Raw genomic sequence first — 137,870 nt, 5'->3', positions numbered from 1 at the left:
AACTGTGGTGTCAGCGTTCTTGATTTCAGTGCCCAAGCTGAGGGTGGCTCTCCAATTATTTGTTTAAACCGTTTAAATCAGGTTTGCGAATTGTTTATTTCAAGAATGGAAAAATTTTGTACCTCCCCCCCATTCGTTTGCATAATTTTTCTTGCTATCTTTTTGACTCAATAAGTTTTTTCTAGGCCAATAATGTTTTGTAGACTAATTTATATTTGCTCTTGTGCGGCATTCTCTACTTCCAACTATATTAACCGAGTTCAAGTTGCTTAATTTTGTTATCAACTTCTATCGGACAATATTTATTCATGCCTTTCTAGAAACACCTTCACCATGCAATAGCTGCTCTCTGCTTTCATGGTGATAAATTCAACAAAATGTTAGCTTATTTAATAGGCTATGGTCTCTTCAATGATGCAGACCCCAAACTCGCCTATTGCTTCTGGTAGTTCTGCAGGGAGAAAAACAGCAAAAAGAATCATACTTGTTTGCCATGGAGTTTCAGAGAATAATGAGGTATGGTACTAATCGACGCATCGTGTTTTCAGCTTTCATCTTATAGTTTGTGCTTGCCAAGTGTAGTTTCACTATATAGCATTTCTAATCCAGAATGTTTGGAAGTAACTGATGGAACATGAACTCAGGAACTTGTGCGGCTTTGAATTGCCAACTTGTGAACAGAAAATTTGAAATATAATTTTGAACTTTATCTTTCTGAATTAGCTGTCATAACCTTGCAGGCCAGTTCTTCCTTCCTGGAGGATAAACCAATGAACATTCTCGGGACTATACAGGTAGAGAATCCGTAACCTTTCACTTGATAGGTTTGGAATTCATATAATTGTATTTTCTGGCTTCACGACAGTCCCAGAAAGTTGCAGAGCTACTTCTTGATCTGAAAGTGAGCACTGTAATTAGCAGTCCCAAGAAAACTTGTGTAGAGACGGCTGCTGCAATCTCCAGGGTATGATTACGTTATCTTCATAGTTCCTGAATCACCACGATTTACCAATGCTCTCTTTTTTTCCTCTCTTCATTTTCCCTGTTCTAGATAGTGTGAAAATAATGCCACATCAGAAACTATGAAGTATTTAACATTAATTAGTAATCCGAATAGACGCTGCAAGACCTTTTAGACAGAATATAGGAACAGATTGATGGAAAAAGATTATGCTCATTTGGGTTGAAGCCATTGTTCGTTCCAGTCCTGTATGATTACAGCAACCTATTCTTCTTATGCCCTTCTAGGCATCTTGTGTTTTCCAGAAAAGCATTCTATATTTTATATTGAAATGGAGTTAAGTTGTATCCTCACAGTTCAACAGGATATCCTTTAAGAATATTTTTGTTGGATTAAGCTGAAGACATTAGGGGTACCATAGTAAAATCCCGGAGTAATCTTTTATAAATTAATGTGCCACCATACTCTTCATATGCTCTTCTTCTTGGCCTATTCTATCCCAAGAATTCTTGAGTTTTTTTTTGAAATCTTGGTTAGTTTGTCTTATCACCTAAGAATTTAAAAGCATGAAACTCTTGCATAGAATGAGCATCATGGGATAAAGCAAGGGTAGACTAATTACCATCGACTGATTTTATTCTACCTATCTTGATCTAGCTAGCTTATGCATACCTATGTCAAAAAGATTGGACAAGTTGAAAAACATTGAAACTCTAAATTCTCTTGAGATGGTAAAAAGTCATTTTTAATAGACACGGCTGATTTGTTGTAGGTTCAAGAAGCCGCAGATTGCTTGGGTGCTGATTGCGTGCCCCGCTATGTGGAGATGAAGCAGACGAATAAACTTGATATAGAAAATATTCCCGATCATTTCAAGCAGGTAAGATGTCTGGCCATGGAATATTAGATTCGAAGTAATATCTTTAAGGTTTTTTATTTCCTTTTTGAGTTGATTAATTGTGGGGTGGGCAATCAAACCATTGACCTTAGGGATGCTAATAAATGCCTTATCCACTTACCTATGCTTAGATAGACAATATCCTTGTTATCCATGCCATAACTAGGTTGATGAAAAAGTTGCTTATTTAGACAAATTTGAAAAAGCCTTTCTTCAAGTTTCATTTATCTTGTTTGGATTTTACCCGAGTAGGGGGGTTTTAACTTAAGAATTGGATTAATATCTGTGACAAAAGAGTTTATATTGGTTTACTGCAGGGGTCATAGACGAAGCATCAAACTTATAACTTTACTATTTGATCCAATACTTGAATTTTCCATTCTAACATCTCTCCTTTTTATTCCACAGGATGTGGCTAACACCAATGTCTTTGAACCTGGTTGGTTAAACAATTTGGACGATGGGTTGATTACAGCAGTGTGGAATCAGAGTGGTGAAGCCTGGAAGTTTCTTTTGAGTGAGATGGCTGATGAAAATGAGCTGGAAAAGATTGCTGTAGTGGTTGGTCATCCTGCCGTTCTTCTAGGATTGGTGGGGCAGTGCCTAAATCTCACAAAAGACTGGATTGGATCATTCCATCTGGATGCTGGAAGCATTAGTGTGCTTGACTTCCCTGATGGGCCAAGTGGCCGAGGTGTTGTCCGATGCATAAATTACACTGCTCATCTGGGGAGATGGTCAATTCCTATTACTAGACCAACTGTGGATGATGAAGAATTTTAACGGTAAATGCAGTTTTACTCTTGAAATTTACAATTCACTTGTACAGTATGATAAAATACTCTTTAATTCAAAGAAAAGAAAACAGATATAAGACACAAGGCTGTCATTCTTGTGCTTCATTTTGAATGCATCAATATCCTGGTTTCTTTCTAGAAACTAAAAGTTGTTTTATAACGATCTTGTCTTCTTGTAATCCTGTTATGTTTTTTTTTTTTTTTGTTGAAATGTTATGTCTCTATGTTGGCGAAGAAGTTTAATTTTAAATAATCATTATAGAGCGAAGTCCTAATTACACTGATGGAAATAATTATATACATATTATTTTTCCATATAACAGTAAAAAGAAAAATTACATTTGAAGAACAAACTTGATGTAGGTGATTGACAGAAAACACCTTAAGGAACTCAAGCTTCTGTAGAACTCGCCTGTACATCTCTGGAGCATATTGATGGTTGAAAATTGAAAATGTCAATGCAAGGAAATCTATGGTTTGAGAGAGGAACTTTTCACAAAAAGGCGTTGAATAAAAGGAGAGAATGTATGGTCAGTAATAAAGTTTGTTGTTTTATTAGTTTGTCAGTTACAATTGTATATGATATTTTTATTTGAATTGTACTTGGGCTGTAGGTTTTCGACCAATTATTATAAACATCAGAAATTGTGGAAAATGGGCCATCGATTTTTTCTTCTAATAATTTTGTATCTAGTTGGGCTGTCTTCTTGGACCACAGGTTTCTTTGGCATTTGCATCTAATTGGGCTAGCTTCTAACAAGGCTATAAATTGTTAAGCCCAGCATATGCTAGCAATTTCCCTGGACAAGCTGATTGGTGAAGACTATGATATGAGTACGACGTGTCGGTTTTATCAAGTTCGATAATTTTACATGCTGAAGATGGCTGTGATTTTTTTTTAAACAGGAAAATGATGGCTTCAAGTTCATCGGTGGGAAGAGATCGACATCTCTGCTCGTGATGTGCAGCGGATCCGGATTCATATCACAAATCATTGATCCAACGGTACACATCTATCCCATTCCCAATTCAGCAAATTCTAATTACAGAAACAAAAGACATGGATCACTTTTGTGGGAAAACTAACAGCAGTAGCATTATAAAAATACTCATTTCATCAACGGGTGGTTTTAACTTTTAGATGTCCAACACAAAGAGGCATTAATATTTCAAGCTGGTGGAGGTGGCTTGGCAACAATAGCTGGGAAATCAAGCAGCACAATCTTGTCAATGGCTGCCGAAAAAGTTGCAGAGAATTCAATATGCTTGGGATGCCCCACAAACGCAGCATGAGCTTCCTTGTTCTCGAATGTCATCAAGAAGGCATGCGTGAATCCCTGTGTAAGCATCTCTGGCCCCTCCATATCCTGCCCCCTGTTTACACCTTTAAGAATTCAGCTTTCTTCTTGCCTTTCTTTATAAAATTGTAGGCAAATAAAATCATTATTACCCACTAAATTAAATTTGACCCTAAACTTGGGTAGATCTCCAAAATTAAACCAGAAAATTCTTTCTAAACCAATTAATAAATGGGCCATTGATGGGACACTTGTTCCTCCCTCTATTCGTTTTAGATTAAAAAAAATTATACAAAGCAGTTAAGAATTTGAAGTTCTATTTCTAATCTATTTGCTCCCGCTATAAAAGGTAAGATTTTATCCCTCCAATATGCCTGAAAAAAGACCTTCAAACCAGCAACATAGTATCCAAAAACTACCAAAAAAATCCATAGCCACCAAATCACAAGACTACCCATTGCTAGTAACAACTTATTTTTAGAAAATAAGTAATTGATTTAAGTTGTTAAGGTTGGGTCAAAAGGGAATGATCGGATAAAAAAGTGAACTTTTCCCTAAGAGTTCCGGAGATTCCAATCTTTAACAATGGTGGCGAGGGTTACCATTCAAAGGATTTGACAGCTTCGATCTCAGAGACGAGGTTCTCCATGCCCTTGAGAATCCCGTCCACCGCCGCTCCTTCCTTAAACTTGACGAGCACCAAGTGCTTGAACTCTCCACCCATGGCTGCTCCACCCTTGAACTCAGAGGCCCCTCCCTCTTTATATAACAAAGGAAATCCACATGATCAAACTCAGACTCATACATTAGATTGGATGTCACTGTCTCTGTGCACCGACACAGCTCACGTGTCATTTATTTTCTCTGCTGACTCAAATACTATAAAAGAATTGTTGTTCCCTATCTTCCTCGACAGCATCTCTTGCTCGATATCTGAAAAGGTACATCTTCAGATAAGATTTAGACCCCACTACTTCCACCTCCACTTGTTTGGATCCATTTTTTTACGATAATATATTTCTTTTTTTGGTTGAAATTGATTTTTGGGCATCATATATATCCGCCCAGCCTATCTGTCCGTTATGATTGTCCATGGTTGAAATGAAACAACTCTTAGAGGAAAATCACATGACTACCAATGTAGCAATTGAGTCACCGTACTGTTTAGACAACAAGATTAGCCATAACATGTGCCTCTACTCATTCCTACTTTATTAATTTATTTTTTTTATATCCGAAAATGTGTGGGGTAGTTTACGTGTAACTCAACTAATTTCATGGAGTAGTCTTGGCCCTACAACATTTGGTGTCGAAAAACACATAGAATTAATTTTTAAGGTAGGTGTCCATCGTGGGGTTTAAACTCATTCTCTCAATGGGAGGTCAAGACTAGGAGCGTGGATCCAATGTAGGTAACAGGCCAAGAGTTATTTGGAGGCATTGTGTGGTGGTAGCTGTGGTTTTGCACATGAATAGGTTGGTATTGAGTGGAAAGATTTTATTGCTTTTTTGGAATTTGAGAGGTCTGCTTCTTGATTCACATTCACATGGCACAAAATTTTCCTTACTTTTTCTCTCTGTCACTACCATGTGAGCACATCCTTTTTGTCCATTACCCTTTATTTCAGTGGAAAAATGTATTTTTCTGCAAATCTTTAGAATCCATATGTGGAGAAAATGATGAGCTAAGTTAAATGTTAAATGTTCCCATCTGGCTTGGCCTTTGCCTCATATTATATTCCTCCTAACAATGAACATGAAAATCTAATTTAAGATTTTATGGTTTCAGAATGAACTAATTCTTAGAGTTGGGGTTATGAATATAGCGCCTCAACCTTCGGAAGTGTATTAGATTCCTTAGCTTTCAATATCGTGGGTAATAGGTTCTTAAACTTAAAAGTGTAGTCCTTAGACTTTTAGTTTTTTCTAATAGGTTCTTGAACTTTAAAAATGTCTCATAAATCAATCATCTATTAGATACAGAATTACAATATAAGATACTTTAATAAACAATGTAAAAAATTTAAGAATAAATTGGACACTTTTTAAAGCTTAAAGACTTATTAAATATAGTATAAGAACTACATGTTACGAGTTTGATTCCCCACCTCACATGTTGTACTAAAAAAATTTAATTTTTTTTTTCTTTTTAAATTATTGTGGGAATTTGGAAAGTATTATAAAAACAATAAACAAGCCACCCAATATATTTACGAGTTATTATTATTGCATAGTAATAAAAAAACATACAGTGCTATATTTGTAAAATATCAAAAGTAATGTCTGGTGGGTTCTTTGAATCTTTGATATGTTCTTGGTACTAAATGCATTTTGATAATTGAATTGTTCTATTTGGTATCTCAATAATTTTTCACTTTATCGAAAATCTTTGGAGAAAGTTCTTCAATGAAGTGCCATCCTATGTAAAGAGATATCACATTTTCATTTAGACAAAGTCATGACCATGTTTGAGGGAAAATTTTCTTACACAAATGATTTATTGTTTGTCATAGTGCATTTGTTGATCATGAAGTATAATAATATACACTTGATAACGTGTCAAATTATGAATAAAAAAAATTAAATATACTAGCAAACTATCCTACCTTAATTTATATTCATGACCAAAATGTTGGAGGACGAAGCCTACTACACACATTGTCGAACTCGATAAAAGAAAAAAAAAAGAAGAAGAAAAAGAGCACATACTAGTAGTAATACTCAAAAATTTTATGAGACAATTGATGTAAATTAAATTCCAATTGAATTCCTAATGTCTATATATTTTACAAGAAAGTCTCTAGAATTGTAACAAGTTTATATTCATATTATATAATTGAAATATTTTGAAAAAAGAGTTTATAGAAGTCTGAACTATGCAATTGATTTATTCATATTACTATTTGTAAAGGTAAACAAGTTGTCAAATTTTAGAGAAATTTATTCATATTACCATCTGAACTTTTTCTTGAGAGATTTAAAATTGACAAACTTGATTCATGATAAAACAAATTCATAAATTAATCATAAATTTGGCTAATAGTCACCTCGGAGTTTTAATGTTTTTTTTTTCCAGATATTGTGATGCGTGCATTATTATCAGTTTTAAATCCCCATTATTCTTGTGCCGTCAGATTCTTTGCAACTCCCAATAATTACAATAATTTGAATAATATATTGCACGTTGATTACTAAAATCAACGATCTGGATTAAAATACATTGTTGAGGCAAGTTTCGAAATGTCGATATCGATAGAAATATTGAAGTTTCGATGTTACGAATATGTTGATGGACATGACGATGTCGACGGATATTTCGAGAAAAATCACGAAAATTGGGAAATTGTTTTAATTTAGTAAATAAATTTTTATAAGTAACTTAATTAGGCTATAATTAATCACTTTGAACCATCATAGGTAAAATATGAGTAACTTAGCCTATGAAAATGTCGAAACAAGATAATGAAGATTGAGAAAATGATTTGATCTATATAAAAGATGAAATAATCATAAAAAATTGGAAAATAAAATTTTATCGTAAAGTGGTGGTCATATATGAAATAGAACGAGTAATTTAATTAATATCAAAAAGATGACATTGGAAGATCTAGTGCTTATCTAGATCATTTTGATGTAAATTATAATAGTCATCCCAAGTCATTATAGAATGAAAATTATGAAGGTGACCACATATGGATTCTATCGGTGAAAATTAAATTTTGAATCAAGCATTTGGTTGAGGATGACTATATTGAAAATTGTTTAAATTTAAATTATAAAAGAAAAGTAGGTAAAAAATAAAAAGTTAAAAATATTTTGAGTGAATGACAAATATGTTTTGAAAATTAAGTAAATTTCATTGCAACGTTTAATTGATAATGGATTTAGAAATAGGTTTGAAAATAGTTTATATTTAAATTTGTAAATAAAAATAGGTAATTAGTAATAAAAAATATATTAAATTTAAAATTTAAGGTTTAAGAAATAAAAAAGATTAAGAAGATTCAAATTTGCAAAAGAAACGATTCTCTTATAAATATTGGTTTTTGTTACATAAATTTAAAAAAAAAAAGAAGGAAAATAAGTGAGGGAGAGTAGATACTGCCCGTAAAATTGGGACTTTGTTCTAAATTTAAGCCCGACATCCGATAAAAATCTTTTGACATCCACAATATTTCAGCAAAATCTGAAAATTTCGATAAAAAATCATAACTAAGGAAGATGGATGATTTCGGCACAAATTTCTATTTGATCTTTCAATTTTAAAAGGCGGCAATTTGATCTTTAATTTTTATAAAATGATTCTAAAAGTGTATGAAGTCAAACTTTCGTGAGAGTGTTGTCGAACTCACAACCTAAGTTACAGATATATGTCAATTACCACCGAACTATATTCACAAGATACTTGTATCAGATTAAGAGTAAGTTTGAATTCACACTTCCACATGTTGTATTTAAAAAAAAAATTGCAAATTAAAAACTATTTATTTATCTACCATTTTGAGACACGTAAATTTGGTTTAGCATTTACTAAATTACTTTGTTGATGGCAATGAACAATCTAATAGGTAAACAAATGGTTTGTCAGTTTGTTACTGTTATTTATATATTTTTGAGCTCTCCAACATGCTGTAGCTTCAAATCTATACCATCTACGTACAATGCAATATTAAAAGAAAAACGATATGCCACTGTTAATAATGGATTTATTCGTTCTAAATAATATGAACAATATCAATATTTTATACTTGAACATGGCAATTTAGGTCAATTAAAAGTTAATAGTGGAATTATAAATTTAATTCATTGCATCTATTTATTTCTTAAATCGTAAAAAGCTTTAATCAACTCATTTTAACATTTCCTTTATTGTTTCTCGTTTTCAATTTTGTTATGAAATTTAAGTAATTTTCAACTAATTTTGTTTTTCTTGTTTCCCCTTTTTAGAACATTCTTCTCACAAATTGTATAGAAGCTTTGGAAACAACCAAAACTAATTTCTCTTCTTGTTCACATTTCTAATTTGTTCCAAAACATAAATAAAATAATTGTTTTATCATATTTGAATTCTTAGAGGTTGAAACCATACAATACATTTTTCTTCATTAAAAATAAAGAAACATAAGTAAGAAATATGAACGTTACAAGCCATAAATTAACAAAATACATTTTAAATCGATTAAATAAATTAAATATTTTTAAAATTATAGGACAAAAAATAAATATATTAAATGTTGAAGACTAAAATTATATATATATATATTTTTTTTCTTTTAAATATTCCGGAAAACTTGGTAACTAAAAATATATTTATCTTTATTATTTTTTTTAATATAATACGTAATAAGGAATGAAGATTTATTTTGTATTTATCTCTACTTTACTAGAATGTATGTATTTTAAAAGTTTTAGACACTTCAACAAAATTTAAAATATCAATGTCAATACAAATATCGAAAGTTAAATTCGATGAAAATGTTTTTTCGGAAGAATTATAAAATAAAAAATTTAAACAAAGATTTAAATTAACAAATAAAAATTTCACAAATTCTAAAACATCATAAATTATCAATATTAATAACATGTCTATATCAATGATGCTTTTATCTTTTATCAAATGTTTTATCAAATGTTTTATGATTTTATGTAAATATCGAACTCTCATACTCGTATAAAAATATCAGACACATAATTTAATATCTAAATAAAAATGGTTTATTTCCAATTTCCAACTCGACACATATAAAAATAAAAATTTAAATTAACAAATAATAATTTCACAACTTTTATATTGTAGCAAAATTTCTCGAGCCGGGCAAGATATCTGTTGTACGTGCCGCAAACTCGTGCAAATTCTACTAGCTGCGTGTTTCGTTGCCCTTGGAACCCAGCCACTCAAGTTCCGCCACCTCACCCGTCATCGTGCACCGTCACGCACTTGACCACTGCCCGACTGTTGCGTAACCAATAATCCACAATTCCGCAACCTTCAAAATATCATTTCATAAGAAACACTTCGCTACGCACTCCATTCTTCTTCTTCTTCAATGGCGACCCTATAGAACTTTGCAGTCGTTTCTCCTCTCGCAGCCGCACTCCTTTATAGAACTTCTTTTTTCCTTTCTTATTTTCAAAGAAAATTTATCGCTGCGTCGTGTTCTCTTTTGGTCGTTTCTTCTTCGGTTATTTTTTTTTTCTCTAATCTTGTTTTTTCTTTGTTTTCTCTGCGTCGTTTTTTTCTAGGTTTGATTTGACCTCAGTGTTTCAGGAATTTTTGATCGTTTTTTGTTTTTGGTGAGTGAAAAACGCGATGAGCTGGAGAGAAAGGAGTAAAGATGATAGGTCTCGGTCTCGGTCTCCGTCGCTTCGACGAAGAAATTCAGAACCTCGGGTTGAGGAAAACCGGCACTGTCATTCTCACTGGTTTTCGGGCTCTGCACAAGAAGGACCGGTGACGAATGGCCCTGCGCTTCCGGGTTATTCTGTGAGAGACCATTTTAATGAAACTCGTCTTTATGAGAATAGAGACGAACATTTTCGTAAACTCTCTCAGTTTTGCGAGAGTTTGGAGCGGAGGGAATCGCCGGCGAAAAAGTTTGGGTGGGAAAGTTTGTTCGCCAAAAATCCCGCCAATGCGAGTTCGAAATCGAGTTTGGGGTTGAAACATGTAAACGGATGTGATGGTGATAATCAAGGACTTAGGGTTTACGGTTCTCATTTGATTCCGGAATCGTCGTCAGAAGCTAATGATTTACGCACATTCCATACGAACATTAGAGCAACTAATGATAGTAATGTAATGGATGGGAATGCTTCCAGAAGTTTTGGAGTCAATGACTGTAGTCATTTGTCTTCATCTAGAAAGTTTGATGGGCCCGTATACGAGACCACTGATGTTTATATTCAGGACCATTCACCGTATGAATCAGCAAGAAATTCCCACTCCCACAGAGGAAAACAAAAGGGAACTTCCTCACATGGGACACAAGGGTCACATCCGCACTCCAGTGCACGTGTTACTGAATCTAAAGGCATTTCGCAAGATGAATTTCATGGTTTTTATGAGAGCCGTCTACCTCCAACTTCTCTGGGTTCCACTTGGAAGAAAGAAACGCTTAGAGAACCAGTTGAAACTGAACTGAGTATGGAAGGGTTTCTGGAGTATAAACGTGCTCGTGGGGAACATATCGAGCACTTCGATGATTGCAATAAGTATTTTAAAGCTCAACCATGCAAGAGGAGTGACATCGGTGCTGCTCTCAACAGTTCTTTGTCTCAGCAGATGGTCCGTATCCCACAAGACGATTTCTATCAAGACTGTACTCGGACCAGTGTTATAGTGGATCCAGTTGTCGAGGGATTTGAAGACACTGAAAGCTATGTCATGGGTGATATGGAAGAGAACCGGCCAAGCGACAACTATGGTTTTTTCAAAGAACCACACATCATTGAAGGTTCTTATAGGGGAAACGGTCCTTTTGCCATGGAACAGGATGATGAAGTTTTGGGTTCTGGAACCGGGAGTCTGCTGAAGTGTGAAAAAGAAGCATATACAGGCAGTGAGAAGTTGCTCTTGGCAGAAGATGGTTATAATACAAATTATGGGAAATGGTCGGGTGATGATGGATTAAATGGATCCTTAAGTTTCAAGAAATAAACAAGATTTGGGTGGCATGGAAATGGAAGACAGTAGGAAGCTGAGATGGAAAGCCTCGCATTCAACAAAACGAAGGGTCAAGGGGAAATGCTTTGTATCTTCAAGATGCGGAATGCATTATCGTGGGTCCGATTCATCTAAAAAACGTAACGTGTTTAGCAGAATCCATTTTTTAGGTAATGGAGATGAAAAGAGTACTGTTAAACACATTGATATCAATTTAAAACGTAGAAACGAGTTGTGGAATGATGAGGATACTTCCATGTCCTTAACCTCCTCCAAACGGCTGTTGCCTTGGATAATAAACCGTGGCTCTCAGCGTCTGAAGTCTAAACGCAAAGACCTTAAGAAACGTTTGGGTGTCTCCTTGAGGGATCCCAGTTTAAATCCTCTAGTTAGAGAACGTAAAAGAAATAAGCGTCTGATAAACACAAATATCAGTCATGAGTGCCTTGATTTTCAAGCAAGTGATTGCTTTGAAGACAAGACGCAAAGTTCAACCAATAGGCCACCTGAAGATCCTGAGGAGTTGAACCAGCTAATAAAGAGTGCCTTTTTCAAGTTTATCAAAGTTCTGAATGAGAACCTAGCCCGACGAAAGAAGTTCACAGAGCCAGGGTCTGGTATTATAAAGTGCATTGTCTGCGGCAGGTGCGTTTTCTCCAATTTTCCATGTTTTACCACCATTGCTTTTGATTCCCGTATTCTTATTAGAAGTCGTATTTTAGCCTGATTGTCATTTAGGGCGAGTTCGGTAAGGGTGGAAGATTCTTTTAGTCTATTAAAGACACTTGATGTTTCTTGGGTATGGGAAAGGCGGGTGCGGGTTCCTAGGTATAGGGGAGCAAAGCTCCAAATAATAATAATAAAAAAAATAAAAACACTTCAAAATTTTCATGGTGTTTGGTTACGTAGTGATATTGAAAATTCTTAAAACATTTCAAATACTTCAATGTTTCTTGAGGAAACACTTAATTCTTTTAAATTTATAAGTATTAAGAGAGAGTGATCCCAAAAGTGTTGTTTTAATGTTTCTACTATCAAAAATAACATGGACTCTTTTTTAGTATCTTTCTCAAGGTTAAAAGTGTTGAAGATGACTGTCTCACTGATTTTATGTGCTATAATATGTTTGTCTGATCCATTATATCCTTCTTGTGGCAAATAAATGGAAAATGCTTTTGATCCCTTGTAAGTAGAAGTATCATTAGAGGCCTAGCATATATGAATAAAATACAGGATTGTTAACCGGTTTGACTGGATAGAGACAGACAATATACATAGTGGATTCTTTTAGAAACATTTTCTATGATTGTGAACTGATATAGGCTTGAACTTGGGAGATTCCTTGTATGCAACTGCCATTTCCAATTTTCCATACTTCTCTCTTCATAGTTATTGATGGAAGCTTCGTCTTAAAATGCAATTGACGGGGCTGTGTGTAGCAGTTTTAGGCACTTGCACGTCTTGGAATCAGTCTTCCATTTGCTTCGAATGATCAGTGGAAGAGATGTCTTTGTTTTGATTTTCAATTGAGAAATCATAGTGATTCAGAACATGGTAAGAGGAAAATAGAGAAGAGGAGTGTAATGCAAGCTTAAAAATTTGTTGCAATCAGTACTCTAGTTTGAATTTTACTCTGTAGGAAGGGTTCTATCATTAAAAAGTTCTTTGCCTTCTTGCTTCCCTCAACCCTCCCTTGTCATTTCGTGCTCGTATTGTTCTCTTTCTATCTTCTTAAAAAGATATTTACTGAAGTTCGACATATGCTCTAGTGTACAATCTCTTCATATAAGTTTGTAACAAGCTGTGAATAATTTGACACTCGTTACTATATATTCTGGTATGTAAGACTTTTTCCATGGGAACCTACTTCTAGCCAGGCAAAACCTGTCTCTTGCTGCGAATGTTTCAGGTTTCTGTATATTATTGCTGCTTAATTTACTTGCATTTTTATCAGCAAGTCCAAGGAGTTTGCGGATGCACTAAGCTTATCACAACATGCCTTCAATTCGCTGGTAGGATCGAGGGCGGAACACTTGGGTCTTCACAAAGCACTTTGTTGGCTCATGGGATGGAGCAGTGAAGTAGCGCCAAATGGTCTATGGGTTCAAAGGATATTGCCCCATGTAGAAGCCTTTGCTTTGAAGGAGGATCTCATTATATGGCCTCCTGTTCTTATCATTCATAACAGTTCTATTGCAACTGATAATACGTCTGAACAGGTAACCATAAGTTGTGAAGAGCTCGAGGTTGTTATTAGAGGTAAACCTTGTTTTTGCAGTAAATGTGAATTTTCTGGCTTTTACGATTTCTTTTCCCCAAGTTGCATTGGATGGCACATTATTCAAGTCCTTTTTTTAAGTTAACTATGATATGTCGTGATATAAAGGCGTTTTCAAAATCTACTTTAAAAGGTGGTCCTTTGATTGTTTTTATGTTGTCCAAACTGGAGTCAAATTATATATTCTTTTCTTTGAGATAATTACAGATCACACCTTCGTGACTTGCCTATTTTTCCATTTATATTCTTGTATTGAAATAGTTTTAGATTGTACAATTCTAATGAATATTGTTGTTGATTTTAATAGGATTGGTAGGTTCTAGGTATGTTTTGTGTGTACCTACTTCACTTAAGTTGGCTCACATAAGCGTTTGATTTGCAAATTTATGAATTATAGGGGTGTGTTTACAATTATTTTTTAGATTAAGGGGCAACTTGCAAAATATGCAAACTATAAGCATGTAATTTGCAACTTTTTCCTATTGCTTTTCAGTTAATATAGTGTCCTATTGGACCAGGCTTTGCCAACTTTTATGAATTATGCATGTGTAACTTTGTCGACTGTCTGAAGTTTGCTACTTGACAGAATCTTTATTGTTCAGTTGTACCTTTTGGTTTCACCTTAGTTTAGTTTTCTCCAAAACAAATTAGCAGGAATGGGTTCCGGAGGGAAGATCAAAGTGGTTCGTGGTAAACCTGCAAATCAGAGCATTATGGTAGTAACTTTCTGTGCAATGTTTTCTGGATTGCAAGAAGCAGAAAGACTACACAAAAACTTTGCCGATAAAAGTCATGGGAGGGATGAGTTCCATGAAATCAATTCGAGTCATCGCATTGACAGCCATGGGGATTTGCATAAAGCAGGAGCAAACAAGATGGAAAGCGTTCTTTATGGCTACTTAGGCCTCGCAGAGGACTTCGAAAAACTTGACTTTGAGACCAAGAAGAGGTCCGTGGTGAAAAGCAAGAAAGAAATCCAGGCCATTGTGGATGCAACTCTTCAATGTTAGTGTTTACCAACTAAACGAGAGGTTTATGTATTCTTCTTGTTTGTATAGATTGTCTCTAGTGTTGGGTTTGGTTAAGGCATCCGAACCTACGACCATTGTCTTAGTTTAGTATTTTGGGTCAACAGAACTGGTTTTTTGTGACGGGGGAATTTTTTGGTAGGGACTCACATCTCAGGCAAATTTGATGTGTTGTTAAGGGCTTGGTAGCAGTAAGTTGTCTAGGTTTAAGTTTTAGGAAAAGAATGTTCATTGGCTTTGCCACTCTTGAATTGAGATTCTACATTGCTAATTGTGCACAAAATTAGCCCATGTATGGTTGAATTATTGAAACTTGCTTCTGTTTCAACTTCACTGTATTACTGCTCATGGTTTATATTATATGACACTTCATACTGACTCTCCACAATAAGCCAAGGTAACAAGGCCTTGTGAAACATTTTCAGCGAACATTATCCGAATATATGCTGCAATTGAACCCATTGCTTAATGGCTGGGTAATTGAGTTTCTCATCTCCGTTGAAAGTTGAGGAATCTGATGCCATAAGCGAAAACGAAGAAGAAAAGAAGAACCCAACCGAGGTGGCCGATGACGAGCGGGATTAGGAAGTCATGATCAAAACCCAAGTTTTTCTTGAGGAATTCATTTACTGCAATTGGATCTGAACCAGGAATCTCAACCAAGTTGGTTTTGTCTCCAATTTGTGATGCAAAAAGGCCATAGATAGTCCACGCAACTGGGGATGCCCAGTAATACCACCTCCACCATACAGGGATCAGCTGCAGCAATTCAAATGGTTAGACTTTCATCAATGAAAATGCCCTTTCACTTCTTTAATCCATATACATTCATAAAACAATTTTCTAGATTGTTTTCACGATGAACTTTAAGTTCCCTGAGAAACGTCTAACGAGTGCTTGGCTCGAGTTAGGTCCACGTATTATGGATTGAGAAGCCAAGTCTATGTTTATTATGCATGTTTACTTGGCTAATTCGTAAACTATACAAATTACGAACTTGCAAACCAAATATCTCTTGATTGGACCTTGGTTAGACTTCTCATGCATGAAAGCGAAAAAAAAGAAGATGAGAGTTTGAAATCACGAACCAGCCTGGGGATGAGGAAACCAGCGAACAATTTCCATGAGGTGAAGAAGAATGGCATAATAATTGCAGCAATTTGAGGGTTAGGAGTGAGGGCAGCAACCATCATCCCAAACATAGAAAAGTAAGTGAAGCACATGAACATGAAGTAGTAGAAGTAGAAGAACTTGCTTGCCTCCCACTCGAACCCGACCATCGAGTATAGAAGCAGTGTGTAGATGATAGTTCGAATAGCAACATATATTGTCTCAATGGCCACCTGCAGAGCAACTTATTCTATTTCTCATCACTATAAGAAGGAAAATATGATTTTTAGGGATGAAATTTGATATGTCTTCTTACCTGAGCAATGGCGTATGGCAACTCCGAATACATCCCTGCAGCTCTTTCACGATAGAACACCGTCCTCTCGATTAAGATGACGGATTGTACAGCCGTGGCACTGGTAGCTCCAAGGAAGAGAACTGCGGAGTATGTGGCTCCTAAAAGATTCATGAGGTCTTGTTGTTTCTCTCTGTCATCAAAAAGAGGATTAAGTTGGAACTTTTCTGTTTGCTTTGAATCAAGAACTGGAAATGGTACTTGGAGAAGTGAACAAGTTGTGGTATTGGTACTCATATAAACATCAGAAAAGTGGTTTAAGATCAAGAACTTTAGACTTACATTTTGTTTCCTTTACCCAAGAAGATTATACCGAATAGAATACCAATAACAATGGTCAAGAAGAATTGGATCGCATTGTACCGTGAGTTCCTCCAGTACGACCAATGTTGTTTCCAGAAGCAAGCCTTGCACTGATTTATGGAGCCTTGGGAGTATTTAGAAGGGAAATAAAGATCCTTGGAGCCTGTTTGTGGAGTGCTTAGTTCTTTTATGAGACTCTGATTTCTCCTAAGGAATGAAGGGAAAATTTAGCCCAAAAAGAGAACCAATTCATAGACTTACTAGACCAGAAGAAATTTCAAATGGAAAATGGGTTGCGGTATCATTTTACTCACTGGTAAAGGTCAGAGTTCTCATAAATTTCTGCAAAATCGACATCGAGTTGAGTCTCGACAGCAGTGGAACTCACCTCAAGCATCCAAGTAGCAGGATTGTAGCCCTCTTTAATTTTGGGAACCACTTGAATAGCCTGCAAAAGTATTTAGATTTTCATGTGGGATTGTGCTAAATGTGAATGTAAATGTCGAGCTATCGAGTGTATGAAGATAGTTGGAAGAATGACCTCAAAGTATTCGACTAATAAGTGCGAATGGCGACCGAGCCGTCCTGCGTAAATCACCTGTCCTCCCCTTTTCATTAGCAAGAGCTTCAAGTGACAGCAACAGAAAATCATCTTATGAAGATCACACCTTGAAGGTTTGAAATGCTATACTGATGATCTAAAATACCTCATCAAAAGCTTCAAAGATGTCGATACTTGGCTGGTGAATTGTGCAGACAACCGTTCGTCCCGTGTCAACGGTGTTCCTTACCATGCGCATTACAATTGCAGCAGCTCTTGCATCTAGACCTGATGTTGGCTCATCCATAAAGATGATAGAAGGATTGGCAACCAACTCAACAGCAATCGTCAGCCTCTTTCTTTGTTCCGTTGAGAGACCGTCCACACCGGGAAGTCCAACCAGAGCATTTCTCAATGGATTTAGCTCAACCAACTCCATCACTTCATCAACAAACATCTATATGGATCATCAATATTATTGTCAGTAATATCATCCATCTGTTTCATTTTCTCAAAGCATTTTGGTATCTAGTGGCATAGGTAAGAATCATGCCTTTCGTGTTTCGGTTTTTACATCTGAGGCGAGACGCAGCCAGGCAGAGTATAGTAAGGACTCGTATACTGTGATATATGGCGAATGAATGTCATTCTGTTCACAATAGCCGCTAACCGGAGCAAATGTAGATTGGTTCTTTGGGTAGCCAGAAATGTTTATACTTCCTTCAATATAGCCACCAGTTTTTCTCCCTGCCAAGACATCAACCAAGGTGGTCTTTCCAGTACCACTAACACCAACCAATGCTGTTAGAACACCGGGTCTAAAAGCGCCGCTAACGTCCCTTAACAGTTGTAGTCGTCTCTCTTCAACCCCTTGGCTCTTCATTGCCTAATGAAAGTACACAGAAGCCCCCCAACTGACAGTTGCAAATCGAAGTCCAGTCTATTAGCCAAAGCCATTGAAGAGTTCAGATTTTCGTTTTGTCTTGAACATATGCTGTAAGATATGTAGTGATAGCATTAGACAGTACATTATAAGAATACGGTACTTACTGCAGGCATGTCGATATAATAGTTCACATGGTCGAAAGCTAGCGAAAGAGGCTGAAATGGTAAAACTATTCCTCGTTTAGTCTGATTTTTTGTGACTATGTCACTTGAGCTTTTATTTCCTTCTAAACTTGATGTCAGTTGCTTCTTGAGCCGGTTTTCTAAGTCGTCCTCTGATATCACTGTTCTGTTATCTCCAAAAGCTGAAACCAAGTAGAAAGGGAAGACAAAAGGTCAAGAAATGTATGCAATCCAAAAAGTAGAGATATGTTTGTAGAATCTATCAACTTACGATTCAGAAACGATAGCACACCGATGAAAAGAAGGTTGAAAAGAAGAGAAAATCCGAAAAGTGCTCCAATGCAAATCCAGAACCAATATTCATCTGTAAACAGTCCTTTTTCTTTTAGAAGGATCTTCCCTACCGTGGAGTTGAGAAGTGGCTGAGCCAAGGAAAAATAGTAAGTATACGATATGAAGAAACTCTTTGAGTTTTAAGGTTGGCGTTCTGAATTTTCTAATGTTTAATGGATGCTAAATAGAACTTACTGCACTCCATCTTTCGTCGAGGAACTCATTGATGGCAATGGCGTTTTGTCCATACATCATAGGAGAAATGTAGTAGCCCCATATCATCCATGGTTTGATGTCATCTGCATATAGAAAGATAGCAGTTGTCTTTTACTATTAGATGTATTTGAATATCTTAAACAAGATCATAGGATCCATTGGTTCAATCATCTAATATAACATAGTAAAAGGAGGAGGAAAATGAGAGTGATTTCTCACTTTTGGAGACAATGAAGCCACCGAGCAGAAACACGATCGGCAAAAAGAAGGTACTGAGTGTGTTTGCAACAACCACTGTTCTTCCGATGGCTGCAATAAGACGGAATAGAGCTAGAGCCATTTGATGGATTCCAAATAATGCCAACAGCATTTTGAAGAACCTAAAATTATGAAAAGAAGTTGATGCTAGAATTTAAGCTACATTCATAACCAAGTTCGATTTGGTTGCCTATGATCAATTGTAGTTTGTTCTTACCTACTCGCAGCTGGCGCAAAACCAATCGTGTAGTACGTAAGAACAATCCAGATCGTTGATTCCATTAATGAGATGGGAATCTTGAGTATCCAAATGGGCAAGCCAAAAGCCCAAGCTGGATAAAAGAATAAATCCCTCTGTTTGAAGAACACAGGAAGCCTGAAAACTGTCATTGCCAACTCCATCATCCCATTGAACATGACATTCAAAATACTGAAAAACAAAGCTCCCCAGAACTTCCCACTATCTTGGATTCAACCAGCTTTCATCTCTGTTCTTAAGAACACGGTGAATGTGATTATAGCCATGATTGTGATCTGAAAAGTCTTAATCACGTATACGAAAGAGTTTCGCTTCATCAACAACCATTCCCTTGAGAAACAGGCCTTAAAGAGCTCCCAATTGTTAAGGCCATACTTTTCTGTCACTAAAGCTGCAGGATGAGTTCTAGATTTATCATAAGGAACTCTAAGATCTTCTACAAGCTGTCGACCGATGTGAAAAGAACTGAATGCTTGGACAAAATCCGGCACGGAGACATAACGGTAAGGTTGGTTCTTCCTGCTCCAGTACTGCTCTTGATCCCTTTTGGAAGTAACTTCCTGCAGAAAGTCAGCAACTCCCTTCCTTTCTGGGCATTTAAATCCTACATTTTCAAAGAACTCGAGAGTGTTTTCGCGTGGACCTTGGTACACGATCTGACCCTCGGAAAGAAGGATTATATCGTCAAAAAGATCAAACGTCTCGGGTGCAGGTTGCAGTAGGGATATGACCATGCTGATGGACATAATGTGAACCATTTGCCTCATAAACTTGACAATATGAAAAGTGGTTGAACTGTCAAGTCCTGTTGATATTTCATCCATGAAAAATGCCTTTGCAGGTCCAACCAACATTTCCCCTGCATTTGAACACACAAAAATTCTTCAAAACTTGATCAAAACCAAGTGAGAAATATGAAAGATACATTTTGATTTCATAATCTATCGTTGCTCTCACCAATAGTTACTCGCTTTTTTTGTCCGCCCTGAGATGCCTCTTCTCATATCATCTCCAACCATTATATCAGCACAAATATCCAAACCAAGTATCTGATATAAGTTGAACAATTTCAAGATATCTTATAGTTTTATAGAGATGCTCCTACTGAAGAGTGGCTATAATAGACAGACCTTTAGAACATAGTCTGTGACCAAACTAGTTTCTTGGCCAGCCATAGCTGTGGCTTTCATGTATGCATCAATCTCGGGATCTGGTTTAATTCCTGCTTCTTTCTCCCTTCTAGACAATTCAACCAGCAAGTCATACCTGGTCCCGACTCCAAGGCAACGTCCAGAGAAATCCAGTGTCTCGCGAACGGTCATCTCGTTGTAATGAAGATCGCGATGGCTAATGTAAGCACTGGTTCTTTGAGGTATGAATTCATTGAGTTCGTGACCACAGTATGTAACTTTCCCACTTAACTGTCAGAAAATTGTTAATTTGTCAGTTTGAATGAAGAAACAATTAAATCCATGTCCTTGAGAGAAGTTGCTGACCCTTAGATCATCATCTGGTTTTCCAGCAAGTGCCTTTAGCAGAGTTGTTTTTCCCGAACCAGGAGGACCAAGAAGTAATGTCATCCTGAAAAAAGAATACACAAGAGAATAAGTTGCAACAAAATTTAACCAATCCCACTGCAAGATGAAGGTATGCATATAACTAGAGAATATTCTCGAATTTCGTTTTAGTCTTTACATTTTCAACTGTTATGTTTTAGTCCCCGTGAATCATTTTAGTCATTATCGTTAAATTTTTCGTCTAACGGAAGTAACATATCTATTAACTCTAAAGTTGATATCAAACTTGATACATGTGGCTTAGAACACAAATCAAAGTCATACTAGGCAAAAATTTTCGTCAAAGAAATATACCTTGAAGGTCTTATTATGCCACTTACATCTTGGAGTATATTAACAACTCTTTTCTTTGATGAAGAAAGCCCAATTGCTCCAAAAACTACCTGTTCACTTTAAAAAAAATCCTCAGAACAGATCATGGACAATTCAGAAACTCAAATTGTAACGTCCCAATAAGTCTACAATTCGGACCAGAATTTAGAATCTGAATTTGGTACCTAGTGTCCCTGATAATCTCCTGCATCTCCCACAACTGTACCTAACATGAGTTGTTTAATGCTTCCTAGTAAATTTTCGTCCGAATCCTAGACTTGGGGCGTTGCACAAATTCATCGAGAAAGAAACTTGATGGGAACAAAACAGTAAGTAGTTGATAATCACCTCCATTGCATTCAAGGGGGAGTTTAGTAGTGTTGGAAGTGCTCTAGTTCCAACATATGCATCCCCCTCTATGGACAACTTTTGAAATCTTACTTCAATTTTGGCAATTTCCACTCCTACCCTGTTACAAGAATGGTTTAGTAACTTTGTTTTCTCTCAACAACCAGACAAAAACTTTCTATACTCCCCTCATTTTCTCAGCAACCAAACAGATTATTCCCAAAGCAGTAAGCACAGAGAGAGAGAGAAAGAAGGAAGACTACTCAATCGCTAGGCTATGGATATTTAATCTTTGATACATATTCTTTAACTCGATATATTATAAATCAATCTATGACTATCAATATTAATGGGAGAACATAATCATAATATATATTTAATCTTTTATATATACTCTTAACTACATCAAATCATTTAGTTAAACTCGAAAACATTATTGATATATTTTAAGACAACTCACTAGACTACTTGAGTATGAATTCAATAGTTAAGATGTATCTACATTCCCAAAGAAGTGTAGGTTCAAGTTTTAACTCTCTATTCATGACGTAAAATTCTAAAAAAAAATAATAATAAAAATATTTAATCTTATTCTCAACATGGCACTCCCTTTTAACTCAACTAATGACTATTGGTATTAACCAAAAGTTAAAGTTTGAATACAAAATTTCTGTTGTGATATATCACATTAATTAAATCACTCATATCATTAAACTCAAAAACATATCATTAAACTCAAAAACATAACTATATAGTATGTATTTTTGACACGACACCTCCGACTCAACTAGTTACTATCAATATCAACAGCGAATGTCTGAATATATCTCTTCTGTTATGATATCATATATATGTTAGATTATACCGTTAAACCCAAAAAATTGGAGTATGTATATTTAATCTTTTATATATATTCTTAACATGCATGAACCTGTCACTTCGAGCCCGGATCCTTTTAAGGAACCTGTCACTTCGAGCCCGGATCCTTTTAAGGAACCTCTCATTGTCATCCTCAACATCCTTGAGAATGCTGTCCATCAGCGTTCTTTTATCCTCATTTCCAAGCTTTGTGAGATCAACTTGATCATGAACCACCTTCCCGCCGCCGCTGGTCACGTGCTTCAGCATCCCCTCGTCTGCACTCTGTCGCTGGCTGTTCCGCTCGAACACGTCTGACGGCGGTATGTTCCACGTGATCTCCCTCACACTTGCCGACCGCTCGTCTCCGGTGAATGCCGATGCCATTATTGTACTGTGGAGTCATCGGATTACGGTAGTTTCATATTTTTATTTAATGATGTGTTAAAGTGTGAAGATAAGTATTATCTAGTATTAGTATTTAATACTATAAATTTTCTCAAAGTTTTGTGAAGATTTTATTATATAGACGTTTGATTGTTGGTCAACGGTTCGGACGTGGAGTTCTAGAAGGATTTCAATTCAAATGGACGTTGAATTTTATAATCAAATTGGTCGTTAAAAAAAAAACAGCTCAATTTTTATTTATTTTTAATTACGAATATAACAGAAAAAAAAAACAACAAAACAAAACAAAGCCCCAATATTTATTTCAATCCTTAATGTTTTGATTTTTTTTTCAATTTAATTGTTACAATTGTCTTTTAAGAAAATAAGAAAAATCTGGTATAAATAGAAAATAACTTTCTAAAATCAATTTATTGAGCAAGAATAATAAAACAATCATCTTATTCTTGACATAACCCTACAACAAGAAAAATATGGGACAAATGGCACAAAAGTGGATTAATTTTATAAAAAAAATGTGAAAAATAAGTAAATTTCATATGGAAGGAATTGGATGAAGGTGATCCACCAAATCAAATTGGTGAGGTGGATTGAATTAATTAAGATAATTGTTTTGATTTTTGTTTTTACTTTTGAAATTTGGATAATAAAAATTCAAATACGTTTCTTAAATATGCTAAAGAAATGGTTATCGAAAAAGTAATAGTAAATTATTATTATTTTAATACAAAAAACTAGTGATTTATTGTTATGATTTGAATTATTAGGCATTTTGTTGACTTTTTGGCATATACCTTTCTTAGCTTATAAAATTTTCCAATCTTTAAGATTTATTGCTCAATAACTCGAAAACGTTTAACTTACGGTTTTACTAAAATTGGGATTTGTTTAACCAATGATTTTAATACATTTGAGTTGCGTTTCAAATTTATGAAATTCAAAATAAAAAAATATAAATATGTTAATATAGGTCGGACACGTTTAAGATTAATAAATTTATAATATGAGTCATATATTAATATAAGTTCCGCAAACTCATATATTGATATAGGTTCATCATCTTATTTTTGAATTAACGAACCTAACACTCCCTAAGAGAAAATTGTGCAAATTTTCAAAATGACATAATTTAGATTCGATATTTTTCATTGTTATAATTATAAATTATAAAAATGTAAAATGTTATTTGAGTTCCAATGATCCAATTTATGGCATTATTATTAAAATATTTTACTTTAAATAATAAATTGAAGCTAATTAAAATGTCAAATTACTTGTTCATTTCATCAATTAGAATACCCAATGGGAAGGTTTATTATCAATATTGAGAGGAAATAATGAAAAGGTAGAACATTAAAAATTTTAAATTTGTACTCAATCTTGTTAAACTATTAATTCTGATGAATGATTGGAAGCGTTTGAAAATTATGCTCTCATAAAGATAATAATACCAATTCAATCAAATGCAAAGATAAGGATTATTTAACCTCCTCCCTTCCCAACTAACTTTAGAAATATTCAATATTAGTTAGTTACAAGGATGAGCTAAAATGAAGTCAATTTTATATTTAACATATAGATAAGAACGAAGACGTGAGTTCGAATCCTCACCTCACCTATCGTACTAAAAAAAACGAATACCTACACTAATCAAACTTATGATCCGTTTAGTAACATTTCTATTTGTTTTTTCTACTTTTTCAATCAAAAAAATATTATTACATTTGATAACTATTTCTTGTTTATTTCTTTTTCATTGAAAAAATAAACAAGCATATTTCATAACCATTTTTTGTTTCTTCTTCTCTAAAATTTTAAATTTAAGTAAATAAAAAAAATTTATTTCTTTTTTAATGAAAATTAAAATTTCAAATTAAATATCCAAAAGCTTTATGTTATATTTAATTTCTGATATTTATTATAAATTTTATAAGTCAAAATGGTAAAATAATATTTTTAAAACAAGAAACTTGAATTTATTGTTTATAGAATTTCTAACAATTTTGAAAATGTTTCTTAAAAATGAAAAATATGAAAAATTATCAAACACTTATATTTTTTAAAAATTTAAAAATAAAAAATAAAAAACATAAACATACCAAACAAATTTTTTTTAACATTACCAAACAAATCTTGAAAAAAAAAACTCAGATAAACATGGAATAGATCATCAAAATTGTGTACAAATTTTATTCCCCTTTTAAAATTTTTCCAAAATACATAGAAAAAAGATTTTTTTTTTTTACTTTATAAAATCCATAATAAACATAAGTAGCAAAAATTGAATTTTTAATCTAAAACATTAGTTTTCATATTTAAAAAAAAACTTTTTGAATTTAAAAATTTTATAGAACTGAGACATTTCTATTTCATTTTTCAATTGAAAAATGAAGAACAAGAAATTAAAAATAGTTATCAAAACACAATTCTAGTTTTCTTTATTAAAAAAGCGAAAACGAAAAATGAGAAATAGGAATCATACTAAGACGGGCCATATGAGTTTTCCTGACAAGCTGTGTTCATTGAAATAATCTTATATAGCTTCTAATTACATAAGATCTATCACTTCAACCAACATCTGAGCTATATAAGTAAACAATTAGTCAACTATTGTGGATATGTTGCTCACTGCTTACCTGCACAGCGCTTTCCCTTCAAGCATCTCAATGCACAATCTAACCGCGCAACCAAAGAATCAGATAATAGGAGATCAAACTGCAAACCAGAAAATTTCAGAAGAACAATAATCTGAGACAAACCAATCCATTACAAACCAGATGGAATTTGAGAATGATGATCAATTCAATTGGTAGCCGAGTCCGCAACTAAGCAATTTATTAAGCAAAGATTACTTCAATAACAAAATTAACATGGGTCCAGAGTATAAAACTCTTTGAAATTTAGATGTGGAGACACTGTGGCCTCATTCTTTCTTTCCAATGCCGTGCGACATGTTATAAATTCCCCGTCCCTGCATGAAACAGGAGTGAGACCAACATTATTCATAATGCTAGACAACTAAACAGGAGGAAATCATCAACTGCACTGGAGAGAAATTAACTTACTATAAGATACAATGATGAGGCTGCAAAAGCAATTGGAATGGCAACAGAGGTGACCTTATCTAATGGCCCTTTGAGATATGTGTGCTTGTGGATGCTCTGGAAATACTTTTGTCTTTCAATAAGTTTCTCACGAGGCCTAAATGGTTCTTCAGTCATCCTACAATAAAAAATCAAATAGATAATAGATCTTCCTACATCTTCCAGCTGCATATCTATTCTCATATAGAAAATAAGTGAAGTGCCCTTACAATTCTCCTCTCTTCTGAAAAACAAAATTGAAATGAAAGAACTCTCGAAGGTGTCTAACCTATCCGCTCTAAAGCATGGACACTAACAATAAATACTAAAAGTATCTAACAATAAAAGTCCAAGAACATGATATATTGCTAACAGCTAGCAACCCAGCTCCAGAAAGAAAAAGATCTTCGTATTACTCAACACCTGCTATCCCAAAACAATTGAATATATGTTAATAAGATGGTACTGATTTCCAAATTCTGGTCAAGGCCTAGTTCATGAGCACACTACTCACTGGCTGCAATCACACAAGATCCATAGGATGAAATGGAGATACTATGCACGATTCTCCTTTTCAAATGGTTCAGACACCAATTAGTCAACAAAGAATGGACACCGGCGAAAATCACTCGATGTGAGACTTAAAACTGAAAAAGCATGTTACTTGGAACTTCTTGAAATTTCTAGCATTCATGAATTACAGCAAATATGAAACTAAGACAAACTAGCTCCTTCGGCACAAGAAGACATAATTATCTCAAATCATATCCCTAATTCTCTCATGTATCTTTTTCAACACTACGCCCAGACTGAAACATTGTACATTTAACGTGTACCATAAATAACTAGCAAGAATGATGTGCATCTACATTCTCACACACATTGTTATCTGATTCACTAATTTAATAAAACTCGTATATGATTACGACTATGATCCAGGAAACTTAACACCAATCCCAGCAGCTATTGCTAAGCTGCTCCTAGCTCAAAGAAAACAACAATCACTCTCACTTCCAGCTACTGAAGAACAAAATAAATCCCATTTCCATGAAATAGGCAATAAACACGAAGAAAAATAAAAAAAAAAAGCACACGAAAATGACCACCAAACTGACTCCATCACTTTTATAATTTCTACCGTAAGTTACCAACGTTGAAGGAGTAGAGGACGGAAGTTATAGCGTAGTTCAATCGAACAAGGAAACAGCATCTAAATCTAAATCCCCCAAAACGCTCATGAAATTGATAATTAACATAACCTAGGGCAAGCAACAAAAAATTGAAGGGGACCGGAAAAAGAAAACAACAACAACATTCGCAAAGCAGATTAACGAGAAAAAGAAATTATTGAATCGCTATAACTCCCATCCTAGATCAAATTACCAAAGAATGATCTGTGAAATCAGAACCCTAAAGAAGAAATCGGAGAACGGATTGAAACTCACGTGGAATTTGGAGTATCAGGCATAACCGACGGTGAAGAGCGAGAAAGCTTCGAAAGCTGCCGCTGATGGGGGCGAATGATAGACGACGACTAGGTGGAGGTCTGTGATGGGAAGGGAAGACTGCCCGCCTTTTCTTTTTTCTTTTTTTTTTTTTCATTTTTATTCATCGTGGGCCTAAGATCGCTTATTGGGCTTCGATATGGGCCCAGTTTCAGCACCACCCAGAAACACCGAGGTCCAAGTACAGAGTGAAAATTGAGTTGGCAAATGCACCAATGCACCTCATCAAAGCTAGCTAAACGATTTCTAAAAAAAAATGCATGTATATATTGTTTGGCAGTCCAATTGTTTAATCTTTTGAAAAATATAAATGAGCCGAATCAATATTTTGGACTTTCAAGAATATATTAAACAATATTAAAAGATTATACAACTTTTAAAATTCAATAATTTAACTTAGTTTTTAAAAATAAAATAAAACACTTTTTTTAAAATAATTTTATAATCACAGACACAGTAAAACTAAATGCGATTACACCACTCTTCGTATGATCTATTTTCATTGAACAGTCTTGTAACATTTCTATACCTATCGTATCATTTTAATAAGGTGTAAGCAAGTCGGCCAAAATGAAACTGAACATTTGAATTTTCATTTAAGAAAGAAAAAAAATCGATGCCAAAACTTTTTTTCTTTCAGAAAAAGAAAAAGAACTAAACAAGCGAAACTGACCAATTATATCCAAACCAAATAGATCAACCAACACATACTAAAATGAAATAAACCGAACCGAACCAAATTGATTTATTTGATTCGGTACCCTTAATTTTAATGAATATACATGTACTCCCAGGTCCCAACCCAACCATATCAGATATCACTCAACAATTCTGGCTGGCACACCATTTCATTTCCAGAATCTCAATACATTTCCTGATTCCTGGGCGGGGATTTCATGAAAGGCAAAAATGGAAAAAATAATCTGGGACAGATGAACAATTCATACAAAATCTAAGCATCATATCCAGAATTCTATTAGGTACTTGAATCTGGAACTAAGCCATTATTGAACAAAAACTACTTCAGTAACAAAATTCACATGGGTTCAGATCATGTAACTGTTTGAAATTTAGATGCAGAGACTGTGACCTCATTCCTTCTTTCCAATTCCGTGCGACATGTTATAAATTCCCCGTCCCTGTACGGAACACGAGTGAGATTGAAAAAGTTAGACGATTAATTTAACGTTCTTTGAAATGGACGTGAAAGGAAATAATTAACTGAGCTGGAGGGAAGTCAACTTACGATGAGAAACAGTGTTGAAGCTGCGAAAGCAATTGGAATGGCAACCGAGGTGACTTTATCCATTGGGCCTTTAAGATATGTGTGCTTGTGGATGCTCTGGAAATATTTTTGCTTCTCCAGAAGTTTCTCACGGGGTCTAAAAGGTTGTTCCATCCTTCTGCATTTTAGTTCAAATAGAAAATAAGTAAACTCCCATAATCTACTTTGCCACATTTTTTCATCTCTCAAACCAACCATCTAATAGGGAAGAATACAAGTTTAGTTCCTTTACTTTTGAGGTTGTTTCTAATAGAAACCTAAAGTTTAAAAAGTGTCCAAGAGATCCTTGAACTTTTAATTTTACGTCAAATCATTAAACTTTCAATTTTGTATCAAATGTTTTTCAAATTCATTGATCGGTTAAACACAAAATTAAAAGATCGAGGTTCTATTAGACACAAAGTTTAATTTTGTGTCTAATAGATATTGAATAGGTTAGAAACCTGTTGTACATAAAATTGAAAGTTTATAGGCCTATTAGACATCTTTTCAAGTTTAGGAACTTAACACTAAACTTATAATTTAACCCGTAAACGAAAAATATGCTTTTGAGATGCACCCTAGCCTCCATAGAATAGTAAACCTCTTGCTAGTGTGCCAAATATTATTTCCTTTATACCACAAACAAGAATAAGAAAATTCTAAAGCAAAGACAATAAATACAAACCATTTACAATGATAAAAGCTCAAGAACATGATACATTGCTAACATTTAGCAATCACGCCACCTCTAGAAAGGGAAAAAACACAATTGTGCAGAGTTATAGCTGCCTTAAAATGTAGGATATGTTGACCAGAAGGCTCGAAGTCACATGTGATCTATAGATAAAATAGATGTGACCATGTACATACATCTGATCCACCAAATTTTACAAATGTCAAATACTATCCCTAAACGCTATAACACCACTTCCCACCAGCTTTTGCCCACTTGCCCCCTTACCCAAAGAATACAACAATCACACCACTTCCAGCTTTGAAGGAAAATACAAGTACTCGTTCCTACGAAATGTGCAGGAAAACATGAAATTAAATTAAAATTTCCACGAAAATAACCATCAAAACGAGTCCAGTAACCTTTCTTTTTCTCCAGCCAGTTGCCAATAAAAAATCACACAATGAAGCTCATTTCGAGTTTCAATCGATGAGAACACAAAAACACATATAACTTGATTCCCATAAAATACTCATCCATATGAAAATTAACACAACCATACAGGGACAAAATAAAGAAAGGGAACTAATAATTTTGTGTGCACATATACATCAAAAAATAACAATAATCGTGAAACAGATTAGCCAGAAAACAAACGGAACGGAAAAGTAACAATTAAACATCAAAACTCCAATCCTAGATCAAATTATCAAAACATTCGTGAAACCTTGTTCGTAATTCTAAAGAAGAAATCGGATAATGGAGCTACTCACGTGAATTAGGCGGATTCAAGGAATAACAAACGGTGGAGAGCGAAAAATCGTTGCTTCAGAAGCCTCAACAAATGGGAGCGAATTATAGACGCGGACTTGGCGGAGGTCTGTGATGTACTGATGCGAGCTTGCGAAGGCAGTTGCGTTCTCGTTGCCCTTTTTTTCTTTCTTTCTTTCTTTTTATTTATTTTTTAGTTTTTTTCCAGCATTTTGGTGGGCCTGATATTGGGCCCAACAATATAGGTCCAGAATGGAATCCGCAGCCTGGCCCAATAATGGGTATGAAAAACCTCTACAATTTGGAAGTTGTTTTCTGTTTTCTAAAATAAAAAATTATCGAAGTATACATCTACCTAATTATTTACTAGAATTTTATTCTTACAATTTTTAAATAAATATAATTATTTTTTTCTTAAAACCGCAAATTTATAAATAGTTGTCACTATAATTTCTATTTTATTCTAGACATTTTAGAATACTCCAGAATTTTATCTTTCGTTCTTTTTGTTCGTTCAAATATCTAACTGATGTATAATATTTAGGTTATATAATGAAGACAAATCATGTATTAATTCTAATTAAGCTGGATATTATATATACCCCTCTTTTAATTTAAATATATATCTTATCAAATTGGGATACACTCGCGGGATTTTATTGCCTTATGACAAAAGAAACCTTTATCAATTTATGTAATGTATGTCTATTATATTAAGGCATAGAATGATAGAGTTATAAATTTCGCAACATAAACAATATCCATTACCCACCAAAGAAAACCCGCGCGATCGAAAGGGGCCAGTGGGCATCACAGACCTCCGCCAAGTCGTCGCATATTCTTCGTTGCCCATCAGTTGCAGTTTCCGAAGCAACGATTTCTTGCTTCCCACTGTCTATTATTCCCACAAGTCACCGAATTCTCATCAGGTTTGCTCCACATCCAGTTTCCCTTCTGAGGAGTGAGGTTACAAGAATCATTCTGTGTCAATCTGATATGGAATTAGAGCTCCATATCCAGTTTCTTTTATAGTTTCGTTCTGTTGTCTATGGTTATTCTGCTTCACTAATGGTGTTGCTGTTTGATTATGCTTCTGCTCTTGAAATGATTAGGTTCCGTTTGATAAGTGTTTTTGGGGGTTTAGTTTCATATATTGTTGTTTCCCTATTCAGCTCAGATACGCCATAAGTTTCATTCTCCTACTTATTAATTGGTGGTACTGTCAATCGATTCACTTGCAGAGTAATTGAATTAAATGAGTAATGGTTTCATCTAGTGCTGTTGGTTCAGTTGTATCCTCTAATCAACAGTTGCGAAGCTAGGACAATGGTGGAGCGCGGACGCCAGTAGTTTGCGACCGTGATTGGCTGTTTGGGTTCTGTCGGCTACCAGCTAAAATGCGCTCCAAGGATAGGATCTCCTACTTTTACGATGGTACTATTATGTTTTCTCCTTCCCTTCCACATCTATTCATTTGATTTTCTACGAATTCCAATACTCAAGTTCTTCCCGATCCAGCTCGGAACACCTTTCTCTGAAATTATGAAAAATTTCATAAATGTTTTTTGGTGTTTGGAATTGGAATATGTGTTATCAATTTATTATTTTCTTGTAAACCATCCAGTTGGAGCAGGAAACAGCACAATGAAAGAACGATTGACTTATGGACTATTTTGTGTTTGTATTCGTCATCTATTTTTGCGCTGAACTTGCACTAGTGCCCAATAAGAACATTTTATATTCATGGAACAATTTGAAATTACAATCCTATCGTTTGCCTGTTTTACGATCCGTACTCATATTTTTAAAAAATGGTATCAAATACTCCCGTGTTTTGTATCATTGCAAACCATATCTTTCTAAATGTTATTTTTGCTTTTGATAGAGTTAGTACACATTGCAGATGTAGAATAAGACGTGTACTAATTCCATTCTCATTGACAATAAGATTTTAGGAGGTTATAGTTTTTAAATTTGCAATGTGGAGGAGTATATGAAACTAATTTTAAAACACAAGGGTATAATTTGCAAAATTAGCAAACTCAAAGGTGTGATCTATAATTGTTACTTTATTTATTTAATGCATCTCCAATTATGTATACCTTGTCAAAGTTCAAAGCGTAGCCAAGATTTTGTTCTTCGTTTATCTTGATTATCCATTACAGACAGTTTGAAGTCTGGAACTTAGTTATCCTTCGAGGTGAGGAAGTCAGTTAAACTTAAGCCTTACACAAAAGATGGTTTTGCAGGGGACGTGGGAAGTGTTTACTTTGGTCCAAATCATCCAATGAAACCACATCGACTCTGTATGACTCACCATCTTGTTCTCTCATACGAGCTTCACAAGAAGATGGAAATTTATGTTAGTCTCTTGCTTTTTGAATTTGTCGTACAGTAAAGCAGAGGCCTTAATATCTGCTCGTAGGTCTGCTGTTCTTTTTGTTGATTTTTGTACTACCAGCACAGTATGGCTATATGTGTTTCTGTTTTGATGTATTATGCAGCGTCCACACAAGGCATATCCTGTGGAGCTTGCTCAGTTCCATTCGGCTGATTACGTGGAATTTCTGCACCGAATAACTCCCGACACTCAACACTTATTTGCTAATGAGCTGGCTAAGTGTATGAATTTTCTCTTGATCTTTTTCCGTTGTTTCTCTGTAGTTGCATGGCATTTGCGGGCAGAGAACTTGTGATAAGTTTAGACAATTTTTCTGATAAGATAAATTTTTTATAAGAAATTTAGACAATTTTGCACTTTTATGTATCAGATAATCTTGGAGAGGATTGCCCTGTCTTTGAGAACTTGTTTGAATTCTGCCAAATATATGCGGGTGGAACAATAGGTAAATTCAAACATGGATGCCTCGTGGTTCATGCTGAAGATTTTCAGTCCTTCTTGACTCATTATTGACATTCTCCTTGTAGATGCTGCACGCAGACTAAACCATCAACTATGTGACATTGCTATAAATTGGGCTGGTGGCTTACATCATGCTAAAAAGTGCGAGGCTTCTGGGTTTTGCTACATCAATGACTTGGTCTTGGGGATACTTGAACTTCTAAAATATCATGCTCGTGTTTTATATATTGATATAGATGTGCATCATGGTGATGGGGTAGAGGAAGCATTTTATTTCACTGACAGGTACAACATGACCTGAACTTTTCCAGTTCTACAAAGGATTTACACTTAGAAATAGGAAAAATTTCTATCGAGTGTGAGATATGAAAGTTTGTCGAAAGTTGATATTGACTGCACAGGTTGTAGCTTTCTGCATGTAATTTCACTTTTCTAAATTATAGATGTTGGTGCAGAGTCACTGACACACAATTGTTTGTTATTGTTAATTTATTTATGGAAGAAATGTATTTTATTGATAGAAGGATATATACAAAAGAGGGAGAATCCTTACAAATCCTCTAAAATTACAAAGGACTATCCAGTTGGCAGTTGCAAGTGATGGAGGAGAGATAATAATTACAAAAATCTCCTATATTAGAGCCCCACAAGGGGGTCAAAAGTCCGCAAAGTTTTCCAAGGGATGGAGGGACCTTTGCTTGGAATAGTCAGACCTTATATGTTTTAATAGTTGTAGTTGGAGTACTTCAAAATCTTTTATAGTTATTCTTCTTTTTTACTGTATGTATAGTGGAATGTTTTTTTTAATCTTCATCAGCTTGGTTAGAGAGGATATCTTAGTCTAATTGTTGTATTTTTTTCATTGATGATGGAAAATTGTTGAATATAATGAAATAGAGTTCTAGGCCTCCACACATTGTGGATTTAAATATTGCAATATCCTTTTATTCGTCTCAAGCAATCAGTTCCAGAATAGAGCTCTAGTGGCATTTGGCCAGAGTGTCTGGGCATTTGTTTTTGTTTAATATCGGGGGTGAGGGTTAGAATGCTTGTTCAGTTGTTATCCATGAACTTATACATTGTGAAAAATAGCATGGATTGTCATGGTATTAAGTGGATCTATTGTTGCCCTACTTGTTGCTTCCTTACTGCACCACGGATCTAGAAACTGCTGCTGCTTGAACAGTTGAACTGGAAAGAAGGCTATATTTCAAGTGATAATTGCAAACTGGCATATTTATAGTACTGCATTGGTCTACTACCACTAATTATCAACATTTGCTGTTGACCTATAAGGATTTTAAGACAGTAGGAACTGTTTAATTGCATGTTATAAGAGCTTCACGAGCTGTTAATTGATACATATCCATCTTGAGTATATTGTAGCTCTCTCTCTCTCTCCCCTAACACTTAATGTTTGCAAATCCCTCATGACAGGGTGATGACTGTTAGTTTTCACAAGTTCGGGGACATGTTTTTTCCTGGAACTGGTGATGTTAAGGTGACCTTTCAAAATTTTCTCATCTCTTCGTTGGTGCTTATAGTGGAAATACTAGAAACTACTCAATATTAGTTGATAAATTGCCCTCTTTGCTCTTCTTTTCCATGTCTCTATCACTTGTATGCAACCAAGAAGGCAGAACATTCCCCTATCGTGTCTTTGCTGTCTCGTTTTGAATATTTATTATTGTGCAACTTTCACCTTAGAGGAGCCTTGAATAGTAGACAGGGGATTATCTAATACTGTTATTCTCTTACCTACATGGGTTTCGGTATCGACTTGATATTAGGGATGGGTGAATTTGGATGTTTGATTCTTTTCATGTCTTCTCTTGTAAGTTATTTTCTCTCAATTGGTATCACTGGCTTATTTGTTCGCCTCCATTTTTGTGAAGATGTGGAAGGTCAAAATTCCAAAGAACGTAAAATTATTTGTTTGGTTGGTGGCTTTTGGGAGGATTGAGATTATGATTTTAGATGCCTTCCTCTTTGGCCCTCCATCCATGGTAGTGCGTTCTGAGCACAATCACATACTTTGGCCATGCGTTTTTTCAGGAGGACTTGGTTCAAGTTTTTCTAGTGGTTTGGAGTTGCTCTGGCCTGTTCTTCTAATTTCTGTTCCTAAGATTGTAGAGGTCTAAGTGCATCCTCCCGTTCATGAGGGATGTAGATTGTTGTGGCAAGGCAGGTTTCTTTGGTTGGAGGGGAACACAGGGGGGTGTTAGACCAAAGACAGACTTGGTGGAAGTGTGGTCTAATGCTCACTTCAATGCCTCCCCTCCCTATGGGTCTATTTGTCATAGTCTGTTTAGCGATTTTCCTTCCTTCTTCCTTTTTTTTTTAAATAAAAATTATTATTACTGTTGTTGTTATTATTATTATTGTTATTATCATTATTATTCTTAATTATCGACAATTGGGGCCGACAAATTTATCTCCCAATAACCTTGCCTAATGGGAAATTATTATTCTGCTCTTAGGCTTCCTACAATTTGGAAGCTGGATGATACTCATAGATATTAGTATTTTGAAGGAAATAGGAGAAAGAGAAGGCAAGTTTTATGCCATTAATGTCCCACTAAAGGATGGAATAGATGATGGTAGCTTCACCAGACTTTTCAGGACAGTAAGTAGACTAGAAACTCTTTAGAACTAAGCTTTAGCCCTTTGCTTTTATTTTTGTTGATCATAATACTTTTGCTGTGAATTTTGTACATGTAGATTATCTCCAAGGTTGTTGAAATGTATAGACCAGGCGTCATTGTTCTTCAGTGTGGGGCTGATTCGTTGGCTGGAGATCGCTTAGGCTGCTTCAATCTTTCTATTGATGGTGTGTGTTTCATTGTAATTAGGCACTTTGTTTTTCAAGTTAACTTGAAGGCCAATGTTCAAGTAACGTTAAGTTCTTTATTCTTCCAACAGGTCATGCTGAATGTGTTAAATTTGTCAAGAAATTTAATTTGCCTTTACTGGTATGCTTCTTTGGAGGGCTTAAAGTTCTGTGTTTAATTGTATACGATGAGATATTGATAGAACTTTCCTGCCCCTGCAGGTTACTGGAGGTGGAGGTTATACCAAAGAGAATGTAGCTAGATGTTGGACCGTTGAAACAGGAGTTCTTCTGGATACAGAGCTGCCTAATGGTATAATAAGTCATGTAGTACTTTCCGCAGCCTTCTTAATTCCTTATCTTTGTTTGTTTTCCTTGTCCATTTATTCTGTATGCATAAGATCATTGAATTAAATTTAGGCATTACTATTGATGCCTCTGAAAAGGAACTTGTACACTCATATTCACCATCCCCCTATGCACTTTTAGTTTTAAGTGGTCTTTCATGTATAACATATAAATAAAAGCACCCCTCATAAGGGTGAACATTGAAGATTGACATCGATATTTGAGTGTAACTTTAAGAAAATACTTGTTTCCATCAGATTTTGCCTTTCATATTTGTTATCTGTTTATTCCATACTCTGCATATTTTTTGACTTGTAAGTTGAAAGGTTTTCTCTGAAGCTTGCATGTTAGTTGTATAAAGTATTTTTCCTGCTTCTGTGTTTAAACCATACCCGATACTTACCCCAACCAATTTAAACTTCTTTCTGATTCATATGTGGAATTTTTGCCCTATGCATGTTCTCTCGATTGAGAATTAGGAATTTATGCTGAAAATCTGAGCTTTCTTGCAGAGATCCCAGAAAACGAGTATATCAAATACTTCTCTCCAGACCATTTGCTAAGAATTCCAAATGGGCATATGGTTGGTGCCTTTTCTAATTTGCATTATACGTGCCTTTTACTTCACTTTATTATAACATAATCTGCAAGGTGCATAGAGATCTGAACATTTATTTTTTTTTTATCAAAATCTGAACATTTATTTTGACATCTGGTTTACTCCAGGAAACTTGGATGTTGATCACTCACACTCCCTTCCATATTCTTGTAATTTCCCTGGCAGGAGAATTTAAATACGAAATCTTACCTTAGCACGATCAAAACACAAGTCTTGGAAAATCTCCGTTTCATCCAACATGCTCCAGGTGTACAAATGCAAGAGGTGGGTTTGTGGCTGAAGTTTTATGTCTAGTCAACCAGGTCATTTTACCTTTGAGACAATTGACTGATTGACTGATTCAAAATACGGATAGTTCAATATATCCTTGTGGTGAAAACTAATAGCTTGTCATAGTCTTTTTGGTTGGTTAACTTGCTTTGCCTCCAATTTTTTACGAGGTTCCAGATGAAGTGGTATGGGGGTTTTCCAAAGCATGTAATAGAAGTCATAAATATCTTCCCTTTCATTGTTATTAGTGTCTATATCAGCTGTTCCAAGTAAGAATGAACTTCACACGAATGTTATTTGATACTCGTTGCAAAATATTTGGTTTATCTTATTACCATGGATACCATACTAAGTTCAAGTTGTTACATATGAATTGCAGAACTCGCATGCTTGTAGGCTGTACTAATCGGATCCTTGGTCCAGTGTATTTTGTCATGTTGCCTCTTTTTCGTTTCTTGTGCAAGATTAAGTTGGTAGAGAGATGATAGACCCCAATAGCTAAGTGTAGAGTCATAAGCGAGTAAAGGGAGGAACCACTTAGCTTTTAGCATGACTGTGGAGATTGGGACCCAATAACCCAATATAATTAGTTAGTTGGAGTGGCAGGAAGGTATTTAGTTGGAGAGAATTTAGAGGATGGATTACGATTAGAGAGGATGCTTTTTGGTTAATACGAAAACTTTTATGTCTCCTAGGTCCGGGCCTTAGGACAGGTATGGGTGCCCTAGTCTTCAAAAATAAATAAATAAACAAAGAATTTTTGTAAACCATATACATGGAAGATGCTAGTTGGATTGAGAGCAATCTTTTATCTAATGCAGGTTCCTCCTGACTTCTATATTCCTGATTTTGATGAAGATGAGCAGAATCCTGATGAGCGCATGGACCGTGAGTGAATATGAACATTGTCTGTTTGCTTCTCTGGTTAGATTTTGTTTATGTCTTCCTCAATTGTGTTTAAATTCTGTAATTTCAGGGCATACCCAAGACAAGCAAATCCAGCGGGATGATGAATATTATGAAGGAGATAATGATAACGATCATGATATGGATGATGTGTGAAGTTCATGCTCAAGTTTTTTTTTTTTTAATAGATGACCGACTTCGATAGAAAGAAAGCATGTAAATAGATCGAATTGTTTATTATCTCTGTGTAGCGGTAGGTTTTCTCTTTACCTCTATCTGGAAAAAGATCTTATAAGATTTTTGTTGGTGGTAAAGAAAATGTGATAGACTGGACAATTTAAACACAATACAAACCATGAAATTGGTAGTTTCTTAAAGTTCTTGGTTTAGGTTTGGAACTTTCTGAAGCTGAACTAAAACTATGGCAATTTGATTTGAAACCATTTGATAAGTTGTTAAAGAAAGGATGAACTTGTTTGGTGCACAATCTAAATCTTTATGATCTTGCTGGATGAATTAGAGTATATTAGTTCTATTCTGTTGAACTCTTGTTTAAAGGTTATCAGCCAATTTCTTCTGTTTATTTACAAACAACGTATATAGGAGTGATCAACGCATATGCTTTTTAAGTTTGAGTGGTAACATTTGGCACTCAATTTTTATATTGTGACTTCGTATGTTTTCAGCTGACCATGGTATGTACAAAAATGTGTAGACCAGAGATTGTATCAGAGGATATGAGGTGGTAGAAAAGACAATATCTTGAGACAGGTGGCTTCAATACCATCGAAGAGGGATATTGCTATCTTAATGAAATCTTCATTTGGATAATGAATTCTTACGATGTTTGGTTGGGTTGAAGTATTCTTTAGACCCAATTCAATTGTTCGGGTTGTAAATTTATTAATCTCAAACAACTATTATAAAATGACGAGTCCAATTCAACCCAATCATAAAATATTTGGATTGAATTGGTTCAAATTATTTAGGTCATTCATGTAAAATACTATTTTAAGAAAAAAAGTAAATGTTAATAACTTAAATATTTTTTTACATATTTTTTTACCATTGAATCGATTTCTGTAAATCAATGTTTGTTTATATAGTAAAAAATTACTCTTCAAAAACAAAAAAAAAATTTTAAAGTTGTTAGACAGAAATAATTCATAAAGAATTATTAAATAGAATAAAATTAAAAGAAATATAACTATATATAATTTTGTTGTAAATAGAAGAAATAATTTTAAAATTAATAATAAGTTTGAGTCATTTGGTTCAATTCAAATCTATTTTCGATAAATTCGTGAACTAATTCAAGCAGAGAGTTTTCATTTATTTGAACAATCAAAAGAAATTTTAAACCTTGGTTCATTGGATTTTTTTTTTAACACCTTTTCTTTTTTCTTTTAATGGAAGTTTGAATTTTCATCAACAAGGGTGCAAATTGATTGATTGGACAAGGATTGGAACTTCTCTGCTTTGTCCTTCTCTTCTCTCTCTCTTCTCATTTTGGGAAGGTTTTCAGTCTGCATTTTTTCAACAGATGGGACCCAATTCGTACCTGGTTCATCAAAACTGCAGTTTCTGCTAGACCCAATTTCTGACACAAAAAAAAAAAGTTTTGTTTGAACTGGAGGCTCAACAATGGTGAAAAGATATTGAAAAAAGAGCAAGAGAATATTGGTGGCTGATGGGACAAAAGTTTTTCTACTATTTGTTAGTATCTTTATGCAGTGTGTGGCCATTGCAGCTTTTTATCTTCAAAACTGTATGATTCACCTCCCTGCTTTTACTCTTTTACTTTCCCAAATTTGTCTTCACAGCTTCAGAAACATGGAATCACATTTCAAAAAAGCAAACTTCTTTGCCGACTGAAAGCTCGGCATAATCTGATAAATGTTTCAATGGGAGAACCTTTCCATGACTAATCGGCGGAGTCTTTAGAATCTCGGAGCTTTTTTCCCGAAACTTACGTCTCATTTCGAATTCAATGGTCGATTTCGTGAGATTCTTGAAATGTATTGTGTAATATCAGGAGGAGGTCTGAACAAAGTTGTTTTTTACAGCAATTCTGAAACAGAACTCTCTACAGTCAAGATCAAACAAGGGTGTTTTTGCTAAAAGGTGGATTTACTTGTGAGATAACACACAATTTGGTTGAATGAATCGATTTGATGTCGATCCATGGAGCACATCGAAAATCAAATGCGCTGAATTCTAAGATCACTGAACTTTCAAATGAAGTTCAAAGCGACCTCGAATTTTATTCAAGGCATGATAAAGCTTATATTATTGTAGTGTCGGGACAATAGTAAATCAGCAGATGCATACCACATAACTTTAAAAATAAAGGCTGCCTTGATATATCAATCTCCAATTCAACTTGCTCAAGTAAGGCAAATAGACTTTCATTGGGACGCGATGCAGAAGATATTGAATGAACAAACACAGACCGATTAGATATCGATGTCCGTTCCACATAAGGATTACCACTGCTTTTACTTGAACAATTTGCATTATTTTGCAAGAATGAAGTATCCAGCCAGAAATCATGAATCTGAAATGTGTTTGTTCTCTGCTAAGATGCTTTCCAACAGTGATTCACAGGCATCTTCAAGCAAGTCCAGAACCTAAATTGACACATTGAATTATTTCAACAGAAGTACTAAATTAAAGGCATTGAAGTCAGCACAAGAAGTAGAACTTAAGGGTATGCTAAACTATATAGATTATCAACTTGATGAACAATGAATTGATATCATTCATGAGTGAAAATTAATGTGATCTCAATCATAGAGTTCAGAAATTCTTTTACATGCAAACACTGGTTATGTTGCTAGAAGAAAATAGAGTTATAAAAGACATATTTCAAAGAAAAAGAATGCATTCTTGAAACTGGAAACAAAAATCACATTATTTTCTCTTCAGAAGAGCAGCCATATGATTGAACATATCACTTTCTCAAGCAATTTTCAGCCTAAACTAAAAGTATGGTAGTATGAAAACATGCATACTCCCAATCAAAGAGATAATTTCCCATTTTTGTTTTCAATCCCACACTTCATATCCAAAGTAAACATATCTAAGAACTTCTGGATTACCTTCTCGAAACCCTGTTGGCCACCGTAATAAGGATCTGGAACTTCTGTTTCATTGTTCTTTCTACAATAGGAGCACATTAATTTGACCTGACATTATTGTACCAGCAACTTCACGAGATCACAACACAAGAAGAAAAAAGATTGAAAACTATACAAAAACAAAAAGTACCTCTCAGTCTCATGGAAGATTTTGTACTAACCTTTTCATGTGAATCAGGAGGAAGGGACTCCCTAGCTTTCCACCGATTAAAAGCCCTCAAGATATCCTCTACAGTTATAATCAAGACCCAGGAAATGAATGATTAACGTTTAAAGTTCAAGTTGGCCAAGGAAGATTTTGCTTATATATCCTCCTACCTCTGTTCTGCTTGTCCATGGCAAGAATAAGATCAAAATTTATGAAATCAGATGGCTGGATTGGCCTCGACAAGGATGTTATCGTAATCCCGCGTCGTTTAGAAGCCGCCCTCATTCTTGGGTCGGCCTCATTGCCCTTGAAAAAGTAATCAAAATCGCTCAGAACCATTTAGCAGCATTTGTTGCTTCTAAGAAATTATAGCGATGAACAATTGCCAAGGAAATAAGAAGAAAAGGTAAATATTATAGACGCAAGAATTTTGTTAAAACTGGGGGATGAAGAACCTTCTAATCGAATCTACGACAAGAAAAGGGCACATGGAAGTGTGATTGAGCAGTCTCCGAAGCGCAAACGAAGAAAAGAGACGCAATTACCTCATGGTAACCAATGGTACCAGCGGAATCGATTAAAAATTTGGAATCGAGACCCTTCTTTTTCACCAGGTCCCTGAATACTCCTTCGGCCGCTGGGCTTCTGCAGATGTTGCCCAAGCACACGAAAAGCACAGAGACAGGCTTCTTCTCTGTCTCTGAGCTCGTGGACAGAGCCGAATCGGCCATGGAAGCTGTGGTGAAGGATGTTGATGGAGTAGAGAAATTGGATCGACGAGAAGGCTTAAAATTCTGAAGATGGGGGTATCTTATTGGTTGAAAAACAAGCAATGACGAAGGATTCAGAGATGAAATGGGGCAGAATTGACAGAATCTCTTTACACCAAAATTGGCGTCAACTCTAAGCTGCAATTGCAATGCCCTCATCACTTCCACTGCTTTACGAAAATTATTGGTTCCAACAGAATCCGAGAGTTCTGAACTAATGCTACGTAGAGCCAATTTCTTTCTTACTTTCGAGATAATGCTATATCAAAATTATGCAAAATTTCGTCTTCTTCAACCATTTTCTACAAATTCAAGACTGTTATTATAATTTTAATCTCTTTCTGTAATTCATTGAGAAGAATCTACTGAAATGTCCATTTATCTATCTGTTGGAAGGGAAGAGGATGATATTGTTTGTTTTTTCCCCCTTTGGAGACACCCTGCTATAAATTGATCTATTCATGTATCACGCTTTACAACATATAGTTTTCCTTTCACTTACACATTTACATTATAAGCTATAATAAGGATGAGAACTAAGAAAAAGAACACATCGTGGTCCCTTGGTCAGAAAGTATAAGCTAAAACAGGTCAAAAGTTGCTGTGTCTGCCTCCATATTCTCGTGATCTCTACGCTTCGTGTTATCCCCGGAATCCATTGGCAATGCACCAGTTCCACCGTCGAAAAACTTGGGGAGTTCAGGTGGAACTGCACAACGTATGAGAGCCCAATTGAGGCCTTCAAAAAACGGATGCTGCTTAATCTCAATAGCCCCTTTCGTCGAGCCTAATCGGTTTTCGGGCTCCTTTGCTAGCAGACATCTGATCAGATCTCTTGCATGGAAACTAACTATGGGGCTATCGGGGAACTTGAGAGTTTGCGAGACTATGTTCGCTAATGTGTCGTCATTTCCTGAACCTTTGAAGGGAGTCTTACCATATAGTAGCTCAAACAAGAAAATCCCATAAGTCCACCAATCAACAGCACTCCCATGGCCATCACCCTTGACAATCTCCGGAGCGAGGTATTCATGGGTTCCTACGAACGAATTGGAACGTGCGCTGGTTGGCTCCACGACAAGCTGTGGTAATAGGCTAGCCTGATAATCTGTTTTCGTTCTCCGGGATTTACAAGGAGCAGATAGAACTTTGGGAGTGAAGCATGAGACTTGCCAAGATGGGTGGAGACAGAAAGGGTCAATGCAACTAGATTCATCACAGGGATTCAGCGTCCTTTTGGTGGATTCCACAACTGGAGATGATGATTGAAGCAGCATCGGGTTAACAGCACATCTAAGGGACAAATCAAAGTCTGTAAGCATGATGTGCCCATCTTCTCGGACCAGAACGTTTTCGGGTTTCAGGTCTCGGTAAACAACTCCTAGCATGTGTAAGTACTCCAGGGCAAGAAGAACTTCGGCAACATAAAACCTAGAATGTAAAGATTCAGCAGGTCCAAAGTGGATCAGAAAGATGCTAACCGAATTTAATTTTTGGTAACAAAAGATGCAGTGTTCTTTCAATCAGTCATACTGACTATGATGGAACTTGAGTTTCACAAGAAGAAAACCACATCATCCAACAAAATATTTGGACCAACAAAAGAATACAATCAAACAGAAAACACATGAGAGCATGCTTTAATACAATCACCTAAACTCAACCTCCGTTTACCATAATATTTTAACACACATCCACAAATGGTGATGGTCCCCTTATCTCTTCTTTTTATTCTCTACTTGCCAATGTTCAATTCACATATACATGAACTCAATGACTAGACATCATGATGTTAGTATGTACATGATGTTAGAATGCTAGCACCAGTACATACTAACATCGTGAACTTGAAAAACAGATGTTTAATCATATTGGAACGATTAATTAGAGCAACATGATCTAACCTGACTGCATGCTCAGAGAAACTCTTGCATGTTTGCTTCTGTCGCAGCACATGGAGATCTCCACCTGGACAGTAGTCTATGACCAAGCATGAGAGCTTATCTGTCTCAAAATGAGAGTATAATGTAGGAAGAAATGGATGGTCGAGCATTTGCAGTATCTCTCTCTCAGTTTGTGCCCGAAGTACTTTTTTCCTGCTTGCCAAGAACTCCTTGTCCATGACTTTAATTGCAAACAGACAATTTGTCTCGCATAGCTCAGAGAGATACACAGTTCCAATGTCCCCAAGACCAAGCCTCCTTAGCAGCTTGAAGTTTCTCAGACCAAGGCATTTATGTTCATCCTGAAGATGGTGGATGGCTTCCCATTTCAAGTCCTTTGACATGTGAGGCCTAACTCCACTACGACTTGATCCACTGAGAATGCTTTCCCCACTGATGCTTGGGCTACTGCTACATTCACCAATACTACTTTTTGAGCTCTGAGAGAACATCCCTTTCTCTCTTGATCTGGATCGCTCATCAGATGCCATTATAGTTGGCCTGTTCCTGTTACAGCAATTGAGAGATGTACCACGTCTAGACAAATCTGTGTTTACTACACATGCACTTGCTTCAGTACCTAAAGTTGTGCAACTAGAGACGGAAGAACCTTTCTCTTCTTCTTTACTCTTATGATGCTGTGCATTGTCTGACATCTGGTTCTCAGCATTTTCTGCTATGGAACCCAAATCAGTGTCAACCGTTCCTGCACACATATCACACATGCTAGAGGGGGAATTTGGTTCAAGTTTTGCTTTCTTCTTGACAAAATTCTTAGTCCTGAAAATAGGTTTGATGAAACGTGTATTATTGAAAGCTGATTTGTTTGGCCTAACAACAGATCCAGAGCTTGTTAGAGAAGATAAACATCGCATTGTACCTCTCTCCTCCTCTGGCATTGAGTTTTTCGTCAAATCTTCAGTTGAGGAACTAGCCATGCCATTCACAGCCAGATTCTTCTCACTAGAAGGAGTAAAGGAAGGAGATTCAAGTTTTCCCACCTCTTCAGGTGGCTTTATACTTTTCACTTCCGAAGCTGTACCAACTACAAGATCATTTGACATCGATCTATCCACATTTGCCTCCTCTGACACCCCAGTGTCCGTAAGAGATGAAGACTCAGCTCCTTGGTTTGATATATTTGCCTCAGTTTTATGCAACAATTCAGGTATCTTATTTTGAAAAGTTGACATAATTCTTTCTGAAACAATGGATATTTCTACCAAATTTGCTTTGTTTTCATTTACAGACGCACCAGATCCATTGGCCTCAATCACCACAGCCCTGTACAATCTTTTGATAGTTCCTGCTTCAGAGATTCTGGGTGAACCTGCAGACCTCGTTAACCTCTTTGTAGCAGCCATTTCTGCTGCCTGAGATATGCATAAGCCTCTCAAAGCCTGCTTTAAACTGGCAGGTTCAGAAATTCCAATCCCTGACATGTGAGATGGACCTACTCTGACTGGTCTTTTCATCGCACTCTTTCGCAAGGCATCTTTATCAACTTCACGTTGCTGGCCTGACCTCTTACGTAACGTCCTGATATCAATTGCCTGAAATAGACGATTAATGTCATCCTCTATGGAAAACCTTTTTCCTGTATCTAGCGTGTAGCTCGTCCCAGCTTTCCCAGAATCAAATTCTTCGGTTGATTCAACAATTTCAGAAGTGCTGGCTAATGTAGTCATCTTTTTGGGTATAAAACAATGGAGACAGAGAGAGAAGATATGGCCTTAAATATAACTGCTAACCCATTTCTAAGGAATCATTTCGAAGATAAAATGCGGATATCAGAAACTGTGCCAGATGTCCTCTGAAGCTATCTTCAACCGTACTCATTTGCTGAGTTGAACCCACCAGCAAATTTCTTCCAAGAATTTTCAACATCAAAATTCTGCAAGAATTGCAGTTCATGTTAGTAAACATTGATTATTGTAATGAAGTAATCACATCTCGGATCCAATATAATACAAAGGAACAATTAATCAAAACAATAAAAAATCATCAAGGAAAACTATGCTTGAAAGAAGATTACACTATCTGATAAAATCCACAATGAGAAGACAACAAGCATATCCGCACCAATAACTGTTTCGCTTAAAACCATGATTCGAGTATCAGGCAAGGCCATCAACTGTGACTTGAAGAAGAGTCGCGAGTGATCTTATCCTTGGATATACATTCGAGGTTTCACACGTTGCAGATAACCAATTGTGAACTCTTATCCATCAATTTTCAAAAATATATAGTAAAAGAGTGTACGCGAACAAAAGGAAATACCATCCCCACCCCATCTCCAAGCGTCAAGAAACGAGAACGCACACAAAACAAAGGTAAAAGAGGGATTAATTTCTTAGCATATTCAAATCAACAGCAGACATAAATTACGTTTAGCACGACCCCGGCAACTCATGCCATTCTATCTTCCACAACAAAACAATTATTCTCCAAAAACGTGGAAAAATTCATACAATTAGCCAAAATTTACCGCGAAACAATCAAACAAAAGCAACCCCACATCCCCCAGCCCAAAAAAAAAAAAAAACATAAATAAACAATAAGGATCGCAGAGCTTGCCTTCCTTAACGTCAGGAGGATCCGAGGCAGAGGAATCCGAAAATGGAAACGGAGAGAGCGAAGGATTGGATGAAAAAAGAGAGGGTTGGGGGGGAGAGATTTGGGATCGTTTTAGCGTTGGGGAAGTGAATGAGGAAAGAGAGGGAAAACGAACAGTAGCGAAAGAAAATCACGAGGAATATGAGACACCACGCCAACAGGAGCTATAGACGAGAGTCTACGACTCGACTCCACGACTGTGACTCTCTTTTCTTTTCCTTTTCCCACCTCCGAAAATGGCAGAGGAGAGAGAAACAAACAAAGCTATAGAGAGAGAGAGAATCGCGGGTTCCATCCGCGTGTTTGGGTTTCGAGCGGCGGTGAGGTTTTTGTGTGACACGTCGGACAGGGGTCCGCCCTGAATTCCTTTGGATGGATGACACTTTGATATTTTTCTACGTTACGAATTTTAAATTAAAAAGAAAAAGGTTTAAATACCGATTAAATAAATATTAATATAAATTCTGCGGCGGCAACAAAAGCAATGATCTTGGTCCGTTGTTTGGCCACCAAATATATATTTTTTTAAAAATTAGTCGACAAAATTCAAAAACTTTTTTTTGGAAAAACGTTCCTTCTTATGATTTTTTACAAACAAAAAAATAAAATAAAATTTAAACGTGGTTTTCAAGTATTATTAATTTTGAAGTGCTTATAGACCTTAACCCATGCTAGAAGTCAATTAGAAAGTTCAAAATATTCCATTAAAAACAGAATATTATATATATATATTTTGGAAAGGAGATAAATATATTTTACATGGAAGAAATTGCAAAATACAGGGTAAATTTTATTTTTTGTCCCCTGAGATTTTGAAATTGGTACCCCTAAAGTTTCAAAATGTATACTTTAGTTCTTGAGGTTTGAGAAAATATTCTACATGGTTCTTAGTATATTTGATAGTTAATTGACTAATGGTAATATGACGTAGAAGTTAAGTTGGTGAAACTTTGTTGAGTTGGCAAAATATATTATTTTTTGGTGCATATACTTTCTCTCGTCCCTTATCTCCTTCCTTTCCTCCCCCTCTTCCAACAAATTCTACCGTCGCTTTTCATTTTCCTCTTTATCAGTGTTATCATCGAAAGCTTTCACCAATCGTGCCAAAAATCCAGACCAACAACAAATCCATCTTAATGACAGGAAGTGAATGCAAGCAAGGAGGAAGATAGCAACGGGCAAAAACGCTCACAAGAAGAGAGGGAAGGAGCGGGAAAGAGATTCTACTTACAAACAAAATATATTACAATTCAATAAAGTCTCATTATAACCTAACTTCCACGTCTATCTTACAATTAGTCAACTAATGGTTAAAAGGAACTAAAAGACCGTCTAAAACATTTTTCTCAAACCTCAAGGACTAATTGCACCTTTTGAAGTCGTAAAGACCAAATAGACATCGACTCTAAATTTTAAAAACCAAAAGTATATATATATATATATATATATATATATATATATATATAATTTTTTCTAAAACATACTATTTTCGAAGTATTTTGGTGTGGTTGTTGTCTATGTTTATTTTATCAATTTTATTTTATTGTCAAAAGGTGTGAAATTTGGAGTCAAAATTGGTATAGGAAAAAGGCAGGGGGATGCATAGGAAGTAAAGAAAAGGGGTGAAATAGAACAGTAAAATAAATAAATGTCCGTCTCCAATCTCCACAGTCCACAAGGGAAAGGGGCATGTCCCAAATCAAAATCAAAATTTTCAAGGCCTATTTATTTTGTAGGCATTCAATTGATTTCTTTTTCCCTTTTTTATTTTATTTTTTTATGTTGGAGTAGAGAATTGAATTTGAATTGAATTGAAGGGTGAAAAAAGAGACCTCACTCCAAACACGGCGCCCCAATTGATTGGATCAATGACCCTACTTTTTCACCCATTCTCTCTCCTTTCATTTAATGTACATATCATTTTACGTGTAATAACTTTTTTTATTTTCCAATTTATCCTCGTCATGTATATTTATTTACATGAATATAATTCAATTGTTGGATACAATATTTTTTTATTTATCTAAAAATGGGGGGTTAAAATAATATTTTTGGTGTCTTTATTTCTTTATTTTAGTTATTGTAGTTTCAAACGATATTTTTAAATTTTGTTCATTTTAATATTTGTAGCCTCGAAACGTTAGTTTTAGTTTCTATACTTTTAATAAAGTGACTATTTTGATCGTTTTTTTAATTTTTATATCATTAATTTCGATCATACTTTTAACATGACACTTCACACATTAAATTTTTTGAAATATAGCAGTAAATTTATGTTGGGGACTAAAATAATTTTTTTTTAAATACAGCGACTAAAATGAATGTTTTGAGAGTACAATGATTAAATTAAATAAAATTTTATACATAACGGAAACCATTTAGAAAGGTTACTACCTATTTGCAAAATTTTAACACAAATTATAAAATAATGGAAACTATTTAATATAAAATCCGTTGAAAAAAAAACTATTTAATATAAAATCATTGTTACATTTCAAAATTATATTGAGTGTAGTGTTGTATTGAAATTGTGATAAAAAAAATGAGATTAAAAATAAAATTAAGTGACCAAAATAATCACTTTTTAAAAGTATGTAAACCAAAACAAATATTTTGAAAGTACGAGAACTAAAATAAACCAAAGTTGAAAATATAAAAACTGAAATAAATATTTGAGAGTAGGTATACGAAATAAAGCTTGAAAGTATGGTGTCTAAAATAGTATTTTGACATAATAACTTATATAAATAAGTTTAATTTGTATTATTTTTAACTTTCAAAATAAAAGATTATTAGCAGCTAAGCTTGATTTTTTTAATATAAAAATTCAAAACTAATTCATTATTACACAGAAACTAATAGCGTATATAATTTTAGTAATGACTAATGAGATTAATAATCTTTGAATAATTATAAAACATTTATCACGCCGACTTTATTAATCATAATATTCAATTATAAATCTTTTGACTTGGCACAGTTAATGTCAGGTAAAGCTTTTAATTAACTATTGTCAAACGATACCACAACTTTCAATTTTTAGTTAAAATTTTAAATAAATCCATGAACAAAAAAAATCAAATTTACCCTAAACCTTTGCAAACTATATTAATTTTCACCCATAACTTTCAAATATTTATTAAATTTTAATTATCTTTGCAATTTTTACCATTTCGTTCCATTTTTCTTTTTCTAATTCACCTACTCATTTTAACAAAAAAAATTATATATATATAATACATTTATTTTACTTTATTTTTTGTTGTACTAAAAAAGACATTATTTTAGGTGAAAAAACCATTAAAAAGCTACAATTAAGTGTTTTAAAGTGTAACTCTACAAAACTTCAGTAAAGTTGGACTTTTGTTACTCTTCCATTGATAGAAACATTTGGTAATCTCGAATGAAATAAAATAAAAATTGAACCATAATACAATTCTAACAAAAAAACATAGAAACTAAAACTTACCTAAACATAATATAACTAATTATAACATCAATAACCTTCATTATAAATATAAAGGTTTGAGCAAAAGTAAATTTATGTTTTTTTAGATAAAAGTAAATTCATGTTTTTACTTTAAAAGAAGACTACAAACACATTATTATGTTAATACTAAGAATAAAACATCGAGCCATAACTGATAAAATACGAATACAAATATATATTTTAACATTTTGAACTATCATGAGTGATTCATTAGTCCAAAAAAACTAGAGTAAATTGAAAGAGAATGTGTTCAAACCTCATAATAGTCTCATATCTTAGGAATAAATTCATATATATTTCTCGACACCAAATATAATAGGGTCAAACGATTATCCCATGAGATTAGTTAAAGTGCACATAAATTGGTCCAAACGTCGCTCAAGGATATTTAAAATATATATATATATATATATATATATATATATATATATATATATATATATATAGCATTTGAAATTTATCATCACACATATTTGATTGGTTGATAAAATCTCAAGGAAACAAGTTAATAGAATTCTCCATGATTAGGTTTGAACTTTTAGTGGTTGGTCACATGGCAAGGATCACTCATTTTTCTTCCAAATATAAAAATAGTGATTCGGGTGTCATTTCAGGCATCATTACTTCTATCTACCACTTTGATTCGTGTACTTTTAATTTTCGTCTATCCACCTTTAGAATATTTCTTTTAATTTTTACTATTTTGATCCATTTAACTATTTTAGTCTTTATTTATAAATTTTAAAATAAATTTGAGACTTTGAAATTTTTTAATATAAATTTATGGCTACATTTCAAAAAATTCAACGAATAAAAATGTCATGCTAAAATTTTAATTGAAATAGATGAAATAAAAATGAAGATAAATGGATCAAAATAGTTCATTTTTTAAAGTACAATGATCAAATTGAACGTTTTGAAGATACATAAATTAAAATGAACAAAGGTTAAAGTGCAGAGACTAAAATAAACCTTTTAAAATTACATACATTAAAATAAACTAAAGTCGAAAATACAAAAACCGATAAATTATTTAAACTTAATTTATATTTTACACCCAATCTTAAAAAGTTTACATTGCAAAAATTTTCCACTTTGCTTTCACTTTAGTTCAATTTGTGTCCCCTTTTTTTCTTTTCTTTTTCCCGCCTGAAGGTAATTTAATAAATAGAAAAATAAATAATTAAAAATGAGTTATGGACGAGTGGTTGACAAAAACGATCCCAGAAGATTAATGGATGTTTGATAATACTATTCATCGTTTTTTTTAATACAACAATTTGGAGATATGGGGATTGAACCTCCGACTTCAAGGGAAGGAGTATATATTAATTAAGATAGGTTTATGTTGACTCTATTTTTTGTTTTTTTATAATGATTTTTTTTATAAATGCATGCATTTATTATTTTATATTTATTGTTTTCTATTTTTGAACAAATATTTTTAAAATTGTATGTAATTCTTGACTAAAAGAAAATATCATTTTTAGTTTCTTGTAATGAGTAAGAATGAGAAATAATAAAAAAGAAACAATCACAATTTTTTTTCCCTTAAAAATAGAAAATAATAAATGAAATGTGTATTGTGGTATTTTAACTATAATAATTTAAACAAGGATAAATATTCAAATTTACTACTTACAAAGAAAACTACTAGTGTTATGATTAAGCTGAAAGTTGTACTCAAATAATAGCATGCCAAAAAACAAGTAAAATTATTGATAGATGGATAAACCAATATTGCCAATAAATCAAATTATTATTGGCTGCACCTATTTTTAGATTTGTCCAATAATACCAACTTGACAATCTTTTCTGTTTATGTAAGGATATGCACAACAGTGTATTTCCGATTGCAGCTCGAACTCGGCCCCCGGACCGATCTGAATACCTGGGGCGGACCTGCACAAAAAGGTGAGCACTCTGACGATCAAGTCAGTACAGGTCAGATTCTTAGTTTAGTTCGAGGTCAGAAATCATCGTACCTGATCGTGGAGTGAGGTCCTCTACTTATGGGTGGTAGTCCCGCTAATCTCGCGACGGTTACACCTGGTAATCTCGAGACCGTCGGTTACACCCGATAATCTCGGGACCGTTGGTTACACCCGATAATCACGCCGCTGACAGCAGCTCACATCGGCCCCTACCGAGCTTCCCGGTAGGTCGGACCTTGGCCAGGTTCACCTCGGCCCTCATACTTAGCACCCATCAACGCTAACGGTGGTGATCTCGGCAGTCCGAGCTGGGCATGACTCATAAGTCATCTTGGAGAACCAATAGATGTCCTCCACGTGTCCAGGGTATTCTTTCCCCAAACATTGACCCCCTCTCTGTCTGGTCCGATCTCGACCTGGCAGAGAAGTTCATTCGACTTGCTTTGGACGCGTGGCGATTTCCTATTCGTGGGAAAATATAACCGTTGCGGTAGATTTATCGTCGGAATATTCAAATATTCCGACGTTTCGGATCTTAGGGAGGATCCTAGCCGCTCGTTGATGACACGTGCACGGTGGGGAAATTTTTTCGACAAGCTATAAATACCCCCAATCCCTCAGGTCATACCTTACGTTCCCTGAATTCTTGGAGTTCGATCTGAAGGTATCTCGAACCCTTGGTAGGTCGGTCTCTTCCCTCACTTTCTCTTTCGAACGTAGTTGCCATGTCGTCCTCTTTTAGCAGCAACTTAGGATCCGATGAGGATTTGGCTCGTAGGTTAGAGTCCGAGCTCGAGGAGATAGAAAACTTTAGGCTCTCCGATGACGGCGAGAATAATGATGCCTCCACCTCGGGTCAGGGTTTGGAATACCCTTCTAGGCTACCTGAGCATTACCTCGGATCCCTTCGTAGGGGGTTCGCTATTCTTGAGAACGTCCTCCTTAGGATGCCGGAGGAGGGGGTGAGAGTTGACAATCCTCCGGAGGGATGGGTCACTCTCTACTTCAAAATGTTTGAGCACGGCCTCAGACTTCCCCTTCACCCTTTCGTCCAAGAGTTTCTTTTCCGAACAGGGCTGGCTCCGGCTCAAGTGGCACCCAATGGGTGGGGTGTCATTTTCGCTTTGGCCATCCTTTTTTGGCTACGAGCCCGGGATAGTGAAGAGGCCGAGCTGTTGGACGTAGACCAGCTCCTCGCGTGCTTCGAAGCGAAAAGGATAGCTAAGAAGCCTGGTCGGTTCTATATGTGCGCAAGGAAAGGCGCAGGCGGTATAGTTAAGGGGCCGACCTCCATCAAGGGATGGGTGAGGAAGTGGTTCTACGCTTCTGGGGAATGGCTGGCAAAGGACGAGTCAGGTCGTTCCTTCTTTGACGTTCCCACTAGGTTTGGGAACCTAGGTACGGAGTGGTTCTTACTTTTGTGATAACTTCTTTCTTGTTATTCAGGTCTGACTCAAATTTTGTCTTTGTGAAGTTTCAATCCGACCAGTCCCCGAGCTTACGCAAGCCTCCTTCGACACGCTGAAATACTACAAGGAGCGTTTTTCGAGGGGTAGGAAGGTCGGAACCTTGGTGACCGACAAGCTGCTGCTTGAGTCCGGGCTGCTAGACTACAACCCGCAGTTCGTCCCATTGAATCCTCAAGGCCGAACTCCGAACTTGGTATGCCGAGCTTGCTTCCCTCATTTTTCCTCTGACCTTGTGCTGACTCCTGTTCTTTATTTTGCAGCCATGGTTTGCGGATTTGCAAGCAACGTGAAGCGCAAGTCCAAGGGCCGAGCCCATGCTTTTGAGGCCGTCCGGAGTTCGAAACCTGCCACTCCCGTTGTGGTAGGACCAGCCTCAGAAGATCCAACCCCAGTGATCGAGCTGGAGTCTTCTGGGGGTCCCTCGAGGGAGAAGCGCCCCAGGGATCAGGCCGAGGCGGTGGACGCCTTGCCTTCGGGCGAGGAGGTGAGGGAGGAAGTCCCTCTGAAGCGAAGGAAGAAGAAGAAGAAGACAACCTCCCCCTTGGAGGTCGGAGCTCATGGGGTCTTGCCTGCGAGCTACGCAGATCGGGTGGACGATCCCGAGGCTAGGATGGGCGGGAAGTCCGACGTGACGGCACGGTTCAGAGTTGAGCCGTCGAGTTCTTGGGTGAGGGACCAGGTGTCCCGCATCTCGGCCGCAAGTTTGGACCGCTGCCTAAGGAGGGCATCCAAATTTGTGAGCGACCCAGGGTCCGTTCTGCAGAGGACCATCTACTACGCTGCTGAGGTAAGACTAGTGTCTCCATTTTTGCTTAATTTACCTAACAGGTAGCTCGGTCTAATTCTCTTCTTTGTACCTTTTCTCAGGCGTTCGTTGCTTCCATTCAATCGGCTCTGGCTGTAAAGGCCGAGCTGGATGGGAGGGAAGCTCTGGCAGCGAGGGAGAAAGAGGAGTTCTCCGCTGCCTTGGAGGCTGCTTCCTCCACCATGAAGGATGAGCTACTGAGGGCTCACTCTGAGGTGGAAACTTCGAAGGCCGAGGTGGAGACCAAGGCCGAGCTGCTGAAGAAGGAAGAGGACAAACGCAAGGCCCAGCTCCGAGCTGCTCATGCTATCACCAGGGGCTTGGAGAAGGAGAAGTTCCAACTCCTCAAGGAGAAGGACGAGATGCTCCAGGCGCTTGAAGCGAAGGAGGAGGAGCTGAAGCGTGCGACTGCCGAGCTGGAGACGGTGAATGAGCGTCTCAGCAATGGAGTCCTATTGGAGGAATCGTTTAGGCAACATCCTGACTTCGATGGATTTGCCAAAGACTTCTCTGACGCGGGCTTCAAGTTTCTCATGAAGGGCATTGCCTCCGACATGCTTGACCTTCAAATCGATCTCAGTGGTCTGAAGAAGAAGTATGCCGAGCAGTGGGCGTCTGGGCCTGGCGGCACCCCTGGCCCCCAAGCGTTGGTGGATAAGTATGTCAGAGATCTGGACTTTGACTACTCCGATCTCGAAGAGGACCAGGTCGGCACCACTCAGGAGGGCGCTCCTCAGGCAGGCTCTTAGGCGATCATCCCTCATGAGGCCTTTCTCTGTCTTTCTTCTCTTCTCCCTTTTTTTTTTGTTTGTAAGTGTCAGGGCAGAGCTGCAAGGTCTATAAGCCTTGGCTCTGCTTTTCATTCAATAAAGAGGCTTCTCATTTGTTTTTACTTTGTTGCCTTCTTTCTTCGGTTTTTCTTCAAGTTGAAGCCAATGTCACCTCGCGCCTCGTACCTTTGAGGTCGCGCCATTAACTAAAATACTTGAAACTTTGAACACGGATCGCTGTCTAGTATTCAATGTATTGCACCAACTCTGGACTTTTTAACATCACACCTTTAACTTAAAAACGTTAAAAGGCTAAAATCCTAAGTCCATAATTGTTCTTCATATCGCACCTCGTACCCTCAGGTTCAAAGGCTTGATCATTCTGAACTTTCACATCGCCCCCTTGCCTTGAAGGTTTGAATTTTAAGTTCACCAACGGTTTTGGCATCGCACCTCGTACCCTTAGGTTTTGGAGGATTGAATTTTAACCGATTGCTGGAATGTGATCGTGTGGGAGTCCGTGGCCCCCATTTAATTTCTGGTCGAGCTCGGAATCATGAAATTAAATCATCACATTTATTCCGATCATAATTCTTGTGAAACAGTTTTTTACAGATCCATTGAATACCCTTTTGGCATTTCAAGGATAATAACGCTTCAGGTGCTCCGCGTTCCACGGGTGCGCGAGGACGTCTCCTTTCAGATCGACCAATACGTACGTCCCAGGTCGGATTATGCCCTTGACCTCAAACGGGCCCTCCCAGGTCGGATCAAGGGTACCCACATGGGTTTGGACCCTCCGTAAGACCAGATGCCCGACCTGAAAGGTCCGAGGTCGAACGCGGGCGTTGTAATGTCTGGGCATTCTGCCCTGATATTCCGCCAGGCGTAGCTGGACCATTGCTCTTCTTTCTTCCAACAAGTCGAGGTTGAGGAGCAACTCTTCCGCGTTTGCCGTAGGCTCGTAATGCTCGACTCTGTCAGATGGCATGCCGATCTCAACCGGGACTACAGCTTCGGAGCCGAAGGCCAGGGAGAACGGGGTCTCACCCGTCGATTCCCTTTGGGTGGTCTGATACGACCATAGAACCTCTGGTAGCTCCTCGGCCCACTTGCCTTTCTTGGAGTCCAGCCTAAGTTTGATACCTCGCTTGATGATCTTGTTGACTGCCTCCACCTGCCCATTGGCTTGCGGATGTGCGGGGGACGAGCTAAGGTGACTTATGCCAAGCTTGCTGCAAAAGTCTTTGAACTTGACGTTGTCAAATTGCCTCCCATTGTCCGTCACAATGGCCTGCGGTATACCAAAGCGACATATGATATTTGTCCATACGAAGGACGTGACTCTGGATTCCGTTATGTGGGAGAGCGCCTCGGCCTCGGCCCACTTTGTGAAGTAATCCACAGCAACCACAGCGAACTTGGTCTAGCCCTTGCCCAAAGGGAAAGGACCAACGATATCTACCCCCCACTGCGCGAATGGCCACGGGGCCGAGATGGGGGTGAGCAGCTCGGGAGGTTGGTGGATTATGGTTCCGTAGCGTTGGCAATTGTCGCAAGTTCTAACGAATTTCTTGGCGTCCTGGCTGAGGGTCGGCCAATAGTATCCTTGTCGGATCACTTTGGCTGACAGCGACCGGGCGCCTGAGTGATTGCCGCACACTCCTTCGTGGATTTCTCTGAGGACGTACAGGCCCTCTTCAGGGGTTAGGCATCTCAATAAAGGCAGGGAAAAGCCGCGTCGGTACAACACTCCACCTCGGACCACGAACCGAGCTGCTCGCCTTGCCAACTTTCTGCGCTCCTTGGGGTCTTGTGGTGAGTTGCCCCTAATGAAGTCCGTAATCGGGTCCATCCATGAGGACTCTGGAGCGCCGATCTTCATCAGATCTGGCTCTAAGATCGAGGGATTATCTAAGATCTCGACGGGGACCGACCCGGCCAGGTCGGTCTCGTACACCGATGCTAACTTGGCTAAGGCGTCAGCATTAGAATTTTCTGCTCGGGGAACCCAGCGTACTTCGTAAGTTCGAAACTGGGCGAGGTACGATCTGACCTTGCCCAAATACCTCTCCGTTCGAGAGTCTTTGGCTTGGTACTCTTCCTTGATCTGGCTCACAACCAGCTGGGAGTCGCTGAAGACCTTAACACAAGAGGCCCCCAATGCTCTAGCGATCCGTAGGCCGACAATAAATGCTTCATACTCAGCCTCGTTGTTAGAAGTCCGGAAGCCGAACCGCAAGGCATACTCAAATCGCTCGCCTCCTGGTCCGAGCAAGAGGACCCCGGCCCCGCACCCCTTCTCATTGGAGGATCCGTCGACATAGACTGTCCACGGTAGGTCGGACTCGCTCAGCTCGGAAGCTGGTGTGAGCTCGGCTATAAAATCTGCCACTGCTTGTTCTTTCAACGCAGTTCTGGGTTCGAACTGGATGTCGTACTCACTTAGCTCCATTGCCCACTTCATCAGGCGTCCAGAAGCTTCTGGCTTATGGAAGATGTTTTTTAGGGGCAGGTTAGTGAGCACCACCACAGTATGGGCTTGGAAGTATGGTATAAGCCGTCGGGCCGAGGTGACTAGAGCAAGAGCCAACTTTTCCATTTGAGGGTATCTGGTCTCGGCTTCGGTCATAGCCTTGCTTGTGTAGTAGACCGGGTTTTGCCGCGCTTCCACTTGCCTGATTAGGGCCGAGCTGACGGCGCTGTCAGACACTGCCAAGTACAACTGGAGCTTGTCCCCCGGCATGGGCTTGGCGAGCAAAGGTGCCGAACCGAGGTAGCTTTTCAACTGCTGAAATGCTTGCTCGCACTCCGCTGTCCATTCAAACAGCCCTTTCCTCCGTAGGACTTTGAAGAAAGGAAGGCACTTATCTGTCGATCTTGAAACAAACCGGTTCAGGGCCGCAATCCTGCCATTGAGGCACTGAAGCTGTTTCAGCGTCTTAGGTGCCTCCATCTCGAGCACGGCTTTAATCTTTTCGGGGTTGGCCTCGATTCCCCGGTTGTTCACCATGAAGCCAAGAAATTTTCCCGAAGAGACTCCAAAGGCACATTTAGCTGGGTTGAGCTTAATTTGATATGTCCTCAGAACCTCGAAGGCTTCGGTCAGATCGGAGAGATGCGACTTAGACTGCTTACTCTTGACAAGCATGTCGTCCACATACACTTCCATATTCCGGCCGATCTGCTTGGCGAACATTTTGTTCACCATTCTCTGGTAGGTCGCTCCTGCGTTCTTTAAACCGAAGGGCATGACATTGTAACAGTACAGACCTTGGTCTGTTATGAATGCGGTATGACCTTGATCTGGGACATGCATCTTGATTTGGTTGTACCCAGAGTAGGCGTCCATGAAGGTGAGTAGTTCGTGTCCGGCTGTGGCGTCCACGAGCTGATCAATCCTCGGCAGTGGGAAACAATCTTTCGGGCATGCCTTATTTAAGTTCGTAAAATCTACGCACATTCTCCACTTTCCGTTAGATTTTTTAACTAATACAACATTGGAGAGCCACTCGGGATACGAAATTTCTCTTATGTATTTAGCTTTCAAAAGTTTGCTAACTTCCTCAACAATTACATCACTCCGCTCCTTGTTTACAGGTCTTCTTTTTTGCTTTACAGGTCGGAATGACGGATCTATGCTGAGGCGATGCGTCATAATCTTCGGGTCAATGCCAGGCATGTCCTCATGGGACCACGCAAAGACATCCGAGTTGGACCTGAGGAAGTGGATTAGCTCCTCTCTATCGGTGGCCCCCAGCTTGGTTCCTATGCTCACTTGCTTCTCGGGACTAAGCAGAGGAACAAGCTCGAGCTCCTCAGTGGGTGCGGCAAACTCCCTCCTCGGCAGGTCGGCCTCGAACTCGAGCGTCCCATCCCTACTGGTGAGAGTTTCAAGGGCGCAGACCGATGTACCTTTGAGTGCGGAGGCATAGCACTCCCTTGAAGCGGTCTGTTCTCCTCGGACCGTGGCCACGCCATTGGGGGTGGAATACTTCAAAACTTGATGAAGTGTTGAGGGAATGACCCGAAATGAATGGATGATGGGCCTTCCAAAGATGGCGTTATAGGCCGATCTACTGTCAATAACCACGAACTCGGCCATTTGGGTGACCCGAGTTTGGTCCTGCCCAAGCGTGACCGGCAAGTCGATGCAACCCTCTGGGACGACTGATTCTCCGGAGAACCCAACCAGCGGTGTCGGGCTTTTCTTCAATTGCGACCTCGTCCATCCCAGGGCTAGGTAGGTCGGTAAGGATAGGATGTTAGCAGATGCGCCTCCGTCTACCAGCACCCTCTTGACCACCACATGATCAATCAAGGGAGCGATCACAATTGCATCATTGTGGGGCAGGTGAACCTTCTCCAAGTCTGCACCGTCGAAGGTGATTGAGCAGGTCGGCCTCTGCTCCCTGATGATACACACCTCGCGCCTGGCTGCACGAGCTAACTCCTTTCTTTTATGTCCGGACTGACCCCCGCTTGGCCCTCCGAAAATGGTATTGATGACCGCAGGTCGGTCAGTGCGCCGGGGCGGCGTCCTCGAACGCTTCCGCTCTTCCTTTTTTTCTGCCGAGCTGGTCCTGGGTTTTCCCACAAATTTCTTGAAGTAGCCATCCTGAATTAGATCTTCAATTTGGCTCTTCAACTCCCAGTAGTCCGACGTGTTATGGCCGTGCTCCCGATGGAAGCGGCAATATTTGTCCTTGCTGCGTCTCTCCGGGGCTCCCCGAAGCTTCTCAGGACGTTTGAGTAGTTTTTCCATTCCAGACTCCTCGATGTTCGTTAGGATCTCGGAAATTGGAATCGTGGTCGGGGTGAAGCGTTCGTAAGGTCGTCTCCTGGTAGGTCCGTTCTCCGCCCTCCGATACTCAGCCCGGCCGCTGGAAAAGGATCCCTTGTCCTTGGACTTGGGATCTGTCTTTTCTATATCTTTTCCACTTCTGCCTCGGCCGATTTTTCGTTCTGGTCGGCCGGTTTTGGTTCGAAGGAGCTCCTGTCCATCGATGACTTTCTTCGCTTTCTGAAGCACCTCGGCGAAGGTGGCCGGGGCCTCCTCTCCGAGTTTCACAGTGAGGGCCTCGTCGGCTAGACCAGTGAGAAAATAGCACATGGCCGAGTCGTCGGAGCAGTGTGCGACCTTCAACTGCTCCTCCTGGAATCTGGTGACATATTCTCGCAGCGTCTCACCCTCCTTCTGTCTGATGGTGGCGAGATGGGTCGCTGTCTTTTTGTCATAATGCCGAGAAGAGAACTGGGCGAGGAACTCCCTTCTCAGCTGAGAGTAGGTCGAGATCGACCTGGCTGGCAGTCTCCGATACCACAATCGCGCGCTGCCAGTAAGCGCGATCTGAAAGGCGCGGCATTTGATTGCGTCTGATGCTGCTTGGAAGTCCATGAGGCCTTCAAAGACCTCAACATAATCCTTGGGGTCTTTCGACCCATCATAAGGTTTCACAGTAGAAGCTTTGAACTTCGGAGGGATCGGTGCTTCCAAAACGTCCGAGGTGAAGGGCGATTCTCCCAAGTCGCCATCGTTCAGTGGACCTTCTTTCTGCTCACATTTAGCGTTTAAGGCCTCCACCTGAGCGTCGAGCTGGCCCCTCAGCTGGTCGAACTCCTCCCTGGTAATCATTCCTGCAGGAGTTACTGGGTTGCGAGAGGATTCAGCCTGCTGGTTGGAGCTCCGGTGTGAGCAGGATGGTGACTGTCCTTTTCGGAGGGATGAGTCTCTCTTTCTGTTGAGGTGCTCACGAAGGTTTCCTCTCTGGCGAGTGTGCCCCTCGCTCTCGTTGTCCTCGGGATGTTCCTCCTCGGCTGGGCCGAGGTGGGAACCCCTTTGCTCCCGTATGTCAACGCGCGTCACTCAATTTTCAGATCGGGACCCTGCGCCTGCGGCTAGTATCATTTCGTTATACATTTCCTCCATGGACCGCATTTGTGTGCACATTGCCTCCATTTCTCTCTGGAGTGCATCAAAGTCCTCACTCGCTGGAGCCGGGGCTGGACCCCGGGCGCCCTTCTTAGAGGTCCCACCTCGGCCACGGGTGGCCTTGGATGTCCTCGGGTGCGCAGACGGTAGAACAGACGCGGTGATTCGTGCCGACCTGCGGAGGGGTTCTGTTGCCGGGCCGCCGTGGCCTTGCCCCTCTACCACTGCCGCTCCGACCTCCCTCTGGTGGGCATCGCTGGCGGCTAGAGTCCTCCGATCCGCCGTATTGGTCGAGTTTGCTGGTTGAACCATTTTCGCTTGCGTATTGGTTTAAAAGGATTGGGATGACTTAGATTGTCGATTCCCACAGACGGCGCCAAATGTTTATGCAAGGATATGCACAACAGTGTATTTCCGATTGCAGCTCGAACTCGGCCCCCGGACCGATCTGAATACCTGGGGCGGACCTGCACAAAAAGGTGAGCACTCCGACGATCAAGTCAGTACAGGTCAGATTCTTAGTTTAGTTCGAGGTCAGAAATCATCGTACCTGATCGTGGAGTGAGGTCCTCTACTTATGGGTGGTAGTCCCGCTAATCTCGCGACGGTTACACCCGGTAATCTCGGGACCGTCGGTTACACCCGATAATCTCGGGACTGTTGGTTACACCCGATAATCACGCCGCTGACAGCAGCTCACATCGGCCCCTATCGAGCTTCCCGGTAGGTCGGACCTTGGCCAGGTTCACCTCGGCCCTCATACTTAGCACCCATCAACGCTAACGGTGGTGATCTCGGCAGTCCGAGCTGGGCATGACTCATAAGTCATCTTGGAGAACCAATAGGGGTCCTCCACGTGTCCAGGGTATTCTTTCCCCAAACATTTTCAAAAAAAAAAAAAAGTAAAAAAGGCAATAATTATAAAAAAAAAGAAAGAAGAACACTTGACATTTTTTTTAAACACAAAACTTGATAATTTTTATCATCATATTTTGCAATCTATAATAATTATGGCATCTAAAATTGTCATATGACAACAACGATTTTGCAATAATTACATGATCATAATCTTCGGAATGACTAATAAACATCACCAATAAATTTGAGAATTTTTAAAATTTGTCATTTTCCAAATTTGCTGTTGGGGAATAATGTTAGAAATTGTTTTTGATTTTTTCAAAAATATAGATAACTTTTTTTTGGATTGTAATAATGTAACTCAGTTGCTTTTTGTTTGGTTGTTATACCCTTAAAATACAATTTAAACTTAAAAGAAAAACCTAAAAGTTCATTTCAAGATTGAATTTCTTAAAAATCGAACAAAATGGACAAAATTAATCTCAGTTGACAATTTTTTTTCCAAACCAAAATGACGGTTTCAAATTCAACCTATGGATTTAACGTTTTCATATTTTTTTAATACGACATGTGGGGGTGAGAGATCGAACTCATAATCTCTTGATTGAAAATATATGTTAATTACCGTTGAGCTATACTCACCGATCACTTTTATTCGTGATATATATTATTTGAAAACTAAATAGCATAAAAACATTTTTCTTCCCTAAATTGTTTCATAAAAAAACACATTGAAGTAGTTGAACACATATAATAATAGAGCTATTTATTATCAACAAATATTAATAAAGTGACAAAATTCCAATCTTTCAAATCAAATCATACAATATTATCGAAAATACTCACATCTAAGTCAATTAATTAATTTAGACATTTTTTTTATAACAAGTAGAGGAGATATTCGATCTCATGATCCCGTGATCAGAGATATGTATCCATTATCGTTTAGTTAAACTCATGTAATTGACAACTAATTTAAATATTAATAATCATAAAAGATGATGTAACAAATATGGAGAACAAACGAGTGATGACCAAAGGAAATAAATATGAGAAAAAAGAAAGAGGGAGAGAAGTAAAAGGGATAGAGTTGAAGACAAGATTTGGAGAAAATGAGAAAAAAGACAAGTGAATAAGGCAACTAATGAAGCAGAAAGGTGCATCCAACAAACAAAAAGACATTGCAACCCCCAAGCATATATCAACAATATAAGGTGAAATCGCACTTTGCAATTAATTTTATTCCCAAATTGGGAACCACAAAATGTCCTAAGATCGTTTCTTTTTCCCTAATATATGTTTTGTTTTGAGAGACTGAAGTCAAGATCTTTGGGGAAGGTAAAAATTCTACCTTATAATATATATTGTTGGAGGTGATTTTCACCCGCTATGTGTTAATATATGATATGTCTAATAGTGATGAGTCAGTATCCTGAGTCGAACTATTGGAGACGGTCACGACTCATGTTCCATACGAGTCGACCTAAGTCTCACACTTCGATCGACTGCCTAAGGTATCAGTCGAGTCGAGCTCAAACTTCAACACATCAAATGCTTGAATTATTAGTTGGGAACCGATCAAAGGATATTTCTACAGACATAGAATTCTGACACCATCCACAACAACACACCGTATTTCTCGAATTGTCGGAGAGCTGTTAGATCTCTGTTGGATGCTCTACCTACCAATAAAGACCTCTCGCCTCAGTTTTAAGTACGTGAAATTTATTCGAATATTCGAGTGCATATATGTCTATGCAAGCTATCAAGTGTTGAAATAATTCTTTTAGCCTCTTCTTCGCGGCTCTCTCGATACTCTAACTACCGACTTGAGTGATAGAGTGCTTCTTTCGTAGGTTCTCTACTTGCTAGCACCCCAGCTCGTTCAAAGAATCAACCAAATTGACAAAGCCGAACTTTACAGACTTGGTTAAATTCTTGATCAAACATATACATATATATATATATATAATTCTAAAAATTTTAAATTAAAGAATGGGCTATATCTTAATTTTGTAGATTTACTCTGGTTTACCTTGCTTCCCCAAATTTTTAGAAAAATTTTGCCATGAGAAAATTCATAGCTCCATCTCTACCTTCAGATTTTGTCATTTAGCAAAATCTGGACATAATTCCTATATGCAATGAAGATTCTTCACTGCTATGACCATATTTCAAAAAGTTTATTAATTGTAATGTTGTCTAAAGATCGTGATTGAAAAAATTAATAAAAATATAAAATAAAGAAATCAAAACAAAATTAAGCTAAAAATATGGATAAACTTACCAATCTTTTCATTTTAGTTCAACATATTGACGTAAAAATTCCAACATTTTAATTAATTATACGTGTCTTTATAGAGATTGGGGCTAAGGGACATTTCTTTTTTAATGACACAACTTAAAATAGTATACATTGGTAAAATTAAAATGGTCCACGTGGCATGGGTTGCATCATGGAACTCCAACCATATTACGATAATGTTCGATATTTGAACTTTATTAAATTATTGTGCTCTATTATTTACATTTCATACATATGTATCTATATATGTTACTGTCGCAAGAGGTAGCTATTAGATTTATAGAGTATAGCCTACCAACATCTATATGTATAACCCATATAAAATATGTGATAAATAATATTTTAATTTAGAGAATTGTAATCGTGGACCTAATAAAAATTTTACAAACATGGTATTTTATAGGGTAGGTACCTATTAAAAATTTATCCATGCAGTCACATATACATATTTATCAATGTCTATAATTAATAAGATCTATCATACGCTATCATTTTTATTATTGATAAAATTTATCATACATTTATCAATAAATATCACTATAATATTGATAGACACGTATGATTTAAATTTGTTATTATCATTGGCCAAATGGCTATATTTGCCGCTGTCACTATTTTTTACTTTTATTTTTTAAAGTTTGTTTAATTATTATTTTAATTTGTAGCTCAAATTCTTAAACCAACAATATTTTCTTAAAAATTGAATTTAGATGATTTATTAGTAATGATGCCGTTGACAAAATCCCACTGATTTAGTATTTTTGTGGTTACTTTGCTGAAAAGGTTTATTGTTAGTTATTAATTTGATGAAAAAGATAAAATCAATATTTTTGTGTCATAAATATTAATTTTAGAGAGTTCATAGGAAATAAACGTAATTTTCCTTTTATATATATATATATATATATAAAAAGGAAAAGAAGACACATCAACCAGTACTAACATTTTATTGCAATCTCATATCTATATAATTTAATTATTGTGTCTAAGATGCATAAATACCTTATCACGATTGATAACATATTTCACTAATTAATGTTGAAGTCTAAACAGAATTTTAAATTTCCAATATATCCAAACATTTTGCTAATTGTATAGAAATTGGAGATTCAATTTCCACACATGTTTTGTGCATCCACCTTTTTCCATGTCAAAGTCAGTGAACTTTAATTTTTAGTGTCATCCACTTTTCTTATTACGTTGGAATCGAACTGTCTCTTTGAGTCTTCGACTTGTATGAGGCCTATACACGTATTTTTGGATAAGTAGTTTTCCCGTGCCAATATTTTTTATTAATTATTATTATTATTATTTTTTACAGAACACATGCCAATACCTGAACCTACCTATAACATTATCTAAATTGGTATGCATTCTCATTCCATTTGGCATAGTGGGTATCTACGTTCGTGAGTTTTTATAAACATTTTATTATGAATGGTCGATTTTAATTAAATATGTGATAATAAAGACAGGATGATTTTTTTTTTTGAAAAATGAAGATGGCTAGAAGGAATTTTTTTTTTCTCTAATTAAACGAGAGCTATTGCAAATTCGATTTATTATTTATTTCCATAAGAATCAAGATATCGTCGCCAGTGGTATCTTCAAAGTTCAAACTATCCAAATGCCAGAAACCAATATATACACCGATTTTTTTTTTTTAATTATTAATCAATATATACCACGTCATTCTTTCAATTCTTTTTATAAAAACAAAATAACCGCTTTCCATTTAGAGAGGTTTGTCGGCAGATACTAGATTTAATGAAAAATCTTGGTTTAAGTATAAAGTTTCCAAATGAATTTAGATTCTTATTAAATAAGCAATTACAAAGTAATGTAATTTTTATCAAATACATAATAAAACAATTAAAAGTCGTGTACTAAAAAAAAAAACATTACGTTCTAAAAAAGAACAGTCGATTGAGAATAAATAGGAAATTTCACCTATCAAAAAAAAAAAATTATAGATTAAATTATTGGATGACAAACATGAGTCTTTTTTAGTACTTTTTTTTTTCTGTTTAATGGATGGTGTTTCTTGTTTGAATTTAAGTTAAATTATGCTGTTGGTGTAAAACTTTTAAACTTGTTATTATATCTACAAATACAAATCTGTATGTTGTGGTTTATGTAATTGCCTCCTATTTTATTTGAAAATTCATGCATAGGAGAGAGAAATGCATCCGAGCGTAGAGAATAATTACCTTCATTTATTTTTTTGGAAAATTGAGCGTAATTTACGAATAGTCCCCGAAGATACGGCACGTATGATTGGGGATGTCTACTGAACCCGGTCCAACATGGCACCCAAATTTCAGGCAACGGGCCCTTCAATATTGGGCCCCCACTGGCCCCAAACAGCCCCCTGACCCGGCCCAATAGCCTCCCACTCAGCTCCTTCCCCCCTTCAAAATCACTCCCAGTTCCGCTCTCAAACCGCCTCTCCCCTCTATTCTCTCCGATGGAGTCTTCTCCCGACGACATCGCCGACGACCTTCAGAGCCTCAGCTTCAACTCCACCAACACCAACCGCAGCACCAGCTCCGGCTCCGAGACCACTCTCACCGCCTCCTCCTCCTCCGCTCACATCGTCGCTTCCCTCCCTTCCCTTCTCAACAAGCCTCACGCGCCGTCCTCCGACCCTTGCTTCTCCGCCATCAACCGGATCCGATCCGAATCGGCCTCTCGCCAACTCGCCTTCTCCGACCTCAAATTCTCGCACCGCCTCGGCTCCGGCGACATTGGCTCCGTCTACCTCGCCGGGCTGAAGTGCGCCGGAGCCGACGGATGCATGTTCGCCGCGAAGGTAATGGATAAGAAGGAACTGGCGAACCGGAGTAAGGAAGGGCGGGCGAGGACGGAGAGGGAAATACTGGAGTCGTTGGACCATCCGTTTCTCCCGACGCTATACGCGAGCATCGACTCGCAGAAGTGGCTCTGCCTCTTGACCGAGTTCTGTCCCGGCGGCGACCTCCACGTGCTACGGCAACGACAGCCGAGCAAACGCTTCGATGAACTCGCCGTAAGGTGCGCACAATAGCAAATAATTAATCTCTCTTCTTTTTTTTTCCGTATAATTGGACGCACAAAATACACAGCCCCGTCGCCCCACAGGCACAGAGCACTTTTTTTTTTTTTTCCTTTTTTTAATTTTCTTAAACGGGAGTAATTAATTTTATGTTTTTAAAAAAGAGGAAATTGTGGGATTGGAAGGTTGGGCTGGGATCCGGTGTGGAAGCGTGTAGACGATGGGGGCAAATGCATGACTCTAGGAAAGTGACGATACGTGGGAATGGGCCCACAGTCTGACATGACCGGTATGACGGTCAGGTGTGGGGACCAGTGGGTTGGTCACTGTCGCTTGAAGGAGTTGAGGGGAATAGGATATTACTGTGGAGCTGTTCGCACTGGATCACCTGAGCTCGTTACTACAGGTAGATAGGGTGGTTAATTTTGAGAGAAACTGGGACTGAGTGTCTCGGGCTCTGTGGTCAGCTGCGGCAAAGCCCACGTGAGCTCGAGAGTCGATGTCGTGACCTCTCCAATAGGATCCAAATTAGAAGGTCAAACTTCATCACCCTTGTTGACTTTTTTTCTAATAAATAATTTTACTGCCAACGGTGTTTTGAGAAATTCGTTCCCAGTGGAGCGACCATGGGTTCGAATCTCTGCGATGATTAGAAATGCCCTCTTAGGAATAGGATCAGTTTATGGGTTGTTATTAAAAACGGTTGTATATACTCTTTTGGAACAAACCATCGGCAAAATCAATTATGTTGATTTGTGTTTTCTTTTCATTATGCGGAAGATTTAATACATAAATAGTCCAATATTTATGTCAATTACCACTAAACTAAATTCATGTTGTCATGTTATAGAAAAGATGAGAAATGTATTAACTAATTAAAGGTGTTATTTCCCCTTCTATTATATTTTTGACAAATTAGAGAAGAAAATGCAAAAAGAAAGAGTGGAGAGATTTTATTATCTTATACCTAAGATATTTTTCTAAAAATTAATTTATCCTAACTCTTAGAATAATTATTTGATGGGTTATTTTTAGGATGTTTTTTCATTTCTAAAGTCATCTTTATAGTTACAATTTCCTAAAGAAAAAAATTCAGCCTTTAAACTAGCTCAGTTCTACTTTGTTGACCATATCAGTCTGGACGGTGTTGGGAGGAAGTACAAGGGTCCCCATCTCATTAATTCTTTGTTGATGACAATTTATTCTCACTCGAAATAAAGGCAACTACCCCTAAAGTTTCCATTTGGTGTTGAAAAGCCAGCTCATATTGAATTATAACCATCTATTATTATGCCATACCATCACCAGCTGGTTAGCTCAACTTCTGCTAAACTTTCATTTAATTCCATGGCAAGGATTCACATTTTTTGCTCAAGGTCCCCTAAGTTTTAGCAGGTTGTCTTAATTTATTACAGAAGAAACTTGCGTGTCCACACTAGTAAGTGGAATAAATAAACCAACATAAATAAATCATTTAAGAAGTAATGGCAAGTAAGTTTTTGTGACTTTGCCCATTTATTACTATTGCTTCTAAAAGGGGTTTGTTTCTCTCTCTGTTTTTCGTTTTCCTATTCTTTTTTGGGGGGATGGGGGTAGTGATGGTGTAGGGTCCAAGACAGGCACTAAATAAATACATACACAATACATTAGAAAATTATATGGCCAAAAGTCAAATTGGCATATAAACAATTCAAGTGATTGCTCTTTAGCATCAGCGGGGGGGCTCACATATCCTTTCTTGAAGATTTTGAGATCTCCAAAGGATTTAGAACTCCAAATTTCCCTGGTGATTTTGCTGGGTTTCTGGGATTATTTTACCTACCATTTCAGGCAAGTAACTCAGGACATGGACGACCCTATAGTTTCTAGTCTCAGACCAACCCCCGTCATAATCCATCTCATGTTTTGTCTAACCTTCAAAAAGTTCTGCAATAACCATGTGATATGCAAGAATCCGAGGCTCCCATGTTACCACATAGTGATGGAGGAAGGTTCCCTCCGGGACGGATTTAAATGTGAAAGCACATGATTTTTTTTAATTATCCTTGATATGTGACAACTTCAACTGGCCAGTGGCCAGGCCGATATACAGGCAAACCAATAAAAAGAGGTGAAATTTTTGGTGCCCCTCCACGCAATACTATTGATTTTGCTATGTGGTCGGCCCGTAGGCTAAAAGTCTTCAGACACTTCGTTATTTCTCTCTTGTTTTTTTGCTATTTATGTTCTGTATATACTGCCAATAGCAAAAGCCCTTTTCCCGGACATGCTTGGGTTTGATGTCTTGTTTCTCTCTCTCCTCTCTCTGTCAGCTATTGACTTTGTGTCAAGTCTCCGTTACCCTATAGTTTATTGTTTCGTACAGTTCTGATTGGCGTTTGTTGTTTCTTTTATAGATTCTATGCATCGGAGATAGTGGTTGCTATCGAGTACCTTCACATGATGGGGATCGTTTACCGTGATCTGAAGCCGGAAAATGTGCTGGTACGATCGGACGGCCATATCATGCTCACTGATTTTGATCTCTCTTTGAAGTGTGAGGATTCAACGGCGACCCCACAGGTTATCACTGCTAAAAATCCGACAAATGGCGCTGCCCCACAAAAGGACTACCAGATCGACGCCCCTCCTTTCACATCTTCCTCCTGCATACTTCCAAATTGCATAGTCCCCGCCGTGTCATGTTTCAACCCAAAACGCAGGCGCAAGAAGAAGTCCAGCCAGCGGAATGGACCCGAGTTTGTCGCCGAACCGGTTGATGTGCGGTCGATGTCGTTTGTCGGCACCCACGAATACTTGGCGCCGGAGATTGTCTCCGGCGAGGGCCATGGGAGTGCAGTGGACTGGTGGACTCTAGGGGTGTTTGTGTTTGAATTGTTTTATGGGGTGACACCCTTTAGAGGCGTGGACAATGAGCTCACCTTGGCCAATATAGTAGCCAGAGCCCTCGAGTTCCCCAAAGAACCGGTGGTGCCGACGGCAGCAAAGGACCTCATCTCCCAGTTACTGGTCAAAGATCCGGCGAGGCGGCTTGGGTCGACGACCGGGTCTTCGGCGATCAAGCACCATTCATTTTTCCAAGGGGTGAATTGGGCATTATTGAGATGTACGTCGCCACCATTTATTCCTCCACCATTTAGTAGAGAAGTTGCATCAAATGAAAGCTGCCGCCCAGAGGCCCCAGTGGAGTATTATTAGTGGCTAAATGAGCAAGATCGGTTTTTGGGATTAGTTTATATTCAGATCAGCCAGCCACAGCCGCACAATTTTTCACGGCTTATTCTGCGAGCACATGGCCTTTGTAAATCTTACAATGTGCATATATCAATAAAAAAGCATCCTTAATTGAAATATAGTTTTAATCAATGACTCAGAGAGACCACCTCAGCCACATTAGCTAGCTCGTTGAGGTTTTAGAACTGTCATCATCAGTAATTGTGTATTGGATCGCAATATCTTCTTTAGTTTACAGTATAACATCTTATTCATGTATGGCTTGGCTATGAACATGATGCATCTGCCCAAACAAAGCATGTTTGATACTAACACAGGTCGGTGGTTTCATTGAAATTGTCCTTACAAACTAACACTGGTCGTCGTTTCTGTTATCAACATAGAGTTGTTCCAGGTTCAAACACGTTGAAGGTACACCTTGTTATATTTAATGTATTATACTTGAACATTCGTCAGAATTTCTCTCATTTTGATGTGATGTTGGTTCACTTAGGTGTCTTTTTGCCCAGCAGAAGCCGCCCGTTGTCCGTGCTCTCGGCCTCAACGTCACATGGGCATTGTATATAACAGAAGGCAGACAACATCTGATACCTACTGTTGAGGGCTTGCGATGGTGGCCATGACTGTGGCTGATGGATCAAATAGGTACTCTTTATTTTTGTGTGCTTGAATGCAGGGGTCGCTCGCAGGCTCACATGGCTTGTTCTGTTTCGAGGAAGAATGTGGGGTTTCTTTAATACACACACACACAAGTGGTTTTGATCAGTCCTAGTCCTGTAGTCTTTTAATGCTTTAGTTCTTTCCATTTGTCACGCTCACAAATGGCTGCAATGTCTCTCACTTTTCCATGCAGTTGTTGCACAATCCGGATGCAGCTTCTCTCACTTTCGGGCCTAAAAGCAAGCGAATTGGCAATTCTGCTAAAAGTTTTCTCCACCCAACTTTAAACAAACAGCAATCATATTGAAATGAAGAGCAAAAAAGCAAGAAGCTTGGACAGTTCTGCAGGCAGGCAGATGAGATGAAGACATGGGGACAAGTTTTGCAGAGGCAAAGGGAAGATCAGGTTACGGACGAGCTCGTTTGAAAGGGCATAGGATTTTTCAATCCAATAATTGAGACTTGAGAGATTTATCCAAATTAGACATGTATTTGGCGTCATGTGTTTTGGATTTTGGGAATCGAAGGCATGGACGGGATATTCGATTCGACATAACTTACATTAGTGTTAATTGTTATCTACTATTCAATTTCTGTAATTCACTTGCTAATTTTAACAAAAACTTATATAAAACTCCAAAAACTATCAAATTTAACAAATATCAAAATTTGCAAGTATACTAAAACTTAGCAATTTCAAAAAAAAAAAAAAAAAAAAACCCTTTTACTAGCGTTGTTTTTGTCAAAATTCCATAAATTTTCTCGATGTACATGAGAATACTCTCTTCAAACAAACTTATATAAGTTAAAGATTGCGACACTTAATATTAAGGGTAGAATTTAATGAAATGTAAATTTTAGAGTAAAAATTAATACACTTTAATATTTTCTCTTTTCTCTTTTTTATTATTTTTTAATTTTAATAGTGAAGTACTAGTGTTGAGGAAAATTTGCATATTGCCCCCACTTTTCAAAATATTTGCATCTTGATTGATTCAAGGATGGTGGCTTTTAACATAACCGAGTTTTTTTTTTAGAAACAATGTCAAAAACCATGATACATACCACTAGAATAAATGTTGGTTACTCTATTGCTTATTTAATTATGTTTATGCTAAGGTTCTCTCTCTAAATATTCATGTGCTTATGGTTTGTTCTTGAATTCCTTTTAATGGTCTCTAAACATATATCAAAGTATCTTAAGAAATTAAGACTTTTAACAAATAAGGCAAGTTTAACATAATGTTTTTTCATAAAACATGTTAAATTAAAACATTTGTGCTTGGTGGTTGGTTATATTTTCTTAAAAATTTGGTTACACTATCTAAAACTAATTCTATAATAGCTAAATTTATCATAAAGTAAATCTAAAGTAATTACCATATGATCACTTTAAAAAGATTTAGATCATCAACTTTCATTCTTCAAAATATAATTATAGACCAAATGATTATATTCATTACCAAAAACGTCAAATTGGAAAAAAAGAAACAATTTTCACCATCCCTATGTCCTAAGAAATTAATCCAAACAATTTATAGTCCAAAAACAAATAACGTTTAGAGACTCGATCATTACTCCATCCAAATGTGGTTTTTAACCAATATTTTTTCACTTCCCTTAAAATTGCTACTTTTCAAGATATTTTTCAGTTTAGAGACATTTATTTTTTTTATATACAGTCGAGAATCGTGAAAAAGTAAAAGTATTTCCACTAAATTAATTAATAAAACCCTTAAAGACATCCAAAAAGAAAAAAAAAATCTCAATTCAAACTAACTTCTCATTCAACCAGCCTAAAATCATAACAAATTAAAAAAAGACCATATTTAGCAACGATCTATTTAGCACACGACACCATTCGTTGGTCAACTAAAACAGAGGTTGAAAGTGCATACGCAAGTAGCAAAATCATATGATCCACTTTTAAAGGTCAAAATAAAGAGTCAAACAAATATAACTGATCCATCAAGTTCCTAAAATTGACACTCGTATGACGCATAGAACCTAGGATGATAAAGGTAGAGAATGAAAAATTCAAATCCATCTACTTCAAACTAATTTCTTCGTTGGCTGCAATGAAGACGAGGCGAACCTAGGCAACACAAACCATGGTATTGCAGTAAAACAAGGGAACAAACAATGATGGGAATTAGCATGGTCAAAATTAATCAAGAACAATGGCGTGAGAAACATTGGGAATCATAGATCACGGCGACTTAAATTAATCACTGAAAATGTTGAAATTGAAAATTGCAATTTCATCTATCAAAATTTTGAGTTCCAAGAAAGTCAAAAAGAAAAACACCTACCAAGCTACCACAGCCGGAAACTTGAACGAAATTGAACTAAAAAAACTAACTGATGACGATACTTAAATGAGTTGCTCAGTCGAAGAGGCTGAAACCCAGATCCTGCAGAAGATTGAACATAAAATTTAGTACCCATGATTCATGAAAAACAAGTAACTCACAAATAGGAATATAAAAGAAAATTAAAATGTGTACGACTAAGAAAGACAGATTAAAAACTTACATCGTCGGAATCTTCTTTCTCCTCGACCTTCTCCTCTTTCTTCTCCTCGGCGGCGGCTGGTGCTGCACCACCACCAGCTGCACCACCGGCAGGGGCAGCGACGGCAACTGCACCGCCGCCAGATGGCACTGATGCCAACTTCTCCCGTCCCGAAGCTATCAGCTCCGTGATATCCTTTCCTTTCACTTGGGATAATAGCGACTCAATCCTGTCCTCATCGACCTCAACCCCAACTGAAAATAAAACCCACCAGAAATCTTAATACAAATTTACAAAGAGCACCCCTCATTACGGGTCAGATAGTTTAAGATTTCACGTCACTTCCAGTATTTCTAACGAAATCCAAAAGAAACAAAAAATGCCAATCTAATCTAAATTTCCGGATCGAACAAAAACCTATCGTTCCCAAACCCTAAAACATCAACACAGTCTTGAAAAGTAACAATACTTGTATGGCGACTCAATTTTAAAAGTAAAAGAGAAATAATGTACGAAATAAAAACCTGAATTAAGAATGTTCTTCACATCATCAGCTCCGGGGCTGGTGTTGCCACCCAGTACGGCCAACAAATACGCAGCGACAACCTTCATCTCTGCTTCAACAACATAAAACGTCAAAAATTAGAAATGAGAAGAAATTACAGAAGAGAAATCAGCGGAAAATAAATGGCCAGAAGAAGAAAAAAATACTTGAGAAGCTTGAAACAGCAGTTGCAACCAAGAGGGAGAGAGATCGGAGCCGTCGGTCAAAGATTGTAAACCAAATGTCGCGGACGATAGTATTTATATTATTAGGGTTCTATTTTCGGGCCGAACACTGTTAATGGGCCTTTCGTGGTCCAGCAGTTTCCGGCCCGAGCAAGAAGGGCCTCATTATGGGCCTTTTGTCAGTTTCCGGCCCAAAGGAGGAGGGCATTTTCGTCCTTACAATATAATTGCGCGGGAAAATCTTCTACTGGCAGTGTCGCGGCATTTTGTCTCGGAAGCACAGTTTGGGAAAGCTTTCTCACCATTTTTGTCCCTGTTTATCTAAGGCATTTTTGATTGTCGTCTGATTCTCCGGCGTTTGTTGAAGACCTTCAATATAATGAGCGGCGAAAGCCGAAGGCGAGGCCGCGGAGACAACACTAGGTTGAAGAAGCAGAGGATAATCCGGTCCGCCGAGGAGGAGATCGAATCAAAGCTAGGATTTGATCTCTTCTCTGAAGGCGATAAGAGGCTTGGATGGTTGCTCACTTTCGCTCCTGTAAGTGAATTCTATAGAAGCTGGTTGCTGTAGTGGTAGTAGTAGTAGTGTTTTTTTCTCTCTTCTGTTTCTCTCAACCATGAAATCTCCATAGCTCGTTTTTACAGTGATTGTTTAATCTTAGCTGTCGCTATCTTTCCGAGGAAGAATGGGTTAGTTCCGGAGTGAAAATTGTATGTTGAGTTTGAAGTATAATTTGGTTTTATGTTCCTTTCAACCATGGTTTGTCTAGGAGAAGGCAATTTAAGCTCTGATAAAATAAGAGAGGGGGAAAGAATAGCTTAACGGGCGCGTCAAAATCCAGATGGAATCCTATCTGGACTGAATTGGAGTGATTGCAGCCAAAAATTAGTCTGAAATGGAGCACTCATTTATGGGTATTAGAATATGATGACCCCTATCTTTCTTCTCGGATCAATCCAATACATTGGATTAATGGGGTTGCCACAGGAGATGCAAGACGATTGGGGAGTTTTCTCCGTGGCATAGCGGCATAAGACACTTATCTTTCATCCTCTGGTTTTTTTCAGTCAAGATAGGAGCCATAGTTACGCTTTCCAGTGCCTAAACTCTATTGGTTCTTATGGATTCCACAATACATTGTTAGCCTGTCTCTCACGCAGTGTATTTCCAGGATGCATCTTAGATTGTAGTTTTATTGTATATTTTAGGTGTTGCTGATGATTTTTTGTAGCACAGTTTCAATGAGATGATTTTACTTGTCTCTTTGGGTGCATCCGTTAAAATAAGATGATTTTATTTATAAAGAGACAGATTCAGATTCACTTTTTAATCTGACAAGGGAATAACATATGTTGTTTTATCAAAAGAATAGGGGCAGGAGAATGTTGCAAAATATTTAATTTCTTTCTTATGTATTTAGTTCTTGATCCTTAATTCACATTTTATGTTTCACATAAGCAAAGTATGTGTATTTTTCCATTTAATAAGTGTATTATGTTCCTTTAATATATCAATGAAAAGTTTGTATCGTGTTAAAAAAAAAATTAAGTGTATTGTGATTGATTTCATTTCACTAGCTGCGGAGGTTTTTTATGCTGGTTTAAGAGATAAAGGATGACATGAAATCCCAAAGTTAAAAGAGTTACACTTTGTATTGCAATTGATTGTTAACTCACAGACTTGTTCAGTCTATGATATGCGAAAAGAGTAACATCATTAATTCTTGATTGTAAATTCGCAGTCATCTTGGGAGGATCAGGATACCGGAAAGGTCTTTAGCTGTATTGATCTTTATTTTGTGACACAGGTAAAATGGTGTAACATAACTATATTTGATTGTGTATAATGAATCAGTTCAAAAGTGTAATTTCTTTTTTGATTTTGGTGCAGGATGGCAGCAGCTTCAAATCAAAATATAAGTTTCGTCCTTATTTCTATGCTGCCACAAAGGTATATGATCACATGTAAAAGCCATGTTTTCTTTAGCTTCCTCGTTCTCTTGAGAAACATTTATATCATGGTTAATACCATCATATATTAGAAATGAAAAATATGATGTAAACGTTGTAGGATAAAATGGAAACTGATGTGGAGGCTTATTTGAGACGGCGTTATGAAGGTCAAATAGCTGATATTGAGATTTTAGAAAAAGAAGACCTTGATCTTGTAAGTTTTTACATGGATCTACCTACATCTTTCCCCTACTTTGTTTATTCTTTTTGTATTCATTCTTATTTAGTGGTAATAAAGAATTAATTATATTGTAGCTTTGAGGTGCAGAAAATTATCATTATGAACTAATAAGAAATTAGAAATTCCAATTCTTTTCAAGCCAGTATTTTTTTTTTTTTGCGAAAATTTTCTTTACATGTAAAGCAAGGACAAGATAGCTACTTTTGGAAGTATACATTATATGCTGTGTTCTAGAGTTTAGTTGCTTGTGAAGATCATCATACGTACAAAAAGAATTTACAAGCTTACACCATTCAGAAGTTAGAAATCCGGCAAAATCCCACATTTAGTCTTCTCCTAAGAAGTCATTTGGTTTCTCTTGGTCAGATGTTCCAAAGAACCTCCATATTCATTTTACTAGGAAAGATTTGTTTCTGAGTTTATTGTCAACAATACCCAGTGATCGCATTACCCTTATGAATGCTCTTCAACATTGATTACCATATTTTCTGATTTTTGCCTATTGACGTTTAATCCGGATGCCTCTTCGAAAAGATTCACCATATTGAAAAAGTTGGAGATATCCCTTTCCTCATGAGAAGAGAAAAGTGTTTATTTAACTAATAAGCTTGAATACTTCATTAAGAAATATTTGGTTTCATATTTTATTTGCTAAGATTCAATTTTTTCATTGAATAGTATTTAATAATTATTGACTGCCAAATTTGTAAAAAATTAAACCAAATGCCGTTTGTCTAATTCTAGTATTAGAATATGTTATTTTATTTCTTACACCACTATTGAGTGGCTGCTAAAAAAAATGTTATTTCTTAAAATTTCTTTATTTAATTGTGAATTTTGAAGAACTTGTATGAGATTTATTATTCGAGTAATTATCTTGTAAAGAGTTTGATCTCATGACCAATTGGTTGAGTTTAATTTTAAATTTTCTATTTGCCCATAGACTGGCGTTCTTGATGCACCTGGGAGTGCCATAGGCTTGTGTCTGGTTGTATGATTAATCGTGCAATTAGATGTGTCATTTTGTAATTCACTCACATAAAAGAATACTTTACACCTTATTAATTGATTGTCTTGCTTCAATGAAGGTTACGGCTCATTTTGTGCCAATTTCCTAGAATCCATGGAGCATTTGTGCTTTGGTGCATGTTGCACCATAAAAAACCATTCCACTACTGTGCATTCTAGCTTTAAACTTTATTTATATAAGGTTTGGTCAACGTTGTCAGTTTCACAAAATAAGTACCTATTGAGTCCATTCAGCATTGTTCTGCCTTTAAATGGAAAAATAAAGAAGATTGTTTTGTCTTGAAATTTCTTTTTGTTGGAAATTGCTTTATATAATGGGTCTTACGAATGAATAAACCACCACTCAACCCAAAAGATTTAGCTGATGGATTGGGTAAATTTAATTCATCTATATGCATTCTAACACTCCCCCTCACTTGTGGGCTTGGAAAACAACATCAAGACCCAACAAGTGGCAATCATAATAAATGGAGAGGAAACGACAACGCAGGGGTTCGAACACATGACCTCCCACTCTGATACCATCTTAAGAATGAATAAACCACCACTCAACCCAAAAGCTTAAGTTGATGGGTTAGGTAAATTTAATTCATTTATATGCATTCTAACAATGTGTATTTCTGTTACCATGTAACTTGTATCTCTGTATTAGACTACACATTAATTTTATATCTATTCACTTACTCTGCGTAGGCTTCATTATTATATTACTCAAGTGCAACTGATCTATATCCAACTTCTGATGTATAATAATCATTGTTTGCTCATCTGCAGAAGAATCATCTGTCAGGCCTTTGCAAGGCATATTTAAAGCTATCATTTGACACTGTTCAAGAATTGATGCATGTAAAGAGTGAACTTTTGCATGTTGTTGAAAGCAATTGGGCAAAGTCTGATGCTGCGGAAGCATATGATTCTATTTTATTTGGGAAAAGGTGAAACTTAAGAGGTTTAAGTTTAATGTGCATTGTATAACATGATTTTATAATTCTCTTATCATCATTTTTGTTAAATGTTTTTTAGAATTTGATATTCAAAATTGTGAGAATGTTAGATAGTTGATTTTGGTAATGCAAGATGATTCATAAAATATATATGAACTTGAAGATGACTATGTTTCTTTCATAGAATTTTTTCCATGGTCTTGGTCACAATGAAAAATACAAAAGTGCTCAAAAGATAAAAACTCCTGTGGGAGTGAAAAAAAAATAACAGTTAAACTATTTAGGAACAAAGGCATCCCATGAAGCATAAATAATGTAACAAAGTAATCTTTAAAAAGAGAGGAAATTGAACACCATCAGCAAGCTTTGAACTTAGCTTATTCAAAACAGTCAAGCCACTCCCATCCCTTGTTTTCAAAGATTCGTTGGTTTCTTTCAAAATCAAATTTTTAAAAGAATAGCTTTAATCGCATTTGCCTATAATAATCGAGCTGTTGGAGGTAGAAAAGGCCCAAGGAGAAGTTGCATTACATTTTCTTTTGCCGAACTTGAGAAAACCCACTATAAGTTGAAGAGAAGAAATAACCTTGCCCAACATGAAGCTGCAAAAGGACAGAAGAAGAAGATGTAGGATTGGCAGTCACTATTTTGCCGAGCAGAGAATGCATAAGGATGGCTGGAGATGCCAAGAGGCCTGCTTCTTTTGAACAATATCCGAGGTATTTAGATTTCCAAAAAGGAGAATCCAAGAAAGTACATTGATCTTCTTAGGGCCACCTGTTTTCCAAAGAGCTGTTAACAGCTTTTTCGGTAGTTTGTGGCCATTCTCCAAGTACCTGGACAAGGATCTTGCCGAGAAGATTCCTGAAGAGTCTAGCCCCCACTTTATTTTGTCTTCTAAAAGGGAGAGGGAGGTGGAATTGAGAACTTCAAGAAGAGAAGTAAGCTCAATTATTTCAGCATATTTCTTTTTTTTTTTTTTTTTTTTTTTTTTTGGGATAAGAAACTTTATATTAGAAAAACTCAAAAGGGGAACAGCCTGGGTAGAGTCAACCCCACCCAGAGAAGCTATACAAAAGCTTTCCAATTGTGTAAGAAGGTGGAAAGATTGTAATTACAAAAGAAATTGCTATAGTTAAGGCACCACCAAGAAGTGGTGTGTTGAACACCACTACAAAAAGATTCAAAAGTAGAGTTCATATCTTCAAATATACGACGATTTCGTTCTCCCCATATCTTCAGCATATTTCAAATGTCTTCTTGAGGTAAACTTCCAAGAGTTGGTAGATATACCCCAACAATCCGCCACTGAGCAATTGGGAGAGTTGCTGATGATGAAGAGAAGAGGAAATTTGTCTTTGAAAGGAGTGTCTCCCTTCCATTTATCATGCCAAAAAGAGACCCTTATGCCACTGCCCACCGAGAAAAAACAATGCAGCTGTGCCATTTGCCAATGTTGTGTAATATTGAACCAAGGACAATTTGAAACATTATTTACTTAATAACAACAGTCGTGACGTATGCAACTGTTCCAAGAAAATGAAGCATTTAAAATATAATTAAAAAATATTCCTGCATGTTTGGAAGTCTTTGATGCTTGGGGCATAAGTGCAAAAAATGAAACAGATACTCGAACCCTATTATACCTATCCTATGATAGGAAATCTTCCAAACAAGTGCCCTTTCAGGTTTTAGTTTTATTGTAGCATACAAATGCTCTTCTTTTAGTTCTCATTAAGGAATATCATTGACAATCATTACATAGTTTAATTGTATTAGCCTGTCTGGTACTAATTTGTCTCTTGATTTACAGGGAACAAAAGCCTCAAGATTTTCTAGAATGTATTGTTGACCTTCGGGAGTATGATGTTCCTTACCATGTTCGCTTTGCTATTGATCATGGTGATTTCTCATTTTATTTAATTTGACTAGTATTAAAAGTCATTTCTTTATTTTATATCTTTTGACACAAACCTGTTCCACAGATTTGCGCTGTGGACAATGGTACGATGTTAGTGTATCAAGCACTGGTGTTATGCTTGAGAAGAGAAAAGATCTTCTGCAACGTGCTGAAGTTCACGTATGTGCCTTCGATATTGAGACCACAAAGCTACCATTGAAATTTCCAGATGCTGAATATGACATGATAATGATGATTTCCTATATGATTGATGGACAAGGGTACCTCATTATCAACAGAGAGGTATTGTATGTAATATCATCCCGACTCCCGTCTGTAGAGTGGAGTGGAGCGTGATAAATTCTTGAAGACTATTTGTTTAATGCATTTTACTTATTATAAATATGTTTAAACATGTTTAGTTTTTTTTGTAATTTGTATAAAAATTACTCACTTTAGTGTGATGGATCTATCAATCTTATTCAACTTTCAGTTCAAATTCATGCAACTATTGGTCGATGCAATTTTGCCGAGTCAAAAAGTTTGGGAATTTTAAATAATTATGTAGCTATAAATTATATCCAATTGAATTTTCATGACTTTTTGTCTATTTCACATCAAAGTTCAAAAGTTTGGTGCAAGTTTAATTAGAAAATAGACAAATACTCCTAGCATCTCACTTAATTATATTATCATGAATATTCTTTGCCAGTGAACAAAGAGAGGAGCTAAATGACCAGAATGACTTCTTGACATGTCCATGTTGTGTTTGGTCACTAGTTCTTTTTGTTATTTTGAGATTTTATGCACTCATGATTGTACTCTTTCACCTACTAGAAATCTATAAGTCGTATGTTCATCTTTTCTTCATGTATTGTGGTTCAATTAATAAACTTAAAAATGAAGGTTCTACTAGTTAGTAAAATTTTATGATCTTTACTTGGCATTTCACTTTCCACTGTTTTTCTTATACATGTATTCACGATAAAAATTACGATGATTTCATAATATTTGCAGTGTGTTGGAGAAGATATTGAGAATTTGGAGTACACTCCAAAACCAGAATACGAAGGATTCTTCAGAGTGACCAATGTGAAAAATGAGGTAAAGATTATGTTACCATGTTGTGATTAATTTTCCTAGTGATTAATGATCTATGATACACATTTCTTTTTAAGTTATTTAAGAATCTTTATTTAATTAGACTTTTTTTTATCACTATTGCAGCTTGAGCTTCTCAAACTGTGGTTTGCCCATATGCGGGAGGTGAAACCTGGTATCTATGTCACCTATAATGGTGATTATTTCGATTGGCCATTCCTTGAAAGCAGAGCTGCCTATCATGGGTTTAAAATGAGTGATGTATGTCTATTATTTTTTTTTAAGTGCCTCTTTATTCGGGGAAATAGCTTCAACCACTCAGTTTCTTTCTGCATTTTTGATTATTAGGAGTACTTGCATGATTTTTTCAGCAATGTGGAGTTATGACTCATTTAGCGTGTATGTTCCTAGTGCACATTGAACTTCCATGCTAATATGCGTTTTCGTTTCAAATTTGTGTGAATTCTTATTTGTGTCAGTAGCTGCCGATATACAAATTGTTCTTAGGTCATATGGTTTTAATTGCTTTCTAAGTTTGGTATCGATTGAAACTTCTTGATTGGTGCAAAACCTTGGCACTCCTCTTTTCCTAATGAATTTATTTGTCATTTTGATCTTATAGGAAGTGGGATTTCAATGTGACAAGAATCAGGGGGAATGCCGTTCAAAATTTGCTTGCCATTTGGATTGCTTTGCGTGGGTAAAGCGTGATAGCTATCTTCCTCAGGGTAGCCAGGGTTTGAAGGTACAATATTTAAATTCAGTAGTCATTTTTTTTCCTTATTTGTAATAGACTATGAATTAATGGCAACCCTAATTAAGAATGTTAATGATATATGGGTTGGGTGCAAATTACTTTCTTGGGAAGTGATTCCATAAAGCTGCAAATACTGTGTCATGCAACCATGACTTTATCTCCTGTATAACTATAATTAAAAACTTCCTTCTTTTTCCCCGATAACTTCTATGGGTTTTACTTAGCAAAAGTGAGACTATCAATACTGGAATTCTTCAATACTTATTCACTGTCTTTTATGTTCACATTGCACTGATGGATTCAATAAACCAATGAAAGGGTGTCACAAAGAAAAAGAAAGAAAGAAATGCCTATCCAGATGCCGAGGTTGTCTTGTTTTCAAGTCAATTATGGTTCTAATCAACCAGAGAAAACAAATGAGAAAATAAAATATATAAATAAATCTATTCTAACAATACAGTTACAGAAATATGTAGACATTCCTCTATGTTTCTATGATAAGCAACTACTTTTACATATATAGTTGTTTTAATCTTATGATAGGCTGTCACAAAAGCAAAATTGGGTTATGATCCTCTTGAAGTGAATCCTGAGGATATGGTGCGGTCTGCAAAGGAAAAGCCTCAGGTATGAAAAATGAGTTGTTTTTCTGTTATTTTTATAATGTAATTAAGTCTTCCTGGCTCTGATATTGGAGTGGCTTCCTATACGGGAAAAAAAGAGGAAAAAGAAAAGTAACCAAGTCTTCAACAACCCTAAATCTGTTAGATTGTTCAATCATCTGATATATATACTTCTCCTTGCCTCATTGGAGAGCTTTGAATCTATCCCTTAACAAACTAATTATATGCTTACCTACTTATTGCTTACATCATCTGATATATATTCTCTTACAGAACTGGAGGGCCTACACATTCCTGTATAGAAGTTATCCTTTCCTGACAGATAACTAACTAACTCATCATGCTTAACACCCACGTCTTCCTCCTTCCATACATGAACTTAATTGTGGGCTTATTAATCATATCAGAATTTCATATCCTTCAAGTACATTTCTGAATACTTATACCACTTTTCATAAAAGGATGAATTCTTGTATGTACCAATAGAAACACGACTTCCTCCTGGAAGTTATATACTTTTGGAACTTTTTCCATGTTCTGACCACCAAAAGGTTTAGAGTTGGTCTATTCTTCATGGTTGTCATTTCTCTCATATTTTTTTTTAACAAGAAACGAACTTTTCATTGATATATGAAAAGGAACAAAACTGTTCAAAGATACAAACTCCCGAAGGAGTTATAGAGAAAGCAAGAAATAGAAATTAAAACATAAGACAAGACTACAAAGGAGAAGTAAAGGCCTCTCAATTCATACAAATCATACTAGGGGAATACAAAGAGAACATATCGGAAAGAGCACACCATTGAGAAGCTTTGAATTTGGCAATGTTGAAGCATTCCAATGGTGGGCGACAAGAATCTTCAAAAATCCGTTGATTCCTCTCAAACCATAATTCTGAGATGATAGTCTTAAATCCATTAATCAAAAGTAGATTAGCTTTAGGTGCCAACCCAACCCATGTAGAATCTGAAAAATATTATTAGCAGCCTCACGATCCCACACCCATTCTAATTGGAACATCTGGAGAAAAAGATTCCAAGAAACAGCAGCATATGGGCAGAAAAAGAAGACATGATTTAAGCTTTCTTCATTTTCTGCACATAAAAAGAAAATGGATGCCTGTAAAGCCATCTTAGGAGCAGACTTCCTCTGCAAAATATCTGCTGTATTGACTTTGCCATATAATAGAATCCAAATTAACATATTAACTCGTTTTGGGCTGCCCGAACTCCAAAGAGAGAGTAGAAGAGCTTTTGAAACCCGCAAATCAGCTCTTTGAGACTTGGACAGAGAAGAAACAGAGAAGAGGCCCAACTTTTCCAATCTCCAACAACGAACATCATCATTTTCTGAAATAGTAACCGAAGAAATGCAAGAAAGAAGCTCCGAAAGCTCCATAATCTCCTCATCTTTCAATGCCCTTTGAGTTACAATATTCCATGAAGAGGACTCACTATCCCAAGCTTCCGAAACCGAAATAAGAGGAGAAGTCAAAATGCTGTAAATAGAAGGAAATCTATCCCTTAAGAGAGAGACTCCAATCCATAAATGATGCCAGAAGAGAATTCTCCATCCATTGCCAATTTTGAAAAAATAGGATTTCTCCACCTGAAGCCACTGTTTGTTGATATTATTCCAAGGACTACGACCTGAACCATGAAGTTTAGGTATCGCATTCCAATTAAAATGGTCAGATCCATATAAGCTGGCCACCACCCTACGCCATAAAGCTCCTGTCTCCATGCTGAACCTCCATCCCCATTTAGATAAAAGAGCATTGTTGCGCTTAAGAATACAACCAATGCCTAAACCACCTGCTTCCCGTGGGAGGGAGGCAATATCCCATCTCACCAAATGTCTCAAGGATCCTTTCGAAGAATCACCCCACAAAAAGGAACGCATCTTTTGCTCAATTTGTTTACTAACTATCACTGGGACTTGAAAAATAGATAAGTAATAAAGGGGAATGCTCCTAAGTACATATTGACATAAAGTCGCTCTTCAACTTTGCAACAAAAAGAATTTGCAACCTACACAACCCTTTGGTCTTCCATATTTATGCCATTCAAAGATGATTTTTCCCAGTTAACTTTAAGATCAGACAACCACTCAAAGGCCTTAATGGCTTCAAATAGGATCTTAAGCATCTCATCATCATCTTTACAAAACAATAATGTGTCATCAGCAAATTGCAAGTGGGAGATGTGAATTGAATCCCTCCCCACTACAAAACCTTCGAACACTCCTTTTTGGTAAATGCTGTCCAAAAAACTACTAAGCACATCGCTTATCAATAAGAATAGGAAAGGAGAAAGGGGATCTCCTTGCCTCAACCCTCTTGAAGCCTTAATTCTCCCTCTCGGTCTCCCATTAATGAAAACCGAAAAGTTATTGCCTCTCTCATATTTGGATTGCCAATTTCTCATGATATGCAATTACATTTTTCATAATTCTCAACTTTACTTATTAAAGTTTGTTTATTTACTAGAAGTTAACTATTGTTAGTCGTGAATCTAGAATCTTTGTGAGTGTCTTCCTAATATCTGTTTCCTTTGTCATTGAAAATGCTATTGCAGATGATGGCTTCCTATTCTGTTTCAGATGCTGTTGCTACGTACTACTTGTACATGACCTATGTTCACCCTTTCATTTTTTCTCTAGCAACTATAATTCCAATGTCACCAGATGAGGTATTGCGGAAGGGAAGTGGGACACTCTGTGAAATGCTTCTAATGGTTCAGGTTGGCCTTTTATTTTACCATAGATATGTTTGTTCATCCTTTTCTTATTGAACCAATGATTTGTTTTTACCTTCAGTTTATGGTGATCTTATGCTTGTTGCAGGCTTACAAGGCCAATGTTGTGTGTCCTAACAAACATCAATCAGATCCAGAGAAGTTCTATAGCAATCGGCTTCTTGAAAGTGAGACATATATAGGTGGTCATGTAGAATGCCTAGAGAGTGGTGTTTTTAGATCTGACCTTCCTACCAGTTTTAGGCTTGATCCATCTGCTTATGATGTATGCCACATTCATGCTTCTCAACCAAGTTTCTTTTATTATATAATTCTCTTAGTAATTTAGTACTCAAGTAACAATGTTGCTAAAAAATCACTCATTGCTGATTACTCTGCTTTTCAGCAATTGATATACAACTTGGATAGAGATCTGCAGTATGCCATACAAGTAGAAGGAAAGATGGACTTGGAGTTGGTGTTAAACTATAATGACGTGAAGAACGCAATCATGGAGAAGGTGGCAAGAATTTCTTTTTAATTAGTTGTTTTATTTTATTTTGTGACAACTATTTTATGATTTTTATCTCTGCCAATCCTTGAATGCGATTATTTTTTAGAATGGTTAATGAATTGAAGCTACTTTTCTTTAAGCTCACTGGGCTGAATTTTTCTTTTGGAAACAAGACTCGCGATACTGATAAATTAATTTTCTACAGCGGTGTTTCCATCTTAAAATATTCGATGATGGCATTTCTTCTTATTATTTTGTCCATTCTTTTTCATTTTCTTTCTCCCTCTCCCATCTGATGCACAGCTTATTAGATTGCGGGATGAGCCTGTACGTGAAGAGGGCCCTCTGATATATCACCTTGACGTAGCTGCAATGTATCCTAACATTATTTTGACAAATAGGCTTCAGGTGTGTTCATTTACCAATCCACAAGACAAAAAAAATTATGTTCCTTTTGGTTAACCTTTTTGGCAGTGTCGGCACCAAAAGGTATATTTTTAATTTTAATGGAGAATTAAAAATTATTATTGATTTTTGATTTCTCTATGTTTTCAACCAAGGCTGTTTTGTAGTTTGAATTTAATAAGTTTGCTAATAGTGGAACATACATTTTCAAATTTTGCAAAAAATGGAAAATACATTTTCAAAGTTCTGAAACAAGACTGAAAAAGTCCAGATAATTTTCACTTCTTGACTACCCTTGATGTGTTCAACTGAATTATATGTGAACACTAACTAGTTTGAATAGCCATTTATTCTGTCATGGAAAATGGTGCGAGCATCATGTCACAATGCTTTTGAGGTTAATATAGGGAAGTTTGAGCCCTTGTGTTTGATTATGTTGGGTGACATTGATTCATGAATAAGGAATATTTTTCCTTCAATTTGCTTCATTAAGTTATCTGGACTGTACTGTGTCATGTTGAGAAGCATATATAGTAACCTGACTACTTGCCCAATTCCAGCTGACATAAGATGACTACTTGTTTTACCAAAATGATTATTTCCAAGGGTCAATGTACTAGGCATTAGTTTCATGTTCTTCATGGCTTCAACAACTTATTTTTGTTCAATTCCAGCCGCCATCAATAGTTACAGATGAGGTTTGTACTGCTTGTGATTTCAACCGTCCTGGGAAAACTTGTCTACGGAAACTTGAATGGGTTTGGCGTGGAGAGGTATTCATGGCTAAAAAAAGGTCACCTCTCTCTCTCTCTCTCCCTCCCCTTGTGTTATTCATGTGTTGTTATTCATCATGAAGTGACTTATTGAAATTGTGTGTTGTCACTTTTAACAAATTCAGTGACTATTATCATTTGAAGAAGCAAATTGAGTCTGAGTTTGTTGATAGCGGTAATGTTCGGTTGTCAAAATCATTTCTTGAACTTCCGAAGTTGGAGCAACAGACAAAGCTCAAAGAGCGTTTAAAGAAATACTGTCAAAAGGTTTATTTATCTCTATTTAGTTGTATGTTTGAAAGTAACTTTTTGACATGTATTAATGCTTAGTCTTTTAGGCTTATAAACGGGTACTTGATAAGCCAGTCACTGAAGTTCGAGAAGCAGGGATTTGCATGAGAGAAAACTCCTTCTATATTGACACTGTCCGTAGGTACGTGATTTAGATAAGTTAGAAGTTAATACATTTCTTAGCTGATGTTTCCTCGTTTAGTAGTTCAAACTTCAAACCATTATGTATGGTGGTCTTTAAAATGGTTTCATATATTGTTGCTATTTTCTTCTGAGGTAACATTACAGAGGATATTCAGCCCTTCTTTGGCATCAATTCAGTGTTACCGTGGTATTCAGTTAGTAAAATTAGATAATGTTAATGGGGATGTCGCACTGCTGATAACATGACAAAACACTTACCAGTAAGTTAACAAGATAGATGGACTGAGTCATCTTGTAGGTAGGATATCTGTTACTTTCTAGTCCAATTACATTTCAAATCTGACTTGCATCTTTCCGAAATGTCCAAGTTTTCGAGATAGAAGGTATGAGTACAAAGGGCTAAATAAAGTATGGAAGGGGAGACTATCAGAAGCTAAAGCGAGTGGAAATTCAATCAAGATCCAGGAAGCCCAAGTATGGAAATTGCTTTTAACTTCTTGATCACTTACAATGTTTCCAATCTATTTTCGTAATTACCATGTATCGGATTTCATTTTTCCTCATATTTTTGCAGGACATGGTGGTTCTTTACGATTCTTTACAACTTGCTCATAAATGTATCCTCAACTCCTTTTATGGATACGTGATGCGAAAGTAAGTTCTCTTTGATTTGGTTTATCATCTTTTATATTTTTGCTGTTTAGGTGAATACAGTGTCATGCCTTCTCTTTGAAATGATATTTTCCTTCTAGGGGTGCCCGATGGTATTCAATGGAAATGGCCGGGGTAGTTACATATACAGGAGCAAAAATCATTCAGAATGCCTGTCTGCTAATTGAGAAAATTGGAAAACCTTTGGAGTTAGACACTGATGGTATCTGGTGTGCACTACCTGGATCATTCCCAGAGAACTTCACCTTCAAAACAAAGTAAGGATTGGTCTTTCACAATTCATATGTATGCTTAGTGTTAAAATAGTGAATATACATAAAATTCAAAATGTATGCTTTGCAATTGTGCTCTTTGTAGTTTGTCCTACTGCTAATGATTATCTAAAAATGATGACTCTGTCATTTGAAAAATCTGTTTCAGAGACTTGAAGAAGTTGACAATTTCATATCCATGTGTTATGCTTAATGTTGATGTGGCTAGGAACAACACAAATGACCAATACCAGGTAAGTTGGTACTTATTTATTTTATTTCTTTTTTTTTAGTCTTCTACATCAACATGTTTTCTGACTCACTTGTGACATATCATTCTCATGTTTTAACTTCTAAGTATTTTGACAGACGCTTATAGATCCTGTGAGGAAAATATATAAAACGCATAGTGAATGCTCAATAGAATTTGAAGTCGATGGACCATACAAGGTAATGTAGCCATTTATTTTTATTTGATTAAACTACATTTTTCGAGATGTTCACATAGTTTGTGGTTTAGGCAATGATCCTTCCTGCTTCCAAGGAAGAAGGCATTTTGATCAAGAAGAGATATGCTGTCTTCAATGATGATGGAACCCTTGCGGAGCTAAAAGGCTTTGAGATCAAGCGTAGGGGGGAGTTAAAGCTCATCAAAGTTTTCCAGGTCTTTCTTCCTATTGTTTTGCATTTGTTCTTTGCTGGTCATATCTTGTTAAATAAAGTCCATACTTCACCATGGAAGAAATGTCAAGGGCAAAGGTGTAATTTGTTACTTATCAAGGCATGGGTAAGTCTTGTAGTATAGCTGCTGCACGCTAAGCTGGTTAAGATCATCCAGTTTTTTATTCTTTAATCAGTATAATATATAAATTGTGGATTGAATTAATTTACCGACCCAATTCTTTGGTTGTATAGAAATGTTCCAGTTATTATTTTTTTTTCCCATTTCTATGATAATTTAAGGATTTTGGGGAGCTGTTTTGTTTTCCATTTCTACTTCTGTTTTCAGAAATCTTTTAAAAGTTGTTTCGGTTAATTGTAAAAGTTAAAACTATCATGAATTTGAAATAACCATTCTCAAGTCCATGATTTTGGGAGGAAAAATAATTTCAGTTGGTCTTAGAAATAAGTTACCTACAATAAATTTAGAAGCATGCAACACCGGGGATTCAGAAATAGCTAAAATGGAATTCGCTTAGGGCACTGGTTGGGTATGATAATCGTTACTATCTTCCTGATAAAGACTCCTCAGTATGCCAATCTTCATGTTTTTGCATGTGATGCAATCTAACACTACATTATTATGTTATATCTAACTTATATTCATGTACATAAGTATATTTTAAACGTGTAGGCTGAACTTTTTGACAAGTTTCTTCATGGTTCCACCTTAGAAGAATGCTACTCAGTAGTCGCATCTGTTGCCAATCGTTGGCTTGATCTTCTAGATGTAAGTAGAATCTGAATTCAATATACACACAAACTAACAGCCTAGGGGCAGGGGTGGGAACCCTCGCCCAAGGAACTACAAATATTAATTTGTAAATTACTTCAAATTTATGGGTTTTTTCTTCCCTCCCTCTGTTTCTTCCACACAGAATCAAGGAAAAGATATTGCAGATAGTGAGTTGCTCGATTATATATCTGAATCCAGTACCATGAGTAAGTCCTTGGCTGACTATGGGGAGCAGAAGTCTTGTGCTGTTACCACTGCAAGACGTCTTGCTGATTTTCTTGGTGATGCAATGGTCAGGGATAAAGGTCTACGTTGTCAATATATAGTTGCATGTGAACCTAAGGTATGATATACTTTCAATGAGCATTCGTAATTTTAAACTCAAAAATCTAAGTTTTTGGCTGGTATTATTGTTCCTAAGAAGTTTTGAGAATAATTGGAACTAGCTTTGATCATGTAGCATTCATGTAAAGATGTTCAACCAAAAGGATAGCAATGAGTGAATTTTCTCATTTCATCTTGTGATTACAAGAGAGCAGGATGATGTTTCTAATAATGAATTGAATTACATAGAGTTTGTCTCCCACCTCTTAATAAATTAAAATTATTCCATTTTTCTAGCTTCTTGCCCAACTCTTCATTTCATTCTTATGTTGATAATGTGACAGGGAACACCTGTAAGCGAGCGTGCTGTTCCAGTTGCAATCTTTGAAACTGATGCTGGTAAAAAACCAGCGTGGATTTCTTTAACATGGATTTTGTGGTTTCATAATTAAAATATAAATTGACTTCTTATGATCAACTTGCAGAAATAATGAAATTTTATGTACGCAAATGGTGCAAGATTTCATCAGAAGTTGGCATCCGATCCATCATTGACTGGTCATACTACAAGCAACGACTAAGCTCAGCCATTCAAAAAATTATAACAATTCCAGCTGCCATGCAAAAGGTTTGCTTCTTGTGATCTATTTGAGTAATCTATCTTGTTTTCTTACTAAAAGAATATATATATTTTTTAGGTTGCAAATCCTGTCCCTAGGGTGGTTCATCCTGATTGGTTACATAAGAAAGTTCGTGAGAAGGATGATAAATTTCGCCAACAGAAAGTAGCTGATATGTTTGCATCCTTAAACAGAGGTAAATATTCAGGAAAGAACAGTGATGATGGTTGCAGCAAACATGTGATGAATGAAGAGAACTCTGAAGATTTAGAAGACTTCCAAAAGAAAGCAAGTTCTACAAATGGTCCAAAACCAGTTGTGCGATGTTATGATGTCAGAGGCATGAAACATCCAAGAGATAGTGAAGTGGACTCTGTGAGGCAGGTGAATTTTAATGGTGGAGGATGTGAGCCTTCTTCACCATTGCATGTTGAAAACGTTGACAAAAATGTAGATTACCATGGATGGCTTGAAATGAAGAAGCGAAAGTGGAAGGATACTTTGGACAAGAGGAAGAAGCAAAGGTATGTTGCCTTCAGTTAGATAATCTACAAAGATTGGCTTTGAGGAAAATATAACGGGGAAATTTATGCAAATGTGCTATAGAGATACTAAGTTGTGAAGGTAAGCTTTTGTTTTGATGCGTCCTAATTGCAAAGTACGTTCCTATTTCAAATAGGTAGGTGGTGCATTTAGCATATGCATCTTGATTGATTCGATTTTTATTATTTACATCCAAGTGAAAGCATACAGAAATGGTCCTACTAAAGTAAGAATTGTAGGTTGAATGCAATGGTGCTGCTGCAATTAAGTAGGAAGTGATTATGACTTTAATTTTCAGTATTTTGTTTGGAAATTCATTGTTAATATATCAGCTATCAGTTATCTTCATTGTGGATGTGAAAAATGTGGTAATTCTTTATCATGCTGGTTTGTTTTACTTTTTCATGGAACACCTAGGTTTGGGGTGGATGTATTTTAATGATTTCCTTTTGGGTTCTTGAGATTAAAGTCTTTAGTGATATGTATTTTTTCAATACTAATAATTGAGCTCCTTTTTGTGAAATCCATATGCTTTTCGTTTTTGTGGGGCAACTCTTGTTTTTTTTTTGGCCTTTTTTCTTTCCATTTAATTCTCTTATACTTTCATTCTTCTTCATGACATCATGTATTATCATTCTTTATAAGGGCACGTAAATAATAAATAAAGGCTTCATGGTTTGCAAGTTTAAGCATATAGATTTAGCCAAGTTCAGAGCTTCTCAGTGGTGTTCGTTCTTGCCCCTTTACAAGAATTATTCTATCTCCTACAATCTATTCCTCTTGAGATGCATTCTTAACATCATGACACTCGTTCTTTTGTATTTCTCTGTCTTTCATGTTTTCATTCCTATGAGAATTTGTATCTTTGAGCCCTTCTATTTCTTTTCATATACCTTAATGAAAAGTTTTTTTCTTGCTGATAAAAGTTTAAGCATATTTTAGATGTATGGTGACAGATTATGTTTAAGCAGGATATCATTTGTTTTGGCAGATTGGTAAATTTAAGGACTTCGCTTCCTGCTAATGATGTTACATGGGAGTTAAATGCTGCTATGAATAATAAAGAGACTCCTAGAACTTCTGGTGTTGGTTCATATTTCAAGAGGCATGAAGTATCTATAACACGCTGCCACTGGCAGGTAGTATAACTACCTTTTTTTTTTTAATGTTTGAATGGATATATTAATTTTTTTTTACTCACTTGGCCTTGTATTTTATTTTCAGATCTTACAGCTTGTTCATAGTTCACAGAGTGGCCAATTTTTTGCATGGGCTGTTGTTGAAGGAGTTATGCTAAAGATTCCTATTACTGTTCCTAGAGTTTTTTACCTTAATTCTAAAGTACCCATTACAGAAGAATTTGTGGGTAGGCGTATTACCAAAACTCTTCCTCATGGAAGGCGCAGTTATAACCTATATGAGGTATTTTAGGATTTTATTTTTTTAAATAAGAAACAAATTTTTCATTGATATATGAAAAGGAACAAAATTGTCTAAAGATGCAAACTCCCATAGGAGTGGGAAAAGAAAGAAAAAAAGAGAAAAACAGAGCCGTAGAAATAATACAATTCTTTCATACCCAAGACCTTGACCAACATATAGATAATAACGGAGAAACCAAAACAATAACTATGTAAACCACAAAAACCACTTGCAACTGATACTGAGAAGAGGCTGACCACCAACTTTAAAGAGACCATCTTCAAAGATCTTTCACATCTAACACATCCTCGACACAAGCCTTTGAACTTCCTGAAGATTTTAGGATTGTTCTTGAAATGTATTATATTGTTTCTATAAAAATTATAGTTTTTTGAAAGTTACTTTATTTTTACTTTTGTAAAAAAAATTATGATTACAGGTTGTGACTGATGAAGGTCAATTTAGGACGCTGAGCAATAAACTTGCAGCCCTCCTAGCAGATCCAGAAGTTGAGGTCAATATCTAACCTCCTTTTCTGTTTTTTCAAATCTCCCTATGCCAAATTGAATGCATGCAGTCTTCAGACGAGGTTATTTCTTTTTCACGAGTGCCCAAAAAAGGGAGGAAAATGAATGTAACTCCTTGGCTGTAAATGGAGATCAATTGTTATGGTGGACTTTGTAATGCTTTTATGCATATTAGCTTGATTTACAGATTAATAATTGGAAATGAAATACTTTTAGATAAAGAAACATAAATCTTAATAAGGAGAAAGTATCAAAAGACTAGGGGACATCCCAAAACCAGACTAAATCAGATAGCTTATAGCTTAGCTAAAATCATGAAAAAAAAAAGGATAGTTACAAATGTGTAGTGGTGTTCACATTTTATTCTTACCTTCTATATTCATAAAGTATTTTGGCCCTCTAAGACAGATGTACTTCAATTTTTAGCAGTAAATTTTTTTTTGGAACAAGAAACAACTTTTCATTAATATATGAAAAGGAAAAATGTTCAAGAGACAAACGGGGTGAAAAAAAAAAGAGAGAATACAAGAAATAAAAAGAATGAAAAAAAAAAAGAGAGAATACAAGAAATAAAAAGAATTAATATAACAGGAAGAGCAATACAAGCTCAGAAAAGATGCGAAGAATTCTAAACCAGAACACAGGAAACTGCTTGCTGTAGAACTTGGAAAACCAAAAAAAATTCAGAGCCAAGACCGCATGAGAGATAAAAACTTCCTTAGATCTATAAGCGAAGACCAAGCTCCAATAAAAACCAGCCGAAATTCTAAAAGTGCAGCAAGAAAAGACCATTTCCACAAAGGCTATCAAGGAGTAAACACCAAAAAAAATTAAGCCTCGATGCTATCCTCAAAGAACCTCAAATAATAAACCACCAAATGCCAACCCTGAAGCTGAAAAAATAAACTTAGAGATCCTCGCCAACCAACCAACCAACCCAACTAAATTTGCAAAGCTTCAAAAACTGCTATTTTTAGTAGTAACTAGTCGAATTATTGACTAGAGGATAGTTGAGGGCCCTTAGGACTAGTTGGGCATCCCATTTTGTTTTATGGTGTCTTATAGAAAAATGTTTTATAGTGAGAAGTTCGTATCTTTAGGAAAAAAACCATATGACGTACACAAACTTTGATGAGGTTCAAATTAGGTAGTTCTTGCACCACCCATTAATCCAATACCGGGACCAGTAGCTAAAATTAATGTGGTATCACTATAAAACATTTTTCCCTTTTTTTTTAACAAGATACGAACAAATAATGAAATGGAAAAAGAGGCAGCTTTCTCTGCATTCTTATAGACTTATGAATGTCTTTGAGTTCTAGTTTTTACGTGTGCAAGTCTGTTTCAATTTTTATAACTTGTGTTTAAAACATGTTTTTTGTTTGTATGATCGCGACACTTACATGAGAATTTGAGACGCTATAAAATATGTGAAAGTTAAGAGAACTTATATCATATGCACTCGAACATAAAATTCAATGGACTAAATAAAATGTGTTATAATGCCAGCAGGATATGGCTTTTAATGTTCTACTTGTCATGAATACACTAGTATCTGACATTATTTAGCTGACTGAAAGTGGATCTTCCGTACAAAAAGAAATATGGTTTCAGTATGATTATTATTATTATTATTATTATTTATTTTTAAATTCAAATCCTATTTGAATTTAAGGAAACAAATTAGCTACCTTTCTTGGCCTTTTGGCTAAGATCAAAGTGTAAATTCAAATCCTATTTTCTTGCTGCAAAGTGCTGTTTTCTGTAGCTCAAGTATTTTTATTGCCTTTCAATTGGATTCTGGTGCTGTTCTTTGATCAGGGAATCTATGAAAGCAAGGTGCCACTGGAGTTCAAGTCCATCTTCCAGATTGGTTGTGTCTGTAAAGTTGATAAAACTGCTAAAAAACGAAACATTCATGATGGATGGAATCTGGATGAACTGCAAATGAAGACTACAACTGAATTCAGTTATCTGGAAAAGCCAATCTCTTTCTTCTATCTGTATCACAGGTGACTTTTTGAAGTGTTGTGCCATTATGAAATACTAACATTATCTTTAGTAATCTTTTAGAAAATTGTCTTTACCTAAATCTTTTCTGCTTTATATTTTCGAGGGACTAAATTTATTTTCATTTAGAGGCATTTTTCATCGGATGAGATGATATATGGAAGTTCAGAAAAACCATGGTTCTCATCCTTGATTTTAAGGTTGTTCAGGGATGAAAAAAAAAGATGTTCATGGATGTGAAATCCAATGGATTCTAGGAGTTAAAGAAATAATGTTTACAGAAAAGCATCCTAAGTAATTTAATTACATACCAAAGATGAGGTTACTTTGCAAATGTCCATATCAAAATCGGTAATGGTCAATCCACCTGTTTTTAGTCAGACCTTTGGCGTGGGTGTAGGCCATTGAAGCTGGAGTATCCCTTGCTATATGCATTATCTCTTAAAAAAGATGCCTCTGTTGCCGAATCTTGGGATGAATCTTGTGGGATATGGAACCTACACTTAAAGGAGACAATGGAATGATGACAAAATTCTGGAATGGACCTCATTTCTGAATTCTATGCCTAGATTCCAGCCCACAGAAAGTGGAGACACTTGGTTCTGGACTCTAGAAAAAGAAGGCACCTTTACAGTTAAGTCTCTCTATCGAAATAGCTCCACAAACATAAGCTCTTCCTCTTCACAGCTATATAAAGTTATCTGGAAATCTTCTTATCCAAAGAAGGTTAAATTTCTGATTTGGGAACTCAGCCACAAATGCCTCAACACACTCGACAAGCTACAGAGAAGGTGCCCTCGTTGGTTCCTCTCCCCATTTTGGTGTTGTTTATGCAAAGCAGCCTCTGAAACTAACAGCCATATCTTTACTAGCTGCTCCCTAAACATACATCTGGAACCACTTCCTTGCTTCTTTTGGTTGGAATCTTTGCTTTCCAAATGGAATTACTGAATGGCTGCGGACAATTTTTTTGTTGCATCCTATCAAGGAGAAGGCTATCCTTTGGTTGAACTTTAATAGGGCTTTCATATGGATGGTTTGGAAGGAAAGAAACTCCAAAATTTTCAAAGATGCTGAACATGCGCCTCAACAATTGATTGATACTATTACTTTTTTGGCTTTATCTTGGTGCAAATGCGTAAATCCTTTCAATAGTTACAGTCTAAATTCTCTCAAATCCAATTGGAGAAGTTTTTTGTAACTTCATTTGGATAGGCTTTTTGTATATCTCATGCTATCAATGAAATTTGTTTCCTATCCAAAAAATATCTAATTACATAGCAAAAAAAATAATAATAATAAAAAAAAACTCAAAAGTGCAGCGAAAAGTGTTTTTTTGTTTCCTATAAAATAAAATAAAATTGCATGCTATCAATGAAATTTGTTTCCTATCCAATAGGGTGCATGAAATTTTACGAGATCCACCTCCTCCCAATCTAGGCACTGACCTTTAAATGTTCTCTGATTTCTTTCACTAAATAAACCCCATATTTTTCCATTATACCATTACTCCAAAGCACTTCAGGCCTACCCTTGAATTTTTGTCCGAATATAACTGACAGACATTATAATTTGCCAACTGGTTATAGACAGAAGAACAAACAAATAAATAGATATTGCATAACTGATCTACCTAATAGGTAGATATGCTTAGACTCTTAGTAGCCTCCGTCTTTCATACCTAATGTGCAGCAATTTGGAGTTAGTGCAGTGGTGGAAATCTTCTTTGCAACCTATTTTAGTAGCCAACCCTTCCCGACAAAGAATCCAAGCAAGGATCTTTATTTTAGCCTCGACCTTAAATATGTGTACCAATGTAGTGAAAAATGTTCTTTGCTTAAAGAAATAATGTTAATTAACATGTAAGTTAAAAATTGAGTTCTTATATAATATTTGTAATATCTAAAAGGCCGAGAGTAAAATGTCTGTTCTAATGCAGTGAAAAGTGTTTTTTGTTTCAGAAAAAAAAAAGATGGATAAAGAAGGAAATGTTAGTTGAAAGTTGCGTTCTTATCTTATATTTGTGATAGCCAAAAGGCTGCGAGCCAAATGTTTGCCTTACAATGCTGGAAGTCAGCCAATCAGCCGAGTTTCTGAGTGTCATATCTATAAAACTAGTTGATGTTGTTGCTTCTAAGGAATGTTTTGCAATTATAGAACTGTAACTCAATGTAAAACCCAATTGAAATTTAAGGAGTCAGGTTCATTTTGTTTTTTAGTTTGATTTTTTATGTAAATCTTGGACCTGGACCACCTGTTTTCTTTTGAGTTGAGAATCGACCATTGTAGACTAGACATGAATCAAAATGCTGAATAACATCGTCATTGTTCTATTGCGAAGCACACATTTATTTTTTTATTAGGATTTTCTTGTATTGCAAAGGCATTCTAGCTTAAATACTGCTGACACTTTTCCCTCTAATTTTAGTATTTCTGAAGGAAGAGCGATCTACATTACTTATTTTCCCTCCACAAGATCAATGCTCGTGGTGGTGGTTAGTCCTTATCCAAACAAAGACTTGTCATCAAGTTTTCTTGAAAGGCAATTCCGTGAAGCTTGTCAAATGCTGTCTGGTCAATCACAACCTCCTATGAGTGGTATTACTTACAAGGTAAACTCGCAAGTCTTTCCATAGATCCTATCTGATCTGATATGACCTAATTTTGATTCTACAAATTATCTAGGCAATGGATTTATCAAACTAATGGTGTCTTGGGATATATATTTCTGAACTAACTAAATAATTTTACTTTTATATATCTCTTCATTACCGTTATCTGAATGAATTTATTGTGAAAGCTAGTTCATTATACTTATATTGCATCCGTTATATGTAAACAGAGATCAATTTGATGGATGAAATTCAACAGGTAGACTCCTATATTGAAATGAAGAAATATATTCTAGAAATTTGAATTTATCCCTACAAATCATAATTGTTTAAGTTGTTTGGCTAAGTCTAAATTATCTTTAATAACTTATTTTTCGGATATCTACTACTACAACTACTGCTTATGCAATCAGTTCGTGCTAAATTTCTGGAGCTTTAACCATACCAGTTTTGTTTTGAGATGTTATGTTCACATGTCTCTTTCTTTATCTTGAAATCTAATCACATTTTTAACTTTCTATTCAATTCATAGGTTGACTATGTTGTTAACATCAAAGAAGCTGAAGTGATTTTGCAAAGATCGATAACAGATCACAGGTTTAGTCATTGTTCATTTCTTTATGCAATTGCCTCCAAACTGGGGAAATTTTTGGAAATTGCAAGATTTATATTGGATTAGTGACTACCTGTTTTACGTCTTCAATGAAAAATCTTTCTTTAGTACGGCTTTAGCACCTCAGTGGTGTGTCCTTTGCAAATAGAATACAAAGGTTTCAAATATTTTTTTTCCTTCACCGTTGGTCATTTTTGTTGAGTTTGTGGCATTTTTTGTAACTTCTTCAAGGTTTCTTGCTTTACGCTTTGTAGGTTCAAAATTATATTTTGCCAAGTTATATGTGGATTTCTCTTTTTATTGGAAAAGCCAAAGCTGTATGGATCAGTATGTCAAAGCTCTTTACTGAAGATTTGGAGATTTTGGTTGGAGAGAAATTAATGTAATTTAATGGAATAGATAAACATGTTATTGCTCTCTAAGAGCTTGTGACTTAATTGCTTCTAGTGTTTTTTTAGAGAGCGTCTTTTGTCATTGCTCTCTTTCCTCTGGATATCTAGTTTGGAGGCTTCTACAATTTCCCCAGCTTGCATGGTTCCTTTTCATTAACACAATCATTCTTGGTATTCTGTTAATATTAATATGTTATTTCTCTTTCCTCCAGAAGAATATTTCTGGACTATTATATCTTGTGTATAGTATGATCATTTTTCTGAAACAGCATGTAAAAAAAAATCCATTCTATAGCAGGAAATCATGTATGTTGACCTATTTGATTCAGAAAATATTTTAGCTGTTCTATATATTTATCATTAGTGTTCTGAATATCTTTTCTTGGCTGTTCTACTTCTGATATTAAGGATTCAGACTTCAGTCCCATCTCAGATTTAATTTGCATTACGTCAAAATATTCCTCTGTTGACACATTCCACTGATTAATCCTTTCTATGTAGTTTTTTTCTGTGTTGCCTCATCTAACAATATTTATCCACAGGATCATAAACCACGGACCTATTGTAGCTGTAATTCAATGCCCAAATGTGCAGCTGCTGAAGTCAGGTGTGAGAGCGCTAGATGATTTTCCATGCGTGAGCATTCCTTCTAATGCTCGTGATAGCCAATATCAGGTAGTCTTCTAAGCTATAGCTTCTAAACTTGGTAGGTTATACTTAGTTATGATTTTATTTAAACTCAATATAAAATTTATCCCGGTGAATTAGCATTTAATTTTTCTTAGTTAAAAAAATTAATGTATTACAAATTATCCTAGTGCCCAGGGCAATAGGTTACTCTTGGAATTACTAATATTTGGCTGGAAAAAATCTCTAGAAGTAGGGGATATTGAGAGGTCAAACATCCATAATATTTCTTTATGATATATTTTGGGTAACTCATGCTTGAGCGTTGAGCCTCACTACATGAAATCAGCAAGAGTAGTATGTACAAATATATGAATAACTAGAAAGGTGTTCAAATTTTTTAAATTACTTAACCTAAGTTAGATGCATTATTTTGTATAACGTGTACGTTACAGGTTCTTGGTTGGCAACAAATAGCTGCAAAGATTGGAATGCAACGTTGTGCTGCATCATCCCAATGGTTGAATGAGAGAATCTCTCTTGCAAGATATGCCCATGTAACTTTCTTTTTCCTCTTTCAAATTCTTTATTTGTAAGTGTTGATATGAATCTTACTTTTGGAATCATATTTGGCAGGTACCATTGGGAAATTTTGAACTTGATTGGCTAATTTTTACAGCAGATATTTTCTTTTCAAGGGCATTACACGATCAGCAGCAGGTTTTTATTTTAATTTTTAATTCCATGCTGTTTTATATTTTCCTTGTTGAATTCTAATTTATTGGTAGAAGAAGCTTCTTAAGGGGTTATTGGATTTTTGTCTGATGATTTTTGTACTGATGTGATCTTAAAGAATTTAATTGATTGATTGGGAAATTTTACTTTTTCCAACTGGAGAATTTGAAATTTTGATGCATAGGTACTTTGGATATCGGATGATGGTGTTCCAGATATAGGAGGCATTAATATAGAAGATGCGTGTTTTGCGGATGAGGTTTGTTACAAGTGGTACTTAGAATTTTATCTTATTATTATTTTTCAATAATAGTATAGTTAGTAGTAGTTAAATAACTTTTTTCTTTTTAACATTTTGATAAGTCTTGACCTTCTTCCATCTAGCCACAAACAAATTGAACATTTGTATTTTTGGCTTCTATTTTTTCAAATAGTTCCATATACATGTTTGCTATACTCCTTATTTTTTCAGTGTCGTTTGATGAGTTTCCCATTGGTTTCTTCGTAACAGGTCCAACAACCTTTACTGATATACCCTGGAGCATATAGAAAAGTTTCTGTGGAGCTGAAGGTTGAGTACTGACACATACTTTCCATAATAAAATTTGAGTGATATTTAAGTATTTTTATCCCAACCCATGCAGATCCATCATTTGGCTGTCAACGCTCTGCTGAAGAGCAGCCAAGTGAATGAAATGGAAGGAGGTGGCTTGTTTGGCTTTGAACGTGATATGCAATGTGGGGCACAACTTTCTAATGAAGAAGGTGGCTTTGATGAGGCTGCGTCATGTGCTCCAGCATTTCGTGTCCTGAAACAATTGATACAAAGGTGTCTTGCAGATGCAGTTACATCTGGAAATGTATATGCCGATGCAATTTTGCGGCATCTGTACCGATGGATTTGCAGGTTTCTGCTTGTTCACTCTGACTCTATTTCAAGTCAAACTTGGCTAGTTGACTATGTTCATTCATTGTTTGCTTTTGCATTGCAGTCCCCAATCAAGACTTCATGACCCAGCTCTTCATCGCTTGCTTCACAAGGTATGCATAAATGTTCTTAGAAGCTAAACAAACTCCAAGTTAATTCAAATATATTTTTTAATAAAAGATACTGCAGGACAACCCTCCACTGCATCTGTGGAATAAAAAACAAAACAAACTCCACTGCAAATAATGCCTTGCTGTAGTTATTTACTGTTTCTAATTAAATACTTTGTATTTATAATTCCTGCTGTTTCAGTGGCCCGACTTACTCTTTTAAACTTTTTGTTAGGTTATGCAAAAGGTGTTTGCTCTTTTGTTGGCCGAACTACGCAAATTAGGTGCCACCATTATATTTGCGAACTTCTCAAGAATTATTATAGACACGGGAAGGTTTGATCTCTCTGCTGCTAAGGCATACTGTGATAGCTTGCTGAAAACACTGCAAACAAGGTTGTCCTCCTGCTCTTGAAGAGAGTTCATCTTTAATAAAAACATTCTCAGTTTGTATTTTGTTTTTTCTTATTATTTTTCCTTCTTCGTAGGGATCTGTTTGAGTGGATTGAGCTGGAACCATTACAGTTTTGGCACTCACTGTTGTTTTTGGATCAGGTTTGATGACGTCATATCTCAGTGTTCATGCTTCACTTTGTTCTTGTCTTGGGTCATCCCTCTCCATTCGGCTGTCTTCTTTTGTTTGTTTGTTTGTCTGTCTTTTTTTTCTCTTTTATTATTATTATTATTATTTATTTTGGTGGTGGTTGGAACCTCTCACTGTTAACAAATGTAACAGAAGTTCTGCCTATACTTCACAGCCTTTTGCAAATGCGTCTGCCAAAATTAATTTCCTGGTATTTTGAATCATCTGTGGAAGTCCAAAATATCTGCATTATTCTTTAGTTTGGCTTGAACTTGGGTGGCCGTTTATCGATTTAGAAATGTTAAGGGTCCCACGCATGACGGCCCTCACTTGAGCATTTTTTCCCTTACACCTTCTAACCATTTCCTTAAACTGACGTACAAGACAGCTCACAAGATCCTGAGCTTTTTATGAAAGAAACTTAATTTATATTGCTCCAGTTGACGACTATTCTAGATTATCAAATATTGAGAATAAAACTCAATAATCAATATATGAGCATTTTGTTCTTTTATCTTTTGATTATTATAATAGTTAAGCAATTTAAGCTTTCTTTTGTTTTCCCCAAGTTCTGTTGTACTACTCGGATTTATATTTCCATGTTTTGTGTCTCTTCTATTTTAGTTCAACTTTGGTGGAATCCCAGCAAGAGATGAGGAATTCACAGATATTGAATCTCAAGTTGATATAGTGGCCAACTGGAACATTGCTGAATATCTGCCCAAGAAGATTCAGGTAACCTTACTGCTTGAGCCTTACTTGCTTGGGATTGATAAGCCAAAGAATTCCTGTGCACTGTTAATAGCAAGTTTTTCTTTTCAGCTGAAGACAGTATAGTAAAATCTGACAGTTAATTTCTTCAGGTAAAATGCTTTAATTGGTCAAGTCTTCTTCTGGTCATTGCAGGATCACTTTGTTTTTATAATCTCTCAATTTTTATATATTCCATGGAATTATGCAACCAAGCAAGCTGCAGCAAGAGCATCGTTGCAGCACGGTGACAAATGTACCCCATCCGTTACTGTGGGAGCTGCCGAATCATTTGAATCACGCGTAACAGAACATCTCAAAGAGCAGGTATTAATGCTTATCTGCTGCAAGTACTTTGAACCATTTTTCTCTTTATTTCTTTCTCTAAGTTTCTTGATTATGTATTTACTATGTTCATCTTGATCCTCAGCTAAGCTCTTACTTCAGCGACAAACTATTGGGGATTGTTCGTGATATTGTTCTTCATATGAAAGGGAAGGACAAGAACACCCAGGATGTTTTACCAGAACAACCTTCTGGTAGTATCCACAAAGGAGATGCTGCATTGGAATTTATTAAGCACGTCTGTGCAGTTTTGGCGCTTGATCAAAATGTCCAGCATGATGTTCTGGTATCACCATCTTAATCCAGTCATCATTTTAATTTTGTAGCTCATTATTCTAAATTTTTACTTTGACAAGATTATTACTAAGGTCAAGTCAAGGATAAAAGAAAGTTTCCATGTGAAATAACTATTGAAGTATTTACCAAGTTGAGATTCGTTTGCTTCCTTTTATAACCTTTACAGTACTAGTTACCATCCTCATCTGAGACCATGGAGGTTTTTAGCTTCCATCTTCCCTCAATGTTCTTTTTGTCACTATCCTGAACGTTTCAAGGAACAAACTTAGATTAAACTCTCCAGTAATTGATGGGAAGAAAAAAAAAATGGACTGCAAAAAGTGTGTTTTTTCCCTCTTGGTTTCTCTCGAGTTTTAGTTAGCTAAATAGTTTAATTCTTGAACTTTTCCCTTCACTTTGGCTTCCCTCGCAGCATTCTATTTAGTGTAAATAATGGTCTTGTTAACATTTTTGTATAGGTAATGAGGAAGAATTTACTCAAGTATGTGCGTGTCAGAGAGTTTGCACCAGAAGCTGAGTTTTCTGATCCCTGTCCCTCCTTAATCTTACCCAACGTTATTTGCAGGTATGCTAATGACTTGTCTGCTCCGTAGTTATTTGTGCTGCAGCAGAAATATCAATATAAATTGGCAAAATCTTCTACTTTTAACTCTCTGTAACGTCTATGAATCTGTTTCTACTTTTTTTTCTCACCCTTTCTATTGGTTCTGAGGGCAGCTATTGTGACGACTGTCAAGATTTGGACTTGTGCCGCGACTCGGCTTTACAAGCACCGGAATGGCACTGCGCTGTGCCACAATGCGGGCAACCATACAACCAAGAAATGATGGAGAATGCACTGCTTCAAATTGTGCGGCAGAGGGAGCGACTCTATCACGTACTGGATCTGGTATGCGTTCGCTGCAAGCAGGTCAAAGCGGCTCATTTGTCGGAGCAATGTGCTTGTGCTGGCTCATTCAAATGCAAAGAGGACGCAAAAGAATTTTTCAGCAAAATGCAGATTTTCCTCAACGTTGCCACTCGTCAAAAGTTTCAACTATTACAAGAGTTCACCTCGTGGATCATAGATGATACAAGTTCCATAAGTTGCTAAATTAGTCATCTAACGAAATTTTCCAAACCAAATACTGACACTGCTGCTTCTGCTTCTGCTCAACCATTCTTGAACTGCTCAAGCAATGAAGAACATAAGAGTTTTAACTGGCAGGCGCTGAAGATTTCCAATTATGGTTCATGACACTGTATAGGAACTAGGAAGCGTTTCTACGTGATCTTCCAAAGTTATTTAGGTCTGTATAAATCTTAAAGTTGTACATAATATTTTTTGTAGATCAATGAAAAAAAAAAGAGGATAATCACGTTCTTTGAAGTTTGATGTAATAATCCTTATTCCACGCCCTCCTCTCTGAAGTTTCAGTTACACACTAGGCTTTGGAGCTCCCTACACAATCTAGGTTGCTTAGACCTAGTCGACAACCTCTCACCCGACCAAACCACCATCTCCCCCCAATCCACCCCTTCTCTCTATATATCCCTTGAAGCTTACTATCAACACTAGGAGCAATCGTGCCTTCACTGCATGTTGAAGAGGTAAGGGACTGTTTCTTTCTCAACCTTACCCGCTTGGGATTTGCAATGACATCTATATTGTTGCTTCTAATCACGTTATTAAATTTCCGTCAGGTTATTATAGATTTAATATCGACCTGAATATCGAATCGATATTTTTATAGTACTACATAAAAAATTTACCAAATATAGATATAATATTAATATTGATAAATTTTAACTATTTAAAATGAGTAAGATATTTGTTTATTAATTTAAATATTTGTTATAATTTTTCAAAATCAGGCTATTAATTTTTTAGTTGACATCTTGTGTTCTTTCCTATCAATATTATATTGAGATATAAAGATTTCCATCCAACTTGTTTTTGTCTATTGGAATCAAAGTTTTAAATATTCACGGTGATGGAAACTTTGATAACTCAATTTTAAAGGAATATTGATTGACAATATCGACAAAATGTCTATGTCCGTAATATTTATGAAAATATTAAAAAACTAAAAAATGTAAAATATAAATAAGTTTTTCGATAATTAAAAAAATTAGTATTAATATTATGTTTATATTGACGATATTTTGTTGATATTTTGTTATATTTCATCAATTTTCTCGTTAGTACTATCAAAATATTAATTTACCCATTTGACGTAGAATCTATTGATACATAGAAGTATCGATTAAAATTTAACGTGGCTTCGAATCAAGATCCAGTGGCCAATAATTTCGTAATGTTATTTCTCAAGGGCATTGATGATCTCTGCGAAATTACTGGTTTGGATGAGTTCGTAATTTGATCGCGACCGGTGATGGCGAGTGGAGCCATACATTTGGAATTGTTCGGGTGATTACTTTCAGGCTTCGGCCTTTGCAAGCGCTACGCATCGAAATTGGAATTGGATCGCCTAATTCGACAGATGTGGTGATTCGAACTTTGTACCCTCAATATGCTGATACCCAATATATGTTCTTACTTTGAGATAATCGCATCGAAAATCGGAATTGCATCAAGAATGAACGGAAGAAATCGGGAATTAAGCGATCACAGAACTCGAAAAGAATCAGCGGCGGAGGAAGTGAATTTCGTAACGGATCAAATTTGGTGCAATCGCGATTTGAGAGGTTGCAGCAGAGAGGGGATTCATGGAGACTGGAGAAACAACGTGGTTTGTTGAATTAATTAAATGCCAAACAGCGTCCTCTTCTTTGTGGCTCTTAAAATTGCTATGTTTTTTTAGGGTTTGGGGCTGGAAGAGTGGAACATGCAGAAATTGCTTCTCTCGAACAGAGCCAATTCTAGCTAAGTTCTTCTTTCCAATACTTCCAAATTTCTGATGCAGCTTTGCCAAGTGAATCCAAGTTAACTTATAGTTTCATGTTGTTTAGTGATCATTTCTTCTAATGTAAGGGACATGAACTATTTATTATTCCAGCCCTCTCTTTGATTCACTTTTCATGACATGTTTTGCCTGTCAATACCCACGTCGATGCAAATCTGTTACGTGTACACCAATTATTTGATTCACCATTCATTTCCAGTGGCATAAACGTTAATTTTGGAGAATCTTGATGTCAAATTCATGATGGATCATGCTATTCTGAAGGTAGTCTGTGCTTCACATTGTCCTCATCTCCCTCTTGTCTTGCTTTCCCCCGCATGAAAACTATAACGTTTTCTTCGCTTCTTATCCTCTGTTTTAGTATTTAATCAGTTTCTCTTTTCCTACCACTTTGCATCTAAAATGGCTCTGTCTATTCTTAAGGGATTGCTCCAAGATTATGTGCAGTCATTGTTTGACGAGGTAACTAGTTTCTTGGTTTCGTTTCGTTTCGTATATTTGAAGACCATTGCAACATCTTCAAATGACTTACTCGTGTCGTGTCTTGTAGAAGATCGTTGACGAGAGATTCTCGCAGATTCTAATAAAATTTGAAGAGTCTGATCGTGTTATTCATTTGATCAACATATATCTAAATGACGTCGAATCCAACTTATGTGAACTTACCAACTACATGTAAAGGTTCTCTACTCTTTAAACTTCACATATGTGTTTATCTTTTTCATTGTAGACTAATAGTTTTAAATATGCAGGGATTCTATCAACGTCAATTTCTCTAAGTTGAGCATATTGGCTCACAACATAGAGGAGAAAAGCACACGGTAGTTTTCAGTTACTTGGAATTTTGAATATGTTGGTTGTTACTCTTTTTCATTTGAATTTTATCCATTTATAATCTTTCTCAAATTACTCTAGTGCTTTTGATCATATTTGTGAATCTAAGAATTTGTCTATGATCTCATGGATTTGTGTTACTTAAGAATATGAATGTGCACGTGGCAGGATTGGCGCACGACATGTGAGGCTAGCATCCATCCATCTCATTGAGGCTTGTGACCAAGAGGACCAGAAAATGTGAGTGAAACAAAAAGCCATAGATTACTAACCTTCTTAGGTTAGATACTATAGAAATTCTTTAATACAAATTTATGACTATATTTAAAGAAATTTATTTAACGGAAAAAATGAAATAAAATGAAAATGAAATAGTCAAAAGGGTTAAAACTAGAAGGACAAAAACCGACGTTTTGAAAGTATAGGAACTGAAATAAACAAAAGTTGACCAAAATGAACTAAAGTCGAAAAGTCATGAATCAAAATAGTATTTAAATTTATATATTAATAAAGATGCTCAACTTTGTTCCATAAACTATATGGTTCAGTGTCTCCCAAGCTCTTAGTTGGATGCAGCATGAATTCGCGATTACTCGAAACAAGCTTCAGCCAGTTCTTCAGGTTAAGCAGTAATATCAATTAATCATTCCTAGTTAATATTTATGTTAAAACTTTACTTAATGTTTTTGGTTATTGCAGATGGAACAGAGGATTATGAGACTCGTGAACAACCAAAAGTAGATGGATTTTGTTTGGTTTTGATTCAATTTAGATCTCATGTTTTGCTTAGTCAAGATGTTGAGAGTGGTATTGAGGAGTCATTGGTTTTTTTTTTTTCCTTTTTACTTTGCAAAAAAAAAGAAAAGGAAAAAAATTGGTGTTCATATTTTTATTTGTAAAAATTTGGAAAAGTGAATGAAGTTGAACTAAATGCTATCCATTCGAAATCTTAAAGTGGTTATGATTTGATTACATTAAAATTTTTGAGACTGATTAATTATTTCACATTTAATTCGATGAGTAATGTCAAACGTGTATTTCGTTTGGGTCGATTTTATCATTTCACATTTAATTTAACGAGTAACTGTTATGTTGGCACGACTTAATCATTTTGCATTTATTTCAACGATTAATATCACGTGTGTACTTCGTTAGTATCAGTTTAATTATTTTGCATTTAATTCAACAAATACGTGTGGATTTCGTCAACGATATTAGTTATAGACACTAAATAGGAATATAATTTGAAGTTGAATGATATTATAATTATTCTTTTTAAAATGGTAAGATTAAATAGTAACTAAACTTTTCTCGAAAAAAAATATAGTAACTAAATTTATGCATTAACAAAAGTGATGCCCTGGGCTTGCTGATGAACTAAAGTCAAAATGACGAACCTGCCCCTCTATGAGGGGCTGGGATGGCATATACGTATGGATAAGATTGTATTTTCATCAGACGCATGGACATGGAGTGAAATAAAATAAAAAAAGAAAAAAGAAAAAAGGGAAAATCGGGAAAGTGCGCCAAAAATCCTCAGCCACTTGCCAGTTTCTCTCCGCTTCTCTGGTAATCCGACAGCCATGGCAGCGATTACTCAACGGAGCTTCTTCAATCTCACCGCCTTCAAATCCTTCACGGCGGAGGCCAGAACCCGCCGTGAGAAGAGAAAACTCGGAACTAACTCGGTGGTCAGATGCTCCCAGACATTGGAGGGATCCGCGTCCGCCCAAAGTGTTACGGTGACAAACGGCAAGGATTCCTTACTCATCTGCCGAGTACTCAACGGAATGTGGCAGACGAGCGGCGGATGGGGGAGAATCGACCGTGACGGCGCGGTGGAGGCAATGCTCCGATATGCCGACGCCGGACTTTCAACCTTCGATATGGCCGACCACTGTACGTATTGGTATTGCGTCGCTTTAGGAAACAAAAATTTCACATATATTCGAAATTAAAAATTATTCTGTCAACATTATCATCTTGTTTGGCCTGGTGTTCTTTGTGGACCACTGGTACTCTTAGTCTGTGCGTTTCGATTCGATCCATAAACAGCTTTAACGCAGCCACGTAGCCTGTTTGCATGTCACACATTTTTTGGAATTCCTTGTCCTTGCTTGATTCTATTTTATCCTTTCTCCTTCGTGGTGGATGTAGTTTCGAAGGAGTCTGTTTTTGTTGATTACTTTTTTTTGTTCCTTAGTAAGGATAAATCAGCGAATGGTGTGTGGACTTCAAAAATATGCAAATCAAAGACACGTGAAGTGGCCTCCTCCTTCTTTGGTTGATTTAGGTTCACACAGTCAAAATGGCAAAGTTTTTGCCTTGTTCTCCTAGTGGATTCGCTTTTAATTTAGCGTTTGTAAACCCTAGAAGAGAATGCAATTCACTGAAATTGAATTCAGGATTAATTCGATGTGTGCTCACTGAAAATAAACAACGGACGGTGGTTAAGAACGGCGAGGATGCATTAGATGTGTGCCGAGTTGTAAATGGAATGTGGCAAACAAGCGGGGGATGGGGTCGAATTGATAGAGATAATGCGGTTGATGCAATGCTTAAATATGCTGATTCTGGATTTGACACTTTTGATATGGCTGATATATGTATGCAGTTTACCAGTCGCATTAGTTAGTTTTAATTTTTACCTATCACATTGAATTATCACTGGTTGTACTGCAATTTCCTTCTTCTTACAAGGAAGAATCTGAAGTTGTTAAATTTGGAGTTTCATGAGGTTTACTGTTCATTAAATCCCGTATGGTATAAGTCTATTTAACTATGCCTGTTATGTGGAATGAAGAGATGTTAATCATCTAGTGGGTTTGATTTGACACCTTAAAAATCGAGTACCCCTCCATTTTCGTAGATGGACCTGCTGAAGATTTGTATGGCATCTTCATCAATCGAGTTCGTAGAGAGCGACCGCCTGAACTCCTAGAGAGTGTAAGAGGGTGAGCTCAGCTACCACCTCATTGTAGGATGTTGGATCAAATATTTTTTGAGATCCATGTTTATTGGAAGAACATGAGCATTTGCAATTAGACTTGCGTACAGAGAAGAAACTTATCGTGCCTTTCTTTTGATATGCAATATCTGAGGGGTTTATAGAAATGGGAATTGGAAATTCATATTTTTATCCTATATTGCATATGCAGGCTTACAAAATGGGTGCCGCCGCCGGTGAAGATGACTAGTAGCTACGTTCGGGAGAGCATTAATATCTCACGAAAGAGAATGGACGTGTCTTCTTTGGATATGCTTCAATTTCACTGGTATTAGACAATTAATATCTCTCTTGTGTACACACAGGATTGCATGCGAACAAATTTACACAATGTTAATCTGACGTGTGATGGTTATCATATTTGATACAGTAAAACATAAATTTTGAATCTTTGGTGAGTTACCTTTTGGTTCGCAAGTTAGCAGAAAATTATTTTTTTACTTTCTGGTACCCATGGTTCACATTTTTCACAATGGACTCTCATTCATTTGTGTAAGCAAAAAACCAGGCAGGATGATTCTCTTGCTATCTTGGACTTGTGGGATGAGATTTGGAAATAAAAAGACATGGAACTAATCATCATGGGTGGCTCATTGGTCCATAGGGACTAGGATAAAATGAGTTCAAATTCCATGATGGCCAGCTACTTTAGGAATTAATTTCTATGTGTTTCTAGGCACCAAATGTTGTAGGGTCAGGCGGCTGGCTCGTGAGATTATCCTAGGTGTGCATAAGTTGGCTTGGACACTCACGGATAAAAAAAATGGAACTTTATTTTTAATGAACAATGATGGTCAATGAATTTAATCTTTGACCAGAGAACTCATTTAGGCAGTTCCGGGGAGCAGTTCCAACTTCCAATGCATTTTTTACTTATTATACATCTTGCTTTTTGCAATGTAAAACACCCTTTACTTTCTGTCATTTTTTTCTAACTACATGGTGAGTGTCGTCCATGCATCTAAATATTTTTCAACTATGTTTTTGGAATAGGTGGGATTATTCAAACCCTGGCTATCTTGATGCTCTAAAACACCTCACTGATTTGAAAGAAGAGGGTTAGTATTATTTATCTGAGCTCTTCGACTTTAGTCGTCGGATCACCTTTTTATTTATTTATTTAATTAGATTACTTTAGCAAGTGGTGTGTAGGTAAAATCAAGACTGTTGCTCTGACAAATTTTGACACGGAAAGGTTACAAATTATTCTGGAAAATGATATCCCTGTCGTGAGTAATCAGGTAAATGTTAGGTGCATCTCTTGCGTTGTTCATTGCTTTTTTTGTTTGTTATTGACGCGTATCTTTGATGGAAATTTATCAGGTTCAACACTCGATTGTTGATATGAGGCCTCAACAAAAGATGGCTGAGCTTTGTAAGCTCACAGGAGTTAAACTTATAACGTATTTCTCTTTCCCTCTCTATTTCGTTTTATCAATTATCCTGAATCATGATGTCATCGAAGTTGGCGGTTTTGTTTGGTCAATAGCTTTTATTTGAATTTTCTGCTCACACTTGCAATGTTTTCCCTGAAATATGGTTTCTCATGTAGGTATGGAACTGTAATGGGTGGCTTGTTATCTGAAAAATTCCTTGACACCAACTTAACCATTCCTTTTGCTGGCCCTCCGTTAAATACTCCCTCTCTGCAAAAGTACAAAAGGGTATGACGAATTCTTTTACCTCAACAATATTGATCCTGGATCAAGCTATTTGTCTTTACTATGGGATTCAGAAATAAAATAAATTGCATAAGGATTCTAATATGATTTTAGACCCATAGTATCTGCCTCCAGTTTTTTGGATATGTTGTTTAACCTTATCATACACGGCAGATGGTTGATGCATGGGGAGGATGGAGTTTGTTTCAAGTTCTGCTACAGACACTTAAGAGAGTTGCTTCAAAGCACGGGGTCTCGATTCCAACTGTTGCTGTTAAATACATTCTAGATCAGGTAAAGTTGCTTTTTTTCTAAGGAAGATTGCATTCACATAAATCTTAGGAACTTCCTATATTTGAGTATACATTTTTGGAATATCAATGTGACTGAGTTTTCCTTCTGAGATTGCAGCCAGCTGTGGCAGGGTCGATGATTGGCGTTCGACTTGGGCTGTCGGAGCATTTGAAAGACACAAATGCCATCTTTTCTCTTGCTCTTGATGAGGAGGACGTAAACAGCATAGAGGAAGTTTCCAGAAAAGGTAAGAATCTTCTTAGAATTATTGGGGACTGTGGGGATGAATATAGGCGTGCATGACCTAGCAATTGTGTTCTTATTATTTGACTGATATGAAACATTACTTAATATTTGGTACATTGAGAATATATTGGAAAGAGTAAATTTATTCTAACATATAAGTTTAAAGTATGGGTTATAGGGATTATAATCATGTGACGACATATTTAACCACGGCAGGGATGTGAACATTGTAAAAGTAGTCTGCCCAATCGACTACTCGAGGATCAAAGTATAATGTTTGAAATGAATTCCTTGCTGTGATTCTCAATCTTTCTGTATTTGTATCGTCAAAACTGTATGAAGAAGAAAAAAGGAAGATAAGTAACTGAAAGATATCTGAAATGAATCATCTAAACTTAGATTTAGATGTAGAAATAAAAAGAACTAAAATAAGAGAAACGAACAATACTAAAGCACACCTAAATAAATATAATGTGGTTTATAACAAGAGATGGTAACATACGTGGCTTTGAAGAACAGATACGGACGGTAGAGTTCCATGAGTTTCATCATAGAATCGAACTTCTTCCTGTGCTTATTGCATGTATCTTGAAAAGAACCCCAAAATATGGCATTTGCAAATTCCAAGCCCTTGCCAATGGTACAAACGACAAAACGGATATCAATTCAAGCATACAATTTTTTTTTTTTTTTTGGTCAAAGAGAATAATATATTTTTCCATTCTTATAATTTGTCTTATCACTGCATTCAATTATACCCATACCCCCAAAATAAAATTGAGAAATTGTCTTTAAAGGTTGTGTCATGACCTATTTTTCACAAATGTGAAATGAAAATTTTACTTTTAGATTTTCAGGATTTTTTTTATTCCACCATTTCATATCTATTATGCTTATTTTTATTGATACTTTCCATGTATATTTGATTAAAGATTTTATATTTCTAAATTTATTATTTCTTAATTTTTCAGCCGTTCTTGTTTGAATTTTCCGACATGTATGTATATTTTTTGGAGTTTTATTTTTAATAGTACGATAGGCATATATTTTTCTATTTTTATAAAGTGCGAGAAGAGAAAGAGAGAGGGGATTAGGGTTTCAGGTGTAAAAATCATAAACAGAGGTGGCTTAAAATTGGTTTTTCTTTTCATATTTGTAATTTATTTATTAAAAATATATGAACATAGGTAGCTTGGTAATTTTCATGTGACTTCATCCTCTAAGTTGACAAATGTGTAAATTATTTTAGAATTAGAGTCGATGTAGTTATCCCAATAAAATGTTTAGATTTGTTAATGTTTGCAAGTGGTTTTGGATACTTGGAAAGTGCCTATGATATACCTTCAAAAGCAAGGAGTAGCGAGTGGCAGTGTATCTTTGAAACTTGACCATGCTGTTGAAGACAGTCATCTTCCCAACTTTGATGGCGTTTCCATCTGGATTCATCCATGGCTTCTCAACAAAGTATTGCCACATGAAATGCAAAAAATCCCCACATGTCATACCATTTCTTGTTGAAGAGCCTATATCACACGACATGGTTCACGTGCATGAGTCATCATTGCCATAATCATTGCATTTACCACCATATCGGCCGGAATCTGTATTTTTCAAGTATATTCCATAATTTATTTACTTAATCAAAACATGTGTATTTTTCGAACTCAAATGACTTGACTATATCATTATATGAACTCACTAAATCAACGGTTGAATTGATATCAACCGGAAGAATGGTTAGTTTTCCTTTAAGGTAACCAAACCATAATAGTGTCCGCACCCCTTAATTTAAGGAAGACGAGAAAACTGTTAATTTCAATAATTTGGAACATTTCATTTTTTTGGGTAATCCACATTCAAAAATATTGTTAAATTACATACTTCATATCTTCGACCCAACCAGGAAAAAGTTGTTTATAAGTACTTATTATCACGGCACCATCTCTCCCATTGCCTTTGTAAATACATACGTATTTGGCCATCCGTACATCATAGCCCTTATAATAAACAAGAAATTGAGTAAAATTATTGTCTTTTTCATATCACTATTGAAAAATATTATTAAATTGATTAAGACTTGGCCATCTAATTTTCAATACCTTTCGAGGCCTAAGTGCTTCATGGTTAGAGTTATAGTTGCTTCTGTAGATCCATTGGTTTTTAGTTCATCTATTGTTTTCTCCACCAATTTTTGTTCTGTCTCAATATTGAGTCCAGCAGTATCATTAAGCGATTCACCAATCTCATATGGGGTTTCCAATATAATTCCTTCCCTTCCACCTGAAACATAAGCTACCAGAGAATACACATTTTTCAATTCTTTATTTTAAAAAATATCATACCGCGATCAAGTCATCAATAATTAAATTTTATTTGTCTCGAATGTTTGTCCATTATTCAAAGTTAAAATTTTAAAAAGAAATCATACCGTTAGTGTTGATTAAGTTAGCGATTAAGTCATATTTGCACTACCAACTTGAACATAACTCTAAGTTAAAGACATAAATAAAACGGTAGCGTTTTATAAACATATGTATTGTTTCATTTGTAAGTGGTTCAATTAGTGAATATTTTATATAGTAATTACTAACCAGTGGATACATGGACAACAATCTCCAAATTAGAACATTGCTTTGCAAAACTTAATACATTTTTAGCTCCCAATGTATGAGTGCCAAATGCCACATCATATCTGCACAAAAAAAAAAAAACAAATTCAATGTCAATAAAGAGGAAGGTAATTTCTTTGAACTTTTTATTCTAATTTGTTGTTACTGAAAATGCATGAATTTGTGCACCTTTCATCAAAATTGACTGTTGCAGCTAAATTAACTATTATTTCCACTTTCTCCTTCATCTCTTTCAATAAATTAGGATCTTTCAGCCCTAAATTCGGGAGCGAGACATCACCAGGCACGAAACAAATCTTCTCTGAAATGAAGGCGTTCAAATTTTCATTCCATTTGTCCTTTAACACACTAAACAGATCTCTCTCCACGACCTGCATATTAAATACTACACGTCATAAATCTTTTTAATAATTTTTTTTGAAACAAAAATTATGTATCTTTGCTAGATTGGGTTGTCGTACCTCGTCGTAGAAACGTTTTGCTGCCATATTTTCATAACACTTCGTAAAAGTAGATAAAGCTTCTTCACGTCTGGTTGATCCCTTAATATTTTTTCTACCATAACTGCACTCTAACGTTAGATAATATTAGTGGTATAAATTTAAAAAACAAAACAAATTAATACTTATATATAATTACATACTCTTTCCCAGAAAGCCTGAGGCACCCATGACAAAAATGTTCTTGTTCTTGAGAAACTCCATTGAAATTAGCCAAGAAAGAGCAAAATTAGATAATTCTCAAGATGGGTCAGTTAAAATCAGAAGTTGAATTTGCATTATTATATAAGAATTATGAAGAAGAAGCCAAGAAGGTAAAGTAAAGACACATAATTTGAATTAATTAATTGCCCTAATTAAAAATAATGCATATTATGGAATTATAGAGTGCTCTTTTCTATTTATTTCTCATCTCAAAATAAACTTCATTTCAATTGCCCAATCTACTTTCTAACTAAAAAGTCAATACCCTACGCAGGTAACACCCTACTCTTACCTTTTTCTTCAAGTAGCCATAGATCAGTGATAACCATATATTTTTGGTAGTGGATTATTGAAAATTTTTGGTCTATGTATAGCATTGGAAGTATTCAATAATTTCCAAATCAATGACGACTAACTTTGATTAAGATAGATGAAATAGCAAAAGCAATGGGTCTAAGATATTAAGTTTTTATGCCTATGGGATGTTTATAAAAATAATTCTCACGTTTTTGTTGAGAGAGTTATTTTAGGTGAAATTTAATTTGGAAAATTTATTATAAGGAAATGTTGATTTTGATTCATAATTTTTGACTTCGATTTATTTTAGTCCTTCAACTTTAAAAATATTTGTTTTTAATCCCTATAATTTTAAAAAATTACTATTTAATTGGTCTCTTAATTTTATTTTTAACCTCATATTTTTCTGTCACAATTTTAACACAACAATACACACTTTATATGTTTCTTGAAATGTAGTCACTATAATGCCCCTTTATATATACTTTCAAGGAATATAATATAGTTTCATATAATTGAAACTTGGCATACTTGGCCTTGAAGAATAGACAATGATAAGAAGACGGTTTACATATCTATATAGTTTTGTTATTTATCCCAATGACATTTTTTCTTTTTTTTTCCTGAGGAGTGGAAGTTTAAACTCGTGGCCTCTTCTTGGTCATAAATAAATACCAATTATCACTGAACTAAACTTATGTTAGTATTTACGTAAACCACGTGACCACCATTTTCCAATTTAATAATAATTAGATTACTATAGCGTAGCAAGTGGGGTGTGAGTAAAATCAAGCCTGTTGCTTTGACCAATTTTGACAAATTATTTTGTAAAATAACAGGTAAATGGTAGGTGTATCAATATTACGAAGTTCCATCTCAAAATCAATTAGCGATGGGAGGATCAGTAGTCCATGTCTATTATTAACTCTTAAATTCTTAATCTTATGGATATAAAATCCTTAACAAAGTGCACTTTTGTTCATTCGGGATTGCTTTTTTGTTTCGGATTCTTTTTATTGACGCATATCGATCTTTGATGGAAATATGCATCAATCTGGTGATTTTATTTGATCAAATTATTTTGAGAATATGTTTATATAAAATGTTAAATTTATATTTTGACCAATAATTAGATTAAAGTTTTTGGTGCCAAAGTGAGCATATATAACTCAACAGAAATTAACATATATTTCAAACTAAGTAAGTTGTGAATTCGATCCCCACCGTTACATCTTGTAAAAAAAAAAATTAAATTTTTGAGTCTAGGAATTATAATCATTTTATGACATACTTAACTAGAGCAGGAATGTGGATATTGAAAAAGTAGTCTGCCCAATTGATAACTGTAGGATCAAAGTAAAATATATCTTCTAGGTCTGAATTCCTTGCAGCAATTCTCAATCTTTCTGTATTTGTATCATCAAAACTGTGTAGGTGAGAAAAAGATAAAATAACATCAGTATTGAAATGAAGTCAGAAGAAGAATTAAAGATAAACTTCAATTATAATTAAAATAATAGAAACCATCAACATATTTAAATAAGTAAAATATGATTCAAATTTTAAATATTATTTTCATCCTGAATTTTTATGAATTAAAATGAAACAATTATAAAAGAACAAAACAAATAGGAGTTAGCCTTTCTTTTTTATATAAAAATGAGAAATTGTAACTTACGTGGCTTTAAAGAATAGATAGGGACGATAAAGTTCAATGAGTTCGTTGCATCGCAGATTTGAATTTCTTCTAGCGCCTATCATACATATCTTAATGGGAAGGAATGGCACAATATGAAATTGACAACTTTCAACCCCTTTTTGGTAATAATACAAAACAACGAAGCAAACCAGTATTAGTGTAAAAGTAATGTATTATTAGCCACAATTAAGAGTTAAATCTATAAACTTAAAAAGAGTATTAATTTTACCACTCATTTAAAGTTTTGACCTGAAAGTTTAATATACCTTCAAAAATAAGAAATAGCGAATGATCGTATATCTACGAAAGCTGGTCATGTTGTTGAAAACAGTGGCTTTGCCAACTTTGATAGCTTTTCCATCTTTGTTCGCCCATGGTTTCTCAACAAATTATTGAGCTGTAAAATTTTTCAAATCCCCATATTTCATACTATTTTTAGTTGAAGAACCAATATGGTACATCGCATGACATGGTTGATGTACATGAGTCATCATTGTCATGATCACCGCATTCACACCATATTGGTTGGAATCTGTATTGTTCGCCCATGGTTTCTCACCACATCAACGGTTGAATTGATATCAAAAGGAAAGAAGGTTAGTTTTCTTTCCATAACCAACAACAACATTGTCGATGGTCCTGCAACTCGATAGACAAAAGAAAATGGTAACTTCAATTTGATTTTTTTTTTTTTTTTGGTACCTTTTGAGGCCCAAGTGCTTCATGGCTAGACTTGTAGTTTCTTCTGTAGCATCGTTTTTTACGAGTTCATTTGGTGTCTCTTCCACCACTTTTTGTTCATTTTCAATGTTGAGTTCAATAGTGTCATCAAGAGACTCACCCATCTTATATGGAATTTCGAGGATAAGTCCTTCTCTTTCACCTGAAACATAAAGCTAACAAATACACATATTTCAACTCATTATTTAATTAAGTAGTAATTTTGTTCGACTTTTGTTGTAACCTAAAATGCATGGTTAGAAAAACATAAAACCAAACTTAACAATGGAAAAAAAAATAAGAACATAAATTTCTTACTAATGAAATTAAAACAATAACATTTGACAGGCATACAAAGTCTAAAAAGAAATCTCAAATTTTATATTATTCAATGAAAAAGATATCAATTAATTTTCTCAGAAAGGTACAATCCCTCTTCATCTATCTGATGAACTCAGAAAAGAACAGAAAAGAAAAAAGTCAACAAGTAAAATTTATTTACCTAGAACGACTACATGAACAAATATACAAAATTTAAAAACTAAAAATAGAAAATGAGAAGATATTAACCAAAGAAAATATATTTTGTTTCATTTATGAATAAGAGAGAAAGTGAATATTTTATGTACTAACCAGTGGATACATGGACAACAATTTCCAAATTAGAACATTACTTTGCAAAGCTTAATACAAGCACGAAACAAATTTTCTCTAAAATGAAGGTGTTTAGATTTTCATTTTAACACTCTGAACAGGTCCTTCTCCACAACCTATATATGAAATATTTGACGTCAGAAACCTAGAGAAAATATATTTGCCCCAATAATTTCAATGTCATATAGAATTTTCGTTTTTGATGCATCAATTTTTGTCTCTTACTAGTGGGTTTCCTATCTTATACCTCACCATACAAACGTTGCATGGCTGTAATTTCATCAACAGTTCGTAAAAGTAGATAAAGTTTCTTCACGTTTGGTTGGACATTAATATTTTCTCCACCATAACTGGCACTCTCGAAAAGAAAATAGTGATATTTACAACAGAAAACTAAAATCTCAAAAGGGATATAGACACACAAAATTACTTACTCTTTCCTAGAAACCCTGTGGCACCCATCACAAAAATGCTCTTTTTATTCAGAAACTCCATTGAAGGCCGAGATTGAGCAAAATTAGAGAATTCTCAAAATGGCTTAAAACCAGCTGAAGTTGCATCATATGAGAATTCTCAAAATGGCTTAAAACCAGCTGAAGTTGCATCATATGAGAATTCTTAATAAGGCAAAGAGGTTGAGTGCACACATAAATCTAATTATTCAATTTCCTAATTAAAGAAAAGCATTATGAGTGTAGGACTATAGAGTGGTCTTTGGCTATCTTTCCCATCTCAAAATAAGCTTCATTCCTCAATTATTGCCCAACCTAACCTCTAAAGGATTAATATCCCTACTTAATTAATTGGATTGGCGCGAGCAGAACGAATGCGAACGAACAGGGTGCATTGGAAGAAGCAATTTGTTACCAAGCGCTCTCCTACAATCCGTTTTCACGGTTTAGGCTGCAGTGGACACAGAGAGGGAGCAGACGAATCGTGTCGTTCATAATGGAAGAAGACAATGCTCTCTCTTTATTCTCTTGGGAACAAGGGAAGTGTGCTTCTTTCACGACATGCTCTCGCAAGGCACGTAGCTAGTGTGCTTCCTGCCCGCAAGGAAAAAAAGAAGAGCGTGATATGGGGTACTACTAGCTGGGCATGCGAGATGACGGCTGGCTACCAATTCTGAGATCTCTAGGTGTGATTGGAAGACTGCCCATCTCCTCTTCACGACATGCTCGGGTCGTTTTGTCCAACCTCCCAAGTATGATAAAACAATTTTACCATACATATATGTTGTCCGTTTTGGACATAGCCCTTGTGGCTTTGCTTTTCATTTCACCCAAAATACCTCATATACTAATGGAGATAATTGTCACGCACGATCACTTACCAATGTAGACTTTGTTTGCACTCTCTATACAAACCCAACAGTAGTGTTACTTGTAATTAGCACATTAATTTGTATTGATAACCTTTCCTTTAATGTTTGTCCATAGGAGATTGAAGTGAATAATGGAACAGAAGTGACGAGATTCTCCGATTTACCAGATGAATTGGTGACGATCCACATCCTACTAACTCTTTGATTCACGGTACGCTCTCTTTTCGCTCCTCAGTTTTCGATTTACCAGATGAATTGCTTTCTGATATGAACATTGAACACCACAAAATTAAAGAAATGTCATCTCGTCATTTGGAGGAGTAGATGATAGCAAATCATTCAGATTTGTTCATTCTCTGTCGATGTTAACACTAAAATCTAAAATTAATTAGACAATGATTTAGTGGACGTCCAAAGTGGAGCATATCTATAGGTTCAAACTTCACAGTACAATTAAGAACAAAGTACAATTAATTTGATTGTAGTTCCCATGCTTAATTTAGAAAAGAAAACTAAAATGCATTCAATGAGGAACCACGATTTGTTCTTGGAATTAGAATCATCTCATGACATGTTTAACAAGTCCAGGAATGTGGACATTCATGAAGTAATCCTCCCAGTTTATATCCTTAGGATCCAAAAAGAATGTCTCTCTTTCTGCGTTTAGAGTTTCCATTCTCAATCTTTCTGCATTTGTATCGTCAAAACTGTACGTAAAAAACAAAATAATGTGCATCAATGAGGTGGGTGAAAAAAATATTGATAAAAAAGAAAAAGGTATTTGATCCCTTAATTTTCACATTATTACAATCTGGTCCTCATTATCATACTCAATTTTGCTTATACTTCTTGTCTAACTTTATATTGTATTTTGAAGACATTTAGTCCATTTGTTTTTCAATTTTTATTTTGATGTGAACTGATCAGTTCAAGTGATGCTACAGAAAATTTTTCAAATGTAAAATATTTAAAATTATAGATACCGAAATGAAATGATTGCAAAATGAAAATAGTCTAAGCTTCACTTACGTGGTATTCAAGAATTCAAGAATAGATATGGACGATAAAGTTCGATGAGTCGCATCACCAAATTGAACTTCCTCCTCATTTCAACACACTTGTCTTGAAAAGAGTGACATAATGCTTTGTTCGCAAATTCTAGACCCTTCATAATTGAATTCAATTATTGAAAAAAAATCATCAATTTCATCACAATTCTATACAAAATAATTAGATATAAAAACTTGAGTTTGTGTAACTTATATTTAGCTCGTAGATTTATAATTTGTAATACTTGATAGGTAGCTTGAAAAGTAAATTTGTAAGCTGGGATTTTTGTAATATAAGTTTATGCACCTTAGAATAATTTAATTGCATACGTAAATAAAAAATTAGAAGATGAGGGGACACTTGAAATTATCGAATAAGAGTCTTGGACAATATAATAACTAAAAAATAGATCTCTATATTAATTTCCATTTTTAAGAGAGTAAAATAATAGTAATTTTAAGATTATTGAAAACAATGTACCTTGAGAAAAATCAAGTAACGAACGGTCATGTATCTATGGAAGCTGGTCATATTGTTGAAGACAGTAACCTTCCCAACCTTAACAGCATTTCCATCTCTAGTGATCCATGGCTACGTAGTGAAATATTGGAAGATAAAATGATGGAAGTCTATATATCTCATTGAATTTCCCGCTAAAGAACCCACGTGATACTGTTTGACTACATCGTTGGGGTTTATGAGCTACCATTGCCATGATGATCGTATTTACCACTAGATCTGCTGGAATCTGTACTTACCATATTTTATATTCAATTCCAAAAAAATAGAGAGATATGAAAAAATAAATTATATTTATCTTACCACGTCAACGATTGAATTAAGACCAGCTACAAAATATGTTAGTTTTCCTTTAGCATATCCAACAATGAAACTATCGATGGTCCTGTAAAAATTCTACAAGTTCTCATATAGAAACAAATTTCAAAAGATTAAAAGACTTTCATTATAAGTTTTAAAAATTTTTGCTAATTAGCCTTTATCCAAGAAAGAGATCTAAAAAAGAGACAAAAATTTAAGAATAACATGCATTAACAGTTAAATTATGTACCTGACACCTTCAACCCATCCGAGAAAAGGTTCTTTGTAAGTACTTGAAACTATGGTTGGTCATATAATGAGTAAAGGTAGATGATAATTTTTCAGGTCATGACTAATCACCATCTCACTCATTGCCTTTGTAAATACGTATGTGTTTGGCCATCCATACACCTTAGCCCTTGCCATAATTGAAACAAAAAACAAAATTTCAAAATTCTAAAACGATATATCTTATCACTAATATACAGTAACTTCATTAAGACACACTATTAACTTTATACCTGTCGAGGCCTAATCTTTCATAGCTCGAGTTATAGTTTCATCTGTAGCTTCATTCTCTTCAAATTGTTTTAATCTCTCTTCCACCATTTTTTGTTCCGTTTCAATGTCTAGCCCTTTGACGCCATTAAGAGACTCCCTCGATTTATATGGAGTTTCCAAGATAAGTCCTTCCCTCTCTCCCGAAACATAAGCTAACAAAATATATGTACTCCAATTATTTTAGCATAAGATAAATCTTCGTTTGTCTTCAATATTCGTAAAAATAATTGAGGGTTTTTTTAGCTAACCAGTGGATATATGGGCAACAAGTTTCAAATCAGGACATTGCTTTGCAAAGCTTGCAACATGTTTAGCTCCGAGGGTATTGGTTCCAAGTGCTACATCATATCTATTCAAAAGAAATAGAAAACTTTTGCATATATAACAAAATGAAATGGCACGAAATACTGTTTGCTTCTGCCCATGGTATATCCATCGACATGTCGTCCATGTACGACATGTATTCATGGGCTCGACATCGATTTGAGAGGTAATTCGACATTTCCATATATTATAAAAAAATGGACAAAATATAACAAATATCAACAAAATGTTATTAATATAGACATGATATTAATATTAATTATCATTTTTAACTTATTTAGAAAGAGTGAAACGACATCGACATTTTATCTATATTTCCATGAAATTGAGACCTCAACATTATTTCTATCGACATCGATATTTAAAACCTTACTTGTGCCAAAGAGTTCAGTTCAATATTGGAGGAGGCTCTTCAACGCCCTTTGTTTAGGGATAGGGGTCAGTTTTTGTGGCAGGCGGGTTACCTAAGTTGTTCAATGGGATTTGTGGACTGAACGCGATTTTGAGCAAAGATCTCGAGAGGACGTGTGTAATCTTGCTTGGTTTCATGTTTCTTTTTGGGCTTTAGTATCTAAAGACTTTTGTAATTACGACGTTTGATCTTAATTACTTTGTTAGAGCCGGTTCTTTTAATTTGGCTCCTTTTGTTTATTCTCTCTTGTATTCTTTCATTCTTCTCAATAAAAGCTTGATTTTTCATAAATAAAATTAAAAACAATTGTGTGCATGAGCTAGCTTGTTTGTACCTCTCATCAAACTTGTTGTTGCAGCCAAATTAACAATTATTTGTACTTGATTCTTCATCTGGCCAGCCAAATTTGAATCTTTCAATCCCATTTGCAAGAGTGAGACATCACCAGGTACCACACAAATCTTTTCTGAAATTAGAGTATTGAAGTTTTCTCCCCACTTCTCCTTTAATACTCCAAACAAATCCTTCTCTATCACCTAAATATGATCAACATCATACATTATTTCTTGACTCAGTTACTTAAATATAAAATTTAAATGGTTAGGCTTTTTTTCCCTTTTATTTGTAATGAAATATTCTAAAAAGGGTTAGTCAAGACCAAATAGAAATCAATAACCATGATAATTCAAATGTATTAAAACAACTTACCTCATCATCGAAACGTTTCATAGCTGTCAACTTATCTGCCGCCCTTAATAACAAATAGAGTTTCTTTACGTTTGGTTGAACCCTCAATATTTTCTCCACGAAAACTGTATTTTTCCAACATAATGATCGTACAAAAGATAATTTAATATATAAAAATTACAGACGTGAACTAAAAAAGGCACGCAAAGGTAATTCTTTTCAATTACATCTTCAAAATTTACACCAGACTTCTATTTAGTCCACGTGAATGGTAAACAAAATGTTGGTGTGACATGTTTATTAGATTAATTTTTGTGTGATAATAGAGATATCTTAGACAAAGTAGGGTGGCATGAATTATAAAAAATATTTGATGCATTGGTTTTTTTTTAATTTGGCTCAAAATTCAAATTTATTTGTTAGAAATGTGAAAAACATAACCAAAAGAAAGGATGAGAAGTCGAGCATAATTTTTAAAATAAAAAAACGAAAAATGAGATGAGCTATATATTTTTTTTTCTTTTAATTTTAAAACAGGGATAAAAAAAAGTTTGTACAGCATGTTCTTAATTAACCCAGTTCTATTCTTCCTACCAATTCTTAATTATTTTCAACAACAATTTTAATAAGGACAAAATAATTAAAGGGTTTTGTTTTTTTACAACAATTAAAGGGTTTTGTTTGACTCTACGACTTTTCTTTTTTTCCTTTTTATTAATTGTACTATGTGAATTGGCTAGAATTAAGATGTTTTCATGGAAAAATGTACACGACAATCTTTGCGGACCACTTTTTCTGTTATGAGTTTATATTTTGCTTACTAATTATGGTTTTTCTTCTATGAATTAGAGATAAAAAATTTAGAAAATGTTTGGCAGAAACTTATATATCATTTACAGGTGTTGGAAGGCATTCTTGCCCTTACACGTGGTGGTTGGGTCCTGAACCGTGCACGTGGCATACATCAATTATCTCCAAGTTTAATTTTATTACCTCGGTTTCATGAGTATGATCGAGCCGATGTCTTGTGTGTGGCTGAGCCAATCTAAGCTCCCTTAGGTTCGCTTCTCATCAATGAAGATGAAATACCTAGCTTCACCTCGGCTCAGTCCCAGATTCTGATGGACTTCACGACAACATGTCATGATTCACAGTAACCTTAAAGAGCCGTTGAGGTGCTGTCGGGACAATTGTCGAGGAAGTCGTCTATAAATAGACTCATTCACTCCCTTTCTCAGGTACACGAACAACTCAATTCTCTCTCTCGAGTTGATTTGGATAGTCACTGACTTTGACATCGGAGTGCTTACTCTGTTTTGCAGGTTTTCTGCGCAGTATCAAGAGCTCACTATCCAGCTCGTTCTTGCTGATCCGCCATTTCGCAGGGTGATCATTTTTCTGATCAAACAAATAGGCTAGTTTCCCAAAATTAAATTATGATTCCATATATAGTGCACCATCAAGACTAAGAGATGAATTTAAAGATTAGGTGATGTATTGACTTAGGTTGGAGTATTGATCTGGTGCCAAACCAATAAAATTAATCTCACAAATTATCTCTTAAACATCTGCTAATTAAAAAAAAAAATCTCTACTAAAATATTTTTAAAAATATATTAATAATAGTGGGTATTTTATATTTTTTAGAGTCATATTTATAATTACATTTTAGCTATCATTTGTGTAATATTAAACTCTTATTTTAAAAAAATAAACATTAATTATTTTTTTAATATTACCAATTCAAACTAAATGAGAAGACTAAAGCTTATTATTGTCTTTAAGTCGTAACCAATTAAATCATACTATAGTGAAAGAAAAAGATCTCCTTTTATTCGAGATTACTTTAAAGTGAAGATTTGAATCATCGATCTCTAATGCCTTAACTGCCGAGGCAGATTCACAATCACACAAATTTAATTAAATCGTGTCATTGAAAATACCTATTTTAATAGTATAGATAGAGTAGGAGTTATGGGGTTATTTTGTAGAAGATTCAAGAGCTCCACGACATCTTGTGAACTGTTTGAATCGTTATCACGGTACGCTCTCACTCCAACTTCATCTTTTATTTCTGTAAACTATTTGTACCGTTCTATTGTAATGAGTGGGAATACGAGATTCCAATAGGATGGTCATCCAGATTTTCCTATTTATTGGATAGGAAGGTTGGATATTCCTGTACGGATGCCAGGCATACCGTCAGAAAAGCTTCCTTGACCAATTGGGTAGATCAAGAAAACAGCAGTAGCAGCTGCAACAGGAGCTGAATATGCAACAGCAATCCAAGGACGCATACCCAGACGGAAACTAAGTTCCCACTCTCGACCCATGTAACATGCTACACCAAGTAAGAAGTGTAGAACAATTAGCTCATAAGGACCACCATTGTATAACCATTCATCAACGGAAGCAGCTTCCCATATCGGGTAAAAGTGCAACCCAATAGCTGCAGAAGTAGGGATTGCCTCCTGTGACATGGATTTTAAGATTGGCATCTTGTTTTGACAATTTTGTCATCTTCATTTTTGTTCTACAACATTTTTTTCATCAATAACATTTATTTGTCATTTGTTTTATTTTATTTTAAAAATAAATGTATGTATTAATTCATTATAAATGCCGGAATATAATCTTATTTGTAGGCTACATTTCATAAAATATATCTTAGTTTATTTTACGCTTCCAATAACTATCAAACATAACATAAAAATATAATATTAAATTAATAAGAGTAAAATTTTTATATGAATTCAAATAATAGTAAATTTAACCTATAAATTATATGATGACAGTAAGGATATTTTTGGATACATAAATTACAATATTTCTACAAATAAATTTGTAGCTATCTAGATATTCTCGAATACCCTTATAAATTTTCCTACAAAACAAATGTAGCTATATGAGATTCGAGACATCTAAAAGTATCGAACATCTACATTTTCAAAACACAAACGGCCCCTTAGACATTTGATGGAGGAGTCGTTTAGATTTATTCACTCTATCAAATTTTAAGAATCGAGGCTTAAATTAATTAATTTGGTGGACTCCTAAAGTGAAGCATCAACTATTATACACCTCCTCTCAAAAAAACCTTCTATTCTTTTCAACCAAATGTATACGGAAAAAAAATAGCCAAAAAAATGGGAAAAAGAAGAACAAAAGTGGAGAAGTTTGATCCTCTTTCATGTTCAGTACAGTAAGAAATTTTACACACAAACTTCATAGTCAACACGCTATATTTTGTCAAAGTATAATGTAGTTGCCAATAATGCTTAATTTAAAAGAAGAAAACAAAAACACAGCTTAAATTCATTCACTGAGGAAGCACAATTTGTTTTTGAAATTTGTTTTGGACATGTTTAACAAGTCCAGGAATGTGGATATTGACGAAGTAATCCTCCCAATTTATATCCCTAGGGTCCAGAAACAATGTATTTGCATCTCTGTCAATGTCTTGAGTGGCAATTCTCAATTTTTCTAAGTTGGTGTCGTCAAATCTGCATAGGCAAATACAAAATAATGTGTAGGAGGTATTATATTAGGCCAGACTTAAATATTTTTGTACAAATATTTGGTCGTAAGTTTGCATGTCTTAATACTACAAATTTACCCGTCATCTTATAAGCTAAAATTTCAATCAGTTGAATTTTGGGACAACTAGAAATCAGAGCTTTACTCCCTTAAACCTATCGAACTCGCACCAATTCCAAGGTTTGGACCCAGGAGATCATCAAAGATTTTGGTATTAAGTTTACAAAAAAAATCGAACTTGAGACCTCTAAATTACTATGACCAAGAGATCTCGAGCCTTTGCCAATTGAATTGTCATTTGAAGGGCTTCAAATAGCTTAATTCTCTTATAGACCGCAAACCTAAAAGCCAAAAACAACCTACCCAAGAACTTAATCTTTAGAACTTATTCATGCACACGTCCTAAATTAGAAGCTATTAAAATCCGAATATGATTACTTAAGTCATACGAATTCAGCCTGAGGCAAAAATTTTCAGTCAAATACAAAATAAAAGAAAAGGAGTAAATAAAATACTTTACATACCTAGCATCGAAGAATAAATATGGGCGATAAAGTTCAGTGAGTCGCACCATCCAATCAAATTTCCTCTTAAGATCAGCGTACAGGTCTTCTAAAGAGTGACATGATGCCTTATTTGCAAATTCCAATACCTTACAATGATTAAAATAGTTTAAAATTAGTTTGTTTACCAAAAGAGTAGTTTAAATATTGTTTAGTTTTTTCTTATTTTTGTCCTTGCATTTTATGAAAATTTTATCTTGATTTATTTTTTTATTTTTTGTGGTCCTTTAACCATAAAATCTCGTTTATAATCTTTGAAATTTTGCTAACTTCACAGTACACTATAAAAATGATAATATGAATAAGAAAGATATACCTACATACATATATATACACAAAGAATATAAAAAAAAACATAAGGATATCTATTATATAACAAATATAATTAATATCCCTATATTTTTCTCATATTTTTATAAGCATCTGTTATAATATTTGCAACAATGTACCTTGAGAAAAATCAAATAGCGAATGCTCATGTGTCTGCGGAAGCTAGCCATGTTGTTGAAGACAATAATTTTCTTAACCTTAATGGCATTTCCATCTTCATCGATCCATGGTTTCTCAATGAAGTATTGGAAAAGAAAATTTTTCAAATCAATATATCTCATAGAATTTCTTAGAGAAGAACCCACATGATATATTCTTTGACTAGATGGTTGGAGTTTGTGTGCTACTATTGCCATGACAATTGTATTTACTACCATGTCTGCTGGGATCTGCATTTTTATAAAGCGTCAAACATTTTTCAATATTGTACTTGAAAGAAAGATCATATATTCTCTCACCACATCAAGGATTGAATTATTATCACATGGAATGCTGGTTAGTTTGCCTTTAGCATATCCAACAATTAAGCTATCAATAGTCCTATAAAATACAGCCAATCTTAGCTAACATGCTTAGGGAGAAAAGAAAAAGACAAAATTGGCTCAATTTGAGCTAATAAATTAGCTGCTAAGATTTTTCTTTTTTATTTATTTATTTATTTATGTACCTTACACCTTCAATCCAACCAGGAAAAGGTTCTTTACACGTGCTTGTAATTACAGTTGGTCGTATAATGACCAAAGGTAGATGGTCTTTTTGGTCACTAACCACCATTTCGCCCATTGCCTTTGTAAATACATACGTGTTTGGCCATCCATGCATCATTGCCCTTATTGCAGTTACAAACGAAACAAGAAATGAGAAAGTAAAATTATGGTAGTTTCATCACCAATATTAAACTGACACATTCATTCTAGACTTTTTCTATGTAATTCACCATACCTTTTGAGGCCCAATTGTTTCATGGCTAAGGTTGTTCTTTCTTCTGTTCCTCCATTATTTCTTAATTCATTTAGTGTCTCTTCAACCACAATTCGTTCAGTCTCAATATTTAGACTTGTAGTTTGGTATAGTGATTTCCCCATTTCATATGGAGTTTCGAGTATAAGTCCTTTTTTTTCACCTGAAACATAAGCTAACAATACACACGTCTTTCAATTAAATGGTAATTGTTAAATTAAGTTGTAAATTTCATTTGGGTTTTTATATACTAACCGGTGGATACATGGACAAGTACTTGCAAATTAGAACATTGCTTTGCAAAGCCTAATACATGTTTAGCTCCCAATGTGTTAGTGCCAAATGCTACATCATATCTGCACAGAAAATAAACAAATTAATTGTTAATTAAGTGAGTGTTTATTTAACTCCTTATTTTATTGTTGTAGAGAATGCATGAGTTTGTATACCTTTCATAAAACTTGGTTGTTGCAGCTAAGTTAACGATTATTTCCACTTGATTCTTCATCTCTTCCAATAAATTTGAGTCTTTTAATCCCATATTTGGGAGTGAGATATCTCCCGCCACTAAACGAACCTTCTCTGAGATTAGGGTATTTAAATCCCCCCTCCATTTGTCCTTTAACCGTGTAAATAGATCTTTTCCTACGACCTATACATAAAATTGATACCGTGATTTTTTAGATAATATATTTTTGTAGTACAATATGTGGGAATGGATGGAGATTCGAATTCATGATCTTTTAGATAATTACAGAAAAATGGTTATTTTACGCATCATTATTTATGTCTTTGTTGAATATTGTCACGCAATAAATAAACTATTTAGGACGATTATCTCATCTTTTTCTTTTACTTTCTCGTTTTTTAGCAATTACATGGGTGGGAGATTATTCTAATCCTTAATAAGTTCTTTACGCTAATTAATTGGTTTTGCAATTGAGACATGTTTATTCGACAATCATGCATTGTACCTCATAATAGAAGCGTTGTGCGGCTGTAATTTCATCGGTTGTTCGTACAAGTATATAAAGTTTCTTCACATTGGGTTGAACCCTTAATATTTTCTCTACCATGACTGCGGACGAAAAGTATATATATGATATAAATAATATTAGTTAGTTATATAAACATGAATAATTAGCATTACAACATGTAAGAAAAAGAATGCTAAAATACATAAATATACATACTCTTCCCCAGAAATCCTAGGGCACCAATGATAAAAACGCTCTTGTTCTCCAAAAACTCCATTGATAGTCAAAATTAGAGAATTTCCAAGAACTTAAGATTGGAAAATTCCATATAATTGAGAACTTCAACTTAAAGTGGCATTATATATCGGTTTAAGAAAATGAAGGGAAAGGGAAGAATGCACGAAATTGAATTATAATTTATTGCCTAACGTACGTTTCAAATTAGACTTCCAAACTCCAATTGTCTAACCCACCCTCTAATAATTAAATATCCATAGTTCGTTGACTTTGAGCCAATTATTTCCATTTTTAATAATTATGGTAATCTTAGTTAATATTGCTTAACTAATTAAAGTATTAATTACTTTATAAAGAATGTAAAATTGAATCGTCAATCTAGGTTAAAATTGTAATATTAAAAAGACAAGTATATGTGGAGATGTAGAACCAAATCATTTTGTAAGAAGACTTGTCTTTTTTTCTTCCTATTTTGTGGGTATATACATTTTGCTGAATAAGGCTTTTGTAGAAACTATTATTCAAAGGCTTTCTAAAATTTATGGAGAAATTGGGATTTATAATCCCCATGATTGATTTCAGATTTATAACTCTTTTTAGAAAGACTGGTCTGTGATTTCATCCTCCCCTTATTTTTGAGCCATTCAATTTTTAACATCGTGGAAAGATGAATTTGTCCCCGTGGATAATAAATAATAAGCATTTATGATATAATAAATTTTCGCCTAACTATTCATCAAAGTCTAAATTTTAAACCTTCGATTACCCATATTTTACAAATGTTTTGCAACTCCAAAACACAGTTTTCGTTTTTTAATTCCTTCTCAAACAAATATTGTTCTTCCACATGTTTGACCATTATCCTCACATTTTCAGTTGTGAAAAATTACGTATGTGTTACAAACTTTTTTACTTTAAAATTGCTGAATTTATTTGAAACATTTCCCATTTTTATATATTAAAAAAATGTGCATTCGTTGTCCTAGACCCCAAGACATGTCCCGAACCAATATTGGCCCGGGACATGAACCAAGATCGGTCCTAGATGCATAATACGATCCATATGTTGTTGTTCAACATCCGTCGACTCTAAATGTACTTTAACCTTGAACTACATAAAACCTTGCATTAGATCCACATGAAAAATAAATATTAAGCATTTAGTAGTATGCATTACTTACCCATGTGTTCTCAATACAGCACTCACCAACAAACGAAACCCGCAAGAATAGATGCACGATCATCTAAGAAGTCGAGGAATGGCATCGTCGTTCATCCTTGTTGCTACCTGTGTACTCAACGTTGAGATATTTTTGTACGGGATTCCCATCAAATCAATATAATAATGTAGTTAAAGAATCAATACATAACTATATAATATAGTTTACTTAAACCTCACTAACCTAAAACGCGTACGGAAACCAATACAGACTATAAATCTCAACATGTGAGGGGTCTTTTGCCACCTTCTACTAGTGGATGAGTGGCTGCGAAAGTACAAGAAATCGTCTGGGTTAATTGGCATTGAGAGATCCGAGATGGAGTTTACGGTTTTAGGATGGGAATGGAGGGGAAGGAAAGATCCGAGGATAGGGAGGGACTTGTGGTTTTTGAAATATGAGGGTATTACGATAATTTCACATTTATAAATTTTGAGAGCAGTCAAAACTAGGGGGAGGGGGACACAAATAAAGATTTTCTACGAGGGAGTCATAAGTTCGAAATTGGGAGGGTTATAAATCTCAATTTCCCAAAAATTTCAGGTTATGCTACAACCTTAAAGTATGAAAATATTATAATGAAAATATTATAATGGTAAAAATAGAAAGTAATATACCTCAATCTTCAAAAATATTATAATTAATTAAATTACATTCATATTTTCTAAGACCTTTAATGAAAAGTAATATATTTTTTAAAGATAATTAAAAAATATATATGTATTTATATATATACATAGTATGAAGTTTAAAATTTTTAAAAGGTATAAATAGCATTGAGACTCAAAAAGAAATTCACTTTCTTACTTAATTAAAGTCCACAGATTTGTGGCTTTAAAAAAACAAAGTAATATTACTTTTACAAATACATGTTTTTTTTTTCTACTCTCTAGGGGAGGATAGGTTTTTTTTACCCAAAGAGAGATAATAATCTTCTTTTGTAAATCAAGGTTAAATTATCGCTCCACATTTTATCAGCTGCTATATATGTTTATGTGTAAAATATATTTTCATGACCGGTTTCATAACCATTTCTGTTTTTTGTTTTTTTTATGTTTTCTATTTTTTGTTTTTAGCTTTCTACTTTTAAAAATAAAAATCATATGTGGTTGATAACTATTTTTGTTTTTTGTTTTTGAAAGACTGAAAACCAAACACATATTTGATAACCATTTCATTTAAGAAGATAACTGACCAATGATGATAATGTAGTTTATTGGCACATACTTCGTAGCCAATAATTATATCGTCAAATTACATATATTATAGTTCTTTAGGAAGAAAAAAAATAAAATACATTATTCAATGAGGAAATACAATTTGTTCTTCAAAATGAGTATCATAAATCATTTGAGAACATGTTTGATAAGTCCAGGAATGTGAATATTTACAAAGTAATCCTCCCAGCTAATATCCTTAGGGTCCATAAACAATGTATTTATTGCATTTCTGTCACATTCTTGTGTAGCAATCCTCAATTTTTCGAAGTTGGTGTCATCAAATCTGCATAATGCAAATGAAAAGAATATTAGCCAAAATTAATTAGGAGTTAAATATTTTGTATACTTAAAGTTAGGAGCATAACTTATATTTGGTGAGTTTACATAAATTAATACTTATTGATTCCCTCATAGCATGCTAATTTTTACAAAACAACTAAGCATAGGATTAAAAATTTATTGATTTACGTGGTCTATACAAATTCGACTATTTCAATTTAAGCTACATAAACTTGTATTTTTAAAATTTGTGAACTAATGTTCCATTTTGTGAGAATGGTTAGTTTAAATATAAAACTTTACATACTTGGATTTGAAGAATAGATATGGACGATAAAGCTCAATTTGTCGCATCACCCAATTGAATTTCCTCTGGAGATCAATGTATGTGTCTTGAAAAGAGTAGCATAATGCCTTGTTCACAAATTCCAGTCCCTTTAATTATAATAACAATGATTAAAAAAGAAGTTTTAGATATGGTTTTGTTTACTAAAATGTTATCTAATTGTTTTTCCGTTAAACATTTAGATGGTGTTTGGGGGAAGGAGTGAAGTTTAATTAGTCTGAACTTATTTAGTCTGTGTTTGAGATGCAGTATTATTTAGTGTAGAGTTCTAAAGAAGAGTTAACATAATGAGTTAATTAGTCAGAGTTGTTTATCCATGTAAAAGTAAGAGGAGGACGAAAGTGAAAATTGAGTACAGATTTTAAAGAACAAATTAATTGAACTTTATGAGAACTTTGAAAACCAAAATAGAAAAAAAAAAAAGGACATAACTTAAAAAGAAAAAAAAAGCTTTTAAACCAAAAAAAAAATATCACACTATTTATCATTTAAGATTAATTTAAAATCACTGTAAAATAGAGAAAATGAAGAGAGCACAACAAATTTTTTTTATATTTTGCAAGTCAGAAAATTGGAGAGCTACATACAATAGAAAATCTATATTTCATTTTTCGACTTTAATTAAGCCATGAAATTAAAGTTATTCCAATATATATATCTCTTTAATTAATAGCTACGTAATGAATAATTCTCTGGTTATCACATTTTTTGTACTATAGAATAGATTTTGAAACATTATGAATTAATTTTCTGGATTATTGTTAGATATTTGTATAATCATATTGCATACCTTGAGGAAAATCAAATAGCGAAGGGTCATATATCTATGGAAACTTTCCATGTCGTTGAATAAGGTGATTTTCTTACTCTGGATGATACTTCCATCTTTATTGATCCATGGTTTCTTAGTGAAGTATCGGAGAAGATAATTGTGAAAATCCATATGTCTTATAGAATTTCTCGTCGAGGAACCCACGTGATATATTAATGTTTGATTAGATGGTTGGAACATATGTGTCACTATTGCCATGATAATTGCATTTATTACCATATCGGCTGGAATCTGCATTTTTTTTAAAAAGGAAAAACATCCATCAAACCTTTTTCAATCGCAAAATATTATATATTAAGATTTGTAAATTAAACTTGAGATAGAAATAAAAGATTTGAAAGAAATTTCTCACCAAATCAAGAATTGATTTATCATCGCAAGGAAAGCATGTTACTTTTCCTTTAGCATACCCCGCGATGAAGCTATCGATCGTCCTGTAAAAATACGACAATTCTCTCAACATCGAAACAAAGGCTAGAAAAAAAATAATAATAAACATTATGGTAAAAAACTAAACATGCTTAACTTAACTCAAGGGTTCGGAAAAAGAGAAGGTCAAAATTTTGGGTCAATGTGGCAAAATATTATTAGTTATAAATGTTTATTTATAGTTGCATGACTACCGTAATTTAAAATTAGATGTTTTTTTTACGTACCTCAAACCTTCAATCCAACCCGGAAAAGGTTCTTTGTAAGTGCTTGTAACTATGGTTGGTCGTATGATGATCAAAGGTATACCGTCCTTTTCATCACTAACCATCATCTCACCCATTGCCTTTGTAAACGTATATGTGTTTGGGCATCCATATATCATTGCCCTTATTAGAATTAAAAATAAAATAAGAAACTATAGACTAATATATAATTATAGTGATTTATATCACTAAAATAAAAATTAAAAAAAATTGTTACATTCATCAAGGCTATTCTATCAAACCTTTCATACCTTTTTAGACCCAAATCCTTCATGGCCAAGGTAATAGTTTCTTCTGTGCTTTTTTTATTTCTGAATTCATTTAGTGTCTCTTCGATTACTTTTTGTTCAATTTCAATGTCCAATTTTATAGCTTTATTAGAAGACTCATCTAATTTGCATGGAGTTTCGAGAATAAGTCCCCCTTTTCTTTCACCTGAAACATAAGCTAACAAAAATACAGTATTTCAATTCATTTGTAATTTTATTCTATATTCATTAAAACCTAATTAAAATTTAAACGATGATAATAAAAATAAAAATAAAAAACTATTGACATTGGATACTAACCAGTGGATATATGGATAAGAACTTTCAAATTGGAACATTTCTTTGCAAAGCTTAATACATGCTTAGCCCCCAATGTATTAGTGCCAAATGCTACATCATATCTGCAAAAATAAAAAAATAATAATAATAAATTGTAATGTCAAAAGCCAAGTGAGGGTTTATTTAACTCCTTATTTTATTGTTATAGAAAATGCATGAATTTATATACCTTTCGTCAAAATTAGTTGTTGCAGCTAAATTAATAATTATTTCCACTTGATTTTTCATCTCTTTCAGTAAATTTGAGTCTTTCAATCCCATATTTGGGCATGCGACATCTCCATGTACTAAAGAAATTCTCTCTGAAATGAAGGTATCGAGATTGCCACTCCATTTTTCCTTTAATAGTCTAAAGAGATCCTTCTCTACAACCTATAAATAAAATTGATGTAGTTAAACAAATTTTAGATGGTTATATAAACAAAAAAATTGTTTCAACAAGGATTAGTTAGGGTTTTTACCATTGTTTCTACGTGATAATTATGTACCTCGTCGTAGAAACGTTTTGTGGCTGTAATTTCATCCACACTTCGTAAAAGTAGATAAAGTTTCTTCACATTTGGTTGAACTCGTAATATTTTCTCTACCATAACTGCAATCTCGATTAGTTATGCATTTAGCATATAAGAATACATAATAAATAGAAAACTAAAATTTACAAAGGTTATATATATACACATACTCTTCCCTAGAAAGCCAAGGGCACCAATGACAAAAATGGTCTTGTTCTCCAAAAACTCCATTGAAACGTGGAAAGATATAGCAAAGTTAAGAAATTTAAAATGATGAAGAAATCAATATAAGTGAGAACTTGAAGTTTCTTTATTATAAAGGTTTAAGAAAAGGAAGGAAAAAGAGGAGGAATTCACATAATTCAATGCCCATCCTCCATTAATTGTTCAACCTAATCTCTATTAAATTAATATCAATAATTTCTTGACATTGAGCCCATTCTTTTATTTTTAACTAATGAATAATTATCCTCCTTTAATAACCCTTTCGTTTTAAATTTTATTTTCAAAAATTAAATTTAGAAACACTATTTTCATCTATTTATTTCTTTGTTTTGTTATGTACTCGTAGAAACGTTAGTTAAATTTTGAAAACTAAAAAAAAAACTAACTTTTAAAAACTGGTTTTTTTTTCCTTTTACAAAATTTGATTCAAAATTCAAATTTGTTTGTTAGGGATGTGACAAACATACCAAAGAAATTGTGGGAAATAAAGCAAAATTTTTAAGGATAGAAAACAAAATATATATATATATATATAAAGAAAAAAGTTTTTTGTTATCATGTTCTTAATTAAACCCAATTATATTCTTCCTACCATCCCTAATTATTTTTAGCAATAAGTTTAATAAGGACAAAATAATTTAAGGGTTTTGTTTGACTGTAGGATTATTTTTTTTTCTTTTTATTAATTATACAATATGAATTAGAATTAAGATGTTTTCATGGAAAAATGTACAGAACAATCATTGTGGATCACTTTTTAATTTTATGAGTTTAAATTTTGCTTACGAAGATATTAAGGTGTTCCTTCAATGGATTAGAGATAACATTTACAGGTTTCTCAAAAGAATGTTATTATTCCATGTCCACCTCTAAGAAATTGCAAGTGACCAAAAAAAGACAAAGAGAGAGAGCGAATTT

At 35.5% G+C, this 137,870-nt stretch overlaps 16 protein-coding genes and 3 pseudogenes across 28 annotated transcripts in view; 7 read left to right on the top strand and 12 right to left on the bottom strand.

Moving 5' to 3' along the window:
• LOC111011198 (phosphoglycerate/bisphosphoglycerate mutase family protein) overlaps positions 1 to 3,311 on the top strand; it is a 4,640-nt gene extending 1,329 nt beyond the window's left edge. Inside the window, exons 4-10 of one of the 2 annotated variants that reach the window (XM_022284886.2) lie at positions 1 to 81; positions 421 to 516; positions 741 to 794; positions 866 to 964; positions 1,734 to 1,841; positions 2,268 to 2,644; positions 3,020 to 3,311. The exon at positions 1 to 81 is cut by the window's left edge and continues 38 nt beyond it. In XM_022284886.2, coding sequence (XP_022140578.1) covers positions 1 to 81; positions 421 to 516; positions 741 to 794; positions 866 to 964; positions 1,734 to 1,841; positions 2,268 to 2,642 — 813 coding nt within the window. In that variant the 3' untranslated portion in view covers positions 2,643 to 2,644; positions 3,020 to 3,311. Of the gene's footprint in view, positions 82 to 420; positions 517 to 740; positions 795 to 865; positions 965 to 1,733; positions 1,842 to 2,267; positions 2,817 to 3,019 lie in introns of those variants that run through there. The other variant, XM_022284884.2, reaches the window with a different exon arrangement.
• A 339-nt stretch (positions 3,312 to 3,650) lies between these two features.
• LOC111011199 (Stress responsive A/B Barrel Domain-containing protein) lies at positions 3,651 to 4,716 on the bottom strand. Its single transcript, XM_022284887.2, has 2 exons — positions 4,557 to 4,716; positions 3,651 to 4,030 (listed from the first exon to the last, which is right to left on the bottom strand). Exons 1-2 carry the CDS (start codon positions 4,676 to 4,678, stop codon positions 3,826 to 3,828), a joined length of 327 nt encoding a protein of 108 aa, XP_022140579.1. The 5' UTR covers positions 4,679 to 4,716; the 3' UTR covers positions 3,651 to 3,825.
• Positions 4,717 to 9,997: 5,281 nt separating this feature from the next.
• Positions 9,998 to 14,909, top strand: LOC111011032 (uncharacterized). Its single transcript, XM_022284640.2, is given in 4 exon segments — positions 9,998 to 11,596; positions 11,598 to 12,262; positions 13,572 to 13,876; positions 14,550 to 14,909. Coding segments are annotated over 4 exon segments (2,658 nt in total). The 5' UTR covers positions 9,998 to 10,264; the 3' UTR covers positions 14,906 to 14,909.
• Positions 14,910 to 15,410: 501 nt separating this feature from the next.
• Positions 15,411 to 21,326, bottom strand: LOC111011031 (pleiotropic drug resistance protein 2-like). The gene is given in 18 exon segments (XM_088120729.1): positions 15,411 to 15,682; positions 16,012 to 16,266; positions 16,350 to 16,517; positions 16,667 to 16,898; positions 17,006 to 17,139; positions 17,233 to 17,316; positions 17,399 to 17,689; positions 17,786 to 18,118; positions 18,283 to 18,482; positions 18,572 to 18,722; positions 18,829 to 18,932; positions 19,069 to 19,229; positions 19,325 to 20,225; positions 20,324 to 20,351; positions 20,353 to 20,415; positions 20,497 to 20,787; positions 20,863 to 20,947; positions 21,238 to 21,326. Coding segments are annotated over 17 exon segments (3,750 nt in total). The 5' UTR covers position 20,947; positions 21,238 to 21,326; the 3' UTR covers positions 15,411 to 15,412.
• Positions 21,327 to 25,618: 4,292 nt separating this feature from the next.
• On the bottom strand, positions 25,619 to 27,556 carry LOC111011360 (uncharacterized). Its single transcript, XM_022285088.2, has 3 exons — positions 27,398 to 27,556; positions 25,935 to 26,091; positions 25,619 to 25,840 (listed from the first exon to the last, which is right to left on the bottom strand). Exons 1-3 carry the CDS (start codon positions 27,418 to 27,420, stop codon positions 25,793 to 25,795), a joined length of 228 nt encoding a protein of 75 aa, XP_022140780.1. The 5' UTR covers positions 27,421 to 27,556; the 3' UTR covers positions 25,619 to 25,792.
• A 617-nt stretch (positions 27,557 to 28,173) lies between these two features.
• Positions 28,174 to 30,336, bottom strand: LOC111011029 (uncharacterized). The gene is made up of 3 exons (XM_022284638.2): positions 30,171 to 30,336; positions 28,704 to 28,860; positions 28,174 to 28,596 (listed from the first exon to the last, which is right to left on the bottom strand). The coding sequence occupies exons 2-3, from the start codon at positions 28,854 to 28,856 to the stop codon at positions 28,549 to 28,551; spliced, it is 201 nt and encodes a 66-aa protein (XP_022140330.1). The 5' UTR covers positions 28,857 to 28,860; positions 30,171 to 30,336; the 3' UTR covers positions 28,174 to 28,548.
• Positions 30,337 to 30,892: 556 nt separating this feature from the next.
• HDA9 (histone deacetylase 9) lies at positions 30,893 to 38,381 on the top strand. 4 transcript variants are annotated; one of them, XM_022284768.2, is made up of 15 exons: positions 30,896 to 31,097; positions 31,479 to 31,602; positions 32,418 to 32,530; positions 32,673 to 32,790; positions 32,940 to 33,014; positions 33,097 to 33,316; positions 34,469 to 34,532; positions 35,565 to 35,657; positions 35,753 to 35,861; positions 35,954 to 36,003; positions 36,084 to 36,174; positions 36,722 to 36,792; positions 36,994 to 37,092; positions 37,920 to 37,986; positions 38,075 to 38,381. In XM_022284768.2, exons 2-15 carry the CDS (start codon positions 31,566 to 31,568, stop codon positions 38,158 to 38,160), a joined length of 1,293 nt encoding a protein of 430 aa, XP_022140460.1. In that variant the 5' UTR covers positions 30,896 to 31,097; positions 31,479 to 31,565; the 3' UTR covers positions 38,161 to 38,381. The 4 variants fall into 4 exon arrangements, 3 of the variants coding, with proteins under 3 accessions (XP_022140460.1, XP_022140459.1, XP_022140458.1); XM_022284767.2 differs by having other exon boundaries at positions 31,459 to 31,602; XM_022284766.2 differs by having other exon boundaries at positions 31,410 to 31,602.
• Positions 38,382 to 40,339: 1,958 nt separating this feature from the next.
• LOC111011093 (uncharacterized) lies at positions 40,340 to 42,350 on the bottom strand. Its single transcript, XM_022284715.2, has 5 exons — positions 41,838 to 42,350; positions 41,463 to 41,598; positions 41,306 to 41,373; positions 41,106 to 41,192; positions 40,340 to 40,634 (listed from the first exon to the last, which is right to left on the bottom strand). Exons 1-5 carry the CDS (start codon positions 42,219 to 42,221, stop codon positions 40,554 to 40,556), a joined length of 756 nt encoding a protein of 251 aa, XP_022140407.2. The 5' UTR covers positions 42,222 to 42,350; the 3' UTR covers positions 40,340 to 40,553.
• A 63-nt stretch (positions 42,351 to 42,413) lies between these two features.
• LOC111011092 (serine/threonine-protein kinase D6PKL1) lies at positions 42,414 to 46,930 on the bottom strand. Of its 2 annotated transcripts, none has more exons than XM_022284714.2 (3): positions 46,583 to 46,930; positions 43,967 to 45,899; positions 42,414 to 43,493 (listed from the first exon to the last, which is right to left on the bottom strand). In XM_022284714.2, exons 2-3 carry the CDS (start codon positions 45,691 to 45,693, stop codon positions 42,644 to 42,646), a joined length of 2,577 nt encoding a protein of 858 aa, XP_022140406.2. In that variant the 5' UTR covers positions 45,694 to 45,899; positions 46,583 to 46,930; the 3' UTR covers positions 42,414 to 42,643. The 2 variants fall into 2 exon arrangements, with proteins under 2 accessions (XP_022140406.2, XP_087976872.1); XM_088120746.1 differs by lacking the exon at positions 46,583 to 46,930 and adding an exon at positions 46,041 to 46,322.
• Positions 46,931 to 66,447: 19,517 nt separating this feature from the next.
• LOC111020678 (Protein kinase superfamily protein) lies at positions 66,448 to 71,711 on the top strand. Of its 2 annotated transcripts, none has more exons than XM_088121028.1 (4): positions 66,448 to 67,217; positions 69,615 to 70,863; positions 70,965 to 71,097; positions 71,306 to 71,711. In XM_088121028.1, exons 1-2 carry the CDS (start codon positions 66,652 to 66,654, stop codon positions 70,414 to 70,416), a joined length of 1,368 nt encoding a protein of 455 aa, XP_087977154.1. In that variant the 5' UTR covers positions 66,448 to 66,651; the 3' UTR covers positions 70,417 to 70,863; positions 70,965 to 71,097; positions 71,306 to 71,711. The 2 variants fall into 2 exon arrangements, with proteins under 2 accessions (XP_087977154.1, XP_087977152.1); XM_088121026.1 differs by having other exon boundaries at positions 70,946 to 71,097.
• Positions 71,712 to 73,298: 1,587 nt separating this feature from the next.
• On the bottom strand, positions 73,299 to 74,421 carry LOC111020580 (large ribosomal subunit protein P2). Of its 2 annotated transcripts, none has more exons than XM_022297283.2 (4): positions 74,338 to 74,421; positions 74,151 to 74,240; positions 73,648 to 73,880; positions 73,299 to 73,526 (listed from the first exon to the last, which is right to left on the bottom strand). In XM_022297283.2, exons 2-4 carry the CDS (start codon positions 74,236 to 74,238, stop codon positions 73,500 to 73,502), a joined length of 348 nt encoding a protein of 115 aa, XP_022152975.1. In that variant the 5' UTR covers positions 74,239 to 74,240; positions 74,338 to 74,421; the 3' UTR covers positions 73,299 to 73,499. The 2 variants fall into 2 exon arrangements, with proteins under 2 accessions (XP_022152975.1, XP_022152976.1); XM_022297284.2 differs by having other exon boundaries at positions 74,151 to 74,243; positions 74,338 to 74,410.
• A 198-nt stretch (positions 74,422 to 74,619) lies between these two features.
• Positions 74,620 to 104,951, top strand: LOC111020656 (DNA polymerase epsilon catalytic subunit A). Of its 2 annotated transcripts, XM_022297369.2 has the most exons (49): positions 74,620 to 74,893; positions 76,098 to 76,163; positions 76,247 to 76,306; positions 76,427 to 76,522; positions 78,353 to 78,513; positions 80,336 to 80,424; positions 80,508 to 80,725; positions 81,440 to 81,526; positions 81,650 to 81,784; positions 82,146 to 82,268; positions 82,824 to 82,907; positions 85,480 to 85,644; positions 85,748 to 85,924; positions 86,045 to 86,158; positions 86,456 to 86,560; positions 87,232 to 87,350; positions 87,456 to 87,597; positions 87,669 to 87,763; positions 88,134 to 88,239; positions 88,340 to 88,419; positions 88,518 to 88,694; positions 88,858 to 88,942; positions 89,058 to 89,138; positions 89,209 to 89,352; positions 90,043 to 90,138; positions 90,287 to 90,487; positions 90,813 to 90,867; positions 90,954 to 91,096; positions 91,167 to 91,612; positions 92,623 to 92,770; positions 92,856 to 93,053; positions 93,493 to 93,567; positions 95,402 to 95,592; positions 98,019 to 98,202; positions 98,735 to 98,799; positions 99,750 to 99,882; positions 100,290 to 100,391; positions 100,471 to 100,554; positions 100,754 to 100,828; positions 101,081 to 101,140; positions 101,214 to 101,476; positions 101,562 to 101,610; positions 101,843 to 102,003; positions 102,096 to 102,162; positions 102,815 to 102,925; positions 103,097 to 103,267; positions 103,371 to 103,571; positions 104,041 to 104,147; positions 104,300 to 104,951. In XM_022297369.2, the coding sequence occupies exons 1-49, from the start codon at positions 74,735 to 74,737 to the stop codon at positions 104,673 to 104,675; spliced, it is 6,630 nt and encodes a 2,209-aa protein (XP_022153061.1). In that variant the 5' UTR covers positions 74,620 to 74,734; the 3' UTR covers positions 104,676 to 104,951. The 2 variants fall into 2 exon arrangements, 1 of the variants encoding a protein (XP_022153061.1); XR_015789398.1 differs by lacking the exons at positions 104,041 to 104,147; positions 104,300 to 104,951 and adding an exon at positions 103,013 to 103,053 and having other exon boundaries at positions 103,157 to 103,267; positions 103,371 to 103,397.
• A 904-nt stretch (positions 104,952 to 105,855) lies between these two features.
• On the top strand, positions 105,856 to 108,269 carry LOC111020657 (histidine-containing phosphotransfer protein 1). Of its 2 annotated transcripts, none has more exons than XM_022297372.2 (8): positions 105,856 to 106,314; positions 106,387 to 106,752; positions 106,912 to 106,950; positions 107,042 to 107,163; positions 107,241 to 107,309; positions 107,491 to 107,562; positions 107,871 to 107,943; positions 108,022 to 108,269. In XM_022297372.2, exons 2-8 carry the CDS (start codon positions 106,729 to 106,731, stop codon positions 108,061 to 108,063), a joined length of 441 nt encoding a protein of 146 aa, XP_022153064.1. In that variant the 5' UTR covers positions 105,856 to 106,314; positions 106,387 to 106,728; the 3' UTR covers positions 108,064 to 108,269. The 2 variants fall into 2 exon arrangements, with proteins under 2 accessions (XP_022153064.1, XP_022153063.1); XM_022297371.2 differs by having other exon boundaries at positions 105,862 to 106,314; positions 107,039 to 107,163.
• Positions 108,270 to 108,721: 452 nt separating this feature from the next.
• Positions 108,722 to 112,837, top strand: LOC111020660 (NAD(P)-linked oxidoreductase superfamily protein). Of its 2 annotated transcripts, none has more exons than XM_088121099.1 (9): positions 108,722 to 109,221; positions 110,192 to 110,276; positions 110,481 to 110,597; positions 111,323 to 111,387; positions 111,458 to 111,570; positions 111,653 to 111,732; positions 111,882 to 111,993; positions 112,165 to 112,284; positions 112,402 to 112,837. In XM_088121099.1, the coding sequence occupies exons 1-9, from the start codon at positions 108,906 to 108,908 to the stop codon at positions 112,585 to 112,587; spliced, it is 1,194 nt and encodes a 397-aa protein (XP_087977225.1). In that variant the 5' UTR covers positions 108,722 to 108,905; the 3' UTR covers positions 112,588 to 112,837. The 2 variants fall into 2 exon arrangements, with proteins under 2 accessions (XP_087977225.1, XP_022153067.1); XM_022297375.2 differs by having other exon boundaries at positions 108,729 to 109,221; positions 111,482 to 111,570.
• Positions 112,718 to 115,899, bottom strand: LOC111020659 (fatty acyl-CoA reductase 3-like; annotated as a pseudogene). Its single transcript, XR_015789339.1, has 10 exons — positions 115,804 to 115,899; positions 115,622 to 115,731; positions 115,329 to 115,531; positions 115,122 to 115,222; positions 114,630 to 114,822; positions 114,431 to 114,527; positions 114,230 to 114,312; positions 113,850 to 114,131; positions 113,033 to 113,198; positions 112,718 to 112,862 (listed from the first exon to the last, which is right to left on the bottom strand). The product of XR_015789339.1 is annotated as a fatty acyl-CoA reductase 3-like (transcript).
• Positions 115,900 to 117,322: 1,423 nt separating this feature from the next.
• LOC111020608 (alcohol-forming fatty acyl-CoA reductase-like) lies at positions 117,323 to 119,729 on the bottom strand (annotated as a pseudogene). Its single transcript, XR_015789338.1, has 5 exons — positions 119,669 to 119,729; positions 119,482 to 119,584; positions 118,563 to 118,756; positions 117,840 to 118,013; positions 117,323 to 117,587 (listed from the first exon to the last, which is right to left on the bottom strand). The product of XR_015789338.1 is annotated as an alcohol-forming fatty acyl-CoA reductase-like (transcript).
• A 950-nt stretch (positions 119,730 to 120,679) lies between these two features.
• Positions 120,680 to 126,891, bottom strand: LOC111020609 (fatty acyl-CoA reductase 3-like; annotated as a pseudogene).
• Positions 126,892 to 127,560: 669 nt separating this feature from the next.
• LOC111020641 (fatty acyl-CoA reductase 3-like) lies at positions 127,561 to 131,125 on the bottom strand. The gene is made up of 10 exons (XM_022297352.2): positions 130,995 to 131,125; positions 130,776 to 130,879; positions 130,251 to 130,453; positions 130,057 to 130,157; positions 129,784 to 129,976; positions 129,509 to 129,670; positions 129,300 to 129,381; positions 128,961 to 129,230; positions 128,473 to 128,600; positions 127,561 to 127,914 (listed from the first exon to the last, which is right to left on the bottom strand). The coding sequence occupies exons 1-10, from the start codon at positions 131,053 to 131,055 to the stop codon at positions 127,731 to 127,733; spliced, it is 1,488 nt and encodes a 495-aa protein (XP_022153044.1). The 5' UTR covers positions 131,056 to 131,125; the 3' UTR covers positions 127,561 to 127,730.
• Positions 131,126 to 133,465: 2,340 nt separating this feature from the next.
• LOC111020672 (fatty acyl-CoA reductase 3-like) lies at positions 133,466 to 137,005 on the bottom strand. The gene is made up of 10 exons (XM_022297396.2): positions 136,898 to 137,005; positions 136,704 to 136,807; positions 136,385 to 136,587; positions 136,177 to 136,277; positions 135,859 to 136,054; positions 135,569 to 135,730; positions 135,265 to 135,346; positions 134,871 to 135,143; positions 134,042 to 134,169; positions 133,466 to 133,738 (listed from the first exon to the last, which is right to left on the bottom strand). The coding sequence occupies exons 1-10, from the start codon at positions 136,956 to 136,958 to the stop codon at positions 133,582 to 133,584; spliced, it is 1,467 nt and encodes a 488-aa protein (XP_022153088.1). The 5' UTR covers positions 136,959 to 137,005; the 3' UTR covers positions 133,466 to 133,581.
• Between the last annotated feature and the right edge of the window lie 865 nt (positions 137,006 to 137,870).

The sequence above is a fragment of the Momordica charantia genome, assembly GCF_013281855.1.
Source record: "Momordica charantia cultivar OHB3-1 chromosome 2 unlocalized genomic scaffold, Mcharantia_2.0 BLBB01000002.1, whole genome shotgun sequence".
In the NCBI taxonomy this organism is placed as follows: Eukaryota; Viridiplantae; Streptophyta; class Magnoliopsida; order Cucurbitales; family Cucurbitaceae; genus Momordica; species Momordica charantia.
The sequence above is the reverse complement of the archived record's forward strand: the minus strand, read 5'-3'. Positions and strand labels throughout refer to the sequence as shown.

Coding starts and splice junctions, on each gene's coding strand:
- LOC111011199 (XM_022284887.2), bottom strand. CDS start 4,678: ATGGGTGGAGAGTTCAAGCACTTGGTGCTCGTCAAGTTTAAGGAAGGA. Junction 4,031..4,556: donor GCTGTCAAATCCTTTGAATG/GTAACCCTCGCC, acceptor AGGTGTAAACAG/GGGGCAGGATATGGAGGGGC.
- LOC111011029 (XM_022284638.2), bottom strand. CDS start 28,856: ATGGAACAACCTTTTAGACCCCGTGAGAAACTTCTGGAGAAGCAAAAA. Junction 28,597..28,703: donor CTTCAACACTGTTTCTCATC/GTAAGTTGACTT, acceptor TGTTCCGTACAG/GGACGGGGAATTTATAACAT.
- HDA9 (XM_022284768.2), top strand. CDS start 31,566: ATGCGCTCCAAGGATAGGATCTCCTACTTTTACGATG. Junction 36,175..36,721: donor GGATACAGAGCTGCCTAATG/GTATAATAAGTC, acceptor GCTTTCTTGCAG/AGATCCCAGAAAACGAGTAT. Junction 36,793..36,993: donor GAATTCCAAATGGGCATATG/GTTGGTGCCTTT, acceptor TTTCCCTGGCAG/GAGAATTTAAATACGAAATC.
- LOC111011360 (XM_022285088.2), bottom strand. CDS start 27,420: ATGCCTGATACTCCAAATTCCAC. Junction 26,092..27,397: donor CCTGATACTCCAAATTCCAC/GTGAGTTTCAAT, acceptor TTTTTATTGTAG/GATGACTGAAGAACCATTTA. Junction 25,841..25,934: donor CCTCATCATTGTATCTTATA/GTAAGTTAATTT, acceptor TGTTTCATGCAG/GGACGGGGAATTTATAACAT.
- LOC111020656 (XM_022297369.2), top strand. CDS start 74,735: ATGAGCGGCGAAAGCCGAAGGCGAGGCCGCGGAGACAACACTAGGTTG. Junction 91,613..92,622: donor GACAAGAGGAAGAAGCAAAG/GTATGTTGCCTT, acceptor TTGTTTTGGCAG/ATTGGTAAATTTAAGGACTT. Junction 100,829..101,080: donor ATGCGTGTTTTGCGGATGAG/GTTTGTTACAAG, acceptor TCTTCGTAACAG/GTCCAACAACCTTTACTGAT.
- LOC111020660 (XM_088121099.1), top strand. CDS start 108,906: ATGGCAGCGATTACTCAACGGAGCTTCTTCAATCTCACCGCCTTCAAA. Junction 110,277..110,480: donor CTCCTAGAGAGTGTAAGAGG/GTGAGCTCAGCT, acceptor TTGCATATGCAG/GCTTACAAAATGGGTGCCGC. Junction 111,571..111,652: donor TCCCTGTCGTGAGTAATCAG/GTAAATGTTAGG, acceptor GAAATTTATCAG/GTTCAACACTCGATTGTTGA.
- LOC111020580 (XM_022297283.2), bottom strand. CDS start 74,238: ATGAAGGTTGTCGCTGCGTATTTGTTGGCCGTACTGGGTGGCAACACC. Junction 73,881..74,150: donor GAAGAACATTCTTAATTCAG/GTTTTTATTTCG, acceptor TTTTATTTTCAG/TTGGGGTTGAGGTCGATGAG. Junction 73,527..73,647: donor AGAAAGAAGATTCCGACGAT/GTAAGTTTTTAA, acceptor AATCTTCTGCAG/GATCTGGGTTTCAGCCTCTT.
- LOC111011093 (XM_022284715.2), bottom strand. CDS start 42,221: ATGAGGGCATTGCAATTGCAGCTTAGAGTTGACGCCAATTTTGGTGTA. Junction 41,599..41,837: donor GTACCATTGGTTACCATGAG/GTAATTGCGTCT, acceptor TACTTTTTCAAG/GGCAATGAGGCCGACCCAAG. Junction 40,635..41,105: donor GCCAACAGGGTTTCGAGAAG/GTAATCCAGAAG, acceptor GTGTCAATTTAG/GTTCTGGACTTGCTTGAAGA.
- LOC111020641 (XM_022297352.2), bottom strand. CDS start 131,055: ATGGAGTTTTTGGAGAACAAGAGCGTTTTTATCATTGGTGCCCTAGGA. Junction 129,382..129,508: donor GGTTGGATTGAAGGTGTAAG/GTACATAAATAA, acceptor TGTATTTTATAG/GACTATTGATAGCTTAATTG. Junction 129,231..129,299: donor ATAATTCAATCCTTGATGTG/GTGAGAGAATAT, acceptor ATAAAAATGCAG/ATCCCAGCAGACATGGTAGT.
- LOC111020678 (XM_088121028.1), top strand. CDS start 66,652: ATGGAGTCTTCTCCCGACGACATCGCCGACGACCTTCAGAGCCTCAGC. Junction 67,218..69,614: donor TTCGATGAACTCGCCGTAAG/GTGCGCACAATA, acceptor TTTCTTTTATAG/ATTCTATGCATCGGAGATAG.
- LOC111011092 (XM_022284714.2), bottom strand. CDS start 45,693: ATGACTACATTAGCCAGCACTTCTGAAATTGTTGAATCAACCGAAGAA. Junction 43,494..43,966: donor TTCTCTGAGCATGCAGTCAG/GTTAGATCATGT, acceptor TTTACATTCTAG/GTTTTATGTTGCCGAAGTTC.
- LOC111020657 (XM_022297371.2), top strand. CDS start 106,729: ATGATGGATCATGCTATTCTGAAG. Junction 106,951..107,038: donor TGCAGTCATTGTTTGACGAG/GTAACTAGTTTC, acceptor CGTGTCTTGTAG/AAGATCGTTGACGAGAGATT. Junction 107,310..107,490: donor ATAGAGGAGAAAAGCACACG/GTAGTTTTCAGT, acceptor TGCACGTGGCAG/GATTGGCGCACGACATGTGA.
- LOC111020672 (XM_022297396.2), bottom strand. CDS start 136,958: ATGGAGTTTTTGGAGAACAAGACCATTTTTGTCATTGGTGCCCTTGGC. Junction 136,808..136,897: donor CCTTGGCTTTCTAGGGAAGA/GTATGTGTATAT, acceptor TCGAGATTGCAG/TTATGGTAGAGAAAATATTA. Junction 135,731..135,858: donor AAGGATTTGGGTCTAAAAAG/GTATGAAAGGTT, acceptor AATTCTAATAAG/GGCAATGATATATGGATGCC.